The sequence below is a fragment of the Canis lupus genome, chromosome 3, assembly GCF_011100685.1.
Source record: "Canis lupus familiaris isolate Mischka breed German Shepherd chromosome 3, alternate assembly UU_Cfam_GSD_1.0, whole genome shotgun sequence".
NCBI classification, from domain to species: domain Eukaryota; kingdom Metazoa; phylum Chordata; class Mammalia; order Carnivora; family Canidae; genus Canis; species Canis lupus.
In genome coordinates, this window is record NC_049224.1 from 62,793,609 (window position 1) to 62,929,430 (window position 135,822).

A 135,822-nucleotide genomic window follows, 5' to 3' on the forward strand; every position below is an offset into this window, starting at 1 on the left:
AGGGGCCTGGAATTGAGTCCCACGTAGGGCTCCCCGCAAGGCACATGCTTCTGCCTATGTCTCTGCCTCTTTCTGTGTGTCTCTCATGAATAAATTATTTTTTTATTTTTTTAATAAATATATTTTTAAAGTAAATCTTTTGGTAGAAGAGCTAAGTGAATACACTTCTGACTTAGGTCAAGGAAGTTTTCTCCACAAAAAAAAGGAAGTTTTCTCCAAAAGGACAGCTCTCAAAGGAAAGACTGGCAAATTTAACTATACTAAAATTAAGAACTTTGGTTCATGAAAGGACACCAAAAACATCCAAACAGGCTTGAAGAAAAAGAATAAGCTGGAGGTCTGACAGCATATACCAAGACAGGTTATAAAGCTGTAGTAACTAAAACCACTTGGTATTGACTCAACTTTAAAGAAAAAGCGACAGAATAGAGTCCCAACAGGCTACTCAATTTATAATAAAGGTGCCACTAATTCAGTGGGGTATGTTAGTTGTTTGTTTCTGTAACAAGTTCTCACAGTCTTAGTGGCTTAACAACAGATCAACTTAGCGATCTGACCCAGGTCTTCCTCGGCTACAATCAAGGTGTCATCAGGGCTGCATTCCTTTCTGGAGGCTCCAGGAGAGAACCCATTTTCTCACCTTTGCCAGCCTGCAAAGGCTCCTTGCATTCCCCAGCTCAAGCCCCTTCCTCTACCTTTGAAGCTAGCACAGGCTGTGCAGGTCCCCAACCCATGGCATCATTCTGACTCTGGAGTCAAATCTCCCTCTATGCTTCACGTATGCCTCTCAAGTCCTTTTCTGAGAATGCTTACACTGACATTGGGCGCAGCAGCATACTCCAGAACAAAACCCCATCTCAAGATCCTTAACAAAATTACCTTTGCAAAATCCCTCTTTCCATGTAAAGCAATATATTCATAAATCCTGGGATCAGGATGGGACATGGGCATCTTTGATGGCTATTGTTCTGCCTAATGAATACATGGTGCTGGGTCTATTTTCTACCCATAGGGAAAAATAATCCTGATGCCTGTCTTACAATATACAAAACAAGCACCAATTTCTTTTTTTTTAAGATTTATTTATTCATTCATTCAGAGAGAGCGAAGAGAGAGGCAGAGACACAGGCAGAGGGAGAAGCAGGCTCCACGCAGGAAGCCCGACGTGGGACTCAATCCCGGGTCGCCAGGATCACACCCCAGGCCGCAGGCGGCGCTAAACCGTTGCGCCACCAGGGCTGCCCTCAATTTCAAGTTATCATAAGCCTAAATGTGAAATATAGAACAGTTAAATTCCTAGGATAAAACATAAGAGAAAGGCAGCCCCGGTGGCTCAGCGGTTTAGCACCGTCTTCAGTCCTGGGCGTTCTCCTGGAGACCTGGGGTTAAAACCCACGTCGGGCTCCCTGCATGAAGCCTGCTTTTCCCTCTGCCGGTGTCTCTGCCTCTCTCTCTCTCTCTCTCTCTCTGTGCGTGTGTGTCTCTCATGAATAAATAAATAAATCTTTAAAAAAAAACATAAGAAAATGTCTTCATGAACTTGAGGTAGCAAAAATTTCTTCGGGCCACCAAAAAAAAAGAAAAGATTAAATAATTAAAGTCAAGAACTATTCATCAAAGACGCCATTAAAAGTTGAAAAGGTAGTCCATTGAATGGGAGAACATGCTTTTAATACATATATCTGACCTGTATCCACAACATACAAAGAACTCTTAGAAATCAATGAGAAAAAGGCAGATGACCTAATGGAGGACTGGACAAATAGCTAAGTGAGGGACCTACTGGGGGCAGGGGGCTTTTTCCAAGGTGCTCAAAGTTGTTCTGGTTCTTCCCCCAAGGGCCTTGCCCTCCAGCCTCACATCAGGCCCTTTTCCTAGGTTCACATCCTAGTCTTTGCCATGGCCAATAAGTGCAGGTCAGCTACCACCCCCTGTGAACATCCCTGTCTTGCCAGCTCACGTGCTGTGGTACCTGACTCCAGTGGTCCTGCCACTCCCCACCATCCTGAGCCACTCCCACTTATCCCTCACTTCCTCTTTTTTTTTTTTTTTTTGGCTGGGTACAGTATACTTTATTGATGGTACATGACAAGGTAGGGCTCCCCAAGCCCCTCCCCTTCCTTGGGGTCTAGGATGTAAATTGGAGGTCAGGAGATTCTCAGTGTGTTGGGGGATTAAGTTGGGGCAGGGACTCCCCAGCAGCTGAGGGCCTCTCTCTTCCTCTTGTTCTTGCTGGGGCTGGTGGTCCAGGAGGCTCTTACTCCTTGGAGGCCATGTGGACCATGAGGTCCACCACCCAGTTGCTGTAGCCGAATTCATTGTCATACCAGGAAATGAGCTTGACAAAGTGGTCATTGAGAGCAATGCCAGCCCCGGCGTCAAAGGTGGAAGAGTGGGTGTCACTGTTGAAGTCACAGGAGACCACCTGGTCCTCAGTGTAGCCCAGGATGCCCTTGAGGGGTCCCTCCGATGCCTGCTTCACTACCTTCTTGATGTCATCATATTTGGCAGCTTTCTCCAGGCGGCAGGTCAGATCCACAACTGATACATTGGGGGTGGGGACACAGAAGGCCATGCCAGTGAGCTTCCCGTTCAGCTCAGGGATGACCTTGCCCACAGCCTTGGCGGCGCCAGTGGAAGCAGGGATGATGTTCTGGGCAGCCCCTCGGCCGTCACGCCACAGCTTCCCAGAGGGGCCGTCCACGGTCTTCTGGGTGGCAGTGATGGCATGGACGGTGGTCATGAGGCCCTCCACGATGCCAAAGTGGTCATGGATGACTTTGGCTAGAGGAGCCAAGCAGTTGGTGGTGCAGGAGGCATTGCTGACAATCTTGAGGGAGTTGTCATACTTCTCATGGTTCACGCCCATCACAAACATGGGGGCATCAGCAGAAGGAGCAGAGATGATGACCCTCTTGGCCCTGCCTTTCAAGTGAGCCCCAGCCTTCTCCATGGTGGTGAAGACCCCAGTGGACTCCACAACATACTCAGCACCAGCATCACCCCATTTGATGTTGGCGGGATCTCGCTCCTGGAAGATGGAGATGGACTTCCCGTTGATGACAAGTTTCCCGTTCTCAGCCTTGACTGTGCCGTGGAATTTGCCGTGGGTAGAATCATACTGGAACATGTACACCATGTAGTTGAGATCAATGAAGGGATCATTGATGGTGACAATATCCACTTTGCCAGAGTTAAAAGCAGCCCTGGTGACCAGGCGCCCAATACGGCCAAATCCGTTCACTCCAACCTTCACCATCGTGTCTCAGGGACGCGCCTGGCGCTGCACCAGAAGATGCGGCTGTCTGTCGGGCGGGGAGGAGCAGAGAGCCCTCTTTTTTTTTTTAATTTTTTATTTATTCATGAGAGACACACAGAGAGAGAGAGCCAAAGACACAGCCAGAGGAAGAAGCAGGCTCCATGCAGGGAACCCAATGTGGGACTCGATCCTGGGACTCCAGGATCATGCCCTGGGCCAAAGGCAGGCGCTAAACCGCTGAGCCACCCAGGGATCCCTGCCCTCCCCATACCCTGATTTCTAACCTGATTCCCTAACCCGTTGTCTAACATGATCGCCCCCTCAGATCTCTAACCTGACTTCTGACCTCATCCCTAACACAATGTCTAACATGACCGTCCTAACCAGATCCCTAACCTGACTTCTGACCTCATCCCTAACACAATGTCCAACATGAGCACCCCCACCCCCAGATCCCTAACCTGACCCCTGACCTCATCGCTAGCCAGATTCTCTAACCTCCCTAACTCAGGGCATTTGTGCTGCCTGAATATCCTACCGTTTCTCTGGACTCTTGTCATTTGTGTAAACATAGAGGGACTATGGAAGATTATGTTCAGTTTGTAGGGAGCATAGACTTAAAAAAAGGCCTGTAAAAAAAGAGAAGAGAGAGAGAAAAAAGCAAAAAGAGTCCATGATATAAAAAAACAGACCCACTATGCCAGGATTCTGTGACTAGGACTGCTGCATGGTGTGGGGCAGGAAGGCATCCATTCATGTGGCATTAAGGGCATGCATGGCAAGCTGTCAGGATGCCAGATTTTTGTTTCTTGTTTATTATTATTATTTTGTATTAAGAAAGCTCTATGGCCAATGTGGGACTTGAACTTGTGACTCCAAGATCAAGCATTGTATGCTCTGAGGACTAAGCCAGTCAGGCACCCCTCTACTTGTTTCTTTGTATTTTTTATAAACTTAAAATGTTTGTAACAAGCATGCATTTTTAAAAATATTTTATTTATTTATTCATGCGAGACACACGAGACACACGCACACAGAGAGGCAAAGGCAGAGGAGGAGCAGGCTCCATGCAGGGAGCCCGACATGGGACTCGATCCTGGGACTCCAGGATCATGCCCTGGGCCGAAGGCAGGTGCCAAACCGCTGAGCCACCCAGGGATCCCCACAAGCATGCATTCTTTAGCTAATTAGAAAATCCAGTTATTGTTAAAAAATGAATTTCTGTAAAACTCCACCATGGCAGTGAAGCTGCAGAAAGCATCACAAATGGGTGTTTAGAAGCCCCTCTCTATAGAGACCTTATTTTTGGCTTTCCCTTCTCATGCAACCTGGCTGGGCCACAAGTGAATTGTGTCAAGGGCATGGGAACATCGTTGCCACATTTCCTCACACCTGGCCCCTCAAGCAACAGAGGCAGGTGGGGCCTTCCCCCCATCCACTATCCTTCAAAGTCCTGCAGACACTTGCAGCATCAATGAAGACCAGCTTTGATTCCCACCCATTCTGTGGGGCCTCGCTGCCTGCCCCTAGATGGCTTTGGAACAGAGCCTTCCGGGCAGAGGGCCAACGTCAGCTACTAGGACTAGCACAAGCATTCTCCTATACTTTGGGCATTGAAAGGCTAGTCCTGTCTGATGGTGAGCACCTGTTTACTTTGACTCAGACCTGACCCTTGGTAGGGAGACAGGCGCTGTCCTTCCTGATCCCACCACTGCCTCCGGGGGAATGTATAGGAAAGGAGCCTGGTTTTGTGGGTTTGGGCCTTGGAAGCCTGTTGCAGGCACCCACGTGCTCAGGTTAAACCTGCAGCGCTCACTGCCCAGGGCCAGCATGAGCACTTCCTAGCACCTCTCAAGTGCCCTCCACTTTCTTCCACCTGAGATGGGAACTCCAACCTCTCCCAGTCCAGTATCTGGCAGTTCTGGAAAGGAAAACCGGGCGGGCAGGCTATTACTTCCTGACGCTGAGGGCTGAGTGCCGGGGGAGCGTTCTAGTGAGAAACGCCATTCAACCAAATTCAGCCTCCGACGAGCGTGCAGATTGGCGCGGAGGACGCAGCTCAGGACCTTCGCCAGGCGGTACCCTGGGATTACATCGGTGAACCCGAGGCCTGCAGGCGAGTCCAGGAGGAGGGGGAAGCAGCGCGGCGGGTCCCGCGAACCGGGCTGGAGCGCAGGCTAGCGGGAGTGGCCTCTGGGGACTGCGGCGACCACTCAGGGGCCGCCCCCACCCCCCGCGTTCCCTCCATCACCTCTTCCGTCCCCGCACACCGTTGCGAATACGACCCCCCATCTTAGGAAAGGCGAGTGTGGGGCTCCGGGCTGGGTAGGAGGCCTCGGGGTGGGGGGGGCCGGCGTCTGAGCACGGTGCGGGTCAGGCCGCGATGTGGGGGCGCCGCCCTGGTCCCGGCCCCCGGGAGGGCCCCGCGGGACTGGCGGACAGCGAACCAGGACTTCGCAGAACACCCCAGCATACCCGCGCCCCTCCGCGGGGCTCTTCCGCAAGTGCTCCCGGACGCCCGCCCCGCTGCCGCTCCAATACGGATGGGCCCAGCGCGCATGCGCGGCCGGCGCACAAGCCCCAGAATGCCGCGCGGCCTCGCGGGGCACGCCGGGACTCGTAGTCCGCGGTGGCGCGGGTCCGCCCTCCACCTGGCGGGCGGCGGGAGCCTGAGGGGCCCAATGGGAACGGCGGCGCCGCCGCCCCGCCCCGCGCCGCCGGACGCTGTGCCGGGACATGGTTGCCGCCGGTGCCGGGTCCTTGAGCTGAGCGTCCGCCGCCGGGAGCCAACCGCCGCCTTCAACCGTCCGCGCGGGCGGGCCGAGGCGCCGGCGGGCCGGCGAGGAGCCGCGGCCACCGCGGAGGAGGAGGAGGCAGCAGCAGGAGGCCGGAACGGCCGCCGGGCCCGGGCACATGGCGTCCATCTTACTGAGGAGCTGCCGCGGCCGGGGGCCCGCTCGCCTCCCGCCGCCCCGTGCCGCAGCCGGGAGAGGTGAGCAGCCGGTGCCCCGCAGACAGTGCGGAGCTGGGGGCCGGGCCGCCGGGGGCCGGGGAGGGGGGCGGGAAGGGGGTTGGGACAGCGGCTGGGGGGGTCGGAACCCGGGGGCCGGGAGCTGGTGCCAGGCGGGGGGGGTATCGGGTGGCGGCTTGGGACACGGGCTGGGGGCCGGGTGGGGGGCCAGATAAGGGGGCTGGAGCAGGGGCTGGGGGCCGGGGCCGGATGAGGGGGCCGGGTGGGGGCCGGTACAGGGGCTGGGGGCCGGGACCCGGGCAGGGCTGAGGCCTGGAGCCGGGCCCGGGGGGCGTTAGGAGAACAGGGGCAGGGAGCCGAGCGGTAGAGGGCCTCGGGCCCAGCTGCTCCGCGGCACCCCAGCGTGGGGGGCGGGGGCGCAGCGGTGGGTGGTGGGTCAGGGCGCTCGGACGCGGCCCGGGGCTGGGGTCACGACAGGCAGGGCCCGTGGGCCGCCTCGCCCCTCCGCCCCGCCCGGGCGGGCCCGTTGTCAGGATTGTCGGAGTGTGGGTGCCGCGCGGGGCGGCGGCCTGTGACTCACTCGCACTGTGACCTTAGCCGCCCGGCTGCTGGCCGTGGCGTCCCGAGCGGGGTTTGGAAAGTTTTTTGAAGGCAGCGCGCTGACGGCCAGCCCTGGGACTGCCTGGGCACGCCAGTCGTGGTTAAGCTTGGTGGAACGTGGTGGACAGTCGTGCCCTTGGGCCACATTTAGGACTCTTGAGGAGAGATAGCCCTCGGGTTCCGGCCTGGCAGACACAAACGAGCTGATCTGCGGGCTTGCATGACATCGGTGGGGCCAATATCCTTACAGTAGTGTTGTGTGTCTGTGCATGGCGCCAGGCGGGTCCCCTGGTATCCCCAGCCTCCGTGACCCTAGCTGTCCACATAGAGATCACACCTAACTCTGAGCGCTGGGGGTCCACATGTCTGTAGCCCAGACTCCCTTTCTGACTTTTTATATTAACCTTTTTGAGTCTGTTCCTTATTTGTTAAGTTGAGGACTTCCCTTAGGAATAGTAGAGACTTGGGACACCTGCATGGGTCAGTGGTTTAGCTCCTCCCTTCAGCTCGGGTCATGATCCTGGAGTCCCGGAATGCAGTTCCACATCGGCTCCCTGCATGGAACCTGCTTCTTCTGCCTGTGTCTTTGCGTCTCTCGTGAATAAATAAAATCTTAAAAAAAAAAAAAAAAAGGAGTAATAGAGACTCAAGTGAAATATATTTCAAAGTACATCATGATTCACAAAAGCACTCCCAAGAAACCTGATTCTTGTAATTTTTATTTTTTTATTTTATTTTAAAGATTTTATTTATTTATTCATGAGAGACGCACACACAGAGAGAGGCAGAGACACAGGCAGAGGGAGAAGCAGGCTCCATGCAGGGAACCCGATGTGGGACTCGATCTGGGATCTCCAGGATCACACCCTGGGCTGAAGGCGGCGCTAAACCGCTGAGCCACTGGGGCTGCCTGATTCTTGTAATTTTTAACAGTAGTGGATGGTTGGCAGCTTAGAACTTTGGAGCCTTGGGAAGGGCATTGAGCAGCAAGAATTGACCATATGAATGGTCTAGGTCCAGTCCAGCCTTTAGTCTTTCCTTCTGCTTAGAGTTCTCCTTGTATTTCTTCCCTGTTAAGGATGGTAATAGAAATACTTGGGCCACTTCAGATTTCTGGAGCATGTTTACAGTTTAAAAGTGAGCTGACGGTGGTTTGGCGCCTGCCTTCGGCCTGGGGCGTGGTCCTGGAGTCCCGGGATCGAGTCCCTCATCGGGCTCCCTGCATGGAGCCTGCCTCTCCCTCTGCCTGTGTCTGCCTCTCTCTCTCTTTTGTGTCTTTCATGAATAAATGAATAAAATCTTTAAAAAAAAAAAGTGAGCTGAATTTGTTTTTGTAGTTGTATCATTGTGGGAACACAAATGTTTCTTGTAGTTAGCACTCTTCTTTATTGTACAGAAAGGGGCTCGGAGTGGGTCAGAGTTTGCTGTAGGACCAGCAGGGAGTCGAGCCTGGGAGCCCCACGACTGGACTGTGAGGCACAATTTTGAACCAATTCTGAAATGGCACTCCCAGCTGAGCACAGTGGCCTTTTTCTGCAGCACATTTCCCCAGTATTAACCTTCTCTGTCCCTGGTTCATTGTCACAATTAGTAAACCAACATTGGTACATTGTTGTTAACAGAGGGCCATACTGTATTCAGATTTCTTTTATTCTGTCTCAGGCTTTACTCTGATTTTTTTACTTTGTTATTTACATACTTTATTTTGCTTGTGCTTGCTTATTTGTTAGTACCTTTCCTTTGTTGTGCATGCATTTTATTCTGATGTCTTGGTATGTCCCAGGACTTTATTCAGGATACCAGGCTGTGACACGTTTCTCAGGCTTTCCTTGACAGTTTGGAGGATTGTTCAGTTCTGTTGTAGAATCCCAACCTTCAGGAAGGGGAGGGGAGTCTGGGATCGAATGAGATGGCCAGCGGCCTAGGGTATAATCAGTGAGGCCTAGGACATGAAGATAGGAAGGCTTGGGGAGCTTTGGAGTTGGTGGCGTGTGAAGATGTAAACCCCACATGGACAGAGGCTCCTGAGCTTAGGGATCTTCTAGATCTTGCGTAGGAACCTCATCATCTGGCTGTTCCTCGTGCCCTTTATAATAAACTATAATAGTAAGTAAAGCAAATTCCTGAGTTCTTGTGGTTTTGTTTTTTTTTAAGATTTTATTTATCTATTCATGAGAGACAGAGAGAAAGAGAGAGAGAGAGAGAGGCCGAGACACAGAGGGAGAAGCAGGCTCCATGCAGTGAGCCTCAATCCTGGGACTCCAGGATCACACCCTGGGCCGAAGGCAGGCGCTAAACCGCTGAGCCACCTGGGCTGCCCCCCCCCCTTTTAAGATTTTATTTGTTTTAGAGAATTAATAGAACTGTGGTAGAACTACCAAATTTGTAGTTGGCAGAGTGTGGGTGACCTGGGGACCCTACTTGCAACTGGTGTCTGAAGTGGAGCAGTCTGTGGGACCGAGCCCTGAACCTGTGGGTGTGTGCTAACTCTGGGTAGAGTCAGAACAGAATGGGAGGCTGCCTGGCTGCTGTCACAGAGTTGGAGAATTGGTTGTTGGAAAAGAAAACAAAACAAAAGGACTTCGAGAAGGAGAGAGTGACCCATCTGTGGTCCAAATCCTGTAGTTCTGCTCCTTCCACCATCCCACAGGAGCAGGGCTCCTGGAAGGGCTAGGGAAGCCTTCAAAATGGGGAGATTGTGGGAAGGGACCAGGTAGGACAGGGAATGTGCAATGATGGGAGGGCAGGCCAGGGAGCTATGGGAGCTGTGATAGCTTGTCTACTTGCTTCGTGGAATGCACAGGGCCAGGAGCCATTGCTGGGCTATGTTCTTGAGGTGCAGGGCTGGCCCAGGGCAGGAATGAAGGGGACAGGCCCAGGCGTGGGGCACATCTATTTGGTACTCAGCTGGGGTGAGGCTTGATGTGACTAAAAACGTAGTGTTTGAAGTATAAGAGATTATTATATGATTCATGGAAACTGCTTGTGAGCCCAGACCCCAGCTTAAAGCCAAGCTGCCACCTGTGCTACAAAGCTCTAAATTTGATGGGAATAGCCTTTTTTTTTTTTTTTTTAAGATTTTATTTATTTATTCATGAGAGACACAGAGAGGCAGAGACACAGACAGAGGGAGAAGCATTGTCCCTACAGGGAGCCCAATGTGGGACTCGACCCTGGGCCTGGGATCATGCCCCAAGCCAAAGGCAGATGCTCAATTGCTGAGCCACTGAGATGTCCCTGGGAATAGCCTTCTACACAGGAATATGAGAGGTACCCATGATGACACTGGGCACTGAGTTACATAAAGTGACAAGTGGAAGTCCTTGTCCCCAGAGGGTCCACTGGGAGTTCCAAGGGTGTCCAGGAGTTGGCACCTGTCCCCTGCCATACCCATCTTCTCTCCTCCTTTCTCACGCTGGTGCCCAGAGTGGGCCCATAGCACCCCACACCTGCTCTGTGCACTCCTGCTCCTGGAAGGTCTTAGGATGCCAGCCTGCCTTTTCAGCCTTGCTGCCTGGCACCCTGTCGACATGATGCCTCTGGCCCTGTTGCCATCCCCCCTGCGTCCCCCCCCCCCCCCCCCCCCCCCCGTATCTGTCTTGTTCCCTCCACAGGTGGTTTCCACAGCACAGGGTTTGATCACAGGTAAGCCCGAGCATTGATCATGTGAATGAAGTCTGAATTTATGCTTGTAGAAACCACATTGAGTTAGAAAAAGTGTCAAAAATACATAAAAATCCTGAGTGTGCTGCATACTTATTAGTAAGGTTTATCTAAGAAATGGCTTGTTCTTAGCATTTGTTTTATCAATAGTTCTCATAGCCCTCACCCCCTCATGTGAATAGAGAAGGTGTTGGGTTGTTTGGATGGGGCCCTTGCTCTATGGGGCTGTCTGTGCACTGGGGATCCCATGCAATATGGCACCAGCTGAAGTGATTAGGGAGTGGTCATACCTGGGGAGACCCCCAGTCCTGGGCTCTGTGGATCCTTTAGCTGGTGGAACCTGGTGTCCCTGGTTGGGGTGTGTGAAGCCAGGGGCTACCTCAGATTCCCCTTCTTCCCTAGGGCTACCCCAAGACCCTGTGTTCCTAACTGGATAGACCCTTCACTTATTGACACTCTGAAACCTTGCAACACTCAGAACACACTTATAGAAGCTTACTCTGCAAAAGAGATGCGTGCCCCTTCAGATTCTCAAAGGTGATAGTGATTAAAGTGCCTGGTTTGAGACTCACGTTCTCATTTTCTCCTTGTTTTCTCGTAGGTGGTCTGGGAGATGGTGCTTGTCTTGGCTGTGCCAGCACCGTGGGGTTGATAAGCCACTTGTAAGTAAACAACGTCACTTGACATCCATTTGAAAGTGGGAGCTTGGAAATGCTTGAGTGGTGTGTGACTCCTGATTTTGGGGAGACAGCATATTCTACTTTCCTATTTTTGGTTTTTATTTCTTTTTAGCCTTTATCTTTACACTTTGAAATATATGACCTCATACATTAGTGGATCTTTGGGAAATAAACATTTATAATCCCAGTACCTGTTGTATATATTATTAAATTTCGATGTATTTTATTCTAGGTTTTTTTTTTTCATGTGTCTCTTTTTAAAAACAGTGCTGTATACTTACAGCGTACTGTGTGCTTTTCCATGCTCACACAGCTGCTGTTGTCAACGACTTCTCCCATACTTGTGCAAAAAGATGTAGGATGTGCCAGGCAGTGTTGTGGGTGTGGGGTTCTGTCATTAGTCACATTAGACCCTCCCTTGGAACCCCATTTGGTCCTTTGCAGAGCATTATATTGAGCAAGTGCTGGCCACAGGACTCATCCTCACCTGGTTCTACGGACATGCCCAGAATGTGGTGGACTTAGCCCTTCCCTTTGGTGGTACTGTTGTGAGGCTGGAAGGCTTCCTGTAGGGAGTAGCATGCATACTTCCCTATCCACTGTCCCACATGGACTCAAACTTCCCTCAGGGTTCCTGTTCTCTCCCACCCTCCATTCCCTCTGCCCAACATCCCCGAACAGTTTCCTTCTGCTCCCCTGCCCTGCACAGTTGGATGCCCAGACCTCTCTCCTGACTTCCACTTGCTCCAGGTACCCAGAGTGGAGCCCATCTTTCTCTTCTGACATCCTTGATTCTTTCTGTTGGAGAGTGCTGGACCTCCTTCGCAAGTCATAGAGCCATCAAGTCTTTTGAGTTTTCTTACTCATTTGAGATTGTTAATTTGTTATTTCATCTTGACTATAACACTTTTCTGCAGAATGCTTCCTAGAACAGATTTAATTCCCTAAAATAAAAACTGTGTAAGTCATACACAAAAACTTGGTTGATGTTAAAGCAAAATTGTGCTTAAACACAGCAGGCTTGCATGGCTTTTCTTGCATGTGTGAGTGTCTTTGTGGAGTGGGGTTGGCATACATGCAGCGTATGGTGGGAACATAACAGTCTGTTTAAAAGCCCCTCCCAACAGCAGACCCTACCGGCCCCTGCCTGTTGTAAGAGTACTCCCACCTGGCTCTTGAGATTGATTTTAAAGATTTTATTTATTTATTTTAGAGCGGGGGGGGGGGGGGGGCGGCGGCAGTAAGGGGAAACAGAGAATCCCAAGCCGACTTCCAGTTGAGTGGGGAGCCGAGCACCAGGCTCCACCATGCAACCCTGAGATCACCACCTGAGCTGAAATCAAGAGTCAGTTGCTCAGGGGCCCCTGGGTTTGATATTAATTAGATTTCTCTTCTGACCAGTGTAAGACATTTTTGTCATGAAATCATTCTTTTTATGGTGTGAGACCATTAATGAATGGGTATAGAACATCTTTACTCCTGCCAAAGTATGTGTTTCTAGATTTAATTTTTTTTTTAAAGAAATTCCTTTAAAAAAAAAAAGATTTTATTTATTTGAGAGAGAGCCAAGCAGGGGGAGAGGCAGAGGGAGAGGGAGAAGCCGACTGCCTGCTGAGCATGGAGCCTGAAGAAGGATTGAATCCCAGGACCCTGAGATCACGACCTGAGCTGAAGGCAGACCTTTCACCGACTGAAGCGCCACCCAGGCACCCCCTAGATTTAATTCTAAAGGTTTTTTTTGTTTTTTTTTTTTTTAGATTTTATTTTATTTACTCATGAGAGATACAGAGCGAGAGAGAGAGAGGCAGAGACACAGGCAGAGGGAGAAGCAGGCTCCATGCAGGGAGCCTGACGTGGGACTTGATCCAGGGTCTTCAGGATCACGCCGTGGATCGCTAAACCACTAAACCACCGGGGCTGCCCTAATTCTAAAGTAAACTGTAATCTGCAGGTACCATTTGAAGGGCATGGGGCCCAGTGTGAGGCTGGAAATAGTGGCTGGTGATCCTGGGGTGCAACCCATGCTTGCCATAAAGGATGTAACTCTGTAAGGCCAACTTTAGGGTTTTTTCAAGGCAAGCTAGAAGTCTAGGTTTTGGGGTAAAGTCTCTGGTTTTTGAGTACTGGCCTCTAAGGCAGGTTAGGGGACTGCTGTGTGGACCAGCCATGACTGGTTCATCTTCATGTACCACCTGGAGGTGGGGAGTGCTGCCAGTGACCCCAGCAGCCTGCAGAACCTTCCAGGCCTTTTTCTCTTGTATGAAGTGCTTGTGTCTGGGTGGTCTATGCTTCACATTTACCCTGGTGAGTCCCGTTGGCTTTTATCTGCAGGGAACCAGACCTGGAGCCTCCTTTCTGGACAGTCCTTCTGCGTTTACTTTTCAGTTTTTTTTTTTTTTTTTAATATTTCATTTATTCATGAGAGACACAGAGAGGCAGAGACACAGGAAGGAGAAGCAGGCACCCCACAGGGAGCCCGATGTGGGACTAAATTCCAGACCTTGGGATCATGCCCTGAGCCAAAGGCAGATGCTCAACCACTGAGCCACCGAAGTGTCCCAACTTTTCGGTTCTGAAGTGGTTTTTTTGGGACTGTAGCTGGAGTGTTCTCAGAATCATAAAATTGGGATGCCTGGATGGTTCCATCAGTGAAGCGTCTGCCTTTGGCTCAGGTCATGATCCCGGGATCCTGGGATCGAGTCCAGTGTTGGGCTCTCTGCTCAGCAGGGAGTCTGCTTCTCTTTCTCCCTCTGTCCCTCCCCCTGCTCGTGCTCTCTGTCTCTCACTCTCTCAAATAAAATTGAGAATATTAAAGCAGAAGTGTGCAGTTTCCTGGGGGTAAACTGTTTTATTTAGTTAAGACCTTTTCTCTGTTTCAGGAAAAGGTCTCATTTTCTTTATCTGGGCCACATGTACTACCTCTAAGACAGTGCCTAGATATGTTGGGTTTGGTGTGGATGGGCCTCCTTTTTCATTATTTTTTCTAAGTGATTATTGCTGGCACATAAGTCACCAGTTTTCTTGTGTCCAGCCACTTCTCACAGTCATTTATCATATTCTAACTCACACTGTACCACATCTCTTTGGTGGTGGGGCCTGCTGGGGCACGGCACCCTCGCACTCCTGCTGCTTCTCTACTCTCTCAGCCTCCTGGCGTCAGAACAGCACAGCCCCTCCCATGTTGTCACCCCAGCAAACAGTGTGTCTAGTGTGGTCTGTGTCATGTTAGCTTTTGTGTTTAGTACTGTTTCTACCCTATCATCTTATCCTTATTGTCCTAAAGTGTATTTATTAGGAATGGATGTTGAGTTTTTCAGGCACCTTTAAGAGTCCAGCGTACCTGCATTTAAGATTCATATTAAAAACTGCTTTATTAATACAAATTTTTTATAAGTTAACAATTTTTAGAAAGTTAAGCACTTTCTTTGGAAAGTGGGCAATGCGGAGCGTCCACTGGCTCAGTCAGTGGAGCAGGTGACTCTTGCTCTCAGGGTCGTGAGTTCAAGCCCCATGTTGTGTGTAGAGCTTACTTAAACAAAATAAGATTTTAAGGGGAAAAAAGAATATTAAGCAATGGGAACTATGAAGGTGTTTAGCTGAACTCATACATTTCAAAATAGAGATTATAGGCGAGAGTTGGAGTCTTGCATCAGTCTCAGTATCCAGAACATGTTGCTTTTCATTTTGGTGGCACAGTGTAAGAAATATTAAGCGCCATAGATAAGTACAGGTGACCCTTGAACAATACAGTAAGGGATCGGATGCTGATTCCTGTGCAGTCGAAAATGCACATATAAGGGCAGCCCGGGTGGCTCAGTGGTGTAGCACCACCTTCAGCCCAGGGCATGATCCTGGAGACCCAGGATCGAGTCCCCCGTCAGGCTCCCTGCGTGGAGCCTGCTTCTCCCTCTGCCTGTGTCTCTGCCTCTCTCTCTCTCTCTCTCTCTATCTCTCTATCTATCTCTCTTTCTGTCTCTCATGAATAAATAAATAAAATCTTCGAAAAAAATACACATATGACTTGACTGACTTCCCAAAAGCTTAACTGATAGCCAGCTGTTCATTCTGAATGTAAACAGTCAATTAACTTATGTCTTGTATACATATCATATGTTGTGTTCTTAAAGTAAGCAAGACAAAAGAAAATCATAAGGAAAATACACGTACAGGACTGTCCTGTATTTATCAGAAAACCTCTGCACAAAAGTGGGTCCAGGCACAGAAGTCCATGTTGTTCCGAGGCTGGTGTGGTCACAGTAGCACCCTTTGTATTGGTTCTTCTGTGAGATTAATCTTCAGCTAAAATGGTCCAAACCCCAAGGGTGAGCAGGTGGGGAGTTTCTGATCATGGGTGTTAATCTAGCTGCTCTTGACCTCCTTTCATAAATAAAGGCAGAGAGGGAGCACCTAAAATTGGGAATATGCCAACTATAATTCGTTAGTCCTGGAGCTCATTCCGTGGGAAAACTGGGGCTGCCTTGAGGCTCTTTCCAGAGTCTCATGCAGTGTGAATGCTCATGAGATGGGTTGCAGAAACACTAAAATGATGGGGACAGCTGCTTCCCCGGCCCCCCAGAATGCTCCTGGCATAGGGTACGCTGAATGTCACAGGGCCTCGAGGGCTCTGATAGGTGTTGAGATGTTGTGGGCAGTGGTCCCCAGTTCCCCAGCAGAGGGGCTCCTTGTCCTGCAAGCAGGCACTGTTGCACCTCTTGTCCTCAGGCAGAGATGTCCTGCACTTTGGGAATCATTCCTTTTAGTCCTGGTACCTCTTACTCAATTGTCCATCTTTGCTTCCCTTTCTAGTGTCACTTTGCCCTTGCTGGCATCATGTCCCTGAAGAACTGAAGGTAGCACGTTAAGATTTGGGATCTTCCCATGCCCAGCCTCAGGACATTGTCTGGGGCAACTGCCCCCTTAAGAACAGGACATGTTAGGAGTCAAATGGTCCACAGGTGTTGTGCCTGTGGCATGTCTACAGCCATTGACAGGAGTTACAAAGGTGCCATGGGGAGAACAGGCATGGGTCCCTTTGCCTGCCACTCTGTGCATCTGATGCCACGAGTCACAGGAAATGCTCTAACCCTATGAACACGTTTCTTTGCCAGGTACTACGTGGTTTTCTGGTTTTTTGTTTGTTTGTTTGTTTGTTTTTTGTTTTTTTTTAAGATTTTATTTTAAAATAATCTTTACACCCAACATGGGGCTTGAACTTACAACCCCGAGATCAGGAGTTGCAGGTTCCACCAACAGAGCTCGCCAGTGCCCCTAGTTTTTCTCTTCTTGAAGGTGGCAGCAGGTTGTCTGTGTTGTGGATGTAGGAGTCAGCACCTGAAGGTAAAGTGGGAGGCTTTGACAGGAGCGCCTAAGCTGGCCTTGTAGGGGTAAGGTGGGTGTGTGCTTCTCGGGGGCTTTTGGTGAGGTGGGGCAGAGCAGTGCCCCAGCTGTCCCTGGGAAGGCAGCAGTGCCCATGTCAGTGGTGTTCTGACGAAGATTTTAAAAACAATAGATTATGTAATTTTATGCTTTTTGAAAATAGCTAAATCTTTCTGGCTAGATTGTCAGTAATAATAGTCTCCAGTATGCATGGAGATAGCCAGATCTTGGAGCATCTCTGGCCCCAGCTGGATAAACCAGGTGTTTTTCTACTCGCTCTGGTTTCATGAGTCTCTGTCTTTGCCTGTTGGTTGTCTCCTGCAACTGCTGACATCATGCCTTCTTGTGGAAGCCACTTGCTTCCTTGATAATTGAGGGTTGGAAAATTGGTTAATTAAGTTTGAGGGAGAGAGGAGGTAATGCTTATTCCCATGTGTGAGCACGGTTTGCCCATGTTGGGAGGCAAGGCCAGGGCGCCAAGGGCACAGGCTGTGGCCACAGTCTCACAGACCCAAGGGTCTGAGCAGCGCTGCTGTGTCCTGGGCAGCCTGTCCCTTGGTGACTGTAACTTAGCAGGTTGGGTTCAAGTCCATCACTTACCAGCTCAGGTGTTGATCGAGGGGGTGGGGAGGAGTGGAGGGTGTCTAGGGCTCACAGCACAGGACTGACTGCCCTTCAAAAGCAGGAACAGGGACTCCCAACAGGCAGGAGGCCAGTGTGGTATTGATCAATGGATGGCTGGTGGTGCCCTGTACCCGCTGCACCCACTTGATAACAGGTTGCAGACTGAGGTGGGTCTGTCCGTTTGTGCTTTGGTATTCCCCATCCATGATAGGTGCTGCTAAACTAGACATTCTCCAGCTTCCTTTCAGCGCTGACTGGCAGCGTCTCAACTGCTTTGATGGGGGAGTAATCATAGCTGCCACCTCCCTGGTAGTTGTTGCTGTGTGCAGACACTGTTCTGGGTACTCCATATTTATTTTATTTTATTATTTTTTTAAAGAGATTTTTTTTTTTAAGATTTTATTTATTTATTCATGAGAGATAGAGAGAGGCAGAGACACAGGCAGAGGGAGAAGCAGGCTCCACGCAGGGAACCCAACGTGGGACTCAATCCCGGGTCTCCAGGATCATGCCCTGGGCTGAAGGCGGCGCTAAACCACTGAGCCACCCAGGCTGCCCTCCACATTTATATTATCACATACATTTAATAGAGGATGCTCCTGAAAGCACAGAGAGGTTAATTAAGTTGCCCAAGGTCTCACAGCAGTAAGTATTGGATTGGAATTTGAACAGGGACAGGCAGCTGTAGAGCTCATATCCTCACTGCTGGTGTTGGGCCAGGTGCAGTGAGATGATCCAGCAGATGAGAAGGAGCTGGGGTGTGTATGTTGGTTATAAGTGCACACCTATGAGGTTAAGTTGGAGCCTGTGGCCTCCCAAAAGTGGGTTTGTGCACTCAGGAAGGAAAGACATTTCCAGTGTGACGGGTGAGATACATAGAAGATTGTGGGGCTCCAAGAATCGTGCAGGTAGGTTGCTCCTGCCCTGGACTGTAATCAAGGCTCTGGGCTGAGCAGAGGGAACAGCATGGGGAAGAGAAGGAGGAGTGGGCTCTAGACGTGATTCATTGGGTTTTTGCACAAACGTATTTGCTGGATGGTGCACAAGGGCTCTAGACGTGATTATTGGGTTTTTGCACAAACGTCTTTGCTGGATGGTGCACAAGTTTGGGTCACTGTTGATTTGAGCATCCTCACTGTCTTCCAGGACTCACTGAAGAGCTACAGGTCTTAATAGAAAGTCACCTGGTAGAGGAAAGGACTCCTGCCCCACCCCCACATTCCCTAAGTCTGGGAACCCACCTGGGAGATCGACCCTGAGGATTGGTCTGTCAGGTCCAGGGCTCAGGCTTCTACTATTTGTGTCCATCCTGTCCCTTTGAGCCCTCAGTCCCTGCCCAGGCTCTTCGGTGTCCTAGTGTCTCATGAGCCCAGGGGGTGCTGGCTGCCCTCGTCTCCCTCACAGGCCCCCCTGCACAGAGCTGCTTGTCTTCCTGATCTGTTTTCCGGTTGTCAGGGAGCAGTGGAGAGCCTGTTTCATGTGCAGGAAGATAGAGTGTGTTTGTGATGGGGCTCTGCTCTGTGTTGCTCTCGTTCGTTGTGGTGCTGGGAGGTCATGGACAGGGGCTGGCCCCTCATTGCTCTTTCCCTTTCTCCCTATTGAAGGAATGTTCCATTTCACTGCTGCACTCCCGTCCACCCCATCCACCTTGCCTTTAGAGCCAATCCTCGTGGCTGTTGGACTGTGAGGCCTGAGCGCGTGTGCGTGGCAGCCGGAGTGCCCTGGACCCCCACCTCGGCCAACTTGCTCATCCCAGGGCTTCAGTTCCTTCCTTTGCGCTGCTGGCACTCATCACCCCCACTGAGGGATGACTCCGTGGTGGAGAAGTCGCTCAAGTCCTTAAAGGACAAGAACAAGAAGCTGGAGGAGGGAGGCCCTGTGTACAGCCCCCCTGTGGAGGTGGCTGTGAAGAAGTCCTTGGGGCAGCGGGTCTTGGACGAGCTGAAGCACTATTATCACGGCTTCCGCCTGCTCTGGATTGACACCAAGATCGCCGCGCGCATGCTCTGGCGCATCCTCCACGGCCACACCCTGACCCGCAGGGAGCGCAGGCAGGTAAGGGATGCGTGGGGCCAGGTGGCTCAACTTCTGGGTGCTTTAAGACACTTTAAGGGCTTTTTTTCCTGCCACTTTTGCTTTAAAAAAAAACCCAGAGAAACGAAACCACAAACTTCCCTATAATACACCACTGATTGCAGCCCTGCTTCCTGCTTGTCCTTTGGCGGCTCCTCCACCAGAGGTGTTCATGCCTCCTGCTCTGACCTTGTTCCCCCGCCCTTGGCTTCTTTCCTGTTGAGAGGTCTGTGTCTTCCTAAGTGGACTTCTTTTTTTTTTTTCTTTTTTTTTTTTTTAAGATTTTATGTATTTACTTGAGAGAGAACACAATCAGGGGCAGAAAGGAGGGAGAAGCAGACTCCCCAATGAGCAGAGAGCCCCACAAGGGGCTGGATCCCAGGACCTTGGAATCATGACCTGAGCCAAAGGCAGATGCTTCACCCATCTCTTAAAAAAGACTGTTCCTATTTTTCCAGGAGCCCAGACCTTCTAGGTCTCTTCCTTTGTGTGAAGTAACTGATGGTTACACTGTAGACTTTTTTCTTTCTTTTTTTTTTTTTAATTTTTATTTATTTATGATAGTCCTACAGAGAGAGAGAGAGAGGCAGAGACACAGGCAGAGGGAGAAGCAGGCTCCATGCACCGGGAGCCCGATGTGGGATTCGATCCCGGGTCTCCAGGATCGCGCCCTGGGCCAAAGGCAGGCGCTAAACCGCTGCACCACCCAGGGATCTCTTTTTTTTTTTTTTTTTAAGAGGGGAGAGAGAATCTTAAGCAGGCTCCCTGCCCAGCACAGAGCCCGACACAGGGCTCAATCTCAGAACCCTGAGATCAAGAGTCAGCCACATAACCGACTGTGCCACCCAGACATCCCTGCATCTGTTTAGGTGATTATATGGTTTTCCTTTTTTTTTTTTAATTACTTAAATGGTTGAGATTGTAAGATTAGATAAAAACAAAACAAAACAAAAAAAACAATACCCAGCTATATGCAGTCTACAAGAAACACCTTAAATGTAAAGACACAAATAGATGGGAAGTGAAACAGTAGGAAAAGGGAAGTGGTGCTAACAGAAGAAAGCTGGTGTGGCCACCTCAGCACCAGACAGAAGTGACTGCAGAGCAAAGATGACCAGGGATGGAGAGGTCATCCTGGTATCCAGCATTTCATGATATTCCCCTGGTGGCCCTTGTTGCTGCCAGCAAGAGCCAGTCGTCGCCTGCTGCTCCCATCCCGCTGGCCTGCAGGCCCAGTGGGCAGCGCCATGGCGGTGTCAAGCCATGTCTGCAGAGCAGGATTCCCCAGTGGGTGGTGTGTGATGGGAGGTGGTCCACTCCTCAGGCCAGCTTCTACCTCTCCTTTCTGAAGACTGTCTTCCCATGGCTTAGTCTTGGGAGGAAGAACTGGCTTTGAGAGCAGCTGGCTGGGCTGTTTGGAACGTAGCACTCTGGCTGACCCCTGCCAGGCGTTAGGTGCGGTGCACCCCTGAGGGTGGCGGGAGCAGTGTGGTCATACTGGGGCTCTGATCCCTTCCACCTTTTCTCAGTTTCTCCGGATATGCGCTGACCTCTTCCGCCTCGTCCCCTTCCTGGTCTTTGTGGTGGTGCCTTTCATGGAGTTTCTGCTTCCTGTCGCTGTGAAGCTCTTCCCCAATATGTTGCCATCCACGTTCGAGACCCAGTCCATCAAGGTAATGGGGAACTGGGGGCAGAGAGCTCGCTCCAGGGCGGATTGGACGTTATTCTGACGTTCTCATCTCCTCCATGATTCAGTCATGCCACACTGTGACGAGTACAGGATGGGCTTTGGAGATATTTCTCTTTAAACATGTTTTAGAATACAGTTTCACTTGCCCACCTCTTCAGGCCACAGGTTGAGGCTGCTGGTTGTTGGTGAGACCCATGGAAGGCAGGGCAGACCTGCTGTAGCCCTGGGGCCCAGCTGGTGGCAGCTGCACTGCCCTCCATGCTCATGGACTTGGTTCACACCACGCAGTCCCTGCTCCAAAAGGCCACACAAATATTTTTTGAAACCATGAAATAGAAGAAGTCTTAGAATGCATAGCGCCTGGGTGGGAGTGAGTGCTGTTCAGGGAAACGTGGGTGGCACTGGCTTGAGGGGTTCCCATCGGAACAGTGGCAGCAGCTGCTCTGACTGGTGCCATCCAGGAGGCCATGGGGGGACCAGGGTAGGGGCCAGAGGAGTGAAACACCCCTTCTCTGACCTCACAGGAGGAGAGGCTGAAGAAGGAGCTGCGGGTCAAGCTGGAGCTGGCCAAGTTTCTCCAGGACACCATTGAAGAGATGGCCCTGAAGAACAAAGCAGCCAAGGGGAATGCCACCAAAGACTTCTCTGTGTTTTTCCAGAAGGTACCATGATGCTTCAGAGCCGTGCTGGCCTCAGCCCACTGGTCCAGTATGCTGGCTAGAGCCTCAGGGCTCCCCTGTGTTATGTGGGGATATGCCTTGCTTCCTTTCTTCCCTCTTCTTGACCTCACAAAGCAAGAGGAACTCCCAGACAAGCGTGGGCTGGTGCTGTGGGGGGTGGGGGGGTCACCAGGAGCACCCCCCCCCCATCCTGCTCTCCTGAGAGCTTAAACCACATTGACATTCAGAATTATTTGCCTGTGTCTCCAGACTTGGTAGCAGCCCCAGGGGAGGTAGAGTTTGGCCAATGAGGAATGAAGACTGCAGTTGTGATGAGCTGGGGGGCCAGGCTGGGAGAGGAGGGCGCAGATCCCTAGAGCTACTGCACAGCTACAGCCACAGTGGGGAACCTCTTGCCAGTTAGCAGCCTTGGCTCTAATGGCATGGGCAGGAAAGGGGCCAGCCAGTGCGTGGTACCTGGAGGCATCCCCCATGGGGAGCCCCCAAGGGGCTGCTCCCCAGTAGGAGCAGAGAACAAAGTGGGTCTGAGGGAGGGGCTCTTCCACCTGATCCTCCTTAGTTTCTTTTATTGAGGCTTGTGACACAAGACGGTGGGTGGCGCTGGGGAACACACCCCTACCACCCAGTGGGTAACCCACGTGATTGTTCCTGCAGATCCGAGAGACAGGTGAGAGACCCAGTAATGAGGAGATCCTGCGTTTTTCCAAGTTGTTTGAAGATGAGCTGACCCTGGATAACCTCACACGGCCTCAGCTGGTGGCCCTCTGCAAGCTGCTGGAGCTCCAGTCCATTGGCACCAACAACTTCCTCCGCTTCCAGCTCACCATGAGGCTGCGGTCTATCAAGGCTGACGACAAGGTGAGCAGCCTGCATTCCAGGCTCTGCCTTTCCAGGTATCTTTGGTTTCTGGTTGCAAAAGCAGCAGCTGTCCTCACTGTAAAGCCCTGGTAGTCCTGGACGATAGAGGAGGATCAAATCCCTTGTTGTCCTGTCCTGCCCAGACTGTAGCTGTTGGCATTTTGTGCCTGTTTGCCCGCTTGGTGCTCTGCACACAGCCTGAATGTAAGTGTACATGTACTGGAACGAGGCTGGAACCGTACAGCCCAACAGCTTGTCACCTGGCATGACATTAGGAGACCTGCCCATGTCACTGAGTATTTGTTAAAAGGATAAATGGCAACAATTGCTTGATGTTTCATTATGTGAACACATCATAATTTATTAAGCATCAGTTTAGCTAATATTTTGCTACTTTAAACAGAGCTGTAATACACATTCTTTAACATGGATTTTTGTTCCAGATCTTTGATAGTTTTTATAAAAAGAGTGACCTACACTTGGGGCTCTCAAGGAGAAGGGCAGGAGGTCAGAAGCAAGTCTTGCCCGCAAGCAGACTGCTCCAGGGGCTGTGCTGACCTCTGTGCCCTCCCCCCTGCCCTGCCCACATCCCAGTGGCTACAGACCCACTGCTGCGTGTGTCCCCGGTGCACTTTTCTCAGGAGCTCCTAAAACACTCTTCTTTTTCTCCAGTAGTGCCTTTCGCCTTTGCATCTGAGGTGTCTGATGTTCTGATAGCTCTGCAGGCACACCTCAGAGGTGTTTAGCCTCAGTCCCAGACCATTTGTCCTCCTTTTTCTGGAATAGCTCATGAGAGTTCCTGCCTGATTATTCTAGTAACTGTGGTCTGTAGGTCCTTTTTGTTTCGTTTTGTTTTCTTGGGATTGTGTGTTTGTATTATCTCGTTGTTCCCGAAGGCAGACATTGTCTGTGGGAAGTTTCTGAGGTTCCAGGTATTGCTATCTTGCCCCAGGAGGGTCCACCCGACTCCGCTCTGTAATAGAAGGGCCTGGTCCCCTTAGAGTCACTGACCTCGATTCAGGGCTGGGCCTGCAGCTGTACCGCATCCCTTCCCCACCGTGTCACCTCCATAACAGAGCCCTGGAGGCCCCTTTGCTTTGTGAGGGTTTTCTGCCTAGCTTCTTGGCTCTGGCTGCTTAGTGGGAGAGCCTGATACCACGGTTATTTCCTATCCTGTCTGCTGAGCAACCTCTCGTCTCTGGCTGTCATCTTAGCCAGCGAGATGTCTCTGGCTCTCGGCAGTGGCCTTTGTTTGGACAGGACTCTCAGCTTGCCTTAAGAGTTGGCAAGTGTTCCTGGGTCCCCAGTGACTCCCACCTCCTTGGTCACCTGGTCTCTCCTGGTCCACATAAAGCTGTCTGTCCCTGAGCCTAGTTGCGTTAGCTTTCTGATGCCTCCCAGATGTGGATTTGTGTTTATTTTGCTTTATCTGGCTTTCTAGTAGCTCTCGGTAGGGGTGTTGGTCTGATGAGAATGGCTCCTTATTCGAGCTAAAAGTAGTAGAGTATCACTGCATTTTTTTAAGAATGAAAAGAAATCCTTTCTCCAACATGGTACAAATTGTGTGTAGGAGGGTGCTCAGGACATCCACTGAAATAGAGTGAGGAGCTGACTTGGGCGGTCCTCGATGTGCCTCCTCACTCCTAGAGAGCCTGTAGCATTGCTACCCTCAACCTCCACTGCCCACCTTAGGAGAGGAAGCTTAAAGGCAGGTGGCCTGGGGTTGAGTCCTGGCCACTCACGTGCTCTGTGATCTTGTGCCAGAATCCTATGAAATAAGACAGCAGCCAGACCTCCACAGACCTCCACTGTTGGGAAGGTGGAAGGGCATCCTTTCTCCTGGGTATTAAGTAAAAAACAAACACAAGAAGACTTTGATTAAGTGGGAGAAGACCCTGGCAGCCCAGGACCAACCAGGTGGGTCTTTTTGCCTGGAGGCTAAAGAGGCCACGCTGAAGAGGTACTGCCGAGCACAGACTTGCAGAGCCCTGACAGGAGTGCCCAGCTGGCTCCCTCCATGGAGTGTGTGACTCTTGATTTCAGGGTTGTAAGTTTGAGCCTCATGTGGGGTGTAGAGATTACTTAAAAATAAAATCTTTTTTAAAAAACAAACCAAAAAACCCCTAACAAAAACTTGCTATCTCTGGCCAGAGGACAGGGAAGGGGCTGCTTCATACAGAGGACTTCAGATGGCAGCTGCTCTGCCCCAGGCAGAAACCAGGGGACATAATGTCACCCCTACCACATGTACTGCTGGCTGAGGGCTGATACCTCCACCGTCTTCAGGATGTCACAGCTGGGATAGTGTCAGGGAAGGCCAGCCGACCAGAGCTGCTCCTTCCTTCCCAGCTGGGAAGCTGCCCCTCCTCCTCCGGGGCACAGTGTCAGGTAGACCAGCAAGGGCCAGGACCTCCACTTCCACCTCCACCTGACAGTTCCAGAACCTTCCCCATGCATCCCACTGGGATGGTGTCTAGAACCAGGTGGGGCCAGCCTGCCCCTCCTAGCCCAGGAGGTATGTGGAGCCCTGGTGGGAAACTGGCTCAGTGGAGGCTGAATGGGGAGCCTGGCAGCAATGAGGCAGCACCCTACCTATTCCAGACTGTACCACGGATGTAATTTGTGGATATAACAGAGATAGCACAGAGAGCTCAGCCACTAAAGGGAGCTTATGACTCACATTTGCCCCAGAAATGGGGGCACAGGCCCACTGAGGGCCAGATGAGATCTTGACACACATGGGAACCAGGGAGGACCTGGGACTTGGCCTTTATTTCTAGTGTGGAAGGAGAAGCCAGCGGTGGCAAGTGATACATGGGGCTCAGGCTTTGTGGTTTCAGAGTTTGAGACAGAATTCTTGCATTCCCATGAAAGCCAGGTCGCAGAGGAGATCTCAGCCATGTAGTCTTGTTAGTTTGGATTAATAGATGCCAGATCATCAATCACAAAATCTATAGAAGTTGGTTAGAACATCACTCGCCACTCCCATGCCAGGGTGTTGTCAGAGGAAGCCAGCTAAGACAGACTATGTCCAGAATCTCATATTTAATACACAAAACATCTGGGTTTAAACTGAAAATCACTCCTCATGTTAAGAACCAGAGGCTCGGGCAGCCCCGGTGGCTCAGCGGTTTAGTGCCGCCTTCAGCCCAAGGCCTGATCCTGGAGACCCGGGATCGAGTCCCACGTCAGGCTCTCTGCATGGAGCCTGCTTCTCCCTCTGCCTGTGTCTCTGCCTCTCTCCTCTCTGTGTCTCTCATGAATAAATAAATAAAATCTTTTAAAAAAAAAAAAAAAAAAAACAGAGGCTCTTGGGGCACCTGGGTGGCTCAGTCGGTTAAGCATCCGACTTGATTTCAGCTCAGGTCTGGATCTCGGGGTTGTGAGATGGAGCCCCACATTGGGCTCCATCTGGGCGTGGAGCCTGATTGCTTAATAAAAAGAACCTGGCAGCCCTGGTGGTGCAGCTGTTTAGCGCCGCCTGCAGCCCAGGGTGTGATTCTGGCAACCCGGGGTCGGGTCTTAACATCGGGCTCCCTGCATGGAGCCTGCTTCTCCCTCTGCCTGTGCCTCTGCCTCTCTTTCTCTCTCTGTATGTGTCTCATGAATAAATAAATCTTTTTAAATAAATAAATAGATAGATAGATAGAACCGAAGGCTCTCAAAGTGAATAAGAAAAGTCAGAAGTGGAGACAACAGAGAAGTGAAAACTAGACAACAATTGTAAAACAGCCGTCATATAGCTACATGGAAACATAGTCTTAGCAGAGGAAAATCAGAAAGTTCAAATGGAAATTTATTTTATTTATTTAGTTAGTTAATTTTATTTATTTATTCATGAGAGACACACAGAGAGAGAGAGAGGCAGAGACACAGGCAGAGGGAGAAGCAAGTTCCATGCAGGGAGCCTGATGCAGCACTCGATCCCCGGGTCTCCCGGATCATACCCTGGGCTGAAGGTGGTGCTAAACCGCTGAACCACCGGGGCTGCCCTATTTTATTTATTTAAAGATTTTATTTATTTACTCTTGAGAGCCACAGAGAGAGAGAGAGAGAGAGAGGCAGAGACACAGGCAAAGGGAGAAGCAGGATCCATGCAGGGAGCCCAATGCGGGACCTGATCCCGGGACTCCAGGATCACGCCTGGGCCAAAGGCAGGTGTAAACCACTGAGCCACCCAGGGATCCCAAGATTTTAATTTAATAGAGATTTTATTTATTTTAGAGAAAGCAAGAGCATGAGTGAGCAGAGAGGGGGAGGGAAAATAATCTAAAGCAGACTCTGTACTGAGCAACAGAGCCCAGTGTTGGGCTTGATCCCACGACCATGAGATCAAAACCTGAGCTAAAACCAGGAGTTGGATGCTTAACTGATTGAGCCACCCAGGTGCCTCCCAAATTGAAATTTGGAAGTGAAAAATAAAATCGAGTAGAAAGCTAGGAGCACCTGAGTGGCTTAGTGAGTGAAGCATCTGCCCTTGGCTCAGGTCATGATCCCAGAGTCCCAGGATCAAGTCCCACATCAGGCTCCCTGCTCAGTGAAGAGTCTGCTTCTCCATCTGCTACTCCCTCTGCTTGTGTGCATGCGCTCTCTCAAGTAAAAATCTTTTTAAAAGTGTGAAAAGCTCAATGGATGATCTCTATAGCGAAGGGAACAGAAGAGACAGGGTCAGTGAGCTTTTAAGATAAAACCATGAAAATCAGCCATCTGAATGCCTGAGAAAATAGTTTAAAAAAACTGAGCAGGGCTTCAGCCACCTGTGGGACTAGAGCAAAACATCTAACGTACTTGTCAGAGTTGTGGAAAGAGGAGGGAGGGCAGAGCTGGGAAAGTGCTGGAAGAAATAACAGCTGAACACTTAGCGCGTTTTAGAAGCTGAGTGAAGCTCAGATAGAATCAACCCAAAGAAATCCGCAAGAAGACACATCATCATCAAACACTAAAGACAGGTAATTTTGACAGCAGTGCATGCGCCCAGCGTCCAGCCCACAGGGAAGATGACACAAAGGACAATGAGCTGCTCATCAGAAGTTGTTGAGGCCAGAAGGAAGTGGCAAAATATTTTTCATGTGCTGAAAAAAATCTTATGACCAGTGAAAATAGTCTGTAAGAAAGAAGGGAATCAAGACATTCTCAGAAGAAGGAAAACTAAGAGACATGCCACCAGCAGATCTGCCCTCAAAGACCCTCCTAAAGGAGGGTCTCTAATCGGAAAGGACATGGTCAACCTTTGAACAATGTGGGGGTTAGGGACATTGGATCCCACTAATTTTTTTATACATAAGCGATGTTACAGTACAGAAATTGTTTACAACTACAGTAATGTGTTACAAAATAAATTATATAGAAGGCAGCAAAGGTACATTGTGAAGGTGTATAAAACAGTGTGACATTTACAGTCACACCTTTTATATGATCCTTGGCTCTATAGTGTTTGAAGTTACCTTCTCAGGAAGAGAAACAAAATGCCCAGGATTGGATTTGACTCCATTAAAAACACAAGTGGAGGGAGTGTTCTGGCTCTGTATCCCTCAGTGGTAGGCAGGAAGGGGGCACAGCCAGGCCCTCCATGTATGACTGTTGACTCCCAAAAAATCTAATTGCTCATAGCCCGCTGTTAACCAGAAGCCTTGCTGATGACATAAACAGTTCATTAATACCTGCTTTGTGTATGATATGTATCATATGTTGTATTCTTAAAGTAAGCTAGAGAAAAGAAAATGTTATTAAAATCTTAAGGAAAAGACATTTCCAGTGCTGTCCTATGTCGAGAAAAAGCTAAGCATGAGTGGACCTGCATGGTTTAAGCCGTTGTTGTTCACAGGGCAGCTATAATAGGAGGAACCCTAGAACACAAAGAAAAAAAAATTTTTTTTTTTTAACAAAACATTTTGAATGTGGTAAGCAAAATATAGGAAATCCAATAGACTGTTCTTCTTGTATGCCTTATAAATTAAGTATGGTTGAAGTAGTGATAGTGCTGTGCGGTGTGGCTCCCCAGGAAGGAGACGCTGAGATAAGTGTGCCTTAAGTGGGCAATGGGGGCTGAGGCTCCTACCCTTTGCAATATCCCAAACTGGGAAAACCCAGCTCCTTCAAACCAGGATGTTCTAGGGTGTGGTGCAACTCAATAACAGAAGGAGAATCTACCACTCACAGGCACAGCTGGCTGTCTGCACAGGTCTTCAGGGAATCCCCAGAAGCTGTATGCTCTGTGATCCCAGTCATGTGACATGCCTCACATACAAAATTATAGAAATGGGATGCCTGGGTGGCTCAGCGGTTGAGCATCTGCCTTCGGCTCGGGTCGTGATCCCATGGTCCCAGAATTGAGTCCCACGTTGGGCTCTCTGCATGGAGCCTGCTTCTCCCTCTGTTTCTCTGCCTCTGTGTCTCTTATAAATAAAATCTTTTTTAAAAAATTTCATAAATGAAGAACAGATTGGTGGTCGCCAGGGGTTCAGGAGGTGGGAGTGTGTCTATAAGAGGGCAGCATTAGGTCCTTGTAGGGACAGAATGGTCTCCTGCCACAGTGCTGACTATGACTTTGTAAGCAATTGAGCATTGCCATTGGGAGAAAACCCATTGGTTATGTTTGCACATTGATCTGCAGTCCTCAGAATGGAAAGCTTCATTCAGAAGAGGGGAGTCATGGTGCAGTCTCCCTCACAGGGTCATTGTAAGGCTGTGTGGGGCCAACTGACGTGGCAGGTGCACCCTTGCAAAGTGTTCTTGACACTCTGTCCTCTATCACTAGGACTCTGGTTTGCTTTTCTCACTTGGATCACAGTGACCTCGGGCTGCGGAGGAGGGGAGGGGGCCTTTGGCTGAGGCAGGAGACCTGCTGTCCTGTGGATGCTGGAGGGCCATGGGGTGCAGGAAGGAAAACGGGTGACCATGAGGAGGAGGAGGACTGAGCAGTGCCTGGGCAGAGGTGGGCTGCTTTGCTTCTCAGCTGCTTTAGTCCTGGCCGCTATGCTTCCCCAAGGTCCCCACTCTGTCACATGGTTCTGGTCACAGCAGACACACAGCTTAGTGGTGGTGCTTCATCCTGTGCTTGGGAAGGCAGAGTAGGAAAGTGTCCTACGATTAGACACTTGTTCCCAGGCACATTAACGTAAATACCATTACTCTGTATTGACCTTGCCTCATGTGGCTAGTTGACTCTCTTTTACAGTTGATTGCTGAGGAAGGGGTGGACAGCCTGAATGTCAAGGAATTGCAGTCAGCATGTCGGGCACGAGGCATGCGGGCCCTTGGCGTCACGGAGGATCGTCTGAGGGACCAACTGAAGCAGGTGTGTGGGGGAAGGGCTTCCCCTTCTGTCGGACTTGCATAGATGGGCTTGTTGTGGAAGGACTTTTCTGAAGCTCCAGTGGCCGCCAGGCCTGGTGAGGTGCCTCTTCTTTGGCCTTGGGCTCCAACCTGCTGGGGCCTGGACCAGGGTCTGTGGTAACCTGGTTAGTCGTGTCCTGACACGCCCCCTGCATTCACAGCTGTAGTCTTTTTCACCTGCTCTCAGTGGATATTAACACTTTCACTGCCGCCTTCTGGTCCCGTGTGGACAGATGGGGACTAGGTTAACTTCCCTTAAAATTCCAGTCTGTCTCGTAACTGACACCAAGGACCTTTGGGTAAATAGGACCCAGGCCAGCCCAACGGCCATCCTGAGGGCCAGTCTCCACTGCATCTCACTTTCTTCAGTGGCCCAGAGGGTCCTTGGTCAGAGTCCAAAGGCCAGGTCTGCAGCTGGCATCATCTTGAGTAGGTTAGATGTTGGAGCAGCCACATTCACAGCAATTCAGCCATCACACTGGAAGACATGAGGCTTTCCTGTGCCAGCCGGCCCCCCTCCAACTTGACCCACAAGGCCAACTCCCTCCTTGGTGGTTGTCCTCTACATGTAGACAAAAATGTGTTACCACCTGCTTCTCTTTTAAAACAAATGGTTGTTTAGTATGTGATCCCCCGGGTGGAACCTCCTCTGTAGGGTGAATGTCCCTGTGTCCCCCCTGAGTGTGCCTAGGATTGTTCCCAGCACCCCCCCCCCCTTTTTTTTTTAAAGATTTTATTTATTCATGAGAGACAGAGAGAGGCAGAGACATAGGCAGAGGGAGAAGCAGACTTCTCACAGGGATCCCAATGTGGGACTCAATCCCGAAACTCCAGGATCACGCCCTGAGCTGAAAGCAGATGCTCAACCACTGAGCCACCCAGGCATCCCAGTTCCCAGCCTTCTTTGAGCACACCTGGGACATGTGTGAATGTGGGACACTGTTGGAAATCAGAGTGTGTGGGTTTCTTCCTTGTCAGTTTGAACATTGTCTTTGTGTCACTAAAATACCCCTCAAATTGGGGGTCCCTGGGTGGCTCAGCGGTTTAGCGCCTGCCTTTGGCTCAGGGCATGATCCTGGAGTCCCAGGATTGAGTCCTGCATCGGGCTCCCTACAAGGAGCCTGCTTCTCCCTCTGCCTGTGTCTCTGCCCCTCCCCCCCATGTCTATCGTGAATAAATAAATAAAATCTTTTTAAAAAATACCCCTCAAATACCACTGGGTCCTTTGTAGGCATGCGGGGGAGCCCGCAGATGCCACCCTTGTGGGTTTTGTGCCACTTGTAAGTGAAGAGCTTCAAGGGACACCTGGGTGTTACAGTCAGTTGAGCATCCCACTCTTGATTTCTGCTCAGGTCATGATCTCAGTCGTGAGATCGAGCCCCTTGTCAGGCTCCACACTCAGCGGGGAGTCTGCTTCTCTCCTTCTCCCTCTGTCCCCCTCACTCCCAAAGTAAAATAAAATAAAAAATGTGTAAGTGAAGAGTTTCATTACCGGAGAGTTTGGTCATCTTGCTAAGTGCTTTCTGAGCCCAGCAGCCATGTTACAGGTGCTCATTCGTGATCCTGAAGCATCTTGTGTTTGGTCAACCATGGTGGGCATCGGGTCAGAAGTGGCAGCGGTAGGTAGGCCTTGTAGAAATTGAGAACTCTTGTTTTGGGGAGGACTCCATTCAGTGACCTAGTGCGCCCACCTACTCAAGTCCCCCTTTCCCCATCAGACAGAACAGAGAGGAAAGTTCTAGGGTCCAGGTTCCAAGACCGGCAGATGGGATGGCTAGCAGGAGAGTCTGTGTCTTCCACTCCCAATTGCAGTGGCTGGAGTTGCACCTGCATCAGGAGATCCCAACGTCGCTGCTCATCCTGTCCCGAGCCATGTACCTCCCAGACACCCTCTCACCTGCCGACCAGCTCAAGTCCACGCTGCAGACACTCCCAGAGATCGTGGTATGTGCTGCCAGGAGACCCCTTGTGCAGCTGGCTCTGGAAGCAGCCCTCTCACCCCCCACTTGGCTCTCGGCTGCCTGGCGGCGCTGGCAACAGTCAGGGCCCAGCAATGTTTCTGTTCCCCTTGGAAGCCCTGATGGCTGTCCCACGGGGTGGTGTAGGTGGGCTGGGGGTGCCGCATGGGTCTCTCTTGCTGTGGCTGAACCTGCCGTGCCTCGGCGAGCACTTGGGCCGCAGGCACCTCCCGCCCCTCACAGGTGTCCCCTCTCTGAAGGCAAAGGAAGCACAGGTGAAAGTGGCTGAAGTGGAAGGGGAGCAGGTGGACAACAAGGCAAAGCTGGAGGCCACGCTGCAGGAGGAGGCGGCCATTCAGCAGGAACACCGGGAGAAGGAGCTGCAGAGGCTCTCTGAGGCGGCAGTGGTAAGCAGGGTGCCGCAGTGGAGCAGGTGCCACATGGGGGCTGTCTGCTCAGGCTCTTCCAGAACCTGTGGAATGCATCTAGGTCTCTGTGGCCCATCTTCTTTTGTCTTGGAATGGTGGGGGGCACAGTGGGGGAAGGGACGCTCGGGGCAGAGGGCTGTGGCTCTGAAGTAGGGGGCTGCACTCTGGGTGATGTGTGCTGGTCCCTTGGCCTGGACTGTGGGTATCCTCGAGGTGTGAGCTCTAGACGTGGGGCAGCTTCGCACAGTTGTCAGGGGAGGCCTAGAGATGGAATTAGGTGCCGGTACCGTCTCGGAGGGGGCCACAGTTGACCTGGGGCGCGCTGGCATGCAGCTGCGTGAGTTGTGTAAATGTGCCTCATGGAGTCCTGCAGGGATGCTTCCCAGAAGGTGCGTCTCCCATGGCCAGCTAGCAGGCTCCGACAAACCTCCAGCAGCACGAGGCAGGCTTGTCAAGAGCATGCCCGCCATCCATGCCGCTGTGGCCACTCCAGGATGGATGCCAGGGTGACAGGTGATGCTGAGGCAGCAATGGCCTTGCATTTCAGAAGGAGGTGGAGCCAGACGTGGTGGCAGAAGCTGCCCCCGGGAGGTCTGTGGCCAAGCTGCAGCCAGAAGTGCCTGAGGTGACCCTGCCGTCAGAGGCCCTGCAGGACACTGCCCCCGTCCTGGAAGGCTTGAAGGTAACTGTGCACGCACGCCAGAGCAGAGGCTGTCAAAGCCTCACAGGAGAGTGAAGAGGGGGCTGGCTGGCGGGGGGGGGGGGGGGGTTCCTGCAGTGCTTTGGCCTGGCTTAGGCTGAGGAGGGTGAGGCTGCAGCGGGGAGATGTTCTGGAGAGACGTGGTGTGGTGTGGTGTGAGAAGAGCCAGGTGCACCCCATACCTGAGCAACTGGCATGCTGAGGCACCCGTTGCTTGGCCCACAGCCCTCTGTACCTGTAATGGCAGGGCATCCCCGCCTGAAGGCAGGTATTTCAGGTCCCTTACTGGCTAGGCTGGACATTGTGGAGGAGGGAAGCTACTGTGCACATACCTACACACACACACACACACACACACACACACACTCTCTCTCTCTCTCTCTCTCTCTCTCTCTCTCTCTCTCTCTCTCTCTCGCCACAGGCCCACTTTTGTCACCTGCCCTGGTACTCCCACCCCGATGTGCTGTGCACCTAGCAGTACTCATCTCTGGGTGGCCTCACTGTCCTGGTTGTAGCCTGCTCCCCCACATGGGATACCTTCCATCTTGAACTCCTGGGTATTGGGTACAGGAAGACTCTAGGCAGATGGCAGCGTCAGCTTGGCAGCTGGAGCAGGAGAAACCCCGGGATGGCGGATTCATGGTGGGGGGGTTTCAGCTGAGGTCGGAAGAGGGTGGCCTCTGTGTCAGAGGAGAGACAAGGCTGTGGGGGCAATTGCTCATGAGAGGAGGGTTGCATCCAGGGGAGGGTGGGCTTTGTGAGGGGTGTTGAGGGGCTGGATGGGTGAGGCCTAAAAACCCGACTCCCACAGGTAGGGTGAGGCAGTCCATGACCTTGTGGGAGCCAGTGTAGAGTGGAGGTGGAAGGAGAAACTCCCCTGCGGGTATCTCAGGGTGGACCTGCAAGGGGCGGCAGGAAGGACCCCGCTGGAGCAGGCAGCAAGGAGAGCTGGGTCTCTGGGGAGATCTGGACCGTTGGCACAAGAAGACCAGGGCTGGCACGTTGGAGCTGGTGCCTGAGATAGTCCATGAGGCTCAGAGGCCGTGTGTTTAGGCGCAGGACAGTGGATGGGACAAGCCTGTAGAGGAGGCCAGGGCCATCCTGAGACATGGCCTCAGAGACAGATGGAAACAAACCTGTGGTGGCATTGGGCTGTGGAGGAGACCTGGAGGAAGAGGGGCCATGCTCGCTCAAAGGGTGACCCAGGGAAGGGTCAGGCCCAAGGTATCAGGGTCATTTTTGAGGCAGTGCAGATCTAAGACATGGGCAGAGATGGAGCCTGACTGGGCCCATGGAGTGCAGCTCAGGGAGAAGCAGCGCCTGTCATCCAGTAGGGCTGGTGCACAGTCGGCTGTCTTTGTGGAAACAGATGCATCCCATTTCTAGCGAATAAAGGCCTAGATATGAAGGGACTGTAGGACTGTCAGGAGAACTAAGGATTGCCGAGGATTTCTTAGCAGGAAGCCCAGACCTTCACAGAACTCTCAGTGACAGGCGTGTGTCCCTGGAAAGATACGTAAGGACAGGAAGGACGAGTGCCTTTGGCCCCATCGGCGGTGCGACCTCACAGGTTCATGCTGCCCATTTGCCGTGGGGGCAAGAAACCTGAATAGCTCTGCCCCTGTGAGGAGAGCAGTCTGGTAGCTCTTGTAGGAGAAAGCCCAGGCCCATGTGACTTCATGGGTGAAGCTCCTGGTGAGTCCTGACATGTAAGGAAGAGATCCTTGCAGAGCTATGCAGACTGTCTCCAGGAAGTCCGAGCAGGGGGAAAGTGTCCGAGCTCATTCTGAGATGGGCATTAGCTGATAGCAGTACCAGGTCCACGGGAGAGGAAGGGAACACAAGTGTAAAAATTTCTTAACAAACTTATAGCTGCAAAAAAACAACAGAAAAGCAAAAACAAAAACAAACAAAAAAAAAAACTTATAGCTGGGCAGCCCAGGTGGCTCAGTAGTTTAGCGCCACCTTCGGCCCAGGGCGTGATCCTAGAGACCTGGGATCGAGTCCCACATTGGGCTCCCTGCATGGAGCCTGCTTCTCCCTCTGCCTGTGTCTCTCCCCTCCGCCCCCCCCCCCCCCGGTCTCTCATGAATAAATAAATATTAAAAAAAAAAAAAACTTGTAGCAAATCAGATGTAGCTACTCTGTAAGAAAGAGTAATCTGTCATGATCTGGGGCTTGTCCAGAGGATACAAAACAACAGTTAATGTAATGAGTGTATGAACAGAGTGAAGAGAAAAATCACATGTGATCATCTCAATAAATGCAGAAAAAGCGTTTCACGGAATCCAGCATCTGTTCCTGATTAAAAAAAAAAATTCTTGGTGAGCCAGTAGAGGAAAATGTTTTCAACCTGATGAAGAGCATCTGTAGAAACAGCTGCAGCTAGCTGGGTCCCTGATGGCAGGGTGCTGGCGCACGCGTCCACTCCCACTGCTTCTGTTCAGCATTGTGCGGAGGTTCTGGCCAGGATTAGGAAGGAAAAGAATAAAGCCACACAGTTGGAAGGAAGGAGTGAAACTGCCTCTTCACAGAGGATGTGAGCAGCTAAAAATTAGCTGTGCTGCTCTGTACCAGTAATGAGCAATCAAATTGAAATTTCAAAAGTATATCGTTTACAGTCCCCTGAAGTGAGCCACTTAGGGACACATTTGAAAGTAGCCATGAAGAACTGTGCAGTGAATGTTATCGTGTTGTTGAGGGTAATTCACTCAAATGGATTTCCTGCACTCGTGGGTGCAGGGGGTCCTCACTGATGAGATAGGAATTCTGCAACTGAGCCGTAGATTCAAAATCATCAAAATCCCAGCAGGCTTTTTTGTTGAAATTGGCAGACTTATTCTAAAATGTATATGGAGGCGCACCTGGGGGCCTTATTTAAGTGTCTGCCTTCAGCTCAGGCCATGATCTCAGGGTCCTGGAATTGAGCTCCGCATCAAGCTTTTTGCTCAGGGCGTAGTCTCCTCCTCCCTCTGAGCTCTCTCTCTCTCTCTTTTTCTCAATAAGTAAAATCTTTTAAAAAATAAGTTAATAAAATGTATATGGAAATTCAGAGGAGCTAAAATAGCTGGTGGTGGATGAGCAAATTTGGTCTGTGCTCTGGATGGGATGCCATTAAGCACCTAGGGGCACGAGACAATGCAGATGGGTCTCTGAGTAAGAGGCCAGACGATGCCCTTTGTGCATGAGCTCGCAGTCTGGGGTGTGATTGTGTGACCTGCTGGAAGGCAGCTCCAAGATGGTGGCCTGGGGATAGAAATGGTTGGGGCAGCTGACAGGTCTCTATCAGGTGTGATGATTTCACAAATTCATGTGTGTATCCAACATACAGCATGAGTGCACTTGGCATGCGGGGTGCTGCAGGGGCGAGGGTGGGGACTGTGCACATGTCTGCAGGCCTCTGCCAGGCATGGTAGGAGCAGACGGTGTGGACAGAAGATGCGCCAAGTCCGGGGGTGAGGGAGTCAGTGATGGTTTCCCTCCAGCTGGGTGTCCTTTGGGGGTGCTCATGTGTCTTCTTTGCAGGAAGAGGAAATAACAAAAGAGGAGATTGACATACTGAGCAACGCCTGCTCGAAGCTGAAGGAGCAGAAGTCGTCCCTGACGAAGGAGAAGGAGGAGCTGGAGCTACTCAAGGAGGACGTGCAGGACTACAGCGAGGTGGGCCCTTTGCTCCGGGTGGGGTATGCACCCTGGCAGTGTGTGGACCTGCGAAGGTGCCAGACAGATAGTCTGGCCGCTTCATAAATAAACTCTTCTTATTCATGTTTCCCCAGAAGACACTTCTTTCTTATACCTAGCTCTTTTTTTTTTTTTTTTTAAGAAAATATGTATTTTTAAAATATTATTTCTGAATCTGATTGAAAAGAGTTGTTTCGGGGCACTCATTGGCTCAATGGGAGCGTGTGACTTGATCTCGGGGCTGTGAACTCAAGCCCCACCTGGGCTTTGGACCCTGCTTTATAAAAGAACTATGTTTTCACAGATCCATTAGGAAAATTTGTCTAGGTTTGAGATTGGAAATATAATTAGCCATTTTTATAGCAACCCTATTGCTGTGGTGGGTTTTCTGTTGGAAATTAGGAGTTCACCAGAAAGCCTGAGCACCCTTTCCCTGTCTCCAGCCCCACCAACCATTCCTCCTTGTGATGCTTGCTCATGGGGACAGTCAAGACTTGGGATTTAAGAAATCACTTTCTCTTCCTTGATTCTTTCATTCATATCTTTCTTTTTTTAACAAATATGAAGAAAGTTGAGGTTCAGATTGATGCCATTTCCTTTACTATAAGAATAATATTTGAGTGCAAAAATAAGAGCAAATAGGGGTTCCCTGGATGGCTCAGTGGTTTAGCGCTGCCTTCGCCCTTGGGCGTGATCCTGGAGTCCAGGGATCGAGTCCCACATATCAGACTTCCTGCATGGGGCCTGCTTCTCCCTCTGCCTGTGTCACTGCCTCTCCCTCTCTCTCTCTCTCTCTCTCTCTCTCTCTCTCTGTGTGTCTCATGAATAAATAAAATCTTTTTTTTTTTTTTAAGATTTTATTTTATTTATTTATTCATGAGAGATACAGAGAGAGAGAGGCAGCGACACAGGCAGAGGAAGAAGCAGGCTCCATGCCTGGAGTCCGATGCGGGACTCGATCCCGGGACTCCAAGATTGCGCCCTGGGCCAAAGGCAGGAGCCAATCCACTGAGCCACTCAGGGATCCCCAATAAATAAAATCTTAAAAAAAATTTTTTTTGAGGGATACAGATAGGATTTTGCAGCTCTGTGACTGGGGTGAGTGGGTTCTCCATTTTTAAGACATTGTCTTAAAACCAAATAATTTCATTAGGACTTGCAAGAGATCAAGAAGGAACTTTCAAAGACTGGCGAAGAGATCTATGTGGAGGAGTCTAAAGCCAGCAAGAGGCTGACGAAGAGGGTGCAGCAGATGATCGGGCAGATAGATAGCCTGCTCTCACAGCTGGAGATGGACCAGAAGGCCGGCAAGTTGGGCCCTGCCGCCGAGAGCCCACCTGTGGGGTGAGTGTGGCATGGAGGTCAGGCACAGGGAGGCTCTCAGACTTATTAACCTTGTGGTGCATTTCTCAGCTATGATGCCCATCCCCTGCCCTTTGAGCCAGCAGTTCTGGGCAGAAGCCCAGCCACACCTCAGTCTCCACTTGTGGGTAACCATTTTACTGAAGTAGCTCTCGGAATCATCTCATCACACACACGTACACATACACACATGGACACACATACACACTTTGGCCACTGTTAGGACCACAGCCCTGGCTTGGCTGGTCCGTCTCCCGCCCCCCCCCCCCCCCCCCCCCCCCCCCCCCCCGCCCCGGCCACCAGGGGCCACACACCTCTCCAGGCTGCCATCACCTTTCCAGAATGTACATAGGATTGGAAGCTCCCCTGGAGACCCCTGGGCCCTCCTCTCCCTCTTTCTGAATGCCCTACACACAGGCACAGAGTGGCGCTCATGACGACCCTCACCCTGGTCGCTGTGTGAGTAGTGGTCAGGCTGGTGAAACAGCCCTGCCAGGTGGTAGCAGCTGGCACCGGTGCTCCTGTGGGCTTGGCACTTTGCTTTTAGCTCCCACGTCTCCAAGGGGGCAGGTAGGCTGGTCCTCAGGTTCTGAGGCCATCACCCCCAGACGTGGTCCATGTCGCTTCCTGAGTTGACCTGCTATGCTTTGTGTGCCTGCCTGCCTTCACTGGTCAGAAGGCAGCACAGCCATACTCGGACCCTCCTACCTGGGCCCCAGCACAGACTGGCCTGAGGAGCGCTGCCCAGTACCCATGGGACTCTGTCCTCAGCAGCAGTGGAGAGGCCAGGCTGGCCCAGGGACAGCACACATGAGTGAAGGCTTTTGGTTCTGCGTCTGAGTTGGTTGGGCATTTCCACAGGCAGGGAGGGGCAAGGGAGCTCTGGAAGAAGAGGTTGTGTGGGTCCAACCCATAGGAGGCCTGGTGAGGCTTTGGTGGTGCCACATACAGGCTGTGTCGTCTCCCCCCCCCGCCCCCCCCCCCAGAGACAATGTCATCAGCATCAATGAGCTCATCAGTGCCATGAAGCAAATCAAGCACATTCCAGAAAACAAGCTCATGAGTTTGGCCTCAGCTCTGGATGAAAACAAGGACGGCAAGATCAACATTGATGACCTCGTCAAGGTGAGTTGGTGGGACTGGGTTGGGGCTGTACAGACCAGCTGAGGGCTCACTCTGGGGAGGGCACTGTCCACACGTGGCCCTGTCTCTGTCCTCACACTAAACCCTTGGCTTATTTTTCACATGAAATGAAGAAAAGCCTAGTTAATGTCCACCAAGAGCAGCCCATCTGCTTGAGGCGTCCAGTGGGCCACGGTGCAGTCTGGGAAGTGTGGTAGCAGCAGTGCCCCTGGGGCACCAGACCTCAGAGGATGGTGGCATCAGACCGTCCCCAGAGCCAGACTTCAGCAGGGGTCGCCCAATTCCTGGGGTGGGGGTGGGGGTGGGATGCAAGATGGGGGAACACTCAGGTACCTGGTGTTGGGCAGCCCGAGAGACTTGGAATGGGCTTCCACTTTCATAAGGGGATCTGAGGAGAGCACCCCTTCACAGTGTCTAAATGGCTCCCAGTGTGTCCAGATAGTGATTTTTTTCACACATTTACCGAGTATAGCTGTTGACTGATTATAGTCCGCTTGTAAGACCAAGGCATCATCAGGTGCATGTGCTGGACACCATCGCTTTGCCAGCAGCCGGGGCTGGGAGGCCTGAGCCCACGTCAGCCGCCCCTTCCTTGGGGCCTGATCCGTGGTGTGGATGGCAGTTGGGAGGCCTGTGCCCTGCATGCCCGTATCCTTAGCCCTTGGCAGAGCTGTGACCCTCATCCCCATGTCTGCTCTCTGAGCCCCTCTCCCTCATAGCTCTTCACCTGGCCTGGGGCTTTGGGAGCCCGTGGGCCTCCTAAGGTCTGGTGGTGTCTGATGCTGGAGCACCCGAGTGGCTCTTCTCTGGGATGACGGAGATATGCTCTGACTCCGCTGTGTGCCCTGCGGGGAAAGTGCTGCAAGGGTCCAGGCCATCCCTGAACCCCTGTCCCTTTTTTTTTTTTTTCTTTCGCCTGTCCCTTTCTTGTGTGCGTAGGTGATTGAGCTGGTGGACAAGGAAGATGTCCACATCTCCACCAGCCAGGTGGCTGAGATCGTGGCCCTGCTGGAAAAGGAAGAGAAGGTGGAGGAGAAGGAGAAGGCGAAGGAGAAGGCGGAGAAGGAGGCTGCCGAAGTAAAGAATTAGGGACCCCTACAGCGCCGGCTGCCGGCCCTGCTGTGATAGTGATGGCTGTGACGTGATTCTTAGTGACAGATCTAATATTTTGTCTGGAATAAATCAGAAACTTCCATAATCAAGTAATTTTTAATTTTCATCATTCCATGAAGATTGATTCAGTCTGGAATCCCTGAACCCTTCCCGGGAATCATGTTTGGATTCACACAGTGGCCCCAGCCTTGGTGGTCATGTGGGCAGCCCACCATCGGCCGCACACAGGCCTCCTGGCTCCAGAGTGAGCCTGGCTAGACCCCCTGCATGGGCTTCACTCTGCTGGTGCCTGTCCCCGGAGGAGAAAGGACCAGCCTTGTGGACTCCCTGTGCCCATGGAGCCTGAGGTGTGCAGATGGGGATTAGCGACACACAGCCCTGCTCGGCTCTGGAGAAGATGTGCCCGTCAGCCAGTGGACGCAACTCCTGACCATCACCATACATGGCACTGCTTCACACTCATTTGCAAAGGTGTCTCTAATGGCCTCTGGAAATCTACAGCTCTCTGACAGGAACATGGTGCCTTGTGCAAGTCCCCTGTTGTGCGTGTCAGCTCTTACTTGGTTTAACCTTTTATTTTACCTTAACGCTTTAACCAGTTAACTAGTACAGAATTTCCACACATGACAGCCTGTCTGACCTAGAATAGCTGATGTGATTGAGGCTGAGAAAGATAGTAATGAAGAACTTGGAGATTAAGCCTTTCCATTCAACTAATTTATCATGCTCTTGTGGTTTTTAGAAAGTTTCCCACCTTGAGGCATCAGCACCTCATCACCCGTGTGGGTGTTGGGCCCCGGGATGGTCGGGGCGCTCAGCACACATAACCGTGCCCCAGGGTAGCTGTGCAGTGTTGGGGTCTCCATGTGACTCCCAGCTCCTCTGGAACCAGCAGGCTGGTGTCTGCTCCTGGGCCTGCGGCGGGACGTCCTGAGGGGCTTCCAGAAAGGCACTCCCCTGGCTTTGGAAGTGTCAGGCTTGCCTGGCACATGCTGGGGTGGAGCAAGATAGCCTCAGAGGGCTTGGCCTCTAGCCGCCTTGGCACCTGGCAGCTCGGATATTTGGTGCTCTGTGGGGGCAGGCAGGGCTATGCCCTGGGGTCTCAGCTGTGTTGGACTCATCCTTCTGAGGCCAGGTCCGTTAATGGGTAGAACGTTCTCTTGGGGGAATGCAGGCATAGGAGTTGAAAGACATGGGAACAAGAGTGGCCAGGTTAGCCGGGAGCAGAGGACGAGGTCCCAGAAAGGATGGCTTCTAAATTACTTGAAACTTTTTACTCAGCCATTAAAGAGGAAACTTGACGAAATAGGAATAAGATTATGTATTCTCAAATGTAAACCTTTGTAAAGTATCAGTTGGGTTCTAAAGGGTTTTTATTTCGATTATTTGAGAAAGATATATATTCTAGATGCTTAATTAAAATATTTATGAATTACCTTATACTATTTTAGTAGCCTGGTGTTGAGCCATAGGAAGTATATGTGTGTATTTTGGGTTGCCCGTGCACCCCGAGGATGGCGGTTGTCTTTCTGGTGAGCAGTGCTTAGGGGCCCTGTCAGCTGTGCCCAACTCCCGTCTTCACCGTTGCCGCCTTGGCTGGGTGCCCTGGCCATCTCCACGACGCGGTCACTGCCACAGCCCGGCGCCCCCTGCTCTGGAACACCACCTCCTCCCCCAGCCCCCCACCCCCAGCTTGTCCACATCATCTGGGAGAGACTCTCACCTGCATGTAGGCCGGAGGTGTTTGCCAGGGTGGCCGTGGCCTGCTGCAAGTGCCCTCCTCAGTGTGGTGTGGCCTTTTACTGTCCTTGGCTATTTCTTGAAGCTGAAGCTCATGTCCGGGGGTGGGCACCACAAACAGTGGACCTGGAAATCAGAGTTCTGTGCAATAAGGTTTCTGAGGCGGTTGTGTCTTGACCACCTATGTTGTGTGGCTGCACTTACGGCCTTTCCGCAGTTCAGGAGGAGAAGCCTGTGGTGTGGACGCCTGCATGGAAAGGAAGCCAATTCCTAGCACATGCTTCATCCTTCACCTCACCTGAGCACCCATGTCGTCAGTTGGGATTCCGGAAATTGGCATGTGGCTTCTGGAGCCCTTTTGGAATATTGAAATCTAGACTTTTTTTTTTTAAATGAAGGGCACTTTGTAATTTTTGAGAATAAGCTGCAGGCAGTGGTTCTCCCAGTGGGGCCCTGGGCTGGCAGGGCAGGAACCCATGGATGTCCTGAGACCAGCTCTGTCTCTGGGACATCCTGTGGTCCCAGGGCTGGCTCCACCTGAGAACCACTTCCTCCCTGGCTGTGTATAAACATCTTTCTTTTTTCTTTCTTTTCTTTTTTTTAGAAATAGTGTTTTTATTAAAATGCCAAATTAATATTCCTATAATAGCTCCTGAACCATGTGATGCCTCAGAAGTCAAGGTGGTAACTGTCAGAATTGCTGGAGCGTCTGCCATTGCTTTGAGGTCTGCTTCTACCTTTGCAGCAGAAGGGTGGACCGTGGACTGTGGGTGTGGGGGTGTCACTGTGAGGCCAGCTTCCACATGGACATGGGCCTTCCAGAGCTCAAGCCCTGGCCTCAGGTGCCCCCTGGCTCTGTGACATGGGCCCTTACGTCCCGTCAGACTGTGCATCTAGACCCATCTCTGTGCCAGTGGCTGGATGCTTAGTTCAGTGTATGAAGGCTGAATAAAGCACTGTCTCGATGACCTGTCCACTGTGTGGTGGTTGCTTTGTGCAGACTGGTGAAGGAGGCTTTTGCCTGACCATGCTTTCCCCCTTAACCCCAGTCCTCAGTGGACGCCTTGGGACCAGGGTGGGCAGGACTAGGATCCTGGCTGAGTTCTGATCCAGCCCAGTTCTGTTCTCAAAGACCCTGAGGACTCCTGGGGCTGGGGATACTGCTGCCCGAGGGCTGTGCACTCTGCTGAAGGGGTCCTGGGTGATGTGGGGGCTCTCTGACTATGCCGCAGCCTGGACAGGGCTCACAGAGCCTCAGGGGAGTGTGGGCAGCAGAACCATCCTCCCAGTTTCCCTCTGGCAGACAGATCACCCCACCTGAGCCCAGGACCTCCACCCTGTCTCAAGTGGCCTCACCCCTTCACTGGTGCCAGGCTGCATGGCAGGCTATGTGGGATCCTTCCACCTTTGCGAGTCCTGACACGCCCTGTCCAAGGGCCACTGTCACCAGCATCCCATCTCTTCCTGAGGCCAGCCTTGGCCACTGTCCCCTCTGCCCCATAGGTCCTGAGAGCTGAGACACGGCTCTGGAACCACGTGGGAGAGGTTATTGCTATGGGTACATGCGTGGGGTGGGGGGGCGCTGCTGGGCCCCAGCCCTTGCCTTTCCCTGGCCTGGGCCCTGGGTCAGTGGCTTCCATAAGCCTGTAAGGCAGCAGGGCTCTGGAGAGGCTGATAGGGCAGAGAGGAGTGGGGGGGAGTGGCAGCAGGGGCTGTTTAAGGAGGTGGCTCTGCAGTCCAGGGGAAGGTGCTCCTGATCAGAACAAGGATGGAACCCCGAGAATTGGTTGTCAGCAGAGATCCAGGCCCCTATGGTGATACTCAGACTTGTCTGCCCCAGCACATGCAAATGACCACACCAGTTTCTGACTGAAAGCAGCTCATTAGAAGGAAAGACGAAGATGCTCCCCTGTCATCCCAGGAGGGTCCATCCATGGAATGTCCTCAGCGGCAATTCCAGCTTGTGGACCCCCAGAAACGCTGGAATCCACCTGTGCTGCTTGGGAGTCCCCGTCACCATTCCCTGGGGGCTGGGGGTCGTGGAGGCAGGGAGCTGGGTGTGAGGGCTGTGGGCATATGCCCCTCGTGCCCACCCAGCGAAGTCTGGTGACCCGTCAGGAGCACCAGCATCTCCAGAAAGCAAAGCCTTCCAGAAGACACAGCTACACCCCCAGAAAGCTCTGGGAAGAGGAGAGAAAGGCAGGTCTGGGCAAAGGAGAGACAGATGAGGTCTCCATTTAAAACAGCGCAAGGGTGACTGGGGGACTTGGTGGGTTCAGTGTCTGCCTTCCACTCAGGTCATGATCCCAGGGTCCTGGGGTCCTGGGATCGAGCCCCACAGCAGGCTCTCTGCTCAGCGGGGAGTCCCTCTCCTGCAAGCAGGAGTTCGCTTGCTCTGTCAAATGAATGGATAAAATCTTTAAAAACAAACACACTGGTTAGCTGTGGTAGGGGCGATTGGAGCCCTTCCACTCCAGCGGGTTGCAAGTGTGCTTAGTGTGGGGCCATCCCCCCTGAAGACTGACAGCTGCAGCCAAGAGTGTGCCCACCTGCCTGGGGGGAAGGACGCGGGGTGCATGGTTGGTGTCCAGCCTAGCAGGACAGGTTGGTGGGCGGCAGCTGGCAGATTAGGAACAAGATTGCAGGGGGCCAGAAAGGGTTTCGAGGCCCTCAGCCCAGGTGAGCCACCCAGGCAGCGTGGAAGAAAGGTGAACAGGGCCGGGCCTGCGAGTCCAGGAATAAGGAGCTCGCGACCCTCCAAGGGCAGGAGGCCTGTGGGTGCCTCACTCCTTGAGCCGCCGCTGAGGCCTGTCCCGGGGCTGGGGCGGAACCCACCCGCCCTGGGGACCAGAGAACACTCGGGAAACTGCCAGCCCAGGTTGCAGGAGGAGGTGAGCAGACAGGTGAGGGGCAGGGCCACAGGTGCCGCCTGACAGGTGCGGTCTGACGGGGCGGGGCCGCGGGGAAAGGCAGAGCCAGCAGGTGGGGGGCGGGTCGCGGGAAAAGGCGGGGCCAGCGGGTGGGGGCGGGGCCGCGGGAAAGGTGGGGCCAGCAGGTGGGGGGCGGGGCCCGGGGAAAGGTGGGGTCAGCAGGTGGGGGGGCGGGGCCGCGGGAAAGGCGGGGCCAGCAGGTGGGGGGCGGGGCCCGGGGAAAGGTGGGGCCAGCAGGTGGGGGGCGGGGCCGCGGGAAAGGCGGGGCCAGCAGGCGAGGGCAGGGAGGCTTCCTGCAGTGCGGAGGGCGGAGCTACCCTTACTTGCGTGTCCAGCGCCCCGACCTGCCCCCCTGGCCTGTTTCCCTGTCCGCCCGCGTCCCGCCCGGGGTCTCCGCTGGCGTCTGGGGAACCGGCCTCTCCCCTGGATGCCTGGACCCGGGTCCCGAGCCCGCCCCTGGAGCCCCGCGGGGCCGCGCAGACGAGGACGGGGGCGCGGCGGGGACGCTGGCCGACACTAGAGGGCGCCCCCGACCCGCGCTCCGCCCGCCTCCGGGTTTCCTACCGCCCCCCCCCCCCCCCCCGCTTGCTCCCACGTGGGCTCCCCAACCCGGACTCCCCACCGGGCTCCTCTGCGCCAGGCTCCCCTCCTCCCCCGCTCTCCCCGCCACCCCCGCTCCAAGCTTACCCGCCCCGGCACCCCACCCCCCACCAGGCCCCCGGCCTCCCCTGTAGGGCCATTCGCCCCTCCCGGGTCTCCCGACCAGGCCCCACCACCCCTCCACCACGCCCCCCCACTGGACACCTCCTCCCCGCGGGCTCCCCACTCAGCTCCCCATCTCCCGCCCCCCTCTGCCGAGCTCCACCCACCCCAAGGCCCCATCGCCAGTGGGCTCCACTCCAGGCCCCCCTCCGCGGGGGGGCCCCCTTCTGGGCTCCCACCACCCCCAGCCCCACCCCCGCCCCCGCCCCGCCGACCTCCCTGACGGCCTGGGGCCCTGCCGCAGGCACTCCCCCACCCTCCTCCACCTCCATCTCCTGGAGCGCTGGGGACACAAAACAAGGGGTCTCCTGCAGGCTGGGGGGGTGCTGGGGTGCTGGGGTGCTTCCCCAAGTGGGGTCAGGGTACTGAGAGGCACCAGGCTCGGATCCAGGACCCTAGCAGCTTCCCCTTCCAGGGAGGCCCCAGACGCCGGGAAGTGAGTGACACAGCTATAGAGGGAGCCAGTTAGAAGCCAAGTCAAAGTGCACCAGACCAGGGTCTGGTTAACCAGCTGCCGCCCTCTGGTCAAACCTGACACGGGGTGAGCTGGGCCAGAGGAGGGAGGGACAGATGATGCTGGGGCAGCACTGGGGTCCGGAGAGGACCTGGGCCAAGTTTGTGCATGGCCACAGGTCCCTGAATCCTCTCTAGCCTTACCACTTAGCCTGAGCAGTGCTGCCTCCTTTAGGAAGCCTTCCCAGACTTACCCCCCACCACTGAGGCATGAGTGGGGGCCCTGATCTGTGTCCCTACTCCCTCAGGCCCAGAACTCCAGAGCAGAGGGGCCAGATCCTGTCACTGTGTCCTCAGTGCCCCAACCACCTGAGGGGGTCAGAGTGTAGCATCCACTCGAAGCAGCAGTGGAGTGTAGGGGGTACTGCCGGAGACCCAGGAGGGGATGCCAGGCCTGGGATGGGGAAGGGAAGCGGAAGCGTCCAGGAGGACTATGGTCCCCGGAGCAGAAAGAGCCCTCCCTGAGTCTAGTTGAATCCAGGGCCAGGTGAGGGCTTTGCTGACCTGTGGCTCCATGGGGGGAGGAGGGGCACCCAGGTAGAATCCTCTCCTCCCCAGCTGACCAGAGATGCCAGTAGGTGGGGTGTGGAGGGGGAGCTTCAAAAGCAGCTGCAGGTGCCCACACAGGACCCCCAAAGCCCACCTGGACTTCATGAGTTGGGGGCAGCCAGGGGGCTTGGCAGGCCCTTCCTCCCTCCACTTGCTGCTGCATCCCATGAGGCTCTCACAGCCACCCCTGGATGCCCCCTTGCCAGCATTCCCTGCCCTTGAGGACCTTGGACTGAGGCAATGAAGACCACCTGTGGCCCTGAGGTCCTGCCCTGCCGTGTTGGACCCCTTGGCAGCTGGACACACTGGACCACCTTCACCCTCACCTTGGCTTTGCCTGGGACTTGTCCTATTCAAGGCGATACCTGGGACTGTGACCCGAGCAGCCAGTCTGTGGGTTCTGGTAGCAGCTGGTGAGCCCTCTCTCCTGGGTTGTTGGGGGGGCTGATGACAGAACCTGCCCTGGGTGGACAGTGAGGACAGTGAATTGCTTGGGGTCCCAGCAGGACAGGAAACAGGAAAGCAACAGAGCAGGGATGTGAGCCAGTTGTCTCTGTTTATTTTTTGGAAGGTACGGCTACCAGTTTGGGTCGACACCTTTGGCCCCCATAAGGCGGGGGGCCCTGAGAACAAAGACCACCCTGAACCACTGCCCAGCTGGCCAGCTGATGAGCAAAAAATAGCCATCCAAATTTGGGTCAGTAATAGTACAAAAAAGAACAGGACTGAATTCACGGCTTTCTCTCCCAAGCTTTGAAAGGTAGCAGTCCGGGCTATAAAAGTCTAGAAGCATTGCGTAAGAAGTGTTAAATCTACAGCAAATACATCTTGTAAAAACTCAATAAATTATATATATAGATATATATAAACTTGTAACATCTAATAACATCTGAACCGGTGCACAGGGCTGGCCCCCACTGGAAATGGCCTCCCCACCCGGAACACACGGCAATTAGAACTTGTATGAAAATACCGGCTTGCTTTGAAGTCCAAAAAAATAAATCTCCTAAAGAAAAACCCTATAGAAATCTAATTCCCCTGCAAAAGGAGGCCAAAGGAAATAGAATATCCTCGCTAGAATCACCTCAAACTATTCAGGACCCTGGCGGGCACTGGAGACCAAGCTCAAGTCTGGGGTGACGCTGGCCGCACCCAGCACCTGCCCCTCCAATGGGGCCACCCTGCCAACAGAAGCTTGGACTTTCTCAGCTGTTAATAAGTTAAAACTGAAACTTCTCTGCATGCGGTGGGCTAAACATGGCGGGGGGACAGGGATAGGGGGTCTGGGGGTTGATAAATAGCTTTACAAATATACAGGTCCAGGTACAATTTTTAAAACAAAACCGCAGTGCTAGAAAAGCCCTCCATCCTCTGCTGGTTCTTGTGTCGTCTCCGCACTGAGTCTCACTGGAAGCCTCCCTGGCCCTCCGGGGTCCCGTGCCCGCGACACCAGCTCTTCTCCCATATAGATATTTATATATATATGTGTGTGTCCTATACACAGCTTCTATTTATATAAATGTACACTCGTCTCTGGATGAACCTCTCAGAAGTTAAAGGCTCCTGCCTTCGGGTACCCGTAATTCAGTCTCCAAGGAGCAGGGTGGGAAGTGGGGAAGGCTGGGGTGGGGGTGCTCACCCCAACCCCCGGGGACAAGATGCCGCTTGGGAGGGACGTGTGCCACGTGGGGGTTCCCTGCAGGCTCAGCTCAGGCACTGGGAGGGGCCTGGGTCCACACTGGAGGCTCCATGTGGGGCAGCAGCTGAGGGAATGGGGGAGCCTGGGGGAAGGGGCCCCAGGGAGGAGCCCCTTTACATTCTACATTCGGTCCCCCTGGTGCTGCCAGCCAGCACAGGTGGCCAGGAGGTCATTGTACAGCAGGGCGGGTGCTCCAGGGATTCCAGCGCCGGGGCCTCGAGACACACCCACACACATGTGTGCCCACACAGACAGAAAGTCGTCTGTCCATCAGGCTGGCCCAGGGCTCAAGCCTGGGCCAGGAGGCCCCAGTGGTTGACAGCACACCACCAGCAGCATAGTGAGCTGAGGTCTGCTCTCACATTGACGGGGGCTCAGCCTGCAGGCCGGTGGCCCTTCACGTCCGAGGACCCCCACCGCCGGGTGGGGCTGGAGGCAGCAGGTCATGGGCAAACACGGAATCATCCCCCGAGGAGCTGGAGCTGGGAGTGTCCTGGCCGCCTGGTGAGTACTGCTCAAAAGGCACCGACAGGTCCAGATACTCCTGTGGGCGCGTGGCGGTCAGTGCTGTACCCCAATGCACAGTCCAGGGGACGCTGCACCCCCTGGGCCCCCCGCCCCCGCCCTGCACTCACATCAGTGGACGTCACAGTGAGGATGCGGTCCAGATCCTCCACTAGCTGCTTGAACGTGGGCCTCTGGGAAGGCACGGCATGCCAGCACTCCCGCATGATCATGTACCTGGGAGCATCATGCTGGGGTGAGGCTTCCACCTGGTGCCCACCTGCACCCAGCCCACACTGCCTCCCATGACCCTGGCCCCAGCCAGGCCCTGGCTGCCGCCACCTGTGGGGCCGAGTGCTCAGAAGGGGACTGCAGGGCGCGTACACTCACAGGTCGTGTGTGCAGTTGGCTGGCTTGTCCATGCGGTGGCCCTCCTTCAGCAGCTTGAAGAGCTCCTCCACTGGGATGCCAGGGTATGGGGAGCCCCCCAGGGTAAAGATCTCCCAGAGCAGCACCCCAAAGGACCAGCTGGCAGGGAGCATGGGACCGTCAGCCTACCCTGCCAGCCGACCGCCTGCCCTGAACAGACCCCATGGAGAGCAGAGAGCCCAAGAGGCCACATCTAGCTCTGTCCAGCATCCCTGCAGCTCCCCACCCTCCGGCCCCACCCCGGGTCTGGGAGACCACATACACATCACTCTGGTGGGTGTAGACTCGGTCAAACAGGGCCTCGGGTGCCATCCACTTCACAGGCAGCCGGCCCTGGGATGGGGAGGGGGCATGTTGACGGCCAGGTGCCCTGGCGGGGGGGCGGGGGGGCAGCTTCTCCCTCCCCCCCCTTCCCCAGACTGCCCCTCCTCCAGCCAGGCTCACGTTGGTGGTCTTCTTGTAATAGTCGAGGTTGTGCACGTCCCGAGCCAGGCCGAAGTCTGCAATCTTCATCACATTGTCCTCGGTCACCAGCACGTTACGGGCTGCCAGGTCCCTGTGGATGCACTGGGGGCAGGGCGGGGGGCAGGGCTGAAGCTCCCAAGTGGTCCTGGCAGGCTGAAGGACCCAGCAACCCTCCTCCCACCTCCTGCTCACCTTCTGGGAAGCCAGGTACTCCATGCCCCGTGCCACCTGATAGGCACAGGACACCAGGTCCTTGCAGGTGAGCTGCTCCTCAGGCAGCTTGCAGGTGTCGAAGGAGTAGTCCATGCCCGGGGGCCTCCTTGCCCGCAGGTATTCCCGCAGGTTGCCCTTGGCTGCATACTCCACCAGCACGTACAGGGGTCCTGGGAGCAGAGGCGGCTGAGACAAGGGCCCCTGCCCTCGGGACCGGCCGGCACCAGTGGCCCACCCAGCCACAGCACATACCACCCTGGGTGCAGGCTCCCAGAAGATTGATGATGTTCTTGTGCCTGCCGATCATCTTCATCATCTCCATCTCAGACACCAGGTCTGAGAGGTCCTTGTCCGTGGCATCATCTGTGCAGGAAGGAGAGTGAGTCAGGTGCCACCACCCCAGCCCTTGCCCAAGCTCCCCTTGTTACATCCCTCCCCTTCCTCACCTTTTAGCATCTTCACAGCCACAGTGACAGGCTTGGCAGCCCGGTCCTTGTCAATACCGATGGCCTCTGCCATGACCACCTGGCCAAAGCAGCCTTCCCCAAGAGGCTTGCCTAGGGTCAGCCTGGTGGCAGAAACACAGAAGCAATGAGTATTCCCACCAGCTTGAGGCCCTGTCCTGGGTGGTCTCTGAGGCCCACTGCTGCTGTTTCCAGGAAGCCCTCCATACTTGCCCCACAACCTTGCTCATGAGGATGAAGGACGCTGACCCTCCAGCCTCACTCTGTTGCAGGGCCCTCCAACAGAGCACTCTGCAAGGGGTGACCCGCACCTCAGGAGCATCTGGCTCCAACCCTGCATCCAGCAGTCATCACACTGCCCATCATGCAGATTCCTACTTGCCTCTGATCTAAACCCAATCATATTTCTGAGTGGTGCCTCCTCCCCTACCACAGGGCCACACTCCACATGTGCCCCGACCCCCACCAGATCAGGGCCCAGCCCCAGCACACATGGTCACATCACCAACACTGACCGGGCCCTGGACAGCTCCCACTTGGGGTCAGCAGGCAGCTCCAGCTCAGAGACGTTGGCCAGTGCAGGGCCCTCCCCAGAAGACAGCCGGGCGATACGCACCAGTGGCGTGTTAGAGTTCATGGACGAGTTGGACTCCAAGGACACCTGCTTGGGTCGGCAGGGACAGGTTGGTGCCACGGGGCCAAACCACAGCAGGAGTAGGGGTGGCAGGGCGCCCCTGGGGACAGCAAGGCTTCAGCTTTGCCCGTGTAGACAGGGCTGGCTAGGTTGTGTGGGCCAGGGTAACTCCCAGGTGTCACTTGGTGAAGACAAATAACCCAGGCTCCATGTGGGGACCGCTTAGACAGGGGCTGGGCTGGCTCAGCCACCACAGAGACCTGCACCCCAGGGCAGGCCCCAGGCCTAAGACACCGCAGGGCATCCCTGAGCTCAGGAGCCTGGAAGCCTGGGCCGTGGGGATGTCCGGGAGGCCAGGCGGCTCGGAACCTGGTATCTACTTTCTGTTACCTGTCGCTTGAGTGGAAAGCGGGAGACCTTGTGCACGGTAGGCGAGCCCAGGCCCTTCTTCGGGGGAGTGCGCAGACGGCACAGTGTCACAGCTGCCACCACCAGGATGAAGAGGAGGAAGCCCACCCCGTAGCTGAGGACACCTGCGTACACGCTGCCAGCCTCACCAGCCTCCACCAGCTCCTCCTCGGCTGCAAAGACACGGGTGTTGCAGGCCTGGCCCAGCCACACAGGGGCCCCCACGGGCTGCCCTGGGCCGGAACCAGAGGCACAGTGGGCATGGGGAAAGGGACTGAGACGCCAGGATGGGGGTGGGGGGGGACGCCACGGCCTCAGTGGCCCCCCTTCACTGAGGGTCCTGCAGTCAGAAATGCTGGGTCAGGAGGGGGACACCCAAGAGAGAAGGAGCCCAGCACAGCCAGCAGCATTCACACCCGCCACCCAGGGAGACACCAGAGCTGCCACCTAGGCTGTGGGGACCTGACTGAGAGTGGGGCGGCTCCAGGGAGGCCCCTCTGAGCCAAGACACTGCATGTCAACTTTGCTCCCATATCAGCCACAGGGCCTGGCGCACGAGTTCTGTGGAGCAAGGTGGCCGTGAGCTGCAGGGCCCCCTGCCTGTCCCTGGCAGCCGTGGAGTGTCCCAAGCCAGCGACCCCAAGAGGACAGGAACAGAGCGAGCACCAGCAGGAGCCAGTACCTGGCAGCACCACCAGCCACGCAGAGTGATGGGAAAACCCGATAGAATTGCCCGCCAGACACGTGTACTCCCCCGCGTCCTCAAAGGTGACATTGCGTAAGGACAGAACCTCTAGCTCCTTGTCGGTGGTGTTAGCGCCCGCCGTCTATAAAGAGAGAACAGAGCGCGATAGGCGAGCGCCAGCACCTCCCACGGGCACCACAGCCAGAGTCCACATGGTGACGATCCCGCCAGGCTGCAAAGAAAACGCTGCCGCCGCCACCACCACCACCACTGCCATGACCACGGCCACGGCGCCAAGGGTCCTCTGCCTTGTGCGTCCACACAGAGCCCGAAGCCAGTCCCTCCACCGGCGAATCCTCTGTCCCAGGTGAGCGCCAGGCGTGCGGCCAGCAGCAGGCTGCGCAAACGCAGCATGCAGGGTTAGCGTGTACGCTGGGGGGGTGCAGGAGAATAGGTGAACTGATGGGTGGACAAACAGACCAATGGGAAGTGAGTAGGCAGCGGAGCCAGGGGCGGGAAAGGGAGAGAGAAAGATACACAGCACACCGGCGTGCACACACACCAACACGCACGCACACACACGGGGGTAGGGGCAGAAGCAGAAGCCTAGAGAGGTACAGCCCCCACTGGGGCTGAAGTCCTGGGGGTGTGTGTGGGAGCGCAGGCAGGGTCAGCACAGGCCACGGGGGCTGGAAGCAGGCGGTCACAGTGGAGACCAGAGACACCAGCATGGCAGAGGTGGCTCCATCGGGAGTGCAGTGCGAGCCACAGGGCGGGGAGCGAGCAGGATGGGGGCGTGCAGGTGGGCGCATGGCCAGGGCATCGGAGCTGGAGCTCGGCGTGCCAGACAGCATGGGACAGAGTTGTTACCTGCTTGGGGCCCGTGAACACGCAGCCAAAAGGCCTTCTCAGCCACGCCTATGAAATTGGAGGCTCGACAGAGGTACTCGCCCCCGTCACGCTCGGACACATTGGCCAGGCGGAGGCGTGCGTCGGCCTCCACACTCTCACTGATCCAGGACTGCGGGGACAAGAGACCCGGCTTAGGCGCGCCCTTGGCAGCCCGGCCGGGCACAGAGTGGCCATGCAGGAGCAGGCCCTGGTACAGACCCTGCCACGAGGGTGGCCCTCAGAGAATGGAGAAGGGGGTGTGGCTAGGCTATGCCAGGCAGGAAGGCTGCCTGGAGGAGACAACAGAAGCACCTTCCAGTGGCAGGCCATGGTTCCACAGGAGGCACCTTCTCCACGTGCACCCACTACAGCCCAGAGTGCAGCCCTGGCAGGCAGCCCTCCAAGAGGCCCTCCTGGGCTGGCATGCAGCCTGCCTGCCTCTGGGGTCCTGGATGGGCCTGCTATGTTGCTGCCTGGCTCACGGTAAGCATGTTCCCATGCATGTCGAGATCTCACCCGACCAGGCCACCATGGCCTCTCCAGTCGGGTCTGGACTCCTGCCCTCAGCCCAAGTGCCTGCTCCCCACCCCCACCAGCAACAGATGTTTCTCTTTGGGCTGAGAGTGTTGCAACCTTCCCAGCTCGGGTGGCCCCCGCCCCTCAGGCCGTGGGAACGAAGCTGAGGCCCTGCTGGCCCAAGCAAGGGCCGAGGGAGGCAGGCAGGCAGCAAGCCGTGCTCTGCACACCCGGACGGTGCCGGGTGAGGGTGGCACAAGGAGTGGCTGACAGCACCTCAGGCCCAGAATGTGCCACCTGCCTGCCCCAGGCCTGGAGCTTGAGCCCGGCCTAGGGCACCATCTGTAGGCCTGCCTCCAGGGCTAAGGCCAACCCTTAGAGCAGACAGGGAAACTGAGGACTCACAGCAGGGCCACATGCTCCAACCTCCCCTCCCCCACACCACCAGTGCTGAGCCGAGCCGGGCCTCCCTGTACCACTTCTCCCCTGATGGTGCGAGGCCTGGGTCCCATCTGCCGGCGCCCAGCCAGGGGTGCCACCCACCTTGAGCACAGTGACGTAGGGCGTACCGTCGGGCCCCACTTTGCTGCCGTTCACCTCCACATGCTTGAGCCACTGGATGTGGGGCTGGGCGTCGCTGTACACCTTGCAGTGGAACTCCACATCACTGCCCAGCACGGCCGTCTGGTTGGCCGGCAGCCCGGCCTGCAGGATGGGCCGGTGCGGGGAGCGCTCTGGGGGGGCAGATGGGGTCAGCGCTGCCCCTGGCTCTGCCCAGCCGCCAGCCCTTGCCCGCATTCTGGGGCCTCACCCAGCACGTCCAGAGTGTACGTCTGCCGGATGCTGCCAAACTTGTTCTCCACAACGCATGTGTAGTTCCCACGGTCCGAGGGCACCACGCTCTCCATGACCAGGCTCCACTGCTGATGTCGCAGCTGCAGGCGGGCGCGCGGGTGAGGGGACAGCAGGCCGAGGCCCCCACCGGCCAGCGCCACCCACCGCCAGGCCCACCTTGATGCCACCAATGCGATGCTCGCCTCGGAACTCCTTGCCGTTCTTCAGCCACGAGATGGACGGCGTGGGGTTGCCAGCGGCCGGGCAGCGGAAGCGCACAGTGTTGGCGGCCGGCACAGCCAGCAGCTTCTTGTCCATCCGCTCAGGCCGTGTCCAGTACGGAGCCCCTGCTGGCAGAGGGGCACATGGCAGCTAGCCCCCTGAGGGGAGCAGAGGCCCACCTGTCCCTTGCCTCTCCAGCCTCAGCATCCCCTCTGCCTCGATGGTCCCAGAATCACCTCCTGGAATTCTCAAGGCTAAGCCACATGGTCCCTCCCTGACTGCCTCCCCAGGAACCCACTCCCGACAAGAGGGCTCCCTGACCCGGGAGCCTTCAAGATACCAGGGTACCTCCCAGGGGAGGCCCATCTGGGGCAGGCCCACTGATGGAGACCCCACTGGCAGTGGAACCAGGTCAGCCTAGGGCACAGAGCCCAGCGGGATGGGCATGCCAGGCTCTGGAAGCAGTTTACCAGGATGTAAGACCCAACCACCCACAGAGCCCTGAGTCTTAAAGGTAGCCAGTGCCTGCCAGGATTCATGAGACCCCAAGTCACCCTCTAGCTCACAACAGGGCCTGATGGAAGCGGGAGGGGACGCGGCAACGAGGCTCAGATGTGGCATCTGGGAGGCCCTGACCTTTCCTGGTTTTCAGGGTTGAGCCCATCCCCACCCTAAGTGGTTTCCATCCTCCAATGCTGGGGTAAGGGGTGCATTCTTGTCATGGGAGGCTGGATGGGCATCCCCCAGGGCCGGGGAGAGACACCCCTCTCACCCCCACCCCTGCCCTGTTGCCTTCAACATAGCCATCTGGTGAAGAAGGGCACTGAGGCTCAGGCAGGGAGCCCTCTGGAGGCAGAGACCATGGTGACTCAGCACCCCTGACAATGCCTGTGGAGGGCAGCCCTGGCGTTGGCCCTTGGGGCCCCTGAGCCCACTGGATTGGGTTGGGGTGGGGGGGGGGGTACCAGCACTGCCCCATGTGGCCAGGGTGGTCGGGAGGACAGAGCAACTGGGCCTGGACTTTGGCTTCTGAACTTCCTGGCAGCCAGAGGAAATAGGGAAAAAGCATGAAACCTCGAGGCTCCCCTTCCACGCCCCTGGCGGGGCACATACCCAAGGCAGAGCTGTCCTAAGCACCCCACACCTGGCTCCTCTCCTGGGACCCTTCCTCACCTCACCCACATCCCCACCCAGCTCTGCCTCCCTGGCTGGCTCCTCCTCACCTCTTTGCCCACCAGATCCCACAGGACCCCTGCCCCTATCTCACATCTCTTGGCGTCTCAAACTTGGCTCCTCCAAAAACAGACGGCCCACCTCCCATAACCAGCCCCTCTATGACAGGCAAAGCGTCCCTGCCACCGTACTGGGCTTTAAACACCTGAGTGCTGTCACCTCACCCCGCCCTCACAGCCTGCACCAGCAGATGCTGTAGCATCCCCCTCACAGCAATCAGAAGCCCAAACCTGCTGTCCTAGAGCCCACAGCCACCCTCTTCTCCCACCTTACATGCCTCTGACCCCATGTCCATCAACCCCACAGCAGCTATGCTCACACCTGGACTGGACCACCTTACCCACAAGGCCCTCCTGCCCCCGCTGCAGCCACCCCCCACCTCCTTGTCCCACCTGCAGTACAAGGTCCCCCAACCCCTAGCTTCTGCCCAGAGAGCTCAGGGCCACCGCGCCCTGAGGGGACCCTACACTCGGTGTGATCCCGGGGAGATAGCCACAGGCCTTGGTCTCCTATCTGCTCGATGAGCAGGAGACCTCATACCTGCAGCACAGAGGGTTTGGTGGTTAGGAAGCCAGTCCCCCAACCCTGGCCAGCCCCATGTGCCTGGAACTTGGGCTCACCTGTGTCCTCAGCCTCATCCTCCCCGTCTTCGTCATCTCCAGAGGATGGAGCATCTGAAAGGCAGGCAGCATGGAATGGGCAGGAGGTGACCCCTTGACCGCACCTGTCCAGCATCTGCTCCCAGGCTTGCCCTGGGTGGACCCCCCCACAGGCATTTACCTGTCACACGCACGCTGAAATGGCACAGGATGCGCTGGGTGAGCCGCTGCCGGCAGCTGTAGGTCCCAGCATCCTCATGGGAGGCATTGAGTACCTGCAGCCGCCGAGGCCCCACCAGGATGCGGTCTGAGGGCACCAGCCCCACACCATCCTTGACCCAGATGCTGGGCCCTGTGGGACTGTCTATAGGTGAGGGGCAGGTCAGCTCCACAGTGTCCCCGCTGCCAAAGACCAGTGGCTCCTGCTGGCCAGGCTCAGGTCCCGGGGTCTCTGTAGGGGAGATGGAAGACCGTAGGGCAGGTGCCCCCAAAGCAGGAATACTGAGCACCTGCACACGCCCCCCAGGAGGCACCATGGCATGCCCACTGCTTGGACACTGAGGAGGAGGCAGCAGGAGCGTCTAGGACCCACAGTGCTGGGCAAGGCCAACGCGTCCAAGGCCTGCAGTCCTGCCAAGTGTCCCGCAGAGGGCCAGGCGGTGCTACGTGCAGCCCTGCCCCAAGAACCAGTGCTGACGTAGATGATGCACAAGTAGGTGGCTACGGCTACAAGCTATATGTATGGACCTTGAAAATTCACGTTGCCAACTGTCACTAAGTATTACTGTCCTTTGGTTTTTTTCCAACCATTTAGAAATGCAAAATCCACCCTGAGCTCACAGGCTGCACAAAATCAGGCAACAGGCAGGCAGTACCTCACAGACCTCTGGTTAAAATGGAGGCTCAAGGCATGAAGGATGAGGTTGGGGACAGCATGATTTACCCAGCAGGAGGGGCCCACTGAATGCCCCCCCATCCCTCATATTGGCTTCAAAACCAGTTCCCTCCGTAGAACAGACCCTCCCCAACACAAGAAGGCAGCAGTGGCCAAACCTCCCAGAACAGGACTCGCCATGGGCCAGGTACCAAAAGCCAATGCACTGTGGGGGTCAGCCCAGGGTGAGGGTCTTAGGGACATGGAACACTGTACCCTGACTCAGAAGCAAGTATCTTGTGTGTGAACTACACCTCAGCAGTAGGCTAAACACAGAGGAAGAAATAAGTCACAAAAACAGATAGGACGGTGCCATCTGACCAGTGGTGTCTCACAGGCAAGTGGGTTAAGGGAACTTGTGATCCTCCCACCACTTCATGGATAAGGACACAAGCTGGGAGGGGTGGGAAATTATCCAGACTCAGCAGTGGGCAGGTCAGAGCAGGAGCCCTCAAAGCCAGGGTAAGTTGCCCCCACCACCTTACTGTGTAAATGCCAAGCTAAGGTAGAGGATCTTTGCCAAGGGCATATGTCCACCGGTCAGCCCCCTGGGTCCCTCCCCCTGCCCAGTGGCTGCCTCGCTCTCAAAGAGCCAAGGCCTGAGATCCAGGGACACACCACTGGCGGGCTATCACCCCCAGGCCTTCCTGCCAGGGCCAGACAATGCCTGGTGCAGGCAGGCGGCCTGGGCTTGGGGCCCAGGACAGGGGTGGGTGGTCCCAGCGCCCAGGCCTCCTTCCCCAGACTCAGCTGGGTCAGTTACACCGTCACTTGTCATTCTGCCGACGCGTGGCCTAGATTCGAGGGCGCAGCTGCCCACTTTAGCCACAGCAGCCCCTGGCTTCCCGGCCAGTCCCACTTCTGCCCACCCACTCCAGGCGGCCCCACCGGCCGCATGCCCACCAGAAGGGTCTCTGAAGTATCCTCCAAGACTGTATCCCTGCGGGCCCCACAGTCAGGGGACTCTTGATCTGACCTCCAGCACCCCCCTCAGTCCTGGTCACTGTATCCTGTGAGGACCACCCAGTGCTGGGCACTGACTGAGGCCCCCCAGAAGGCTGAGAACAGGCTGGTCATGGCAGCCTCAGCCCCAGGCCCTGGCCCAAGGGCAACAGCAGTTGGTTCCGGTTTGGTCTGGGCAGCGTCAGCAGGTCAAACCATCCACACAGTACTCACTTCAACCTGGTCCAGCGTGGGATTGAGGAGACATGGAGGAACTCCTAGGCCAGCCATCTGCTGGCGGAAGGAGGGAGGGCGGACTCAGCTGAGGCCCAATCCTTGACCTGCCCAGGTTGCAGAAGCCAGGGACCCCTGGACTAGGGCACGGATTGGCAGCAGAGTCTCCGCCTCCAGGAGGTCTGATTCATGGACTGAGTGGTGGAAGGGGGGGGTCTGGTAGGGGGAGAGAGAATGATGGGCACAAGGGGGCGCTAAAACAGCTACCATCTGGCTCACCTGGGGAGTATCAGGGGCACATGCTCCTCAGCCCCCATCCCATAGCAGCCCCCAAAAGGAGTCTTTCTTGATCAACAAAAAGGGGCCCTGTCCGCACCCGCACAAGTGCTGAGGCCCACACACACTGGAGAACAGAAGTCCTGCTCTACTTGCACCCCACAGGGGGCTGAGCTTCATTCAGCAGGGGCCGCATGCCAAGGGCAGCCATAGTCAGACCCAGGGGTACTGTGTCCTGGAAAGGCCCAGCTGGGCTTACAGGCATGTCCCTCAGTCACAGAGACCACCCCCCCCACTCTGCCAGAGGTACCTGGTGCCTCAATTTCCCCCACCAGGACACAGGGCAAAGATCCCACCCGAAGGCCAAGGAGGCCACCGCAGGCTGTTAACATGCCAGAGTACGTGACAAGCAGGGGTGAGCGACCTGACCCATCACCCATGATGTCACCAGGCCATGGCCAGAGCGAGCCTGCCCAGGAAGGAGGACCAACCACTAGAGCAGAGGCTCCCCCATCGCATGGGAAGTGCACGGGCTGGACAACGCTCCCTCCAGAGGGCCTGGGGGAGGACCCCAAGGAACAAACATCAAATTCAGACCTGAGTCAAAGGAACCCTTGGAGCTGGCTGCCCCCAAGGGATGTGGGTTTTGGGGTGGAATGAAGAACACAGGGTTCTATGCAGGATGCTTGAAGCTTCCCACTGCTCTCCAGAACAGGGGACCTGCTGCCAGGCATGTACAAAATAGCCTGAGAGACACAGGTCATCTCAGAGACCCCAAGGTCAAGGGGAAGGTTGGACCTTCCCACCTCCCCACCTGGAAACTTTGATGGGTTTCCTAACAAAGTTAGAAAAAACAGGAGGGGGGATTTGGAGGTGGAGCAAGCACCTACAAGAGATCCCCAACAGATCTGGAGTTGGGGAGCTCCCCTCCCACCCAAAAGAGACATCCCCATTGCTCCCTCCCTTGTAAGTCACTCAGGTCTGCCTGGCTAAGTGTTTCCCTCAAGGGCTCCTGTTCCCCTTTAGTTTTGGTTGTGAAACCCAGCACAGACATGCCCCAGAGTGGCCCCAAGGAGGACCTGAGGCCCTGGGGGCAGAGGCTGAGGCCAGAAGTCCAGCTTCTGGCTCAGCCAGGTTAATGAACCACCCAGAGGCCTGTGGAGCTCAAAGTCCAGCCCTGATGAAGAGGTGGGGGAGGTTGCAACCAGTACTTTTCTGGGAAATGCCCTGAACCAAGAAACCCCTCTTGGCTGCGTGGGGTCAGGCTGCAGGGGGAGTGCCCCCTTCCCCCTCACAGAGAAGAATGGCCCCAGGTGGAGATGAAGGCTGCCCAGGTCATACCAGGAGCCCACACCTTCCACACCTTGACCACAGCCAATTCTGGCTTTTTAATTTGTTTCCCCGGGAAAGTGTCAGCTGGAACTTCTAAATTTCACCAGGTCTTTGTATTTTTATGGCCTGGTCCATCTCCTTAAGGAACTGGATTAAAATTTATTGATCCTTCAACCCACTCCCTGTCTCACGAGCTCCACTTTGGTGACCAGGGCACTTACAGTCTGGCGGAAAAAGGCCCCACGCCCTGGGGTTCCTCCTGTGCCCAGAGCTCCCTCCTCCTGCCCTGCCCCAGGACGGGCCCCACAGGGTGCCCGCAGTTCCCAGCGGGAGGATGGTCCCCCCCACCCCCCACGCGCCGGGCCCCGCACGCCGGAGGGGGGCCCTGAGAGGGTCTGGGGCCCCGCCTGCCGCCCCCTCCCCGGGGCTAGTTGACATTCCTCGGCCGTAGGGAGTAATATCTTTATCTGAATGCGAATGCTAATTCGGGGCTCTCCCCGCGACCGCCTATTCTGCGCCCCTGGAAGCTGGGGCCGCCTGAGCCGGCGCTAAAAGCGCGCGCTGACCTCGCGACGGCCTCTGTCACGCCGCTGAATGACACACACATTCAAGCGCCGGCCCCACTTCATTCATAAAAAAATGACATTGTTCCGGGAGGCCGCAGCCGCCGCCGCGGAGAGGGGCGCGGGGGCGCGGGGAGGGCGGGCCGCCATCTGCCTCCGGCCGCCCGGCCGCCGCCTCCCTGGCACGGCGCGCCCTCCGCGGCGCTCACACCTCCCTGCGAGGCCGGCGCGGCCGCCATCAATGCGCGGTCTGTGGTCGCGCGGGGTACAAAGGAGCGGCTGTTCGGGTCCCGCCCGGGCGGGGCGTGAGCTCACCGGGGAAGGCCTCCCTCTGTGCGGCCGCCCCTGTCCCGGGCGCCCGGGGCGAGCCCTGCTGGCGCGTGTGCGGGCGGCGGTGCCGGGGCGCCCGGGGCTCGGCGGGGGACCGCGCGCGCAGCACCTCGAGGGGCGCGGCGCGTGTGCGGGGCGGGGCCTGGCGCACGGACCGCTCCCGCCCCTCCCCGGCGGACCCCGCCGTCCACCCGACCTTGACTGCCAGCTGGGGTCCGCCGCTCCACGCCCCTCGGACACCCACCGTCTCACCGCCCGGAGCCCGGCCGGGCGTTGGGCGCGCGCCCTGCGGGGGACACACGCCTTCCCGCACAGGGCCGGGGCGCGCGGCCACGGGACCACGCCGCGTCCTCACGCAGGCCCCTGGGGGGCAGCGCCCGCGGGGCCGGCCGAGGCACTCCCACGCCCTCCCACCAAAGTGCGGGCTCTCGCTCCCGGGTCGGAGCCGCCAGCTGGGACGGAGGCGGGTAGGGGCAGCGCCACCAACAATAGGAACTTTCCGTCGGTGAGAACCCACAGAACAACAATGGGGATCGTGGACACGCAGCCCCTGGGCCCTCCCGAAGTGCTCGGGGTCAGGCCGCGCCCCACTGCGGAGCCGCGGGCAGCGGTGGCTGCGGACGCCCGGTCCCGTTCAGGTCCCCGCCGCGGCCTCGCCCTGGGGCGGGAGCCCCACAGAGCGCCGCGCCAGCTCGGGCCGAGATCCCCCGCGTTCCGCAGGGCCAGCCCGGGGCTCACCCTCCGGCCCGCGCCCGCCCAGGAGCCCGTTCCCGGTACCCGTCGGGTCCTTCCTCACCTGCGGCTCTCCGCACGACGCGCTGCTCCATGCCTGGGGGCCCCGAGGCGGCTCCGGTCACGACCGCCACCGCCACGCAGAGCGCGAGGGCGCGAGCCGGGGCGCCCATCGTGGGGGCGGGGGCGAAGACGTCCTCAGGCGGCGCGCGCGGGCGTGCTGCCCCCCATGGCCCCGCACTGGCACCGGCGGGCGGAGGGCGCCCCTCGGGACACTGCGGGAGGAGGCAGGCAGCTCGTTACCCGGAGGAGCCGGGGCGCGCAGCGGCGGAAGCGGCGGTGGATGGGCTCCTGCGCCCCGGCTCCCCGACCCCCGGCTCCCCGACCCCGGCCGCCCCGCCCGCCGCCGCCGCCCAGGGCTCCCGGGCAGCCTGGCGCCGGCCGCCTCCTCCCTGCCGCGGTCCCTCCCTTCCTCCCCCTTCCCTCCCTGACTTCGGCAGAGCCCTCCCAGGGCGGCGGCGGCGGCGGCGGCGGCGGCGGCAAACTTTCCAGAGCGGGAAGCCTGCGCCCCGGCCAGGCCCCGCCGCCGACACCGCTCGGGACGTGAGCCCGCCGCGCGCTCCGGCCTCGCCGCGCGCCCGCCTCGACCCCTCCGCGCCCGCGCACCGACCTGGCGGCCGCGGGCGCCCACTCGCTGCGCGCGGCTCTTCCTCCCGCTCGTCGCCCGCCGGCCCAGCGCCTGCGCCCGGCGCCTCCAGCGTCGGCTCGCCGGTGCGTCCGTGCGCCCGGCGGAGCAGGACTGCGCGGCGCCAGCTGTCCGCACCGCCGCCGCCGCCGCCACCGCGCACTGAGCCCGGGCGGCCCGGCGCGCGGCAGCCAGTGGGGGCTGGCCCGCGGCCGCCACGCCCCCGGCCCGGCCCGGCCCGGCCCCGCCCGCCCCGACTCGCCGGGCGCGGGACACGCCCCTCCCCCGGGGCGGCCCGGAGGCGGGGCCGCGGCTCGCCCGGCCCCGCCCGCGAAGGGGATTAGAGGGGGCGGGGCCGGGCGGGGGCGCCGGGCGGTCTCGGAGGGCGTGGGAGCCGTGGCTGGACGCGGGAGGCCCCGCGTGGCACTGCTGGGCCCCGCTGGCGCGCACCGGGGCCGAGTGCGGACCTCTAGCTGCGCGGCTCGCAGTCTCCGTGACCACCTGGCCGCCGACTGGGGCCTCAGGCCACGGGACGCGGGGACAGGGATGGGGGCGTCTCGGTGGGTGACGCCTGTCGGCGAGGCTTCGGGGAGCAGGAGCGGTTCAAGCTGCCAGTCCTCAGGTGGAAAAGCCCAGGGCCGCATCTGCATCCAGGCCATGGAGCTGTGTGTGCAAAGGCCTGGAGTGAGGGGCGGCTCTGCCTGTCTGCCTGCGGCTGAGATACTAGGGGACTGCATCCCAGAAGCTGTGGTCTCACTGCCGCTGCTTTTATTAAGCGCCTGCGGTGCGCTGCTGGTTAAGCTGCCCGACTTCCCTCCCGGGGATCTTTACTCCCAATCCTCCAGGAGGAAATAAGTTTGGAGATTAGGTGCTTGCCAGGCATCAGCATGCAAGAGTGGGGGCTCTGAGGAAGGATAAGAGTGGCTGGTGGCAGAGCTTGAATGGCCTGGAGATGTGATGGGTCGTGGGGTGGTGCTGAGTGGGACAGATTTGACCTGGAGAGGACCCCATGTAACTGGCTTCTTTATGCATCTTCACAAGGGGGAGGGCACTTCTCCCACGTTCAGGCAGACTCCGAGGGGCACCAGCACTGTAGGAGAGGGCACTTCAGCATGGCTCTGGCCTGCCCCGCCCAAGTACCTCTGGACCACCTTGCTCCTGGGACTCCATTTGCTCATCAGGAAAATGGCAATGAAAACCCCTCTGTGGCTGGTGGCTGGCACCACCCCACAGCTCCAGGGGCAGCCTATGCTTTGAAGACGCCAACCTGGAGACACCCCAGCCTCTGACACCGGACTTCAGGGCCCTAGAAGGGCCACACCCTCAGGGAGCCCTCGTGCTCCATGTCTGTGCCTACTTGACAGATGAGCATCTCTGCTGTGTGCTGCCCTCATTGCCTGTGCTCGTTAAGCCCACATCCCCTGTGGTGGCCATGGGCCCCCTCTGAACCCCAGCTGGGCTGTCCAGACCCCTCCAGTGCACAGCCCCAGGCTACCCCACCTATGTCCCCTCCTGGGCATATTAGGCTCTAATATATTAACTAGTTACTTAATGGGTTACTTTTTTTTTAATTTTTATTTATTTATGATAGTCACACAGAGAGAAAGAGAGGCAGAGACACAGGCAGAGGGAGAAGCAGGCTCCATGCACCGGGAGCCCGACGTGGGATTCGATCCTGGGTCTCCAGGATCGCGCCCTGGGTCAAAGGCAGGCGCTAAACCGCTGCGCCACCCAGGGATCCCCCAATGGGTTACTTTTTAAAAAGATTTATTTACTTATTTTATATTTGGAGAGAGAGTGCGCTGATGGGAGGAGGGATGGAGGAGGAGAGGGAGAGAGAGAGAGACACAGGATCTCTAACAGACTCCTTGCTGAGCATGGAACCCAACTCAGGGCTGATTTCCTGACCCTGAGGCCATGACCTGAGCTGACACCAATAGTGAGAACTTGACTTCCCCCAGGCACTTAACATACAAGGATGGCTGTGGGTCCTTGGCCCCCTGACCCTCCTCATCTATGTGCCCTGGATCAGGTTTGTGAACAGAGTGGGCAGATGGGGCAGAGGGGAAGGACTGTCCACTGGCACCTGAGGGATAACTTCTCAGGGGACCTTTCTGAGGCCCGGGAGATGCTCTGTATTGTCTCCTGAAGGTCCTCTCCTCGATGATGCCCAGGGTCCCCCCTGGGGCCCCTGAGATAAGCATCCTGCATCCCCTGGTCTCTGAGAGGTGGGTATCTATCCATCCTCCTGTAAATAACCTGCTTTTTGCCCCCAGGACTATCTTCACAGCAGAAGTGCCCGTGGGGGATTATGAGTCTGTGTTAGTAGTTCTTGAAGCTTCCCTCGTCCCTTCTCACCATCCCAACAAGCCTGACTCCAGCAGCATTAGGGGCCCTCTCCTCTCTGGCCGGCTGGCCAGCTGGCTGGCCACTGGCAGCACTAACAGTTACTGGGAGATGGGCCCTAGCCCTTCTAGCCTGCTCCATCTCCCTCCAGAGCCAGACCTGGGCAGACCCCTGGGGGGGTTCACACACCCTGAGGCTGCTGTCACAAATTTCCACAAGCTGGTGGCTGAAATTGTCCCCGCAGTCCTGGATGTTAGGAGTCTGAACCCAGGTGTGGGCAGGGCCCTGCTCCCTGCAGACCCCAGGGGAGGGTCCTTCCTGCCTCTTCCTGCCTCTGAGGCTCCAGGTGCTGCCGGGTGTGTGGCTGCATCACTCCTGCAGGTTCTGTGTCTGTAGTTATGTAGTTACGTGGCCTTCTCCTCTTCCATCTCTTACAGAAACACTTGTCATTGGATGTAGGACCCACCCAGATCATCCAAGATCACCCACAAGAGCTTCATTTAATGACACCGCAAAGAAGAAGGTCACATTCCCAGTTCCCGGGGGTCAAGACGTGGCCCTGTCTTGCATTGCGCCCTCCACGCACCTTATAGCAACTAGCTCCTGTGGCTATAGGTGGCTCACAGTCTGAAGGGGTCCCTTCATTATGGCCTCTCCCCTGGCCTCCCCTGAATGTCACAGAATGGGAGGAGGTTCTTGTGGCTCTCGGCTGATTCTGCCAAATTGCTTCCAAAAGGCCGAAGCACTGCCCGTTGCCAGCACCAAAGGAGGCGTCCAGTTTACCCCACCCGTGCCACCAGGGGAGGACATTGCTTAAAGGCCTTTTTTTATTATTATTGAAAACATAACTGTATTGTTCACAATTGTTCTTTCCAAGTCAACATCTCACAGGGCCTTCCCTTGACATCAGGGCCTGTTATTCAAGATGCTGTCTGTGCTGTGTTTTCCAACATCTCAACAATGCTTTCTAAAAAGTAGCCAGCCGTTAGAAGCCACTGTGTCACCAGAGCCCTCCTGATGGGGCATTTCCCCTAGACCCTTTGCAGTCCTCCCTCCCCGGGGGGGGGGGGGGGGCGGGGGCCTGAGGGAGGCCCTCTTTGGGCACATCAGGCAAGTGAGCACATGTGGGGGGCGGGGGTGGAGAGTCAGTGAGGGTCAATGTGGTGGTGTGGGAGTCCTAGGATGGCTGGACTCCCTTCAGGGTTTTTTTTTTTTTTTTTTAAGATTTATTTATTTATTTATGATAGACAGAGAGAGAGAGAGAGGCAGAGACACAGGAGGAGGGAGAAGCAGACTCCATGCAGGGAGCCCGACGTGGGACTCGATCCCGGATCTCCAGGAACGCGCCCTGGGCCAAAGGCAGGTGCTAAACCGCTGAGCCACCCAGGGATCCCCTCCCTTCAGGGTTTATGCTTCCCTGCCCCCTCCCCCCAACCACCTGCACGACCACTCTTCTCCCAAGGTCCACACCCATGGGGTCCCCAGTGAAGGTGAGTGTAGGAGGCTCAGGCAAGAGTTGGGGGCTGGTGGGCAGCCTGACCTGGCCCAGCCTGGTCAGTGACTCAGAGGCAGGCAGGCCCGGCTTGCTGAGGTCTGTGCAGGTATGCACAGAAGGGAGGCCAGGCTGCACGGTGCCCTGGGTGCAGGGATTGTGGCAGGCTGTCAGCAGCCGGCCCTGCAGCCATTCCTCCTCACCTCCCCTGCCAGTGGGGATGTTCTTAGTGTGGACTTGAATCCACATCTAGCCCGCTCTCCACAGTGTTCTCTGTAGGCCACAGCTTCCACAGTACCCAGTAGATGCCCATCAGGGCTGGCGCCGGACCTGGAAGCCCCTGGTCAGAGCCTCCTGCTCAGCTACCCCTGGGATGGAGTGCATGGCCCAGAGATATGGTCGTTGCTAGAAGCTTCTCTCTGTCCTGCCACCAGGCTGAGTGCTTCGAAGGGGGAAGCTGAGGCCCCAAGGAAGCTTTGGCTTCTCTGGGAGGCCCTAGGGAAACCCCCAGAGGGCTGCTTGACCTCCCCCTGGGAGCTCCCCATCTCCCAGGACACATCTCCACCTTCTCAGAAACCACTGCTACCCCTGCCGCTGGCAGGGCAACGATGGGGCTGGGCCCCAGGGACCAGAGCAGGCCATCACAGGGTAAAACAGGAGGTATCTCTCCATAGTCGACCTGAGCTGGGCTGGGCTGACCTCCTTCCCCCAAAGACAGAAGAAGAGATTTGAGAGAACCAACAGCTGCAATGGATCATGGGCAATCCCTCTCTTTAAATTTGCATTCAGAAAAAAAAATTATTTTAAAGATTTTATTTATTTATTCATGAGAGATACAGAGAGAGACAGAGAGAGGCAGAGACACAGGCAGAAGGAGAAGCAGGCTCCATGCAGGGAGCCTGATGCAGGCCTCAATCCCAGGTCTCCAGGATCATGCCCATGCACTCAGAAAATTTGAGGATTAAAATAAAAAGCACTATTGATTTGTGCATTATAACAGAAAGGGAATTTTAAAAAACATGGAGAAAATATTCCAAAATCTGTTGGCCAACACTAGCTACTATACAAGAGGCTTAATTTTAGCTCTGAGCTTCCTGGCAGGCTGAGCAAAGAGGGCAACACCATAATCATGTGCTGTTGGGAGGCTGTCCTCTGGGATATGCTGAAATAGCCCCAGTCGACACTTTGGCCTCTTTACTCCTTTGTTTGCTCAGACCACTAGACCTGAAATCCTGACTTTAGGTTTGGAAAGTGTGGTTGCTCCCAGATAAGAGAAAAAAGGAGACCAGGGCTGATTGTAGATGCAGGAAAGTGGTGAAAGGGGGTGAGGGACAGGGAGACGAAAGCTCAAACTCTACTGGGCTCCCACCTAGGCTGAGGGTGAGGGGCCCCCTGCTCCCCGCACAGAGCCTGGCATAGAGGCTGCTCCTCGCATGCAGGGTGCAGAGGGGCAGGAGGGAGCTGGTCTGGGCATAGAGACTGGCTGGGGAGGGTCCCCAAGGGGCTGGGCTGGGAAAAGAGAGCATCAGGAGGTGGCCAGCGCCACCCTGGCCTGGGAGGGGTTAAAGCCTCCACAGCTCCTGGGGCTGGCGGGGGCCAGGCCGGTAGCCGCTGAGCAGCTCAGAAATCTATTTTTCTAAGCACTTGGCATTTGCCTGAAACCTCAAGTGTATTTTCCCTAAGTTTTATTTTTTCTTTGACCCCAAACTCTGGTAAATTTAAGGGAAATTTAATTATGGTGTTTTGGGTCCATTTACACTTAAACCTTCTCAGCATTTTTTCCAAGACCCTTTTGGAGTTCAGCACGTCTTGGGAGCTTTCTAAATGAGCGTTTTTATTATTATTATTTTTTGAAAAGGCTTCACTCCCCCCCCCCCACCCCCCACCACCAGCCTTCCTGCCAAGAATAAACAAGCCCGGCTCCGGCTCCGCAGGCTCCGGCTGAATTAGGAATCCAGGCCTCAGGGGCCGCTGGGCCAACCCCACGTCACACCCTCCTCCCTTGTAGGCAGCCTCCACCCTGCTCAGTGGAGTGCCCCTGCCTCTGGGTCCTGCTGGCCCTTCCTGGCAAGTGTCACCTGTTCTAGAAAGCCCCTTCGAGCTCTGCCCTGAGCCTCAGCCCAAGTCCCTCCTCGGGGATTCGATCCCTGGCCCTTTGCCCCTGCTAGCCTCTGTGCAGATCCCCCGTGGATAAACCTCAGCCATGCTTCCAGCCAGAGCCAGTGAGGTCAGAATGGCCAGGGGGTCCAGTGGGCAGGGGAGGGCTTCGCCACTGTCCAGCCCAGGTTGGGACCATGGGACCCCCCAGAGCCTGCACTGGGGCAACATGTATCCTGCGGGACTGGGAACAAGAGGACTTAAGGTGGGGGTAATGGTGGCTCCTGACCAAGAGACTCACACCAGTTCCATCATCAGCCCTGTTTGACAGGTAGGGATAACGAGGCACAGAAGCTCAGGTGGCATGACCTGCCCAGGTGCATAGTGACCGGGAGCAGCTGCCCTGCCTTGGGGAAACCACCACTGAGCTTGGGAAGGGGGATCCTCTCTGCAGCATTTAGGGAGCCCATAGAGCGGGCTGGACCCCCCAGCCTCAGGCAAGTGCCTAGCAGCTGGAGGGAGGGCCGGCCCTGCCCCCACCCCGGGCCCTTCCGCCGGATGCTGGCACACGGGCCCGCACAGAGCTAATTGGAGGAGGCAGCTGTTTGCAGAGCGAGCTCGCCCAGGCTGGGCAGAGGCTGCTGGCTGTCAGGAGCCCTGGAGTCCTCGTGCACCCCCCAGCCAGACTCAGGCTGCACTATGAACCCCTGCCCTGGCCCCACCGGCCAGGCCCCTTCCTAGGAAGACAAGGCACAGCCCGCACTCCAGGCTTCCCCTGATGGCCGCTTGGAGCCCTGACTGTGGGCAGTGGGGGCTGGAGGCGGCAGCAGCCCTTGGCCTGGGTAGGGGGCGGAGGGGTGGCTGCAGGCTGGAAGGTCAGAGACGGGTTCTGGAGGCAGAGTCTGGGGCTGCCCCGTTCTGTGGTCTGGGACAGGGAGCTCAGTCTCCCCTCGGTAAAGGGGCTCTGACAGCACCTAGGTGGGAGCTGCTTAGGAGGAAGGAGGCGGCTATGGGAGGTGGTGCAGAGGGGGTGCAGGGGGAAAGTGGGCCTCTGGGGGTCCTGGGCTTCTTGGGGAAGTGGGCCTGGCTCTGGGGAATCTGGGAGGAAAGGACTGGCTGGCCTCTGCCAGTGCAGGGCCCCCTCCAGCCACCTGGGAAGGAGAGGGGGCACAGCAGGCCCACCGAGGGCCTCTCCCCACACCCAGCTACTGGGACTGGGAGGAGACAGGCTAGGGTTCCTGTGGGGTCCAGCCAGTCCCCTGTGGGAGGGCAGCTGAAGCGAATAGCTCTGCAGGAAAAACACTCCGGTCCCACCTCCCGGGAGGTCAGGGCTTCTAGGGTCCCCCAGGCTGCTGGAAGCCCTGCTCCTGTGGAAGCCCAGGGGTGGGTCTGAGTGCACGGGGCACACAGTGAGCACTGGGGAGGCCTCTCTGTTGAAGCTGAAGACTTGGCCCACATGGTGTTAGCGTGGCACCGTTTTACAGATGGGGAAACCGAGGGCCAGTGTCCTGAAGCACCTATCTCAGCCTATCTCAGCAACTATTTTTCTCCCCCCCCCCCCGGGGGATCCTCCCACACAGGGGGAGACCTAGGATATAGGCGCCTCGGGGCAGGGGGATATTTCAGAGAAGGGGACCCTCACCATGTAGCTCCCAGCCTCAGTTTGCTCCTCTGCATAATGGGCCTGTCCTCCACATGGGCCCTGATGGACTGTGAGTCCCCTGCCTTCCTCCAGCTTCAGGGCCACCTCTGCCCATGCTTGCCCACTCCTCCCAGTCCTGGGAGGCCCCTAATAGAGATGTCTTTGCAGGGCCTCCCAAAGCCTCCCTCCCTGGCCACGCCTGCCTGCCTTTCCCATGGCCTGAGGCTTCTGACAACTTTATTGTCCAGTGGCCAGCCCAGCAGGGCCTGGGGGCGTGGTTGGGATGGCCCCCTGGGCGTGGGAGATGCTGACCACCACCCAGGCAGAGGGTAGCTGTTGTGGAGAGGGTGCTGGGGCAGCGAGCAACCGTCCCATGTCCACACCTGTGCCTGCACAGGAGTCTGACTCAGGTCAGACTGGAGCTGCTCAAGGGGCCACAGCCAAGGAGTGGCTTCATGAGGGCCCCAGCTTGGGGCAAGAGCAGTGGGGGCTTCTCAGGGAAGCTGGAGAGGTGTCTGCTCCCAGGCCAGGGAAACCAGAGAGGCCCAGGTACAGCCAGGCAGGGGCCAGGGGTGGCCTATGGACCAGGGCAAGGACCCAGCAGCTCCCAGGGGGAGGGGCCAGCCTCCAGGCCTGCTCCCAGGGTCGACTGCCATGGGCTCTGTGGGAGGGGGTGGGGCGCCTAGGGGAGGGTGGCGGGGGCTGGGGCCTGTGGCTCCCAGGTCCAGGTTATCAGAGGAGGGGAGTCTGTGCTGCCTCAGTGCAGATCAAAGGGGCTTATCAGCCCAGGGCTCCCTTCCCACAGCCACCCTTCCGCACTCCCTTCTCTCCCGCCTCCCAGCAGTCTTTGCCCTAACCATGCTCCTGCAGCCTCCATGCCCATCCAGACCCTCCCTTGTGCCCCTCTCTGGGGCCTTCCCAGCCCCTGTGACTCTGGGGGCTTAGCCCCGGATCCCTGACCTCCCAGGACTCTAGTCTCCAGCGAGGCCATGACCGATTTCCAGGGAGGAGTGGCAGGAAGCTCTGTAGAAGTCCGTGGTGGAGGACTGTAGTGCTTGTCTTTGGATGATGTGTTTGTTCATCCTGGGGATACCAGAGGACTGGAAGAAGCCTGTCTCCTGGGAGGATTGCCTACCCCCAGCAGGTGGGGCCTGGAACCATTAAGGGGGGCTTGTGGAGACACATTTTTGAGACAAGCTTGTGTTGGCAGACTGGGCTTAAACCCTGACCATGTCAAGCTAGCTGTCACCCCCAACAAGACGGCACGGCCCGGGGCATCCATGTTGCTGATGAAAAGTTCTATGAGCTTCTACTGCCAGGGCTGCCTGCTGGGCTGGGCCGGAAAACTGGGTCAGAGCAAGGCTGGGCAGGCCCCCCGCACCCGCCTAAGCACGCACCCAGTGAAGGCAGGGGCTTCGGTCCCAGCACACCCTGGGCCCAGGCCAAGCCTGGGTGCACACGTTCCCATGTGTATGTGTATGTGCTCACATGCTCGTGTCTTGGGGACAGCTGACAGCCTCTGCTCAGGGCTCTGAGTGGCCCCCACTTGCGCCTCCCCACCCAACCCAGGGACCTATTTGGTTGAGGGAAAACTTTGGCCAGGGTGGACTCCAGGCTAAGCCCAGTTCCCAGGCTAGCCCACAACAGCTGGGTAGCCCTGGGGTCCTGGCCAACCCCGGCCAGCTCAGAAAGGGCTCCCTCTCCCAGCCCCTGGGGTCTTTGGGGCTAAGGAGAGGAATGAACTCCAGTAGACAGAGGAAGAATGCACTTTGATTCAGAGAAGCTAGCTGCCTGCCCTGTGCACACAGCAAATCAAGAACAGCCACTCCTCCTCAGCATGCCTCTGATCATGCCTTTCTGGGGTATGGAGTGTCTTCATGAGCTGCCTTTGCAGGCACCCTAGCCCTGACTCTCACTGACCATGTCCCCTCCTCCCCTTCCCAGCTTCTGAGAAGCTTCCAGGGGTTCAGTGAGGCCTGTCTCCATGACCCATGGGACTCCTTAGTGCTCAAGGTTTATCCTGCTGGTGGTGGGTACCTGTGGGAGCAGTGTCCCGGGCACCTCAGGGTGAAATCCAGGTCCCCACACCCTGAGGCCCAGCCCACAGAGGGTGGGGGTTCAAATGCCCACTGCCACTAGGCATCCCCTCCATCCCCCAACCCATCCACAGGCCACTTTCTGCCTCTACAGCCGAGTGGCAGGGGGACAGAATTCAGCATGCAGGCCACAGGAGTGGGGCCATTCACACACCATCCTAGGCTGGGAGGCTGTCTCCAGTTCCTGGTCTTGCTGTCTTCTCATGCTTCCTTGCTGCATCCATCCTGCTGAGAGGCAGGGGGGCAGGAGATCTCTGAAACCAAGGGGCAGTAGAACTTTACAAACCTCTTTATTCCTGCATCCCCATCCTGCCCTAACCCTGTCCTGCACATGGGCGTGCATGCGCGCGCCCACACACACACACACACACACAGACACACACACACACTCGACCCAGACAATGTGTTCTCCTTGTAAAGAGCTTAAGGGTTCTGGGCTGTGTGCTCCCATGAGCTCACAGAACTGGTAGCGCCAGAAATCAGGCTGGCTGGGCAGGTGGAGACTCGACGGGGCCAGCCCACTCCCCGGGGGCCTCTCCCCTCCGGCTTTCCCTGCCTGCCCTGTCCCACCAACCCTGAAGATGACCCTCCGAAGTGGGGAGCCACCTGCCCCTTCCCTGCAGCCCCCTTGGGAATGTGCTCACGCCCTCAGGGCTTCAGTGTCATCACCCAGACCCCACCCTTCCCATCTCTGGAGTGGTCCTAGCCCGAAAGGCACTGGGTATGGAGGTCCCAGCTTTGCTGGCATTCCTGAGTGGTCTTGGGTACATTGACAGTAAAGGTGCCACTCGATAGATGAGGTGGCCGGAGGCTGGGTCTTGATCAGATTCCCTGGGACACACAGGAGAGAGGCCGGCCTCGGAGCCTTCCTACAACCCTAGCACCTCTGCCCTGGAGGAATCACCTCCGGGAAGTCAGACCCTGCCCACTGTCCTCCACCAAGTCCTCTGGAGGGGGCGTTACCTGAGGCCCCACAGCCAGGGCCAGCTCGCCCAGGGCAAGGCAGCTTTGCTTGCTCGCAGGCCCTGGGCTAAGGAGAGGGGGAAGGGGCTCCTTGGGGTGGGGTCTCTGAGGTCTCAGGGGCGTGTATTTATGGCCCTAGAGGTCAGAGACCATCCCGCAAGTGGCAGCTCTATGGCGTGTGGGCCACCATGTGGCACGACACCCTGTGGCAGCCATCGTTCTCCAGGCCACACAATCTCTCCTGTGGTGGCTGAGGACGTCCACAAGGCTGTCCCCACCGCAGATGCCCAAATCCAGGTCCCTTCTGCAGTTCCCCAAGGCCCTTCTGCTCTGGGCTCTCAGCCAGTCTTCCCTCCACCTCCAGGTCTCCAGCTCTGCGCCCAGAGGCTCTGTCCTCGGTCCTGGCTCACTGGGGCCCCCTATCCAAGCTAAGAGGGCCCACGGAGCGCCTTGAGCCTGGCCCAACCCCACACTCCTGGAGGGGGTCTGGGGCTAATGGAGGGAGTTTCAAGGTGGGAGACGAGGATGCTGTTCTCGGAGAGTCAGGACCTGTATCCCCAGAAAAGGACTAAGGCTGCCCAGGCTCGGAACAGCTGTGTGACTCTGAACCAGGGGCTGCCTGTCCTCCTGCCTGTCGGGGCAGCAAGTGTGGTCTTGAGGACAGCTGGCTGGCACAGGGTGGCAGAGTGCAGGGTTCACTCTTTGCTCAGGCGGGACTCCCAGAGGCCCCAGGACGTGCACCAGGCCCTAGCCAAGGCACCCCACATCCGGGCCGTGTGCGGTGGCCAGCTGCTGCCAGCTGGAGCCAGGACCTGCCAGCAAGGACACATCTGTCCTGCCAGGTGGGCAGGATTAGTGGCCCTCAAGGAGCACAACGGCCCATTGACAGTGGCCCAAACACAGCTATCTTCGCCGGGGATGCCTGCCAGGACCCCGGCCCACTGAGCCCCCAGCCAGCTCCCCCAAACCCAGGGCCCTGCCCTCACAGAGCATCTAGGCAGGCAGCCCTTGGCTAGACACATGAGATGCCAGGTGTCAGGGCATGACACTTCCCTGAGCCCAGTACCTGCCATCCCAACTCTGCCAATATCTTGGATGGACAATGACAGCATTGGCCAAAGCCCTTCAGGAAACTTACCCCTTCTCAGGACACCATTCCACCTGGGAGGCATCTTGGGGCTCAGGGAAGTCCCCAGGTCCTTGACAAGGGAGGTCCAATGGGGGGACGAGTGTTTGTGTGGGTTGATGCCCTTGGGGACAGGATAGGATCTGGGCTCTCCCAGGGGCCAGACTCGAACAGTTCACCTCTCAGGGCTGGTTCTGGTAGGGCCAGGGCCACAGGTACAGGAGATGGCTCTGCTGGGGCCAGGGGTCTGCCAAGGCCAGGACAGCTTAGGTCCCTGCCCCGTCTGCGCCCCAGGGCTGAGACAGAAGGAAAGCATGCCCATGGAAAGTCGGCACCACACACATCTGCTGAGCAGGTTTGAGCTTTAAGCTGCTGAGAGGACACAGCTTTTTCAAACTAGATTTACTTAGGCCTAGAAAGCAGAAACTAGGGAGGAGTAGTTATTTAGCTCTTAGCTGGATCCTGAGCTCCCTGGAAGCCAGGACAAAGAGAGAAAGCAGATGCTGCTGTAGCTCTCCATGCCCAAGGAAGAGCACACAGGAGGGTTCAGCTGGAAAGGTGGTGTGCCCCTTGGCATTCTATGGCCACATTTTCTCTCCTGAGGCTGAGACCATGGCACCCCCTGCCCACAGCTCTGGAGGGGCCTGTATAGCCATATGGGCCTGGATCCCACTCCAGGCAAGGAGGAGTTGAGGGGCACCCAGTGAGGTCATCTAGACCAGGCCTGGGCATAAGGTGGGATCAGGGCTGGGTGGGACCTCTTGGGTGGGTTCAACCCTGTTGGCTACTGTATCTTCCCAGAGCCACCTAACTCAGGCACCTGCAAGTCTCCGGGTGCCTGACCTTGGGCCCTGCTCTCACTGCCACCACCCCAGGGAGCCAAGGGTCCTGACAAAGTCTGCACGGAACCACACCATTCTTTGCTCAGGAGCCCTATGGCTCCTGGGCTCCTGGCTGGGTGTCAACAAGGCCAGGGGCTCATAGGACAACCTCTCTGCCCCACCTCCTACCGGCTGGTCCTCAGAGGCAGCCCTCATCTCTTCCTGGGGCCTGTGCCTGAGGCTCCCTGTCCCTGGAGCTCTGCCCCCCTCCCCAGCACCCTGCCATACCCGCTCAGGTGCCACCTGCTCCACAAAGTCATCCTTGACTCCTCTTGGTCATAGGCAAGAGCCACTCATGATAGGCGACCCCCAGGGGGCCCTAAACCCCGGCAACAGCCTGGACACAGGCCTGGCAGTGTGTCTGGGAGGGGTGAGAGTTTGGCCATGGGAACCTGAGGGAGGGGACCCTGAGGCAGCCGAGCAGCAGGTGGCTGTCATCCCTGCTCCCACCCAAGCCAATTAGGTGTGGAAGATGGGGACCCACGGGGGGAACCCTGGGAGGGTTACCTTTTGGGGCCCAGCCTCCTGTGGGCTTCACACCCCCCACTCTGCTGGGCCATCTGGCCCAGGGCTTCCCTCAAAATGAAGTGAGGGTCCCCACATCTGCAAGGCTAGTGAGGAGAGCTCTGCAGGGTGAAAGTAGGGGTGGCCTGCTGCAGGCCACAGGGTTCTGGGGACAGTGGGTAGGTGGTGGGCCAGACCCAGGGACCTCTGTGGTAGTCCCCCCCGCCCCCGCTCCGTGTCGTGAAGCCACACAGACAGAATCCTGCCCTCTCAGGCCCATCCCTGGAGGCTCCCATTGAGCCCAGCCCCAGCCCTCAGCACATTGCATCTCACTTGTCTGGACTTCCTTGGCACCTGTGTGGGGGAGGTGGGCCCCATGCCAGGCTGGCAGGCTGTTCACCCTGGCCAAGGACGCCCCCCTTGCTCTCTCTTACCCTCTCAGCCAGCCCCCAATGCACCCAGGAGACAGGTGGATGAGCTCGTCTTCCCAAGCGGGAAGGAAGGAGGCATCCTCCTGGGGACACCTCACAGCCCGTGGGCACTGAGCCAGCCTCCCTCCAGGCTCCGCGTTCTCTCGCTGGTGGGGGCTGCCCTCCCTGGGCTCAGGTTCCCTGGCATCCTGTCTGACATCCTCCCAACCTGGCCTGACACAGGGCCGCTGACATGGCCTGAGGGGAGGAGGGGCTGTGCCCAGGCACAGAGGACAGCGAAGCCTGGGGTCCTGTCCTGGTGATCTGCCGGGGTGACTATAGACACCAATGAGAACTGTTGGGTCTAGACGCCAGCCTGTGGCTGGCTCCTCGGGCAGAGGAGAGCGCCAAGGAAGGGGTCAAGTTCTTGAGCCTTGGCTGCTTCATGGAATGGGCCTCTGCCTTTGGGGCCCACGTGGGTGCAGGACAAGGGGCTGACACCCTACCAGCTTCATCCTTCCAACAGGCCTGCCATGAAGGCAGCGTGCTCTCTCTGGAGTACTGGGGACAGGTCCTGGCCATGCTTGGTAGCATTAAAACCCTGATTCGTTGCGAGCATGTGGGGTCCTGTAGGCCAGGGATAGGCCAGAGGCTGAACCCCAAGCGGGGAGTGAGGTTCTGCCTCCTGGGGCTGATACTGTGGATGACAGGAACACACGGGAGGAGGCGGGGAGGTAAGCGCATGAGAGCAGGTGATGGGGCAGGGGCCGCGGCCGGGGGAGGGGTTAGAGGCCAGGGGTGGGCAGGGGGCAGCCGGGTCAGCAGGCCCTGCAGCTGGAGGAGGAGCGCGCCCTCAGTTCCCGGGGGCACCGGGAGGTAGCAAGGCTCTGGGCAGGAGCATGACATGATCCGATTACAATCCGGCAGTGGCGGGGAGGGGTGAGGGGTGACAGAACAGAGGCCAGTGGTCGCTTGGTCAGTGGGGAGGACCCAGGCCCCAGGGCTGCTCGAGCCCAGGAAGGCATGAGCAGGGACTCCTAGCAGCTGACGTTGGGAACACCGGGGGGTGGGGGGGGGGGGCGGGAGGGACAGAGGAGGGGGACCCTGAGTGGAGGGGCACTGACGGCTCAATCCTGCCCGTCACCGCTCAATGGGCCCTTGTCTCTGGCCATTGAGTGCTGCATTCCCGGCCCCCTGGCGACGGCCCGGCCATGGCCATCTCCGGGGAGGCAGGAATGTGGCGGGCGGGGCTCAGGCTGGGGGTGGGGGCTCCCGTTCTCACGCCCGAGGCCACTCAGGCCGACTCAATTGGAATTTAAATGCCAGCCATTGTTGTTTCCAGAATAGCCAGGAGTCAGCACTGCCCTAGGGGCTGGACTAGGCTGGGACAACAGCAGCAGGCCGAAGGAGCAGGCCAGCCCCCTCCTCCAGGCAGCCCTCCTGGACCCCTCCATCCCTCTCTACTGGCTGCCCAGCTCCAGTTCTGTCTGTCCTGGAGGGCCAGACAGCAGGGCAGGGACCTGACTGGAATCCACTCTCTCCCCAAATGGCTGGGCCAGGCCTCCCTGTGAATTACAGCCTTAACCCTTCCTGGATCTCCACTCCAGGGGCATCAGAAGGCCAGGACAGCACAGCCAAGGGGCTTGGGGCCATGCTTTTGGGGTTTGCTGTAGGTTTCTATGCACCCTTGAGTCTGGTGGTGGTGATGGGGAGCTGGGGCAGGGCCTGAGCAGAGGAATTGTGAGCTGTGCACAGGTCCCTCTGGATTCTGGAGCTGGGAGGGTCTCAGGACCAGGGATGCACACAGGGTTGCCCCCAGTCCCCCTTGCCTTTCAAGGAGCTCAGGTTTGCCAGAAGGCTCACTGTTCTGGATCTAAGCTGGAACCTCAGGAAGGAGCACGGTCAAGGAGGCCCCTGGCTTGCAGGAGCACGGGAGACCCATGCAGGTCTGCCAGGGCCCATCGCCCAGGCTGGGGCCTCTGATCCCATCCTCTCTGGAGGGCCTGTGACCTGTGATGGGACAAACCAAACTAAAGAGCGAGCCAGCCCCAGGCCTCTGTGGGAGCCCTTGCTGTGACACTTCTGATTCCTGGGCCTCCTTCCCGACACTCGCCAGTGCAGCTCAAGCCCCTCTGCTGCCCTCCTGGGCAGGCATGTCCCCTGGCCTCCCGCCCATGCTCCATGCCATCCTCTCTGTCCCTAGCCCATATGCCCTCCGAGGGCCAGGACAGCTGACCGGAGGATGCCAGTCTGCCGCACGCCCCCCCCCCCCCCCCCCAGGCCGGCCCCTTCCCACCACCTCTTCCTCTCGGAGACTTCATTCATTTATTTATTTGCTGAACCTCTGACGTCCCTGAAAGGGGCCTTTGTCTGCACAGACAATCAGTGGCACAAATGGAAATGGAGTTGTGTTTGAGGAAAGTCTAGTGTGTGTGTCTGTGGGGGTGGGGGCTGTGGCCAGGCTGCCAGAGGTGGGGGGAATGGCCAGCCAGGGGGACCCTGAGCATTGTCCCCTCAGGCCCAGCCATGAGCCCTCTGATAGCCAGACTTCCAGCCCTAGAAGGCCCTATGGGGGAATGAAGAGCAAAATCCTAGATCCCCTGGTCACTGTGTTCACCACGTTCAGTCTGGCTCCCTGATGTCATCTTCACAGAGGCAGAGCTGAGGGTGGGGAGAGGGAGCCATGGACTAAGCATCACCCCTGACCAGGAGACCTCATGACCCTGCTGTGCAGGGAGCAGCGCCTCAGGCCCAGGGAACAGCCCCTGCAGGAACCATGCTGGCAAGTCTGAGGAAGTGAGGGCACCTGGTGGGGGAAGAGGCCGGCCAGGGGGCTGCTGTAAAGCCTAACTAGGGTGACCTCTAGGGGGCTGGCCAAGGGGGTGAGGACCTGATCAAGGTTTTCCAAAGGCTGCGTGGGAGGAGGGTGAGCTCTTGGTCCTTGTGGGAGGGGACGCGGCCTGGGTCCAGGGCTGGTTGGGGAGGCTGACAGTGGTCAGTTCTGGGAGGTCTCGAAAACAGAGGTGTAGATCTGTGGGTGGCTTGTGGCAGGCTGTGGATTTGGGGGTAGGATAGCTGATTCCTCATGGGAGGAGGCCCCTCAAGGTCGGGACTCCGTCCTGCCCTGTGCTGCTTACACTTGGGGCTGATACAGGACAGACTCGGAGGCCACCAGACAGAGCTGTATCATGGAGGCAGTCTTTTTCCCAGAAGCCTTCCTGGCGGAGGTGTTTGTGGCTGGACGGAGAAATGGGCAGAGCAGCACAACTCCTAGGCTGGGGCAGGCGCATGTTCCCTCCTGAGCATGGCCTGGGCAGGGGTGGAGAAGGGGTAGGAGAGGCTCCTAGGCTCTGAGGTGAGCAACCCTGACCCAGCACCTGACACCTCATCTCAGGTGCTGCTCTAACCGCCACCTGCCTTGGACCAGACATGGCCCATTTATGGGCAGAAGAGGCTAAGAGGAGGTAGGCATCGGTGCCGGCAGGCTGGCCTGGCAGAGCGTGAGGGCTCTGACCAGCAGTCACTTGTCCATCTTGTCCACTTCGGGCTGGCTGTGCTCATCTGGTTTAGGGTGGCTGGACTCTCGGCTGCAGCCTCAGCCCTGGTGACTGCTGTCTTCAGAGCTGGGGCAGGAGGGCCGGGCAGGAAGCTGGGGGGGGAAGAACCTGTCTGCCCAGGGCTGAGCACGCAGGGTGCAGGATCCCCAGGTCCCCAATTGGACTTGCCCCTGAGGAGGGGGCCGTCCTGCTAAGGCCTGGGCACAGCTCGGGATTCAGGCCCCCTTGGGCTGGCCTGTGGGTAGCAGTTAAATCCCAAATGTCTGCTCCCTCTGGGGACATCCTGAGGCCCATGGGCCTCTCCAAGGCCCTCAGGGGATAAGCTCTGGGACTGTGGGCATCTTCCCCAGCCCCTCACTTAGCAGCGTCCCTGGGCCTGAGGGCCCGGCAGTCTATCCTCTTGGGGAATGTCTGCTTTACTCCAACACATTGACATGTGGGGCTGTTTGCTGCGGTGACAGTCAGTCCTCACCTGCCAGCTCCTGCCTGCCTGCCGCATAGCTGAGGACCCCATCTCAGACTTCAATCTATAGAGGCCATGGGGGGAAGTGGGCATCGTCCCTTGGGCCCCTGGGGTCCTGCCGCGAGCTTTACCCTTCCCAGCCCCACAGCTCCCCCACCCCGACAGCACCTGCCACAGCCTCAGCCCATCCATCCTAAAAGCAAAGCTGTGTGGTTTTGATATGCTCAGGCCAGCACCTGGGGGCAGAGTCTAAATGGGATGGGCTTCTGGGGGATGTTGGGGCTGGCCTGAGGGCCATATTTTGGGGCCCAGGTGTTGCCAGGGCCTGGAAATGACTGACAGTAGCCAAAGGGACCCATAGTCCAGAGTCAATGGCCATGGGAGCAGCCCTGAGCTCAGGGGGACGGGTCTGGGAAACCTAGCTGAGTCCAGGAATGGCCTGGCCCAGGTAAGAGGACAGAAGGGTCACAGGTGAGTGAATGGCCCAGGTCTTGCAGGCAAATCCCCAAGATGTGGGGATGAAGAGGAAGCAAGGGAGAGGCTCCCCAAAGACCCACAGTGAAAGGCCCAGCCTGCATGAAGGGTAACGGCTGAGACTCAGATCCAGAGGCTTCTGCAGATGTGCGATGCAGAAAAGTAGTCCAGGCAGCAGAAGAGTAGGGACGCAGGACAGCAGGAAGGTGCTGATGAGGTCACTAGCAAGGTGGCTGGACCTGGTGTCCTCTCTAAGGGCTGTGGATGCAGCGTGAATGAAAAGCTGTTCTAGAGGAGGAGCAGAGAGCTTCAGGCTGCCTGGCCCAGGGAGGGTTGAGCCTAGGGACAGAGAATAGGCTGAACCCCTGGTGGGGGGGGGGGGGTTGAGGCTGCAGAAAGATGAGTCCCTCCATATTCACCTTGTCCCATTCCTCCGGCCACCACCCCATTGCCTACACTCAGCTGTGGGGGATCAGGACAGATGGGCACTCTAGGCAGGGATGAAAGCTTCTATGCCCCACAGAATGCCCAGAAAGAGCCACTGTCCCTGGGAGCTCCCATCACAAGCAATGAGGGCCAGGAGGGGCAGGGCCTGGGGTCAGGGGCTTCCCAGAGCAGGCACTGCTGGGCCTCGGCGAGGCTGTGGGTGGGGAAAGGCTTGGCAGGCAGCTGGAGGCTGGCCCATAGTGGTCACCCCCTGGGGACCGGGCGGGCACAGGGTGCCCCAGGGAGGGTGCTGTGAGAGCACCACTGTTCCCGGCCCCCATCCTGACCCAGATCTTGCCACCACCTGAGCAGGAAGGGAGTTGGGATCTGAGATTAAGCCTCCCCCAACTTGGGTACTGAGACACCAAGCCAGGAGAGCCCCTGCCCTTTCCCGTGTGTCCTGCCTCCATTCCCCTCCCCCCCCCCGCCCCCATCCCGGTCTCGCTCTGGAACCTGCCTTATCTGGGGCAGATCAACCTGGGAGAGGCTGGGACAAGGGTCCTGCTAATCTCTAGTCTCAGGGGAACGCCTGCCAGGTTTGCAGCGGGTGGGGGTGGGGGTGGGGGGTGGGGTTGGATTTCCAGCTGGCCCCTTCCCAGGCGCCGACACCTGCCCTGGGTGCGACTGGCCCATTCTGCTGCTGTCACAGATAGCACCTTCGGCGCTCACCGGCTGTCCGGGGAACAAGGGCTGGCACCAAGCTCCAGCCGGGCAGGGAGGCGGGCACGAAGGGGCAGGCCCTGAGGGAGAGCTGCTTGGAAGTGAGAAGGCTGCCCCTCTTCCGTCAGCTTCTCTCAAGGGCTCAGACTGCCCCGGGCTCAGGTGTGGATGCCATCTACCTTAGTGTCCCCGGAACACGGAAACTCGGTGCCCCAAGCCGACTGCAGGGAGGGCAGGCTTTTTGGAGGGGCGAGGGGCATGGATGAAAGGGATTTGGGGGTCCTCTCCCTCTGGAAACACGGACTGCCCCTGCACCCAGTTGGCCTCAAATCCCAGGTCAAATGAAGCAGCCAGGGAAGAAGAGGTGGAAGGAAGCCAACGGCGGCTGGCCCATCTACAGCACCACCACAGGATCGGCCCCTGCCCACAGCCCAGGCCCGCCCAGCTCCCCAGGCTGGTTCCCGCGAGCCCCTCCCTGCCTGGTCCTGTGCGCAGGGGGGCCACGGGCATCGTTAAGTGGCTGTGACCCCCTCCTACAGCCTGTTTGCCATCCTGGCTGCTGGGTTGGGCTGTCTCAGGGTCCCTTGCCTTCACTGGATCTCTGGGAACATGTGTCTGTGCCTGCACCTCTGTATAATTGGAGCTGGCTCTGGCCAAACCCTGTGCCGGGTTCTGGCTTTTCCAGGGTACCGGGTCACCAAAAGGCCTCCATATCTTTCTGCACTGACCATCGGCCTCTCCCACAACGATGCACCACATATTCACTGAGCCCTGACTGTGTGGCGGGCTAGGCCTGAGACTTACGCTTGTCCAGGGGCCACATGCTCACACCTGTGCCCCGTGTGCATACACAGGTACACAAGGGTGTGCTGCATATCTGTGTACTCAGAAGGTCAGGCTAATTGCTTCTCAGTCTTTTGGCTAAGATCAACTGTAGTATCTGTTCTTATCAGTTTATTTATTTATTTTTTAAAAGATTTTATTTATATATTCATGAGATTTTATTTATTCACGAGAGACACAGAGAGAGGCAGAGGGAGAAGCAGGCTCCCTGCGAGGAACCCAATAGGGGACTTGATCCCAGGACCCCCAGATCATTACTGGAGCCAAAGGCATTAGCTCAACCACTGAGCCACACAGGTGCCCTGTTCTTATCAGTTTCATGGAGGGTCAGGAGCCTAGAGTCCTTGGTGGGGTCTGCTGATCAAGCCCTGGGCCCCTGGGGTTCCCCTCGGGTCAGGTCAGAGGGTGAGGGGCTCATGCTCCCAGCCTAGCCCCCTGCACCCTGTCAGTTGCTCCTTTGTGGGCCTCTGCCTGCCAGGCCCCATTCCCCCCTTCAAAGTCTGGGCCCCACAGGTGTAGTCCATAACTAGAGTGGGGTATGGGAGTGGGAGTTGCACCGCAAGGTAGACCTAGACTCCAGCGACACTGTGAGGCCCCAGCACTGAGAGCCCCCATCTGGTGGCCTGCAGCCCCAGCCCCCCCAGGGACTCCAAAGAGGGAAAGGACAGCCTTTCCAAGGTGGCACAGGGTGGGCAGAGTGGGGTCACTCCTGGCAACCCCAACCCCAACACCTCCCAGCCAGCCATCACAGCCTGCCAGCACCCGGTCTCCCTCCACTGAGTCCTGTGTGCCCCATGTGGGCCATAACTCCCAAGTGACTGGAAGCCCTGGGTTGGGGGAGGTTTATAAAACCTTCAGAGCCCCTCAGAGCCCTCCTAGGGCTGCCCTATCCAGTCTGACCTACCTGGGTACCCCAGGTCAGCCTCAGAAGTTTCTGGCAAGTTCTCTTGGTCCTGACACCCGCCCCCTAGAGCTCCCCATGGCTGCAGAGCCTGGAGCGCCAGGGCCTCCCCTCTTTAGACCCTCAGGGCTCACCGCAGGGCCAGATTGCTCCTCTGAGTGAGAAGTGCTGAGAGGGAGCCCCCTGTGTCTAAACTCCAGCCAGCCGTTTTGCCAGCCCCCCCACCCCCCCACCCCCGTCTGCTACCTGGTACCAGCCCCACCACATACCCCTGTGGCCCCTGCCTGGCTCCTGCCCGGTGTGAGGATGTCTTGACTTCTGAGCTCTGGCTGTCAGGGGGCTTTGCGCTGGGAGGGGGCCTTCCTGCACTCAGGTGCTTCTCCTTCATGGAAGGCAGGTAGGCACAGATAGGGGATGTCCCTTGGGTCTCCCCTCTGGAATGGTCCCAAGACTCCCCTCCCCCCTCCCGCCGCTCCTGCGCCCCCCTGGCGTGGAGCCCAGCAGCCCGTGGAGCTCATTAGTGCAGCGGCAGCCCTGCCGAGCTCGCTTTAATTGGGGCCGGCAGGACGTGAGAACCTGGGGACCCTGTGCCCGGGCCGTGGGGGAGGGGGCACCTTCCAGAGCCGCCCGCAGCGGGCCCAGATTATCTCGGCTCAGTGGGCCCAGCGAGTGGTAATTAAAGCTGCCCGCCTGGACTGCGGTGACAGAGGGAGGCTCCGGTGCCCACCCTGGCCAGAACTGCTGTGTGTACCCTGTGCCCATGAGTCCCAGGTGGCCACCTGGTACGCCCTAGCCTACCTCCCATCTTGCCTGCTGCAGTACCCAGGGCAGTCACTGAATGCCAGGGTCTGAATGCTAGGTGACATGGTCCTGGAGGACCGTGGTGGGAGGGTGGTATGTGAAGGAAGGCTCACGAGTAGGGGTATGGGTATGCCAGCCATTCTAGGACCTTGTGGGGACCCCACAGGCCTGCTGCTACTCGGGAGCTGCCTAAAGCCCTGGCTAGGTGGTAGGACACTGGACCCTAACAGAGGGGCAGCCCCCTTCAGCAGGCATGGGCTGAGCCCATGGGCGCATCCACTGGGTCAGGCCACTGGACACTTGAGGCCCTTTATGGCTCCTGACTTCATCTGGTTTCCCGGAGGCTTCACCTTGGGGTCTTGCAGCCGGGAGGGCTGGATCATGGGGGCCACACTGGACCACAGAAGGGTGCAGGTGACAATGCAGGGGGCATTGCCTTGCTTCCAGAAGCTGCAAAGGGCCTTGGGGCAGGGGTCATGGTGTGGCCTGGCCAAGGGGGTTAGGTGGACAGGCTGAGTGAGAGGCTGGGGCCCAACCAGGGCAAGCACACAGTGGAGGGTGGTGCAGGAGGCCTCGAGGCCTGGCTCCTGGCATCTGCTGTTGATGGGACGTGGAGGGAGAAGGGGTCCTCTGCTGCTCATAGGCCTGTGGTGGGGCCCTCAGCCGGTCACCCCCATGCCAACCCTGTCATTAGTTGATCGGGTTTCCCGATGCAAACCCCAGGCTCCATGCGGTTTCTCCAGAGTCATAGGATCTGGCCTGGCCTGTCCTTGTCCCGACCAGGCGGGTGGAGGCCCCTGGGCAGGGGAGGGTCTAGATCTGCCCCGCTTCTGCCTTTCCAGAGGCAAAGGGGTGAGGGGCAGTCATGACCTCCTGAAACCAGCAACAGCAGGACTCCTGGCCTTATGATCCCAGTGGGGCCCAGGACCCAGGGAGCCTCTGTTCTGGGGCCCTACAGCCAGGGGCTCTCCAATAAGGCCTGGAGGCCCCACGCTGTATGTGGTAGGCCTTGAGTTTGAGGTGGGGGATGGGGTGGGGGGTAGGGGGTAGGGGGAAGTGGTGTACAAGGAGACTGAGGCAGCAGAGCTGTGGACCCACAGGCAAGGCAGCCTGTCTTTCTTTCAGGCAAGATCCCAGGAGCAGATGGGTCAGCCCTGGGGGCCTACAGGCCCTGAGTCCCTCCTGGGGGCTGGGGGCAGGGTTGGCCACAAGGGTGCCTGTCCACCGGATACTATGGCCCCCCCCACAACACCCGCCCCGTGTGGGAAGCAGGCCTGTGGAGGAGGGGAGCTGTCAATGTTTTACCACCAAACTTGAGAGGCCATGGTGACTCCAGGGTGGTAGTAAGAGTGAGGCCCACAGGTCTCCTGGGTCTGGTTTGGCCACATTTTTTCTCTCAGGAGACAGGCCTGTTGCTTCCTCTGGAGAAGATATTTACTCTTCCCAGGGTGGGGGCGCTGCTGTGGTGCACATGCATGTATGTGCATGTATGTGCGTGTGTGCACATGTGGGGCCTGGTGCACTGTCTGGGTGGCAGGTGGGTTTGTGCAGGAAAGGAGGCCCAGTCCAGGACCTGCTCTCGCTGGGCAGATGTTGAGCCCCACCCCCCCAAGAAGGATGTGGCTGCTGAGAGTGAGAAAGGGGACCCTGGGTGTAGAATTTGGCAGTATGACCTTCCCCACCCAGGACTTCAGTCTCCCTGTTCCATCTGTGTAAGGTGTCTGGGACACTGTGGACCAACCACTGTGTCATCCCCAAGTCTAGCTGGGGACAGTCTTCTAACATCTGTAGTCTCCTCTCTGGCCCCCCTGGGAGTTACTGGCCCCACAGCCCCAGAATTACTTTGAGAGAAAAGGGTGAGCCTCTCGCAGGGTGCTGGGGGAGGGATGCTAAACCACTGAGGTAATCTTAGAGCCCAGGGCTCCAGGAGAAGAAGGTTTTGGAGACCTAGAAGTCTGGAGCTCAGTTTAGGAGAATTCAGGCAGGCTGCCGGGAGGAAGAGATGCTCAGTTTAGTGAGAAGGTTAGAAGCAAGGGCATGAGGGGGTTTTGGAGCAGCCGGGCCCTATAGTTCTAGGGGCGCTGCTTGGAGGTTGAGGGACCGAGCACCAGGCCACCCCGGAAGCTCTGGGGACAGGGGTCCCGGGGGCAGGGCCTGCCCGCAGGTTGGGCGTCCAGGCCCATGCTGCCCCGGCCTGGCACGCGGGCCTCCCGAGCTTCCCCTTGGCTGGGCTGCAAGCTCGGCTGACGCCCGGTCCGAGCCCGACGCCCTCGGGGGAGGGGGGTCCCCCCCACCCCACCCCACCCCGCCCGCGGTCCGGCCTGTGCGGGGCGGGACCGGCGGAAGGGGCGCCCCGGGCGCCGCTCAAAGGGCCGCTAATGTGCGCTAATCCCGGCCTTTCAGGCGGCCGGCCGGGCTGTTGGCCCAACAACCCGCGTCTGAAAGGGGAGCGCGGGGCGCGGGGGGCCACTGCCCCCGGCCGCCACGCCCCCGACCCCGGCGGCCCCCCGCCCCCGGGACCCGGAGCCCGCGCGACCCGGCGCAGGTGCGCGGGCGCAGGCCGGCCCGGCTGGGGAGACTGAGGCCCGGGGGCGGAGCCGGGGGGATGGGGTGGGGGTCCAGCTCCCCCTCCCGGGCGGAGTCGGGGCCGGCGGGGCGGGGAGGGCTGGCTGGGCCGCCCCCTCCGGCTGCGCGGCGGTTCCCAGGCCTGGGAGGGGCGCGGGGGCCCTCACGTCGCAGACGGGCTGGGCCCCTCCGGAGCGTGACCCCGGCTTTCAGCGCGCCTCTGGCCCGGCCCCAGCGCCTCGTTAGGGATTTAATTAAGGAGCCGCCAGGGATTTGCATAATCTCCGAGCGGGGCTGGGAAGCCCCGGGCCGGGCCGGAGGGTGGGCAGGGGAGGAGCTGGCGGCCGGGCTTTGGGCTGGGGTCTCCCGGGGCGGGTACAGAGGGTCCCTAAGGAGGCCAGGGGGCAGGCTGGAGGCAGGAAGGACCCCTTTGTGTCAAAACCGGCCCTGGAATTCCCCATCGGATCCGAGGGTCCCTCCCCCACCCCAGCTGACTGAGCCCGTGGACTCAGCTGGCCTGGGGCCCTAGGAACCGGGAAGGGCTCCCCAGGAGGGCCCCCCTGCCCCTGTCCCTGGGCACCACCCCCCGCAGGCAAACAGTGAACGCAAACATTCCAGCCCGGGTGGCCCCGGGGAGCAACAGGCCCCGCCTGGCCAGCAGGTCCCTGGTGGCAGCTGGGGTCAGGCCCGTAGGGGTTCCCAGCCCGGGGAGTGATGTCCAGGGCTGCCCACTCTCCCAGGGCAGCCATGTCCTTCCCAGGAGGTCCTGGCCTGAAGAACACAGGGACCCAGGTCTGCACCCCAGTTCTGGCTGGAGCTTCCCTGTGGCCCCGGGAGCTGTGATGGTGGCCCCAAGATAGAAGTTAAAAAGAGGCCTTTTTCTTGGGGACTTGGCCTCCATGAGGCCATCCATGAGGCCCATACTGCAGGCAGCCTGGCTTCACATTCTCAGTCTCTGTCCCTACTGGCAGTACAGATGGGGACACTGAGGCACTGGTGCATCCTGCCCCCACTGCCCGCTGGCATCTCTGACAGGGCAAGGACATGACCATGTGGCCTTGGGAAGGTGGCCAGGGCTCAGCCAGGAGGTCCTTTCGGCCACTGCCGCAACACCAGCAGCCCCCCTCCGGTGCCTGGCACCCGTCTGCCCTGCGGGCATTCCCACAGCCTTCAAAGGGCACTGTGGGGGCCCAAACAGGGCAGGGCCGAGGCAGGGCCTTTCATCTCCAGGGTGGCAGGCTGGGAGCGGGATGATTCCAGGGGGCACAGCCACCTCCCAGGCCCTTCCCCCTGGCACCCCCTGGCAGGACCTGGCACCATCACCCAGCCTGGGTGCTGCTCCAGGCATCAAGAAGGAGCCTCAGGGAAGGCTGCGGGGGAGACAGGAGGTTTGGGGCTGGTAGCACCCCACTCAGGCTGAGTCCAAGGGTCTAGAATCACCCTTCCCCATGATTGACCCAGCCTCTGCCCCTGCCTGTGCCCTGCCACCTGCACCCATGTGCCACTCTGCATCTGGAGAGGCAAAGCCAAAGTGCCTGCTCTACCCCTGAGGCGAGAGTCCCTGGTGCCCCTTGCCTGGTAGCCCTCGTTTCCTGCCTCCCCCGCAGGTCCATGTTCTCCAGCCACTGGGCCACCAGGTGCCCCATGCTTGAGGCCACTAAGGCCTGGCTCCTTCTTATTATTCAGGTCTCAATGCAAGAGGGCCTTCCTCCCTGTGCCGGCCCTGCCTGGGTCCTTGAACTCCCGTTGCTGGATCCCAGTATCAGGTCTTTAACATATACTGTGATCTGTCTCAGTGGGAGGCCAGCCCCACCCCATGCAGGTCATGTTCTCAGGACCTTGCACCTGAATTGGAGGGGATGGTATCAGCCATCTGTGACCCCTGTTGCAAACAGGGAGTATAGAGTGCGGGCACCTAGCCAAAGCCAGAGCATGGGGGCGTGCAGGCAGAGGGGCTCTGAAGCCCGGAGGGAATCTCCACCCTGGCCGCTGGCCCCATTTTCAGGGGAGGTGTCTGGAAAGTCCACAGGCCAAAGCCCATTGCGCCTTCAGCAGAGCAGCCAGATGACCCTGTGCCCCAAACAAGCCCTTGCTTGTCTGATTTGGTGCGTGAGGTCTTACTACTAGGTTCCTACCCTGCTAGGGATCCAGATGCAGGAGGTCACCTCAGCCCAGTCCTCTGGGCTCTGCAGTGGTATAGAGAGGAGGGAGAGAGGACCTCAGGCTGCACCTCCACTGTGGTTCAGGGGCTGGGATGCTTTGGGGAGGCCCTGGAGGAGGCCGTGTGCACAGAGGTGCTGGGCAGAGGGTGTCGGTCAGGGGGGTCCCTACTGGGGCGAGGCTCGGGGGCTGGGCTGGGGGCCACCAGGGCTTCCTTTGAGAGTCGATGTGTGGCAAGAAAGTACACTCACAGCCCCCTGAATTTCTGCCCACTGTCCTTGCCAAGGCCAGTGTGTGGTACCCTCCAGCCTTCCAGCCATGGGAGGGATACAGATAAGGCCCCTGGTTTCACATTCATTTCCACTTGATTTGTCTCAATACTGTCCTGGGCATTTCTGAAGCCTCCAGTCCCCTCCCCTCCCGCCGCACAGCCTTTGGGGTGGGGGCGCTGTGCCTGAGGGCTGGCCAGGGGCTCCGGCCTCCACTGCAGGGTGCCACTGTTCTGAGAAGCCCTGACCCCCTTCCCTTCCTCCGGCCCACCCCTCCCCCAAACCCCCAGCCCAGAACAGGCCTGGGTCTTCATACCAACCCCTCTGTTCCTCACACCCACCCCTCTGTTCCCCAGGCGGCCCGTCGCCAGGCCCAGACAGGGACGGAGGTGGTGCACCCGGGAGCCGGCTAGGGGGTGCATAGGGGCCCCAGCGTTGTGTTGGGGGGACCCGGGTGGGGCCACCCAGAAAGCCCGTGGCTCTGGCCATTGGGTCCCCAAAGCTGGAGCTGGGCCCTCCCGACGGTGAGGGCGGGGGGTCTCTTCTGAGGTCCCGGGGTGCGGCTAGAGTCCTGCGCCTGCCCGGTGCCCAGCCTTGCCATTGGCGCCTCCCAGCCGGGCGGCCGCAACCCCGATGTTGCTTTAATAAAACAAAGTTTTTCTTTCGTGCACAGCCTCCAGCGGTGAAAGGGCCGATTTACGGACGCCCGCGCCCCCTCCCGCCGCCCCGCCTGCGCTGCGGTGGCGCTGGCCTCACCGGGTAATTTATAGCTTCAACTTCGCGCACTCGCGCTGGGCCAGGCAGCAGCATGACTGGGGCCATTTATCCCGGGGCCCCCCCCCAGGCCGCGGAGGACGGCCTCTCCCCGCCACTCACAGGCGCCATTCACGCCCGGCCGCCCGTTCCCGCCCAGGCCACGTTCCTTATTAAGACTTTTGGAAACTCTGTAGAAGCCATGGGTGAAAACAAGCTGGGCTGTTTGCGCGGTGGCCACCGCCCCCAGGTCGCCGGCCCGGTCTGCAGGTGAGCAGCGGGGGAGGCCGCTGCTTGCAGCTCCCTGTCTCCCTCTCTGCTTGGCAGATGTGGTGTCCTCCGGGAAGCACAGCTCACAGGGCCCTGGAGGCAGGCGAGTCACAGTAACATCATCCCGTTTGGAGGTTCCCGGGTTGGTGGCCTGCTTGCCCGAGGCCAGGAAATGGCTTCCTTTGGGGGGTGCTCACTGGTGGCCCTCCCAGGATTCCCACCCCAAGAAGGAAGGCATCCATCACAGGGGTCGGGGGTCTCAAGCCCATCTGAAGCTCAGAGTCCCAAGGGCAAGTGTGGTATGTGGACAGAGCTCAGGGCTCCCCAGGGAGGATCTGCACTGTGACCCCTCGGGGCGGGTGGCGGGTAGAGGGGTACTGCTGTGATCATGAACACACAGTGCGTGCCTCAGCATCAGCGCCTGCCTCACACCCCACCCTGGTGATGCTCCTGGGCCCAGGCCGGGATCTGGACTGGCACACATAGGCCCATGGGCACACACTCATGGCACATGCACCGAGGGACAACCATGAACATATGAATATGCCACCTACTCAGGGTCTGCACGTGGACCCAGCCCATGGGCATCTTGACTGGGGGTCCTGAACTCAACAGGGTCGTGCCTTGCTCCTGACCCTCAGTCACTGCCCAGCTTGAGCACTGGCAGCTCTGCACCGGACTGGCTCCCAGGCCAGATCCCTGAGTCCTTCTTGAGTCTATCCACCTTCCACCCACCTGGGCACCCCACTGGATCTTGGCCTCCCCCCTGGCTGGCCTCCCCCACATTCTCTGGACCACCCCAGGAGCCCCTCCCTGGTTTCCCTGTGCCTGCCTGGCCTCACAGTATGTTCAGTGGAGCGGTCCTGGGGAGGTGTGGGTGGTGAGTTGTCTGCCAGGACTGAGGTCCAGGAGCAGGGGTGACCCTGTGGAGGATCCTGTAGAGGCACCCTATCCTGAGCTGCCTATCCCCCCGCCTGCCCAGCCCAGTGCATGCTGCTGATGCAGGATGGGCTGGCTGGATGCTGAAGGCAGTGCCTGGTGGTGGGCTCGTGCCGCGGAAGCTGGTCCTCCTCCACAGGCACCTGGCACTGGGGCGAGGTGAGCCCTGTCTGTTGCTCCCGGGATGCCTCCTCCCACTGCTGAAGCCCAGGAACAGCCCAGGCCTGCTGGCCTCCCTGGGGGCTGCTCACTCCTGCCCCTGCCCTTGGAGCTCCTTGGAGATTGTCCAGTTTGGCCTGGACAGCAATCTTCTATGTGTCGCTCTACTTCTGCACCAGGTCCCTGGACACCTGGCCCTCCAGAAGAAGGAGGCTCCGGACACCCGGGGGCTCGCCAAGGCCACAGTGGATGATGGGCCTTGCCATGCTGAGCCCAGAGGCTGTGTGGGAGGCACTTTGGGGGGTACTTTGGGTGTGAGGGCATGGCCGTGGGCAGCGGGGCAGTGGGCAATGGGCTGGGGGCATCCTTCTGCTCAGGGCCTGGACGAGGACATGAGCAGGTGGCTGTCACCTCCACCATCTCTGCCCCAGCTCTGTGGCCCACAGGGGCTCCACCTTCCTTCCTTGTGTGAGTGGGAGCTCTGCAAAGGTGACACCCCACCGGAGTGCAGCTCCTAGTCCCAGGTCAGGATGCAGGAAACTTGCGAGCCCAGAGGGGAAGTGATGATAACCCAAGCCCTGGGTTGTGTCCTGCTGCTGCGCAGGGCCTCATCCCACCCAGTGCCTCTGGCAGGGGACCGGGGCACAGGTTGCCTGGGTGGGGGCACTGGCAACCCAGGTCTCAGGCCCTGTATCTTCGGAGATGAGATTTTTGGTTTGTTCCCCATCTTAAGGGGTCAGTGATGGGGGCCTGGCTGGGGGTGGGTGGCCCCAGGGCAAGGGCCCGACAGGGTTAACGAGCTGCCTCCACTCCCACCGAGCTGCCTCCACTCCCACCGTCATAGTCGGGTCATTAAAACCCCATCTCCTGCCTGTGTCCCGGCCCTCCCGGGGCCTCCCGGGCCTTTGTCTCACTTTCTAAGGCTCTGACAGGATCGGCCGGGTGGGGGCCCAGGAAGAGAAAGGGGCCCGCAGCATACAAAGCCCCCGGCCCCCCGGCCCTGGCGCCTCCTCTGCCAGGATGCCAACCCAGAGCCACTCCCAGGATGCCCTCCTCCGGGGGCTGGCACGGGCCGGGCTGGGCAGGCGTCCCCCAAGCCCAGCCTGGGATGGATCCGCCCCAGCCGCACCCCACGGCCACCCCTGCGCTGTTCCCAGGCCCTGTGGCAAGGAGCCCCCAGCCCTCCTCACATTTGCCCACGCTCGGCTGCAGGTTGCTAGGAGCTGGCTGGGGGGTGGGGGTGTGCGGCCTGCGGCCGGCCCGGGTGGAGGATCCGGGCAGGGAGGCAAGCGCCCAGGGACAAAGCCTGCCTCTGATTAAGTCATCTGCCTGATGGCACCACACATGCCCCTCCAGCCAGCTGAGGGCCACTCCTGCCCATGCTTCATGGTCACTGCAGCCCCAGGAGCCCCTGTGCTGGGGCTAGGTTTGAGGACCCCCCTGCCACAATCAGAGGTGTCTGTTTCCACCCACCTGATCCTCTATGTAGCATCAGCTGCCCATGAGACCCTCTCAGGTCTGCCACTGACCGGCAGGTGGCCACAGCCAAGGCCCCTTGGCCTCAGTGTACTGTTTTGTTCTGCAAGCTGGCTGAGCATCTCAAGGCCCTAGTGCCAGGGCTGCACTGTCTCCATATACCCCTGTCTGCCCCCCATGCCCCATAACCTCTCCCACCCCGAGTGCCCATGGGAGCTGGAGGTGCTGCCAGGGGGCACCAGGAAATGGCCAGGGTGGGAAGATGGGCCCCTTAGTTTCGGGAAAGGAAGTAGGGAGGTCCTTGTGCCACAGCCACCTTTCCTGCTGCCCCCTCACAGGTCCTCCAGGGACCTCTGTCCTCCTTGGGGGCCTCCTCGGTGTGCCCACCTCCATGAGAAACTCTATGTTAGCTTTCCTCGAAGACCCCTCACCTGGGGACCTGCTGCCCCACTAGGCATGTAGGAGGCCCCGGCCCAGCAACAGCAGTCAGGTGGGGAGGCCCTGGGGGCAGGGCAGCTTCAGGACCCTCAGGCACCTGACCCCTAAGGTCAGCGGAGAAGGCTGGGGCCTCAGGGAGGGGCCACGGGTGCGTGCCAGGGGTGGTGGCCTCCCAGCCTGGCCTGCCCCGGATGGGCGGGATCAATGCCCAGGCTGAGCCAGGCTGCAGATGGGGTTTCAGGATGGGGCGGGGACTTCCTGGGATTTGCCGTTAATCAGGTCCTGGGGCGGGCAAGTTTATCTGTATCTCAGTCACACACTATATCTGCTGCATGGGGAAAGGGGCACTCTGACTGCCGCAGGGGGCCCCAGGGTCAAGCACGGCTGAGGCTTGGGGTGGGTGCCAAGAGCCTTGCTGTGGAACCTGGACCTGCCCTTCTTTCTCAGGCCTTGCCCTCTCCAGGGGTGAGAAGACTGATGTGCTCCAGAGCCAAGAGGGTGGTGGTCAGCTCTCTGGGGAGCCCACCTAGGGTCCCAGGGCCCTGCTCCCCAGGGAGCTGCTCTGTGAGCATGAGATGCCCAGAGAGCATGGGAGTGAGGGAGGGGCTTTCTGCCCTCTTCCCCCTGCTCATGAAGGGGTGGGCTTCGGCTGGGTGCCAGGATTTGCCAGGACCTCACTTCCTATCTTTTTTTTTTTTTTTTTTTCTCACTTCCTATCCTATGGGCTATGGCTCACTCTGCTTTCCTGGGGACCTTGGCTGAGTCTCAGTGTGGGCACAGGATGGAGCTCTGGAATCATCCTTTGGTTTATTTTTATTTTATTTTATTTTTATTTATTTAATGATTTTATTGATTTATTTATGAGAGACACAGAGAGTGAGGCAGAGACACAGAGAGAGAAGCAGGCTCCATGCAGGGAGCCTGATGCGGGGCTCGATCCCGGGACTCCATCCCGGGACTCCAGGATCATGCTCTGAGCTGAAGGCAGATGCTCAACTGCTGAGCCATGCAGGTATCCCTCATCCTTGTTTTTTTTTTTTTTTTTCCTCCCCCCCCTCATCCTTGGTTTAAACCCCAATATTTCCAGCTCCATCTTGGCTGGGCCCGGGACCTGGGCTTACACACAGATAGCCTTGAATCCACCAAGTATCCATTGAGCAGCCATCAGTGTACCCATGGTTCAGCCCAGGGGCAGCGGAGGGAGCCCCCAGATGTCCACCCTCTACCTGACACAGCTTCGAGTGTGGCTCTCGAGGCCAAGGCCATTGACTCCTGTGGACTGAGAGCCTGGTCTTTGTGTTCCCGGGTATGAAAGAGGTTCTGACCTCGGGCCAGGTACCATGCCAGCCCAGGGGACATGGTGATGAGGCAGAGCCACTCTCCCCTGCCCTGGTGGCAGGGAGAAGGCCTGTTATGACTCCTGAGCCCTGTGGCTACCTCCCACTGCCCTCAGACCCCCAGTTAAGGGAAGGCATGTCCCTGTCCTCACAGCCTCACTGAGCTGGTTCCCCTAGCCTTGGAGACCCAGAGCAGCAGGGGCTGACACCCCAGGGGAGGGAGCTTTCTTGAGCCAGTGCCCTTGAGGTCCATGGTAGGGGCACCTTCAGCAGAGCCTTTCCTTCACTGGCAGGAGTGCAAAGCAGCTCTGGGGGTGGGTTCCACCTTGGGGCTGGTGGGGACCATCCAGTGTCTCCCCCTAGCCAGGATCCAGCCAGGAAGCTGGGGTAGGGCTGGAGAAGGGCCTGAGGCAGGGAGGTCGTGAGAACGATGCCAGTGCTGGTCCACCCTCTGCTGGGGCGGCTGGAACAGGATGGGAGGGAGGGGTGCCTCCATCGTGCCTGCTCAGGCCTGTTCAGGCTGAGCTTTCCCAGAACCCTAGGCTACAGCCCTGGAGGGATGAGGGGTGGGGGTGTCTGTGCCACCCCTCCCCCAGTCTAGCCCCACCTTTGGTGCAGCCCCTACCCCTTGTGGCAGAGGCAGACCCAGACTGCAGGGGCTCTGGATGGAGGGAGAGGCAGATCCTTTCCAAACCCCCAGACCCGGCTGTCCCAAGGTAGCTCTTGGCTTCTTCCTTGGGGTCCCAGACTCCTGGTATACAGCAGGCACTTATCAGGTCTGTTGTGGGACTGTCTCTTGCACCATTTCCCTCTCATTCCTTCTGCCCTGCTCGTGGCCTCCTGCCCCACCCCACTCAGGACCTGCCACTTGCCATCTGCCCTGCTAAAGACCCTGTACCCCTACTGACCTCCCCACACACCACACTCACTTTCACAGACTGACTGCTCCCCCACTCAGCTGATTCACTGGCAGTCTTCTTGCCGTCAGCCAGGAAGCTCCTGAGAGCACGACCTTGCCCCACAGTGCCTGGGACCGTGTGACTGGGCAGTTGATGTTTGTTGGGCAGATGGATGGCTCAGTGACTGGTCCAGTGGCAGGGTGGGACAGGCAGAGTGATGGAATGGTAGCCAGGGGCATGCACACAGTTGACTGGTGAGCCAATAGGTCTGTGGGCGGCATGTAGCATGCAGAGGCTGCACACCACAGGGTGAAGAGATGGGGAAGGCTGATGGGCATATGGGACTCTGGTATCTGGGAGACAGGTGGGTGGTGAGGGTGTGGAGGGGCTATATATGGTGGAGGGGTGTGTATCTGGAGGGTGAGGGGGTAGTGGAGGGGTGTGTGTGCAGTGGGTGGAAGGGTGGAGAGGTGAGTATATGGAGGTGGAGGGGTGATGCAGGGGTGAGTATGTGGAGGGTGGTGGGATGGTGCAGGGGTGAGTGTGTGCAGGCTGGGTATATGGGGGACAGAGGGTGGAAATGGAAGTTGGTGTCAGCCCGAATCCTGGGAGTTGGCACCCTGAGCGTGTGGAGGTTTGAGCTGCTGGGAGTTGGTGATGGTCCCAAGGGGAGGCGGCTGGGGGGCTCCATCTGGAGTGTGGAGAACATGCCTGGAGGCCTGGAGGCCTCGGGTTGGGAGCTGGCTGCTGGTATTAGCGGTGTGGGGGCCCGAGCAGCCAGGAAGCCGGACTCCCATCAGCACTGGCCAGGGGCCGGGAGGCATGCCTCTGCCTCCCCCTTCTTGAAGCAGAGCTGAGGGCTGCTCATGGGTGGGGAGGGGTGAGTCATCAGCCTCGGGAAGTCCGGGTGAGGGAGTCCCACACCTGCCTCGGTGGGCCCTGGAGCACCTCGCTGTTCCCAGTGGAGGTGAGGCCGCAGGATGACATCACGTCTGCCACAGGTGCCCCGGGGCCTGGCAGCGGACACCGGAGGTTGGGGTGCTCTGCCCAGCACTAGGCCAGGTCCTCACCTTGACCCTGCCAGCTGCAGTTCACTCAGGGTCACTCCAGGGTCACCCGGGGGGCGGGGCACTAGGAGGGAAAAGCCACCCGCCACCGTCCTCTGGCGGCCTCACCGGGTCTTGGCTGTGGCTGCCTGGCTCAGGGCCCAGCCCTTCTCTCCCCACCCTGCCCCAGGCCCCTGGTAGGGACTTTCAAGGACTCAGGCTGAGCTGGGTCACCTCTGGTGTGCTGGCTGTGACAGCAAATAGGGTCTTGGTAGAGCTTCCCCAGAGAACAGGGCCAGGAGAGGCAAGGGCAGTCCCACAGGACGAAGCCACCCTCCACACCTTCCCAGACACACTGGGAGGCATTCTGCTCCGTGGGGTGCTGAGGCCAGGTAGTGGAGTCGGGCTAGGGACAGCCAGTGGTGCCACCTCAGGGCTCCCGACCTGGTCGCTGCTCATCAGCAGAGCCAGGTGAGGAGGCCCTGAAGGGGTGTGGGCCTCACCACCGTTGACACTGCAGCTGCCATTGTGCCTCCTGGGCTCTCTCCCCTGTGCCAATGGGGTGAGCGGCCTCAGCCCAGCACATGACAGAAATGGGATCTCCGCCCCCTAGGCCCCTCACTGTACTGCCCGTCCTCTGAGCCTGGCTGGGCTGGGGTGGGGGTGCAGCAGGGCAGCAGAACAGGGTGAGGTGGGGGGGGGGCTGGGCAGACACTGGCCACCATGTCCACAGGAAGGGCCAGGGAGGCTGAGCTGGAAATCTTAGTAGCCTCCTCACTAACCACCTGTTGACCTTCCCCTTCCCCCGCCGCCCCTGCTGTCTGTGGCTGGGGCTCCCTGAGCAGGTAGGACCAGGGCCTTGGCTCCCACTCTGGCCCTGGCCGAGCCCCCTGCGCTCTTGCAGCGGAAGAAGGATGTGGCTCTCCTGGTACATCCCTGCCTGGAGGGAGCTGGAGGGGCAGGTGGGAGCCCTGGGCTGTGGGCAGCAGGCAGACACAGGAGCCTGGGGACAGTGCCCTGCCACTCGGAGCCAGGATGGAGTTGCAGTCAGAAGGAGCGATGCTCAGCCCGTCACCATGGAGATGGCCTTCCCTGGGCATGCAGTCCAGGCCCTCTGCTGACCACGTCCCTGACACACCAGCTGGAAGCTGGCCTCTGCTCTGGGGCCTAGGCCTGCCACCCCCCACCCCCTCCCCGCCCCAAGGAGGCCCTTGCCTGGAAAGGTCCCCGGGACAAGGTACCAACTCTGCTCAATAGGCCTGGGCCTCAGCTTCCCCATCTGTTAAATGGAAATCATGAACCATGAGAGCTACTCCCATCTGGGCAGTGAACCCTGTGCCGTGGCAGCTGTTGTCACCCGGAGGGGGCCCAGCCTGTCTCCCCCCTTCTTCCCCCAACCCCAGGCCTAGAGCAGAGCAGCCATCGCTGGGGTCCCCATCTGGAAACGATTGTGCTCGTGGCCCTCAAAGATATAATTAAAATATATTGGGTTTTTATGCTCTTTCCTTGGCTGGGGCGGAATCCAGGCTGGTTATGAAACAGGATCGCGCTGACGGTAGGCGCGGGGGGCATCTGACCCCAGCCCGGGCTGACCGTCTGTACATCCTCCTCCGTCGAGGCAGTAGCAGGGGAGCCTCTGAGGCCTGTGCCTGCTGCCCCTTGGCCTCTGAGTGATCCTGTACTCGGGGGTGTCTCCTGCCTGCCCTTTGGCAGGCGGTGAGACTGCTGGGTTTGGTCCTGCTCCTCCTCCCTGGGAGCCCCTCCCTTCCCTCTCCTGGGTCGTACCTTCTAGGCCTTGCCTCCCCCAGGAAGCCTCCCTGCCTGGCAGCCACATTGTAGAATGGGGCCCCCTTCCTCACACAGCCCTGTCTGTGAGATTCGACGGTCATCCTGGCCTTGAGTGCCCAGGACGGGTTTGGGGCTTGAGGGGGCCTTGGATGGGTGCCTGCCTGGCTGAGGCCAGCCGCTCTTCCAGCCCCGGCATCTCCGCCAAACCGCCGGCTCCAGGAGCTGATGAGAACAGCCCACTGCAGCCTCCGGAACTGGCAGCCCAAGGGGCAGGGCACTGGGCGGGCCGCTGCCTCCTTCAGAAAGCCCCCAGCCTGCAGGCTGGGCCGCTCCTCTCACCCTGGGCTTGGGCTCCTCTGAGGGACCCCAGGTAGCCTCAGGCCCTGTCTCCCTCCCAGCCTCAAGCAGCGGTGCCCTCCTGGCCCCCTGCCATTCCATTTCTCCCTGGCCTGGGGCTGGCACTGGTGGCTGGGGGCAAAGCCATGGCAGGGGCGACCCTGACCGTGTCCGGAGAGTCCTGCTCAAAGCGGCTGCTGTGTCCTGTCCATGGGCTCTCCAGTGTTGTGGCCTCTCAGGGAGGGTGAGAGGACAGAGGGGGCCCGAGGGGCCCTATGTCCCACCGAGAGCTCTGTGTGTCCAGCCACACATCGCCCCACAGCCTGGCCCCAGAACCCTCAGTACAGGGCCGTCCCTGCCACAGAATGGGTGACACAGCCATCCATCCCTGCTGGCCTCTGGCAGTGGGATGGGAGGCTCTCCTCATCAGGAATGAGCCCCGGGGGCTGGCAGTGCACTGTTCACACTGTCGGGGGAGTACCTGGGCATGCGGGCCCTGCTGGGCTGGGGGCAGCCTGCCCGGCCCTGCGGGAGCCACATGCCCCACCTCCTTCGGGGGATCCTTCTCCCAGGGCCTTCCCGGGTCTCCTCCAGGTGTCCCCACTGCCTCCCCGTATCTCCCACAGGCCAGTCCCCACAGGTCACTGTCCTTGCCATCCACCCTCTGACACCCTCTGCGGCTTCTCTGGATATGGGTCCCAAGGCCAGGGTGCTGGCCTCCCCTGCCCATGCACTCCCCCAAGTCCCCGCACTATGGGACTGGCCCTAAGCCTGAAGGCTGCCAAAGGGAGCCCAGGGTAGCTTTTCTGGGGAGGGGCTCCTTTGAGAAGCCCCCAGCCTCCAGTGAGTCAGGGCCTGGCCAATGTCGCAGAACAGGGCTCCATGGTAGGGTGGGCCCCAGCCAGCCTGACCTGTGGGAGGGTGTGGTCTCCCTGCTTATTGTCCCCGCCCCCTCCTGCAGGTGTGGGTCAAGAGCTCAGGTCTTGGAGTCCGGAGCTGGCTTCAGAGCCTGGCCATAAGGAGGATGACAGCTCGGCCTGGGGCCCCAGAGCCCTGGCACCTCTTCTCTTCCTGCTTTGCTAGAGCTAAGTCCCTGTGCAGAATCCTGGCCTGCAAGCCTCCCCCTGGGCTGCTGGGCAGTCAGGCTCAGAGCACCTCCCCCAGGAAGCCAGCCTTGCCCAGCTGTCCCTGGCAGGAGGGAGGGGCACGTGTGGCTGGGCCTGTGGGGCACCTTGGGCCAGACAAGCCTGGGCTCAGGGCAAGGGCACATTCCTGCTTCCTGAGCATGTGGGGAGGGGGTTCCCAGAAGCATCAAGCAGACCTGGCCAGTGGCCCGTGGGAGAGCCCCAGCACTTCCTGCTTGGCGGAGGACTGCCTGCGGGAGCCCAGGAACCCGGGAGCAAAAGAAGAAGTGGAACATGTCAGCAACAACAACCATACTTGCCCGCCTTCTCGGGGCCTGCCCTCTGCCAGGACCTGCATGGCCTCCCCTCCCGGGGATCCTGAGCCGACAAGGGCCGCCCCGGGCATCTAGAGCCCCTGCCCTGCTGCCGCGTGTTGCCGCCTTCTCTGGTGCTGCAGGGCCAGGACTACGGTCCCATCCAGCAGCCTGGCTGTCCTGACTCCCTCAGGGCCCCTGCTTTGGGTTGTCACCGTCCATGTGAGGACATGGGGAGGAGGGGCTCAGGAGCCCCTGGGCTATTCCAGGAAGCAGAGGAGGGCGGAACACCAGGGCAGGGTGGGGAGTGGCTGAGAGGGCTGTGGGACCTCGGGCAAGTCACGTCGCCTGTGGGGTGGGGTGCCGCCCCGGCCCGCCCTGCGGGGTGGGGGGGGAGCAAAGTGAGATCATGCTGCTGGCAGGCGAGCTGGCACCTGGCATGTAGGGTGCACTCCCAGAGGGAAGCGGCAGCAGGGTGGGCACGTCAGGGCGGGCATAGATCCGGCCCATGCCTGCCTGGCCCGGGTGGCCCTGGGGCTGGGTGGGGCCTCGCCAGGGGGACACAGCGACCCCCCAGGCAGCTGAGAGGCTGGGCGGGTCACCCAATGACCAGTCTCTTCTTGGAGAGGGGCCCTCTGCTGGCAGCACCCACTTCCCATCCTGAACCCAGCTCTAGAGCCCCTCCTCCAGGAAGCCCGCTGGTGCTGGGCTGGCCCATAGTGGAGTGCCCCATGAAAAGAAGTGGTGAGCAGGATGGCAGCGTCCCAAGGCCTGGACCTTGTCAGCAGCATGGGGTGACCAGGGCCTGGGCGCCAAGCCCTGCTCTGGAGGCAGCTGCAGGGTCAGCTCCCTTCATCCCTCACAGTGACAGGAGCCCCAGAGCCTGCCCCCCGGCGGTGTGCTGTCATGTCTGTGACTGGGTGCTCAGGAGGGCCCTTCGGAGCCTGAAGTCCCAAGTCCTCCAGGTGCCAGGCTACGGGGTGGGAGGACCACTCACCTGGGAGCCTCCAGCTTTGAGGACCCACCTTCAGTCAATGAGGCCAGGTGAACGGGCAGGAGCCTCAAAGCAGAGGAAGCACACCCACCGAGCTGGGTGATGGAGAGGTTGAGACCACATGGTGTGTCCAGTGCAGATAGGTGGGTGGAGGTGGGAAGGCCTGGTGGATCCCGGCCCTTGGGTTCCCGCCCTGGCTCTGCTCTGTGGGTGAGCTGCCCGAGGGCTGGATGCAGGGACACAGGGACACAGGGCTTGCCTAGCCATGTGTTTCTGATTCTCGAGGCTCCCCAGCATGCTACTTGTGTAAGAGGCGCCCCCCCCCACCTTGGGCCTGCCCAGAGCCCGGGCTCCTCTGGCTGCTTGGTCTGGCACAGGGTGACATACCCGCCAGCCCCAGCCCAACTGAGGGGGATGGTGGGGGGCCACCTTTCAGGTCCAGAGGAGGCTGAGGATCATTGGCACATGACCTCTGTGTAGTACAGAGAGGGTGAGAGCCCTGCCTGGGGTCCTGAGAGCAGGGAACAGAGCCAGGCCAGCCTAGTCTTTGGTCTCCCAGGATAGATGCTGCCCCAGCCATCTGCCCTCTGGGGAGCGCGGGGCCAGTCGGGGATGCGGGTTGCCTATGCTTTGTGGGAATGTCAGGCCTTGCAGAGCACAGGGGCCAGTCCTCCCTTGGGTTGGGGCAGCCTCACCCCTGTCCCTGTCCCATGCTCCCTGCTTCTGCCACGGGAGGGGAGGGAGTATCCCAGCCACCTCTGCCCCGGGAAGCTTAGTGGGAGTGGGTGTGTCTCCATGGCATGTAGGGGGTGGGGCAGAGGAGGCTGGGAAGCAGCAGCTGGACCTTACTGGCTGCAGAGGGTGCCTGGACATCCCTGAGGTGCACTGATGCCCCTACTCCCCCCACACCCCTAGCCCACAGCACACTACCTCTCAGTGTGGTTTGTAGTCACTTGCTCACTCCTTTGCCCTCCGCCAGTAGGTTGGCTTTGCCAGGGCAGGGACTGGACCCATCTGCTCCCGGCTGTCCTCCGAGGCCTGGAAGAGGGCTTGGAACACGTGTTTGTCATGTGTGTGGACAATGCATATGTGCAGTGTCTCAGGGCCTGAGGTCCCACCTCCTCTTGGGGGCTGTCAGGGGTCTGGGTGGCCAGACCCACGGTGGCCAGCCCCTGCCCTACCTCACCCCTAGCACCAACCACTGTTTTCTAGTCAGCCCTGCCGACTGGACTCGCAGTCACCAGGGCCCCTAAGAGGGTCAGGCGTGGCCTCAGCAGCTAGTGCAGGGCAGTCCCGAGGTTGGGGTTGGGGGGTGTCAGGCTCTCCCACAGGCCACAGGGCTGGGACACTGCCTGCGGGTGGGAGGTTCACAGTTTGGCCCCAGGCCCTGTCCTTGGCAGCTCTCCAGGCCCCACCCGGTCAAGGCCCTGCCAGCCTGGCACACCAGGGAAAGACCGCCCTCTGGTGGGACCCCGTGAGCTGGCTGCAAGTCTGGCTCTCTCCCCGTCGGCATACACAGCACCATTGGACACCCAACGGACGGATAGACAGCAGGCCAGGCCAGTGGCCCACAGGCCGCCCACCTCTCTGCAGCCCAGCTCAGGCGCCCCCTCCTCAGGGAAGCTCAGTGTCACATGTCACCCCATTGAGATAAACACAAGCGTGCTCTCCCACAGCCCTGCCTGCCCCATCTCTGCCCCAGCAGAGTGAACACCTGGGTCCCTAGGATCCCAACCCAGGGTAAGCCCAATGTGGGCCCGCGGGGGCTGGGTGCACACAGGACTGGGGCATCCTCTCCCAGTTGGCCAGGACAACCAGGTCAGAGGGTACTGCCTCTGGGCACCTGGCTCCTGTGCTGGGCACAGCCTCCCCTCACTGGGTCATTCCTTCCCTCCCTCCCCCACTCACTCATTTGTACACCCTGTCAGTGCACCCGCTGTCTGCAGGAGGCATGTCCTAGAGCAAGGGGACCTGGGGGTTTCCTGCTGCCCACACGTCTGTCTACCCCTGTATTCACTCTACAGACACCTGGAGCCCAGGGCCAGGTTGGGGGCAGAGGGTTTTCTCTGAAGAGTCTGGCCCACTCCTGAAGTATTATTGTGCCCTGTTGCCTGGCTGGTGATCAGGGGGGCCAGGGTGCAGTGCCTCCCACCCCCAACATTGCTGGACAAAGACTGGGCAGAGAGGGAAGGGGCTGTCCACTCCTCCCACCCCGCCGGTCCCAGCTTGCCCAGAGCCTCAGGGGATGATGCTGGCCCCACCCTGGGAGTTCCTCACCCAGCACCCCTGCTAGACTTTGGGGCAGGCCTGGGTTGGTGCACAGGGGTCTACTGGGTAGAGGGGAGGTGTAGGGGGGAGGATTGGTGCCCCCAACAGCTAAGCAGGGCCCCAGGGTGGAGGCTTGGCAGGAGGCAGCCCAGTCCAGCCCAATGGCACCCCCTGCAGGCTTCCTGGCCCAGCGGCTGCCTCACAGCCTTGGTCAGAGAGCAGGAGGGTCAGAGGAGCCAAGCCGGGCAGTGCAGGGGTCCTGGGAACGGAGGCCTCTAGGAGCAGGGCCGGGGGGCATGTCCCCACATGTGCAGCCCCCACAGGCGTGCTGTCCACCTCATGCACACATCCCGACACATGTGCCCACCTCCTGAGTGCACCCCATCTGGGCTGCATTCTGGCCTCATGCAGCCTCATTGGAAACAGGAGCAGGCTGGGGGCTAGAGAGCAGTCACTGGGACCAAAGTGGTGTGTTGGCTTCCTGGCCTCTGCCTGCCAGGACCTCCCAAGAAGGCATGAGTGACATGAGCCCAGCACACCCAGGGTAGCAGAGGGGCCAGTGAGGGAGCTCAGAGCCCAGGTCACACATGCACACACAGCACGAATGCCCTTTGGTCTTTCCAGACCAAGAAAGGGCCTTCTGGGCACCCACTTGGCCATGCAGAAATCTTCATTCCCTTCTAAGGGGCTAAGGAGAGTGTGGGGTTCCACTGGGGCTGGGGGCAGCTGTGGGTGGAGGCAGCACTTGACTTCAGGGAGAGGCAATGGCGAGGGGGAACAGATGGTGACCTACAGCTGGGGGCCGCAAAGGTGGCCAATCCCCTGCCCATGCCGAGTCCCAGTCCCTCATGACCTACCTAACCTAATCCCCTCCCTAAGCAACCCCTGCCCCATCCTGATACCATCCTGCTAGGGGGTTAGACCTTTGTCACGGGAGTTTGGGGATGCACATTCAGTTCATAAGAGGAGGATTCTCCACAGGCTGGTGGGGGGGTCCAGCACCCTGGGGTGCTCATGTCCCGGGCAGAAGAAAGATGGCTGGCAGCCCCTGGGTGCCCGGCTACGAGGCCTCTGCACCCACCCTGCTGACCCTACTCTCCCCTGCCCCCCACTCCTTTCTGGGGACCTGGAGGCAGACCCTGTGTCCCCAGGCGCCGTGGGTATCGCATGCGGGGAACGCAGGGTGCGGAAGTTGAGCCGCAGCGCCGCATGCCTGGCTTGGCGGTGTTTACCCGGGGAAGACCGGTGCCAGGCCTGCCCGGCCTTGCAGCCCCGAGTCAGCTCAGGCTCCAGTATAAACACCCATTCAGCCGCACAAGGCCCCTTTGTCCCGGAGAGAGGCTCCTGGCCCAGGATGCTGCCCGGCGGCCCGTGTCCTCAGCACGGCCTGCTGCCCCGACTGGCCTTCTCTGGGCAGACTCCTTGGCCTGGCTCAGAGAGGCCCCGGCAGGGGACAGGGCCCCGGCGGCAGCACTCGGTGAGGGGGGGTGGCAGAGAGGCCAGGCAGGCAGGCCTGAGTGAGGAGGTTGCCCCTACAGACCTCTTCGGGGCAGCCCCAACCCTGCAGAGAGGCAAGAGCCCTGCTGCCACGTGGCCACCGTGCTGCCCATGCCAGACGTGCCTGCGGGGCCAATGAGGCTGCCGGGCTGCCCGGTCCTGTCCCCAGGCAGAAGAGGTACTGCCCACAACCTGTGCCCTGCCCGGCCTCTTCTCCCACTGTGGCCTTTGGTCCCTGTGGGCCTCAGTAGGCTCTTGAAGCTCTTCCTCGGTGGGAGTGTGGCAGGGGTTCCTGTGCAGGGGAGGAGTATGGTGGGGCAGGTTCCTGTGTAGGGCGGGTAGGTGGGTCCCAGGGACAGGGGTAGGGCTGACACGAGGGGTGGCGGGCAAGGAAGAGGTTACGACGAGGTTTGGAGTAGGGTGGGAGGGACTGTATGTCAAGAGCAGGAGCCCCAGTCATCCTGGGGAAGAGCTGGTATGATGAGGATGGCCCAGAGCGCTGCTTCAGAGGGGCAGGCCTTGCAGCTGGGCCAGCCTGGGTGGTGCCACGCTTCTTGCCCACACCCCCTTGCCAGCCAGGGCCAGCTGATTGTTCACAAACCCTGCGACACCCAGTTCTGCTCTTAAGGGGATGGCTTCTAGGGTCCACGTGCCCTAACCCTAACCTCTCGCAGGGGAACGGGGGAGCAGACGGGGGCATGGCCAGTGGTACAGAGGAATCACAGAGCTCCGGGTGGAGGAGCCTGTCGGGTTATTGTGGGTGGTCAGCCCGGCCTGCCTGCTGGGAGGCGGCAAGGGGTGGCCTCTGCGTGGGAAGAACACTTAAGTGGAGGCCTCATTTGCAGGGGCCTGGGCAGGGCTAGCAAGGGAGTTCCCGGACACCGGTGCCCCCAGACACACCTGGTTTGGCTTGGTGATGTCAAGGAGGCCACTCTGAGAAGTGGCTTTTGAGCAGAGGTGATGGCTGTAGGGCAGCACCTGCCCGGGCCAGTCCTGGGGGTTCTTGAGTGAGGGAGGTTACGGATGGGAGGTGCCACAAGGGCAGAGATCCTGGGACTGCGGGCAGGAAGGTCATGAGGGCAGAGGATGGGGGACAGGGGAGGCCTGGAGTCGGGGGCCACTCAGTTCCTGCTCCCAGCCTGGCTCTGTCCCAGTACCAGGCACGTCCCCTCAAATGCTCAGAACAAACATGCTCTCCACCTGGGGAGTCCAGGATGCTCTGCTGGCTGGCCCCATAGTCACCTCCCACCCTGGACCTTGTGCCAAGGCCTGCAGCTGGCAGCGCCCCTACTGGGGGTCAGGACGTCAGTGCTGCCCACCCCCGGGTGGCATTGGAATGCTGAGGCCTCCTCACAGGCAATACCGCCCTGGGCTTGGTGTTGGGGCCCCTGCTCCCTCTTGCTGGCCGTTCGTCCTCAGGTCTGGGCACGAGCCTCTCCTTACCTACGTCCAGGGGTGTGTTTTCTCCCCTGTGCCCTCTGCCTGCTTGAGGACAGCGCTAGCACCCCAGCACCACCTGGGGACAGGTATCCATCTGGCTGCATCCAGGGGCCATGCTGTGAGGGCATGGCCAGAAGGCCAGCCTGCTGTGGGAGGTATGGGCAGGACCCACACTCGTGGGGGTGGGCAGCACTGACGTCCCAGCCACCAGCATGGGGGCGCTACTGGTTCCCCGTGGGGACTGCGTGGTGGTGTGAAGTCAAGGGCAGGGCTGGCACTCACAGGCAACCGCAAGGTGCACAGGTCACAGCAGCAGGGGTCGAGTCACCCTCTGGCCAAAGCCAGAAACCAGTACTATAGTCAAAACCAAGCAACCTAAACATGCGAACCTAAGGGAAACTTTATTTACTCTTCTTAAAGTAGTCTAGTTTAAAAACCAGAGGTTAAGTGAGAGGAAAGAACACAAAACCTTCCCCAGACAGACAGACAGATATACAGAAAGGGGGGGAGGGGCTTCAGGTCAGATCTTCTCCATCTTGGAAATGAGGTCATCACAGATTCGGGTTAATTCTTCATTTTCCTTAGTCTGAAAGAAAAAAGTCAAAATCTTCAAGAAAACAAACTGGGATTTAAGTCACCCCTTTATCCGCCGTGGGGCTGAGCCCAAGATGAGAGCCGAGTGCCCTGAGTCCCTGCTTCTGGGTACCGGCCAACAGCCTCTGCTCCAGGTCCCTGCCACCCCCAGGTGCTGTGGGTCCATGAACCCACCTTCTGCTCTACTGTCTTCTCCAGTGACTGGATGCGCATCTGCTCCTTCCTCAGGCTGGCCTGGAAGGCCAGGGCCTCCGCTTGGGCCTTGCTGCGCACCTGGGCGATCTCCTCACTGGCCCTGGAGACACAGAGGACAAGGCTGAGAGGTCAGCACAGGAGCTCCCTCCCCAGACTTGCTGGACATTTCTCCGCCCACTTCCAGCCCCGCTGGGGCTCTCCCAGCTGCACTCACAGCTTGAGCTTCTCTTCTGCATGGGCCTTCAGGGCCTGGTACCGCTGGCCCTCCTTCTCAATCCTCACTATGTAATCCTCGACACACTTCTTCAGAGATTCTTCATTCTTTGAAGAATGAGTGAACATGAACCGCCAGCAGGGCACCACTGTCAGAGCCCCCCCAGGCCTGGCTTTGGTCAGGTGTGGACGGGCCCAACGAGTAAGGCCACAAGGATGTTGCTGGTGCCCCCAGTGTGTGGCTCAGGATGGACCCAGCCCCTCACAGCTGCCACCGCTGTCTACAGCTCCCCCCATCCCCTCAACCTGCCAGTCACGCAGCACCCAGGCCTCAGGCGGGCATCGCTGGCCACAGGAGGGAAGATGTAGACAGGGACTGGGGCTGTCCCGAGGGCCACGTAACCACAGCCCCACAGCAGTCGGAGCTCTGGCTTCAGGCCATGACAAAGCAACAGCTGAGAGGCACAGGTGGAGGGAGGTTGTAGGCAGGGGGAAGGCTGGAGGCAGAGGCCCTAATGTCCTTCATGGCAACAGGGACCTGTCAGTTCTGCCCGTTGCTTCCCTCCATCCAACACATCAGGCAGCACCTTCTGGCTCCCCCACCACCCCACAGGCCCCTCCAGCAACTACACAGTCACTGCAAGCCACACATGTGCCTCCCTATGTCCTCTGGGTAGAGACTAGCTCCTTTAGGCGCCCTCCCCTCCCAGAGGAAGAAATGGTCAGCCGCAGGGGAGCCCTGGTCCTGCTGTGTCCCCAGAACGCATCCACCTGTGCCAGGTCACCCCATGTGTGGCCCGACTCCTGCGGGTGCATGTGGCGGGACCACTGAGGTGTGTGTGGCCCAGGCCTTCCTCCAGAAGGCACCTGCTCGGCCTGCTGTGGCTCCATCTCCAGTCCAGGCCCCACAGCTCGTGCTGCGCGCCCCTTGATGGATAGGAACCTCCCCCGACCCTGGGCACAGCCAAGTGCCAAGCTGCGTGGTCTTCCTGGAGAGAGAGCAGCCTGCAGCCCCCACCAAGGTGAGGACACAAGGCAGGCTGGCTTGGGGGCCAAGCCCTCCCCTCCTCTGGGACCCTCTGCTGGACGACGGGCACAGGCCCACCCAGCGCCACCTACCGTGTGATACCCCTCGATCACTTCCTTCTGTTTCTCAAACCGCTTGAAGAGGTCAGAGAAAGACTTTTCCATGGAGCTCAGGTCTGCAGCCAACTGGTCTTTTTCCTTTAGAATCTTCTGGATCTCAGCTTTTGCTAGTTCCTTCTGTTTCTGAGCCTCCTCTTGAAGGGAAGAGAAACACATTCTTGGGATTAGAGGAGCACCCTATGTGCTTGTGCCACAGACTATGGCAAACTGGACGCAGGGGATGCATGGTGGTGGAGGAGAGCCGGTCCCACTAAGGGCCGGGTGACAGGGCCCCTCTCCAACGTGGCCTTCTAGAGCAGAGCCTGGGGGACAGGGGCACGAGAGCCCAGAAACAGCCATTGCCTCAATGCCAGCCCTTGGGGTGGGGGGGGATCATAGGAACTTGGGGCGGCTCTGGAGTGGGTCCCCAGGCCAGGGGCCCCCCAGAGCTTGAGGCTTCGCCCAAGGTGAGGTACTCACGCTCAGCCTGCCTGACACATCCACAGCTGGACACCATGGGTACCGACCCACTGAGGCCCCAGATGCCCACCCAGCACCACCCGCTCTCCTGACTGCCAGATGCTCCCTCACTGGCCTCGACTGCTCTGCCAGAGGCGCCCAGGCCAGCAGCACTCACCCATTGCCTGATACACGATCCCCTCAAACCCGTCCATTATCTTCCTGTGGGAAGAACAGACGTGCTAGTGACCCCGTGCAGCAGGTGGACCCAAGCCACCCAAGCCCACCACGGCCCTTACCCCATTTCCAGATTCTTCGCATGGAGTGTGTCACACCTGCTCCTCAGCAAGGAGTTCTCTTCTCTCATGGCTTCCACCTGCACAAACCACACGTCACATGGACATTGGGTACCACCTTGTGCCCAGGGTCTCTGGGGCAACGTGTCAGAGTTGAGGGGCTGGCTGTGAGGAGCCTGGGGAAGGCTGAGGACCTGGTGCCTCACTGGAGGTACTGGGGCCAGCTAGTGCCCAGGGAGAGCACATCTGTGTGGGTGGATGGGGGACATCCTCAGCCATAGGCAAGGCTGGAAGAGCCACCTGCAGAGGGGAAGGGGCCTGACGCCGTGAGCTCCTGGTTAGCTCTGAGCGGGACAGTGGCCATGGGGCACCAAGAGCAGGGCAGGACTCAGCTGCTGGCAGAGGCGGCCTGGATGTGTCTGGTCAGGGGCATATCCCAGCCTGGGTCCCAGGAGGGGCCAGGCCAAACACCATCCCGGGGACAGCGGGGCAGCAAGGGGATATGGGGGTGCAAGGCCCAGCAGTCCTGCTTTACCACCCCAAGGTGGCCGGAGCAGTGCCCTTGGAGGATGCCTGTGACCCTCAGCGTGTAAACAGACAGAAGTACAGGAGTTCCAGGTCCTTGGGCTGGGGAACCTGTAAGTGGACATGTCCAGTTCTCCCTGCAGCCACCCAAGGAAAGCTGGTGCTCAGAGCTGTTGGCCTCAGCAGCCCGTGGACGCCATGCCTTGCCCTCACCGCTGCATCCATGTCCTTCTGGGTGTACTGCAGCACATCCACGATGGAGCCCAAGGGCAGCAGCGGGCCTCCAGGCCCGAAGACACAGGGAGGCGGATCCAGCACCTGTGGGGGTGACAAGCTCTCAGAGGGCTCCCAGAGCAGCACGGTGAGCTACCCCTCAGCCCCTTTCACCAGAGGCATCTCTTTGTATCACTTACGGGAGCATCTGGGGCTCCTAGGAAATCCAACTCCACTAGCTTCGCCTCGGTTGGGCTGCCTGAGGGAGGTGCGGCCATGTCCTGTGTGCTGTCCTGTGTGCTGAGACCCAAAATAGAAGGTCAGCGTACCCGGCTTCCCCAAAGGCCAAGGAAGAAAGGTCTTTGGGTCCTGGGCCCCACAGCCTCTGTCACAATGGCCTGACGCTGCCTAAGGCTCTGTTGCTGCAGCACAGGCCACCGCAGACCGTGAAGGAGAGGGGGTGCCCGTGTGCTCACGGAGCCTCACTCACAAGGCAGGGGCTGCAGCTGACCACAATCACTCCCGGGTACCTAAGAGGCTCCAGGGGATGCTGCTACAGTCTACCTTCCTGAGCTGGAATTGGCATGTCCCCACTTAGTCTAGAAATACTGACCAATGGCCATCCTGAAGCCCCATGACTGGGGGGAGGAGTACCTGTTGGTCTCCGGTGCCACAGGCACTGGTCTCCGAGGGCTGTCCTTCAGGAGCGGGTCAAACTTGAGGTACAAGGACTGTTTCCTCAGGGCTGACTCCTTGAACTGAAGGGACAGGCAAGTCACTGTCACCTGAGGAGGCCTTCCTCAGCATAGGACAGTGTGCACTCGAGTTTACCTTGGCATGGGAGCTTGAGATGGGCATTGGAAGCTGTGAGTGTGGCTTGGGAAGGGCCCTGGGTGGGAGGTTCCCAGGGAGGTGTGGACACCACAGTGGGGCAGTAGGGCCATCGTGATCTTAAGAGGTGTGATGGTGGCTCAGGGCTGTTCTAGAAAGAGCTCCCTCCTGAGAAGCATACTCAGGAAGAGATCACCACGAAGGTGCAGGTACTCACCAAGGAACTCCCGAACTGTTCCAGGTAGTCCACCTCAGCTCCCGTGCCTAGGACTGAGAGGCATAGGGTCAGGGCAGCCGTTACTGGCCCATGTGGGCGGGTCCTGCTGCTCAGGCACAGCAAACAGTAGCCCAGTGCTTCCCGCCCTGCAGCACTGAGGCTAGGACAATCCCTTTCCCTGCCTAGCCTGGACCTGCAGCCAACAATTCTGTGCTTTGTAGCGGGGTTTCTGGTCTCACGCTAATGACTCCTGGGGCCAGGGCACTTTGTGGGGTTGTCTTGTGTCCTGCAGGAGCTGAACAGCTTCGCTCCAGGCATGATGACCAAGTGTCCCCAGGACCAAACTGCCGTGGTTAAGAACTACTGTTTAACTGATTGATTGATTGATTAATTAATTAATTCATGAGAGACACACACACACACAAAGAGGCAGAGACACAGGCAGAGGGAGAAGCAGGCTCCATGCAGGGAGCCTGATGCGGGACTCGATCCCAGGTCCCCAGGATCACACCCTGGGCTGAAGGCGGTGCTAAACCGCTGAGCCACCCGGGCTGCCCAAGAGCTACCGTTTAGAACTACCCTAGAGAGTCCCTCGATTCCTGGTAACTTATATATATACACACACACACACACACACACACACACACACATATATACATGTTTAAAAAAAATCTAAGGGTGGCTAACATCATCTATGAAAATTAACTCAAAATCAAATGTAAATGTTACAATTGTAATGTTTTTAGAAAATGTAAGGGTAAATCCTTACGGTATTGACTTCACACCAAAAACACAAAGAAAAAAAACAAAAAAAGAGATAAACGGGACTTCAGGTTAACGTCTGTGCCTCAAAGGACACCATCGGGAGGGAGGAAGCCCACAGGATGGTAGACGGTTCCCTCCATGTCACACGTCTGGTAAGAAGTCCCCACCTATGATAGATCCAAAGGCCCTGACGACTCAACAATAAAAACGCAACAGTGGAACAGCAGGGGAAGGACCAGAGCAAACACTCTGCAGAAGGTCTGAAAGGCACAGGAAAGAGGCTCGTCACCAGGAAGATGCAGGTCAAAACACGCGGAGGTGCACCTGGCCCCCTGCACTCCCACCCTGGATGGCTGGAATCGGGTCACAGTGGCCCCGGGGGCGACAAGGCCTAGAGAAATTGGGACCCTCAAACACTGGTGCCCTGAGATCCTTATGTGCTGCAGCCACTTTAGAAAGCACCCTGGTGGTTCCTCAGTTTCACCCAGAGTTACTGCATGACCCAGATCACTTTCTAGGTTTATGCCCAAGACAACAGAACCCTCACAGACACATGAACACATGTATGTGAGAGCTCACAGCAGCCTTCAAATCGTCAAAAAGGACAAACAACCCCGACGCCCATCAACGGGTGGACTGATGTGCCAACTATGGCCCATCTGCGCGGTGCCGCGCTACCCGCCAGGAAAGGAAATGCTGATGTTGTGGTACAAGGTGTAGGACTCTAGAAAACCTGATGCGCAGGAAGACAAACCAGACATGGGACTCACAGGACTCCGGGGTCTCCGTGGCTTCTGTGCCACAGTGGTGAGAGCCCTGGGATCATTCCTCCACAGACCAACCCTGCATTCCATTTCCACTCTTCTCTAGGTGTGCAGGTTAAATAGGGAGCCCATCATGTTGCCTTACGGCTCTTGAGGCAGTTCAATTCCAGATTCCCCCTGGAACCACCTCAGGGCCTGCTGCGTCAGAGAGGTCAGAGGTGCTTGTGCCCCATCTAGGCTCCCCTCCAAAAGCATTTCCCCCAGAACTGGCAAGGCCCCACCCATGAATATGCAGTGCAGAGCCACATCCCCACCCCCAGCCCGCTTTCCTGAGCCCAATTTCTGGCCCCAGGACACCTTCACATTAGGGCTACATCCTGAGAGCATCCGTCTCCTGAGAAACCAGTGACCTCTGGGCGCCTTGCTTCAAGTCACAGCACGGAGTCTCCAGAAAAACACCTCTAAACACCAGTGCTTGGAGCAGTGTCCCGGTGGTGGGGACAGACAAGTGACCTGGGGACAACATACCCTCAGTGGGGTCTCGGAAGCACTCCTCCTTGGGGTCTGAGGCTGGCTCCGGGTCCTGTGGAGGACCTCCCAGGCTGCCTGCTGGAGCGGATGCCCCTGCGCGCTCTGCTGCTCCCTCCTGCAGGAAGGCCGGCTCAATTTGGGCAGCTTGGGCACCAGAGGTCCCGTGTGGGACCCGTGTCTCCCCCAGTCTTGGTGGGATAGGGGTGTGTAGGAGGCTCTGGGTGCTGCTCTGCGTCCCACCCCATCTCCACCAGCCTCCCTCTGCCCAAGGACCCACACAACGGAGGCATGGGCTGTGCTCGTGGCCCTACCTCACCCACCGTGCCTGGGGTCCCTGCCGCCGTCTGCACCTCATGTGCGTCCTCTGCCGAGGCTGTAGGCACCTGCCTGAAGAGATGGGGTCAGCAGGGCCTGTGCCCTAGCCTGGAGCTGCCTCATGAAGACTCGCCTGAGTGGCAGGGCCACCCCTCCCTACCTCAACTGCCCAAGAATCCTGTGCTCATGGGACTCGGCCAGGAGCTCCCAGGCTGAGTCTGCTCTGGGAGCCATCCCCAAAGCTTCACTGGTCCTGTTTCATTAGGACATTGGCAAACATGCTTGGGGGAGGGTCACCAGTTACCAGGGCCAGAATCCTCCCTAGCCGGACTGCTAGCCCCAACATGTACCTGCAGCTTGTTGGTGGGACAAGTGGCTGGGCACTGGCTAAGCTCCTCTTGGGACCCAGCACTCAGTGGCCACTAAGCAGCCATCCCCAGAGAGCACCATGAGAGGGCCAGAGCACCCCAGAAAGCATGGAGAGCCGCTCCACTGGCTCTCGGACTACAGACAGAATTCGCTAGAGAGCTTTCTAAATTTCCAGTTTTTTTTTTATAGACAATGCCCTTAGCAAGCATGTGGATAGCCCCACCCCTGTGGAGGGAACGGAACGGGGCTCCGCCATGGATGCTCCTCCACGATCTACAGTGGCTGTGAGCACCCTCCCCGGTCTTGGGATCCAGGACCAGCATGCCTCTGCAGCCTATGTGTGCCCCAAGACCCCTTCTCGGGGGCATGTATGTGCATCTCTGGTCTGTGGTCCTCTAGCGTGCACACTACCAAGCAGCTAGCTACTCCCCCACCACCAAGTACTCACTGGCTCAGAGGGGAGTACCCTGTGGCCTCGGGACCAGCATGCAACTTCTTGGCCATAGGTCCAGCTGGCCTGCTCTGGGGGCTTTCTGGGGGCTGGGCCTCTCTTCCACCTTCAAACGGGTTAAAGTCTGGGTCATCCAGCTTGTTCCAGTCCAGGTTGTAAGACCCCCGGAGAAGAGGAATGGGCTCCTCATCCGCCTCCTTGGGTGCATTTTCCTGTCTGGCCTCTGATACCCCGGAAGGAGGTTTAAGGCTGGGTCTCTCCCCCAGTTCCCTTTTGCTGGTGGCATTGTCAGAGAAATCAAATTCTAGCCTTATAGGTCTGTTGCTCCACGAGCTGACCCTTTGGTCATCAGCTTCTTCCTTCTGAGGACTTGGGGATGGGGCCCCTCTAGCCTTCAGAGGGCTGGCCAGGATGGTGTTCCTAGGACCAAAGGGGTCCTCAGGGCTGGCTGGGGCCTTGCCAGGCAGGTCTGCGAAGGGTCCTTCTGCACATGCTTCTGTAGGCTGAGTGCCAGGTGGCCAAGTAGCCCCGGATGAGGATGCAGGGACCTGGTTTGAATTTTCTCTGGCAGCTCTGTGAGGGTCTTCTGTTCTGTCTTGGGGAGCCATCTGGGAAGAGTCTTCTAGGATTTCAGAGGTGGATATAATACTTTTCTCTAAGAAATAAGAACGAACACTTTCCTCCAAGGCTTGCTCAGGGCTCACAGACGTTTGTCCTAGAGAAGCCACTTGATTTTCAAGACTTTCTGGCATCTGGGGAGAGCTTGAGGGATCCAGGCTGGCCAGGTGAGTGGAGGTGGGCCCACTGGAATGCCGCCTATCTTCAGAGACTGCTCTCACATCCCCAGGAGGGGGGTTGGCATTGGTCATCATTGGTTTCTGGAGAATTCCATTGGTCATTTTGAGGTCAACCTCCTTTGTAAGCTGTTGACTTTTTAGAAACAAATTTAGTTAATATTAAGGAACCTATTAGCTTTTTAATTATAATTCAGTCCACGAGAACACGTTAGTTACAAACAGGAAAGAGGAATGTTCAATCAACACTCTTTTTAGGATTAACTTTAGCAAGTATGTGCTCATAAATCAAAGCTGGTGGGCCAACTAGATCACACAAGTTTTGTTTGTTCGTTTTAAAGTTTACTTATCAGGTAGAGAAAGACAAGGAGAACAAGTGATCACAAGCAGGGGGAGGTGCAGAAGGTAAGGGAGAAGCTGACTCTGTTGAGCTAGGAGCCCAATGCAAGGCTCGATCCCAGCACCCTGGGATCATGGCCTGAGTTGAAGGCAGAAGATTCACCAGTTGAGACCCCAAACACCCCTAAATCACACAGATTCCTAAGAGATATAGTACAGATGTGACAAATAATTAATCAGTTAAGGTTTTCTGTGCTAGCTGATTTCCCCCTTTCAGGTAAGGGCCACTAGCTACACAGTCAGGAACAGGGCACAAGAAGGTCAAGATTTTCACCAAAGAGAAAGGCAAGATCGAGAGCTCTGCCTTCTGACAGAGCAGGGTTTGACACTGAGAACACCCAAGGCTGGCTTGCAAGTAGAAAGGAGTCCCTATTGGGTGTGAATAAAGAACCATAACCACAGAGCATCCTTCCTTGGAGTTGTGATCAGACATTTCATGAAATTAGAGAAACAAAACCCAGGCCAATCTGCTGGCAAAGGCACAGTAAAGGAGTGGAACATAAACTTATTTGGGGCACTTGGTGGCTCAGTCTGATTTGAGTTCATCTCAAAAGTTGAGTGTTTAACTCTTGAATTCAGCTCAGGCCGTGATCTTAGGGTATGAGGTGATCTCAGGGTGTGAGGTTGAGGTTCTCTCTCCTTCTCACTCTTCCCCTCCCCACTCCTGCTCTCTTTTAAAATATATAAAGACCTTAAAAAAAAAAAAAACCCAACAAAAAACCCCTTAAACTTTGTTCTGTATTTTTCGTCATTTGCTTTTCTACTAACAAATGACCTCTAATGCAAGCGAGCCAGGCAACACACTGCACGAGCTCAGAGCAGAAACTAGGAGGAACTCAACCAGATGTGACTGAGGACAAAACAATTTTCCTGCCACATCCCCTGGAGGGGTTACAAATTGCAGCACATCAGGGAAACCTGGGTGGCTCAGTGGTTGAGCATCTGCCTTGGGCTCAGGTCATGATCCCTCTGCCTACATCTCTACGTCTCATAAATAAATAAGATCTTTATTTTATTTTTCAAAGATTTTATTTATTTATGCTTGAGAGACACACAGAGAGAGGCAGAAACACAGGCAGAGAGAGAAGCAGGCTCCATGCAGGAAGCCCGATGTGGGACTTCGATCCTGGGACTCAGGGATCATGCTCTGAGCCAAAGGCAGATGCTCAACCGCTGAGCCACCCAGGTGTCCCTAAATAAGATCTTTAAAACAACCAACCAAACCAAACAAACTGCAATACATCAAGCAGCATCAGCAACTTACTTCTCTTTCTGGATCCGGTTTTGAGGAGAGTTTTCTAACCCAAAAGCATCCTCCAGAGCAAAAGGAGCCTCGAGCTTGCTGCTCATGCCAGGACTTAATATCCGATGTGTCTGTGGGTCCCGAAGAGGAGTCTGAAAAGTCACCTGTTGGGAGAAGAGACCTGTTCAATAATTCAAGTCTTGAGCAACTCTGCCGGCAGTGCCCTGCCCACTTCCCTAAGTCCCCAGGAAAGCAAGTCCCAGGGTGATCGAAGGCGTGACACACAGTAGTTAACAGGGGCAAAACATGCTTACTTTCATAGCTTTGACTACGCTCTTGGGTGGCACATTTTCTTTTTGTGACAGACGAAGAACAGATAGTCTTCCAGTAAGTTCCGGTGGTGAAAACAGGAACTCATGGTTTTCTGTACTTTTGTCACCAGTGACGTTTTCATCGTTGCAGATCTGCAGACTCATTCTGGAAAAGCAGACACTTTGCGTCAGTGGGAGGGCTGTGCAGTTTGGATGAATGGCCAGTGCAAGAAGCTGGCCTCACATGGGAGATGTCCCCTTCCTGCACAGGTGGGTCCCATCTCAGGCAGCATGTCCTGGGCCAGACAGTCCTTGTCCTATTTTAGGGCAGCTGTCACTTCTCAAGAAAAGAGGTTTAAGGGCCCTCAGGCCGTAAAGGGAGGAAGAAGAATCAGGTCCTGAAAACCACTGGGGTTTAGTGGTGAAGGTCAGGAGACAGGGGTGCTGGGCTGTTGGAAAGCCTGGGTCTCCCCTCAGGCCTTTGCTTAAGGAACAGGCCACAGCACAGCTCCAGCAGGCTGCTAAGTCAGCTGAGCGCAAGAAACAGAAGAGTGCTGTGGCTTGCTCTCCCATCACAGGCTGGGAAACAGAGAGCACCCTGGGGGCTCATGAGGGCCCAGCCCCAGAGAAAGAGCTGGACAAGGCACCAACCAGCAAAATGCAGCATGACTTGATGGGGACTACACTGAGACCTGGAGTCTAGAAACATGCACCAGTGACCTACACAGAGGCCCAGAATGTTCTAGAACAGCCCCCACTCCTCCTTCCCCAAGGTCCTCATGATGGTCACGTCATCAGTGTGACACTCCCAAGCCAGGAGTCACCAGAGGACCCATCTGTGGGAGTATCACAGGTGTTTCTGGTGTTGGGGATGCTGGAGACTGCAGCTTGAGGAGCCAGGCCAGGGCAGCTGGGGCAGAGGAAGGAGGCTGGCCTGGAAAGAGGTGAGTCAGGGTAACAAGATGCCCTGGCAGGAATGTGGAGGCCAGGGAAAGGGAGGAGGGAAGTAGGGGGTCCTAGGCTTCTGCAGCCAGCCAGGGGTGCAGTTGTCGGCCCTGGCTGGCCAGCAGGCCTCTAAGGATGTGGAAGCTGGAGTGAAACACAACTCAAGGGGAATTCTTTTTTGGTGTGACCTGGGTAAAGCAGAAAGGAGCTGGATGGCTGTGGGATACGTGAGGAAGGGGGTAAACAGCCCCCGCGGTGCCTGGGTTCGACCTCCACCCACAGCGGGGAGACGGCTCCGGAGCAGAGGCGGCCAGGCCAGGCAGCCCCGGAGCACAGGAGGTGGGTGCAGGAGCCGCCCCAGCAGGTGGGGAGGATCGGTAGCACCGGGAGGGCTGGGCAGCTGCAGTCAGGGAGGCTCGCAGGTGCAGCGTGGAGGGAATAGTAGGAAGCTGCCCCCAAAGGCTGCGGATTGGGGTCCAGTGGTGGGACCCCTGGACACTGCGCAGCCGGCCTGAGGGTGGGCGCTGCACGTGTGCAAGGCTCGGAAGCGAGTGGTGCTGGAGGCTGGACAGGTTCAGGAGGTGACGAGGAGGGGGCGGCCAGCGGACTGGCCGGAGAAACCCTGACACACGGGCCCCCTGGACCGCCACAACGCAGCCCACCGGGCGGCTGGGCGGCTCCGCAACCGGGCTACTCGGGACCTCGGGGAGGAGGAATCCCCGGACGGGCGGCCGCTGGGGCTGGTGCGGCGCGGCCAGCGCACCTCAGGGCCACGGGAGGAGCGCGGAGAGCGGGGAGGAATGTCGGTCAAGGGTAGACGCCGCCCTGATGCCGCGGGGGCCGGGGGCTGGGGGAGGAAAGTGGATGGAGCCCCGAGCCCGGGACCCCGGGACCCCGGGACTCCGGGACTCCGGGACCCCGCCGCCGCCGCCTACCTGCCGGCGGCCACGCGAAGCCCAGGGAGCGGGAGGCGCCGAGTCCGGGAGACCGTCCGCCCGCCGCGGATTCAAATACCGACGGTTGGCGCCCGCGGCCAATCAGCGCGCGACCGGGGGCGGGACGCATGGAAGCCGCGGCCACGCCCACGTCCCGCTTCCGGGGTAGGGGCCCGCGGGGCGTGACGCGCGCCGGAAGCCATCGGTAGGGAGGGACGGCCGGCGGGCGGGCGGAGGCTGCTGGGCTGTCGGACTCGGCTGCACGCCCAGAGGTCAGGGCCTGACAGCCTTTGCCCCGGTCTTAGTTTCCCCAGGTGTAAAATGGGACCAGCTGTAGAACCGCCCCCAACGCGGGTCGTGAGATGGAGCCAAACCCTCGCGAGGACCGTCGCGGTCTCACCACGTCGGGCTGTGTGCTGGGCGTGGCGACTCCATTTCCCAGGGTGCCCCGCGCCAACGTGACGTCTCCTAGCGCGCCCCACACAAGCCTGTGGGCGGGACCCCGTCTCCCAAAATGCCCCGCGGCCGGGGACACCATCTCCCAGAGCACCCCGCGCCGGCCCGGCGCCCGCCTGCCGACGCCCACCGGGTGGGCGTTCTGGTGTCTGTTTCCCGTCCAGGACCGCAGGGCTCTCCCTGACAGCCTCCTGGCGGCCGCGGCAGCGGGATGGACAGCCCGGAGGTCACCTTCACGCTGGCCTACTTGGTGTTCGCCGTGTGCTTCGTGTTCACGCCTACCGAGTTCCACTCGGCCGGACTCACGGTGCAGAACCTGCTGTCGGGCTGGCTGGGCAGCGAGGACGCCGCCTTCGTGCCCTACCACCTGCGCCGCACGTCCGCCACGCTGCTGTGCCACTCGCTGCTGCCGCTCGGTGAGCAGGCCGGACCCTCCCCATGGAGGGCCCTCCTGGGTGGGCGGAAGCGGCCCCTCGGGCTCGCGGCCGAGTTCCGGGGCCCCGGGGGCGGCTGGGCCCCTGGAGCTAGCCAAACCTGTGGAGCGGAGTCGGGGGAGCGCGGACCCGCGGCCACTCTGAGCCGTGGCTGTGGGCCCTCCGCCTGTGCCTCTCGCGTCCGCTGCTCCCGGGAGCGGAGAGGAAGGTGCTGGCGGCAGCTGTCCGCTTGTAGGTGGAAGAAACGTGGGCTTAGGATGTTGGGGGGCGGGCATGGGGGGGATGCTTCACCCAGCTGGGGTAGGTCGTGAGTTACTACGTGGGGGCAGTTCCCAGGAGAAGGGTAGGAGTTAACTGATTGCAACAGGAAGGTGGAGGGGCCTGGGAGAGCAGGTGGCCTTGTCCCAGCTTCCTTCTGGAAAGGAGGGAAGGTGGGAAAGAAGGCAGAGATGGGTGACTCCATGGGGTTGTCACAGGTGCAGAGGTTGGGAGGGTATGGGGTGTGTGGCGGGCCAGGAGGCTCACACGCTGCCCAGGGATTGGCCTGGGTGGAGACCTCTGAAAGACTGGCTTGTCAGCTGGTTGGACAGGGGACTGGCTGGAAAGTGGGGTACTAGGTGTGTGTGTGAGGGACTGGTTCTTTGGAGGATACAGGGCAGAAGCAGGTCTGGAAGGGCAGGTGGCTGGTAGGGGGCCTGCTCTAGGGCTCAGTGGACTCGAGAATTTCCTGCTGCAGCAGGGCTCAGCAGCCTGGGCCAAGTGGAGAGCAGCCTAGAGGGGGCTGGGCTGAGGCCAGGCATGTGCTTGAGAACTGCCTGCCTCTTTGGGAAGAGGAGCAGATGGGCTCATGCTGAGACGGACACAGGGCCTTCTTGGCGATTGGTGGTCTCTCTGCCTGCTATTGGGATAACTATATGGGTTTCTCAGCTGCCCTGTGAGGCAGGGGTGTTAATTAGCCCATTCCTCAGATGTGGAATGTGTGGCTCAGAACTTGGGCTCCCGGGAGGCTCATGGGTAGGGTTTCTGACCTGGGAACTAAGGGTCCCCACAGCTTTCTGGAGTCCTTTTAGCAACCTTTTCTATAAGCCTGTGAGTGGCTACGCTGTCACCACGCTACACATGGACGGAGAAACCAGAACTTAGGGAGGACTTCAGTGACACATGGAGGTGGAGCCTGGTCTGGTGACTGATCCTGGGGTCTTTTTCTTTTGACCTCATTTTGAGCAGCTTTGAGAGTTTGTATGTGTTATCTATTGCTGCATGAACTACTTTAAACGTAGCAATTTAATCAACAGTAAATGTTTACTATTATTTTGCAGCCTTAAACGTGCTTGCACACGTATCCATTATCTGCTTTATTATTTCAGTTGTTTGGACATGCAGATTGGCCCTGATCTGGCTAGCAAGGGCCCTGGATCTGGCTAGCAGGGGCCCTGGAGCTGTCTCACACAGGCTGTGCCCCATTATTCTTTGCTTACTGTTTGGCACACGAATCTGAGCTCTGGGATTGGGCCACATTGATTTGCTTCCTCAGAGGGGGTGGGGCTGAGACGCCAAGATCCCACCCATTGGAGGGCCAGTGTGTACCTCTGCATTGGGTGACACCAAATCCTTGCATTTGTTTTTGCATTTTTTAGGTTTTCCTATTTTCTTAATCAGATATTGTGTAAAACTAAACTAGCAAATTAAAAACACTTTTTCTTCATTTATTGTATTACTATCGTGGGCAAAGGTTGAGCTGGGCCAGCCATGAGGGCAGGTAAGGTCAACCTGCCCTAGGCTACCGTGGTCTGGCCCTGGGAGCCCACCAGGGCAGAGGGCCAGGCCAGGGTTGGGGATGAGGGTAAGTGGCCCCTTCCGGAGATACAGGGACAGGACTGTGGTCCCTGTGGTCACTATGGGGGGGAGAACGATGGCTTGGCAGTCCTGATCTCTGCTGAGGCCCTCCCCATTCTTTGTAGGCTACTACGTGGGCATGTGTTTTGCCGCTTCAGATAAGCAGCTGTATTCTCTTGGCCAGGCCCCGGAGGCCTGGCAGCTCTTCCTCCTGCTGGCAGTGACCCTGCCCACCATCGCCAGCACCGTGATCTACTACTGGTCCTGTGATCAATGGGCCCGCCACCCACTGGCCCGCACCCTGGCCCTCTATGCCCTCCCGCAGTCAGACTGGTGGGCTGTGGCCTCCTCAGTCAACACCGAGTTCCGGCGGATTGATAAGTTTGCCACGGGGGCACCTGGTGCTCGTGTGATCGTGACAGACACGTGGGTGATGAAGGTGACCACATACCGTGTGCATGTGGCTCAGCAACAGGATGTGCACCTGACCGTGACGGAGTCACAGCAGCACGAGCTCTCCCCAGATTCCAACCTGCCTGTGCAGCTCCTTACCATCCACGTGGCTGGCACCAGCCCTGGCGTGCAGGCCTTCGACATCCGGTAGGTGCACTTATGGCCAGGGTGAGCATGAGTCTGGGGCCACTCTAGGAGGCGATAATACGTGGAGCAGACTCTTCTAGCCACCCTTCCAGCGGGACTCTCAAGGCTCTTTATCCCTTGCACCCCCGTAGGTACGTTTTGTGGCTCTTTTCTGGGGGGAGCACATTAGGGATCTTTGGGGGTGGTAGAGGACCGAGGTTTGGTGATTGCCTTGGCTCTGGGGCCCAAACGGAGATCTTCTCCTCCCATTCAGACTGTGGACTGTCTGTTGTCCCCCTCCTGTGATCTGCTTTGTTCCTGAACTTGTTGAAAGCTAGGCATTCTGTCTCTGCTGCAATCCCCCAACTCTCTCTGCCCCTCCCTGCATCCCTTGGGGGCAGGTCGGCGGTGCTGGTTCTGTGGGTGCTAGCCTCAAGGCTATCTTTGCTGGCTGGTCTTCACCTGGCAACTGGGCTGCACCTGAGCCCCCATCCCCGTGTTCTGTGAGGTTTGTGAGTGCCCTGTCTCCTGGAGGCATGTCAGCATCCCCAGCAAGAATGATGGCCCTCCCTGCCCTGCAGAGGGGCCTTGGCCCCAGCCTAGCAGCCCCCACCTTGTGCAGGCTGAACTCCACGGAGTATGGTGAGCTGTGTGAGAAACTCCGCGCACCCATCCGCAGTGCAGCCAACGTGGTCATCCATCAGAGCCTGGGCGACCTGTTCCTGGAGACATTTGCTTCTCTGGTGGAGGTCAACCCAACTTACTCAGTCCCCAGCAGCCAGGTGAGGGCTGGGTGGGGGCAGATGGGTTCCCATAGGCCAGGCCCCCTGGGGTGGGGGGGGGCCCACAGCCACTTGGCCAGGATCCCCATGACCCTCTTCGCCCACCCACAGGAGCTGGAGGCATGCATTGGTTGCATGCAGACACGTGCCAGTGTGAAGCTGGTGAAGACCTGCCAAGAGGCAGCTGAGGGCGAGTGCCAGCAGTGCTACTGTCGTCCCATGTGGTGTCTCACTTGCATGGGCAAGTGGTTTGCCAGCCGCCAAGACCCGCAGCGCCCTGATACCTGGCTTGCCAGCAGAGTGCCTTGCCCCACCTGCCGTGCACGCTTCTGCATCCTGGATGTGTGTGCTGTGCGCTGAGCCTTCTGGCTGCAGCAAAGGAGTGGCCTTGGGGGTCCCTGAAAGCCCTACCAGGGACCCCACAGCCACCATGAGGAGTAGCCAGGGCTCCAGGCCCTTGTTTGTGTTGTCAGCCAGGGACTCTTTTCCCAGCCTCATGGAGCTTGAGGGTTTTTGTTTAAAAAGGAAGTTTTTTTTGCAGCAGTGGCAGTGGGATGGGACTTCAGTGCCTCTGCTTCCTTTGCTGCTTGTTTCTCCAGGTAGAGGCAGGTGCTGGACACGAACACGGTATGGCGTGGGGCCCATTTCCAGAGCATTCTGAGGCTGCCTGAGCTATCTTCTGGGAGACCAGGGGTCTGCCTCCATGGCCCTACCCTGAACCACTTGCCTTAACTTTATGCAGCACACCTGCCTCTCAGTTACACACCAGAACCAGGTTCATCTAAGCTGGTTGCAGTCTGTCCTCCAGGCTTCTGAGTCCAGGCTGGCTGCTGGCCCTGTGGTAGTGTCCCCTCTGCACCCCACCAGGCTGCTGTGAGGATGCAGAGAGAGGGGTGCAAGTTCAGGGTGAGAGCACTATGTGGGCTTCCTGGGTGGGGTGGCCCCTACTTAGTTATCTACGCCCCCTCCCCAGAGGTTCTGGACTTCCTGTCGGGCTGGCTTCCATCAACTCCTGTAATTCAGCTGCATGCTTGGCGGGGGGCGGGGGTTGCCTTTCTCCTGGAGGGCATGCACCTCCATGCCTCCTGCTGCCCCAGGAGCCCCGAAAAAGGCCAGGCCTGACTCCTGGCCGGAGATGGGTATTGAGACATCCTACATCCGGACAAGTGCTTTGGGACATAGCACAGGGCCCACCACAGCTCTGCACCTGGAGCGGAATGACGTGCCTCTTCCCCATTCCTGGTGGCCCATGGGGAGGGCAGGAATAGCCCGGCCCACGTGGCTGTGGGTGTATGTGTGCGGGGGCTCACGCGTGGGGCCCTAAGCCGCGCTCCCCCCTCCCCCCCCCCCCAGCTGTTGTGTCCGCTGAGGTGAGGGACCCAGCTGGCGGCCATCGGGGCGGGGCCGGCAAGCCCAGCCCCAGCCCCGGCTCACGGGCTGCCAGAGGAGGCCGGGTCGGGTTATTTTTACTACTAGGGAAAGTTTTATAAAGGGGAATTTATTGTAGCTGAGTGCGACGGTTCTTAATAAATGTTCGTCTGAAGTCCGTACTGGAATGTCCTGTCTTTCCTGATCCTCGCCCTGGGCCCGGGAGAAGCCAACTGGGAAGTGAAGCGCCGTGGTTATGGCTGCTGCAGGCGAGGCGGGCGGCTTCGGCAGGGAAACCAGGGCAGCTGCCGCCGCAGGGCCTAGGCACCGGGACGCCCCTTCCGGGTCCTCCCCTTCCGGGTGCCCGTTTCCCGCTTGCACGGAAGGCTCGGCCAATCAGGCGCGCGCTCTCTCCTCGGCCCCGCTCAGCGCCTGCGACGCGCGCGTGTCCGAATCTCCCGCCAAGGCCCCTTCCCCTCCCCACGCCCTGCTCGCGGAGGCTGCGGCCCGGGCCGTCCCAAGGCTTGGGGGTGGGGGGCACCGTTCCTCGGGCCTCTTCTGGCTCGGCCGTCTCCCGGAAGGCCGTGGCAGCGCTGCGGTCCCTGTCCCCGCGCGGAGCGCGCGCCGCCGCCTGGGCCCCCCCCGCCGGCCTGGGCCCGATGGTCTCGCCCACCGCTGCGCGCGGGAGCTCCGAGGGGCGGGGCCGCCGGCACATAAAGGCGGTTGGGGGCGGGGCGCGCGCGCAGAGCCTGTCAGCGCCGGCGCGGGAGAGGACGCTGCCCCCGCTGCTGCCCCCGCCGCTGCCCCCGCCGCTGCCCCCGCCGCTGCCCCCGCCGCTGCTGCCGCCGGCCCTGGGACCGCCGCCTGAGGACCCCGCCGCCGCCCGAGGACCCCGCCGCCGCCGCGCTCGATGGCCTGCCGACCGCGAAGCCCTTCCGGGTGCGGGAGCCGCCGCGACGGCGACGCCAGGTGAGGCGGACCGCGCGCCCCGGGGCGTTCCGGGCGGGCCGAGGGGTGGGGGGTGTCCTCGCGGCCGGCCTTACCCCTGACGCGGCCTCTCGTCTGCAGCCCGCCGACCCCCGCCAGATGGAGCCTTGGACGGAAGCGCAGAGCCGACGGGAAGCGCAGGAAGCCCGAGGACGCCGAGGGCCCAGTGAAGCCCGAGGGCGACGGCAGGCCCGACAGGTGGGCCCGGGGCGCTGCGCAAGCTGGGGGTCTGGGGCGCTAGTGATGGCACTGGGAGGGAGGGAGGCCCTCATCCTGGCTTCTTGAGGCGCCTGGGGGCCTGCAGCGGGCTAGCGATGGCGCCGGGGGTGGGGGTCCTCATCATGGCTGCTCGAGGTGTCGCGGGGTGGGGGTTCTCCTCCTGGCTGCTCGAGGCGACTCGGGGTTAGGGGTCTCTGTGTGGCTGATTAAGTAGATGGGGTCTGCACTCGGCTGGTTGAGGCGCCGAGGGTCCCTACTTGGTTGCTTAAGGAGATTGTGGCTCACCACCTGACTGGTAGAGGCCCCCAAAGATTCTCATCCGATTGGTAAAGGTGCCCGGATTCCCCACTTGTCTTGTTAAAGAGGCTGTGGGTTACTACCCAACTGGTTAAGGCCCCTGGAGAGTCCACACCCAGCTGGTTAAAGTGATTGTAGGTCCCCACCCAACTGGTTAAGGAGGCTGCGGCCCGCACCCCACTGATTAAGGTGCCCAAGGATCCCCCACCCAGCTGAAGAGGCTCTGGGTCCCCACTTGGCTGGTTAAGGTGTCTGGGGGCCCCCACCCGACTGGGTAAAGACGCCTGGGAGCCCCAGCTGACTGGTTAAGGCGCCTGTGGGCCCCTACCCGATTGGTTATGGAAGCTGTGGGTGGCCTCCCTGACCACTTGTGGTGTCTGTGGCTCAACATCAGTTGATTGATCAAGGTGCTTGTGCGTCACAGCACCTCACTAGTTATAGGGCCGCTGCCTCACAACACTTGGTTAGTCGTGGTGCCTGCTGGTCTCTGTATCTGACTAGTTAAGGCCCCTGTGCTTCAAATGCTTGGCTAATTAACAAGCCTGTGTCTTCTGACATTTGACTATTAAGGTACTGACATGTCATGTGATGTGGTTGAAGATGTCATGAAGGTCTCTAGTGACAGGTGTCAACGGGAGCTGGTCTCAGTGAGTGAGCCTTCTTGGGTTTTTGGGACAGCGTGGGAGGCTGCCCTGAATTTCCTAGAATGTTTCAGTGCAGCTCGTCAGGTTGGTCTCCTGAAGAATCAGTTTAAAGATAGTCATCCCACAGTCAGAAAAGGCGTCTGTATGCAGAATGCAAACTGGGTTTAAGTTCCGCTTTCCTTTTCCCTGTGGCGCTCCCTGGCACTTTCTCTCCGAGGAGCCTTTGCTGCAGCATTCCTGTGAGCTCTTTATTCGGTGATGTGCTGGGGAGGCTAGGACACTGTGCGAACCCCACCCCCGTTTTCTTGTCTCTGTACTCTGATGTGGGTGGCTCCGCTACTCATGGGACAAGGAACCGTTGAAGAAAACCAGGGGCAGTGGTGAAGTCCACGGGCAGGGAATGCCTCTGTTGGCAACCGTTGTGTGGTGACCAGGTGACGATCAGAGTCTGTGTGCCAAGCCCCTCAACAGGGGACATGATTGGCCTGTCTGAAGCCTGACTTAAGGACAAGGGGAAAGGGAGGTGGGGAAGAATGTGTGGTGCACACTAGACTTTTTAGGACAGTTCTTACACTTGCTCATGGGGCAGGGCCGGGGTTCAGAGAGGGGTCTAGGATAACTGTGTTTCACTCTAAACACCTTTGTTCCTTGTGGGACCATTTGCTAAGATGAAGAGGGTGGGGGTAGAGCAGACATGGCATGGGGAAGGCATTGGTAGTTAATGAGGCTTGAGTTTGGATGCAGAAGTGCTCACGTTCTGCATGAGTGGGACCTCTCAGCGCATAGTTCAGCCTTTTGGAGATTTGGGGCCAGAAGATATATGTGGGAAGAGATGCAGAGTGTGGGAGACGGTCTGGACGGTGCTGGAGCTGGATGTTAAGAGAAGCCATTAAACACCATTGAGATAAAGATCTGAGTCTTCAGGGGTCTCCCGTTTAGCTGAGGAGAAAATGTTAAATCCTTACATTGCTTTAGAAGTTTCTTGTATCCCTGTAGGTACCCCTCTAGCTCAGTAGTTAGCCACACAGGTCTCCTTACTCATCTACAGTGGCAGCAATGCCTTTGGCTCTTGCTTTTGGCTCTGTGGGTAGTGCTTGTCTGCCCCGTCTACTGTGGTGGTGCCCGGGAGATGCATAGAGATACCTGCAGGAGAGCCCGGTGCATTTCTATTGCAGAATGTGGGTACTTTCCCTGAAAGGACTCCTCTGCTAAGGCGTAGGATAAGTTCGTGAATACAATGTGCTTACTCTAAAAAACACGGGCTTTAGTTCTACAAGAGGTATTTTCTATCGTTGTATGAGAAAGTTTGTGATGTAGTGGAAGGTCATTTGTAAGCTCCTTTTAAGAGTTCAGGATCCTTTCGTGGCCCAGACCTGAGCCTCGTGGTCCGCTAGTGAGGTCCAGCTTTGGACAACCCTCCATTTGGTTCCTCTGTAGCTGGGATACAGTTACTGAGTCACATTAATTTTTGGCTCATTAAGTTGATTTCAGGGCCTGCCAATCATTTTTAGATTCTGGAAATTTAGTTTTAGAAATCTAATTTTAGTTTTTCTGGGTGAGGTACCTATAGGACAAGGAATGCTAATGGTGCACAGTGATCGATCATCTGTTACTGCAGTTGTGTTTTTTTTTTTTAAACTTGTTTTATTTATTCACGAGAGACAGAGAGAGAGAGGCACAGAGACATAGGCAGAGGGAGAAGCAGGCTCCTTGCAGGGAGCCCAATGTGGAACTTGATCCTGGATCCTGGGATCATACCCTGAGCCGAAGGCAGACGCTCCACCGCTGAGCCACCCAGGCGTCCCTGCAGTTGTGTTTTCAAAGTACCTTGTGGTTTGCAGCTAGGGTGTATCCGGTTGCTTAGAGTGGCAATTGAAGCTGTGTCTAGCTTCATGCATCAATGGTGGCCAGCAGGAAATTGAGGAAAAGTAAAAACGTCTTAGTTTGCATCTAATCTACAGATAATAGGCATACCAGCAATTCTGACTGCCAGACTTCTTGGCATTAAGGGTTTTTCAGATTGCTTGCTCTTGACAAAAGAGCTCTTGATCTCTAGATAGATAGACCTGAGCTCCCTGTTTACTCTTTTTTTTTTTTTTTTTTTTTATTTATTTATGATAGGCACACAGTGAGAGAGAGAGGCAGAGACATAGGCAGAGGGAGAAGCAGGCTCCATGCACTGGGAGCCCGACGTGGGATTCGATCCCGGGTCTCCAGGATCACGCCCTGGGCCAAAGGCAGGCCTAAACCGCTGCGCCACCCAGGGATCCCCTCCCTGTTTACTCTTAACCCAACTCTAGGGGGTACTGTTACCAGTATAGTAAGTCTTAATATAGCAAGGACTCACTGTATGTTCCCATTCCCCATTTTCATTATGTGACACATTGTGCATTTAAAGGTAAACAGCAACACTTATTAAGGACTTTTTTTCCTTTTTTAAACAATGGGTTTTTTTTTTTTTTTAAGATTTTATTTATTCATGAGAGACAGAGAGGCAGAGGGAGAAGCAGGCTCCATGCAGGAAGCCTGATGTGGGACTCTATCCTGGGACTCTGGGATCAGGCCCTGAGCCAAAAGCAGATGCTTAAACACTGAGCCACCCAGACATCCCATTAATGATGTTTTATGTGCTAGTTGCTTCGCTTAGTATGAAATAGCATTTTTTTAATACACTGAAAATAACTTCTTATTTTGTAAATTAGAGAACAAACTATTAGGCCCCATTCTCTGCCTCCTCCCACCCCCCGCCAGTGGGCTGTTTCCTAGTGATTCAGCTAACACTGGCACATGGTGGGTGCCTAGAAGTTCGACAGATGAACCCCAGAGAGGCTTGAAGTGAATTGTCCAAACTCAGTGAGCTTGTAAGTGATGGAGCAAGAGATGATCCAGGAGCCCATTCCCTTGGCCCTCTCTAGACAACATCTGGACATCTCCTGATGTGCTGTTTGAAAGAGAACTGAAAGTAGGTGCTGTGGTTCAAGTGCACGTTTTCATTGTATTGCAGTTTTACGACTCCTGAAGGCCCGAAGCCCCGTTCTAGATGTACAGATTGGGCCAGTGCAGTTGAAGAGGATGAAATGAGGACCAGAGTTAACAAAGAAATTGCAAGGTATATATTCTGGAACATTGTGAAGTGTTCTCTGTGGTGTTTTTAATTCTATGTGAGCTTTGAGGTATGTGTTGGAAGGATGATTCTTTAAGAGTCCGTCCCCATCCCAGCAGCATTAGCAGGGCCTGAGAACTTACTATAAAAGTGCTCATCCTCGGGCCTCACTGCAGAATGGGTGATGAATGGGAAACTTGGGGTGGGTCCAGCCGTGTCTTAAAGAAGCAGTCCAGATGAGTCTGTTCTCTGCAGTCTTAGGTGCCGTCCTTCTACCGTGACAGCAGGGGGAGATGGTGCTCGTGGGCGGCAGAGGATTACCATGTGGTTCTCACCTACCACATAGGGTTCTACCACTCCAGCAGAGTGTGTGGCTCTCTTTGGAAAGGGGGCACACTCTTGTCTGCCATCTGGCTTGGGTAACAGCTCAGGAGTGCGGGAGCACAGAGGGGTCCCTGAAGTGGGGCCTGTGAACCCGTTGCAGTTGTACCCAAAATTCTTGTGTATATCCAGATTCTCACAAACTCCAAGCTACTGCCTCGACTCATTATGGTTCAGGTGATGCACCCTTAAACACTGCTTATCTCTCTTGATTACATTCTCTGGTATTTTTCAGTTTTTCCTCCCATTTGATATATGCCATCCAACCTGGATGATTGAGCTTTGAGTTAAATGCTGTAGCTCATAATCATTTGGAGTATGTTGAACTGAGTCTGGTGGTTCTTAGTTCTTTTTTTTTTTTTTTAATTTTTATTTATTTTATGATAGTCACAGAGAGAGAGAGAGAGAGAGAGAGAGAGAGAGAGAGGCAGAGACACAGGCAGAGGGAGAAGCAGGCTCCATGCACTGGGAGCCCGATGTGGGACTCGATCCCGGGTCTCCAGGATCGCGCCCTGGGCCAAAGGCAGGCGCCAAACCGCTGCACCACCCAGGAATCCCTGGTTCTTAGTTCTTATGAGAAAATGTGTCCTCAGCAGGGAAGCAGGGCCAGATTGTTCCACCTCTGAGTGGTTGATGATATTTATAGCTGCCTCCTTAGGAAAGCCACAGGCACACGTTGGGGTTAGGATCACTCAGAGGGCTGCTTTAGTTTCTTTTAGCATCAAGATGTATGTGTGTGGGTGGGCAGCATGCCTGGGTAGAAAAATGAACTGGAAATTGACAGACACGGACCCCTTCAGTGTTTTGAATTAGCTTTATTTACAAAGATCTCAATTTTCCCGGCTGTGGAGCTAGGATGTTTGATTTGGTCTGTGCAGTTTGTGTGCTCTACTCTCAGGGCTCACACAGCCTCATAAATACCCATGTGTGCTGACCCTTGCTGATCTTACGCTCTGTAGGGAGACTCATCTGTCTGGACCTTCTGATGGGCTCTGCCTTGTTCCTCAGTTGTCTCACAGGTCTGTCTCCAAAAATTGTTCTCCTTTGCAAAACAGGCGTGCTCTGTTGTGGGCCACCGCTGCTTTAGGAAGGCTCGGGTACTCTGCCTTCTCAACGGAGTTTAGTTTACTATACTCAGGGAGCCTTATACACACCCCAGCTGTCTGAAAATTGGAAAATGCATTTTTTTTAAAAAGATTTTATTTATTTACTCATGAGAGAAACACAGAGAGAGAGAGAGAGAGAGAGAGAGAGAGGCAGAAACACAGGCAGAGGGAGAAGCAGGCTCCATGCAGGGAGCCTGTGGGACTTGATCCCAGGTCTCCAGGATCACGCCCTGGGCCAAAGGAGGCACTAAACTCCTGAGCCACCCAGGCTGCCCGGAAAATGCATCTTAATCATAATTCAAGCCAGTTTTTTTCACCTGGAGTCTGGAGAGCATGAAGCCCCTACAGAAAGTGGTACTGAGGGCCTGCTTTGTCAGTTCTCACAGCCTGATACAGAATTGGTGCTTTCCTAGGTACACAGAGGGAAACTCATTCCTGCTATCCAAACTGTACAAATCTTGGGAGCTGACAATTCTGGAAGGAGACACAGTAATATATGACTTGTTTTAGACGTGAATTTCTAGCTTGCGGTAGTTCATGGTTTTGGTGTTAGATTGTGCTGCACTTCTTTGGCTGATGTACCTTGGCAAAGGTGGGTTTTGGTAGTTGCTGTGATAGAAATTAGATGCCTCCTGAAATCCACGAGGAACAAGCCTGGGGGGTGGTGTTTGGTCTCCTTCCAAAATTAGAGGAGAGTAGAACCCAGTGGGCACACACGTAAGTAGTTGTGGTATTAGAAATAAAGATTGTGTATTTCAGCTTTACATTTATTTTTTTCAAAAAACAAATCTCACTACTTAGCCTGAAAAACTGTTAGGGGCATTTTTTTTTTTTTTTTTTAAACTTAGAACCTCTCTGTTACATATGGTGGTGCCTGGAGAATTGAGGTAATCATTTGCCCCCAGAGCCTGGTTGCCCTAAGCAGTTTGTACAAGTGTGACCTCTAACTGATCTTATGAGAGCAGATGCCCGAGGGAGATTGGAAATAAATGGAACCACCGTGCGCTGTTGCCCTGACTCGCTTACCAGACCACATTGCTCAGGGGCAAGGCCTGAATGCTGGGGGCTGTCTTTTAGTATTAAAAGCATCGTGTTCAGTTAATTTGTATACTTTTCTAAACCAGGAATATTTATTTTGCTCTCAGATATAAAAGAAAACTCCTCATAAATGATTTTGGGAGAGAGAGAAAATCCTCATCGGGAAGGTAAGTGCCACATAAATGTTTCTTCTCTAACCTAATAGACCTGCCAATGGCTAGGGGGCAGAACCGCGCATGGGATGCTGGGTCCTTTGCTCCCTCCTTTGGAGTCTGTATCTGATGTGTGGACCGTTCTCGGATTAATATGGTTTGCAATCCAGAGAACAAATGTTCTTTCACCACTGTGTTTCAGCATTTTCTTGTAGTGGTTTTATTTTTTATTTTTTATTTTTTTTAAAGATTTTATTTATTTATTCATGAGACACACACACACACACACACACACACACACACAGAGGCAGAGACATAGGCAGAGGGAGAAGCAGGCTCCATGCAAGGAGCCCGACGTGGGACTTGATCCTGGGTCTCCAGGATCACACCCCGGGCTGCAGGCGGCACTAAACCACTGTGCCAACGGGGCCGCCGTTGTAGTGGTTTTAATCTTGTGGTTCGTTCTGTCCATCTCGTCTCTAGCTCTGACTCCAAGGAGGTGGGGCCCACGGTGCCAGCTGACTTAGAGACGGATGAGAGCGTCCTGATGAGAAGGCAGAAGCAGATCAACTATGGGAAGAACACCATCGCCTATGACCGCTATATTAAGGAAGTCCCGAGGTAGTCTTGTCTCATTGGCACGTCCTGATGGTGTCATGGGGCACCGCAGTCTAGAGTCTAGTTGCTTCCGTGCTGAATCTGACTCTGAGTGTCCTTCATAACTGCTGAGGACCATTGAACAACTTTGAGGCACTTACATGAATGAGGAGGAAGGGATACGAAGATAAGAAACCAATGCTTATAGTTCAGGGTATTAGAGAACATTTCAGGTCCCAGAACTCCAATAGCCTCAGAAATGTAAGGCTATTAACGTGTGATGGGGGAAGAGTAAAGTTCAGGTAGCAGGTTGTAAAGATGTTCTTGGAGAAAAACATGAGCTTTGCCCCTTTGTCCCAGCAGCATGCTCTCCCTGGTCTGCTCTCGCACAGGGTTGCAAAGAAAGCTAAGAGAGGGCATCCATTTCTCGGTAGGACTGGAGTTTAGGTGTGCTTTTTTTTGGAGCACAGATAGCAAAGGAATAGCAGAGTCAAAAGGGTAGTGCTTTTTTTATATATTACTTTTGTTCATTTTATAGTCTCGGTTGATTAGTTTTTTGGTAACTCTGATCTCCCAAGTTTGGTTAATCTTCAAGCTAACGTACAGGTGTGGGTGGTGTGTACTAGGACAATCTCCCTTTTCCCTGTAGACACCTTCGGCAACCCGGCATCCACCCCAAGACTCCCAACAAATTCAAGAAGTATAGTCGGCGATCATGGGACCAGCAGATCAAACTCTGGAAGGTGGCTCTGCATTTTTGGGATCCTCCAGCTGAGGAAGGATGTGATTTGCAAGAAATGTATGTCTTTGCTGCATTTTTATCCTCTGTTTCTGTGATTTGTGCCATGACTGAAAGTGCTGGATTGCTTGGGTGGCAGGTTATCATGGTGTTAACTCCCCCTGCGAGTTCTGAGAGAGCAGAGTAGCCAGCTGTCACAGCATCCTATCTTGTCCTGTTGGATGGGTGGTGGAGGTAGGAACATGCTTACTGGATTTAATTCATTTTTTGTAGCTAGAGAAAATGGAGCTCAGTAAACCTAGTAATACGTGGGCTGTTGTTCATTTTTTCTTAAATTTTAAAATAGACTTTTAAAAAAAGATTTTATTTATTTATTCATGAGAGAGACAGAGAGGCAGAGACACAGGCAGAGGGAGAAGCAGGCTCCCGATGCGGGACTCCATCTCAGGACTCTGGAAACATGCCCTGAGCCAAAGGCAGGCACTAAACTGCTGAGCCACCTAGGGATCCCCTAAAAGGCATTTGAGTAATTTATGTTGAGTTATGAAAATAAAAGGTTGGGTTTTTTTTCTTCTTCTAAGATTTTATTTGTTTATTTGAGAGGAGAGCAAGAGTGGGAGAGAGGGGCAGAGACAGAGAAGCAGCCTCCCTAACAAGCAGGGAGCCTGTGGGGCTCCATCCCAGGACCCTGAGATCATGACCTCAGCTGAAGACAGATGCTTTACCAATGGAGCCACCCTGGCGCCCCTCACTATTGGTTTTTAAACTCAAGCCTAGTTGGAAAGACCTCAGGCCCAAGTTCTTGCCCTAGCGTTAGGATGCTTGTTGAACAGGGACGTGGACTGGCTGGTCTTGCACTCACCCCGTCTTTGGGCACATCTTCTCAGACCCCTCCTGACCTGAGCCTTTCCCTTCCTCGGAGATAGATTCAGTAGATACTTGAGCTTCTGATTTGCACTGGGGAAATTGATTAGAAACTATTATGTTTGAAATGATTTCTTTTTTTTTTTTTTTTTTTTTTAATTTTTTTTTTTTATTTATTTATGATAGTCACAGAGAGAGAGAGAGAGGGGCAGAGACACAGGCAGAGGGAGAAGCAGGCTCCATGCACCGGGAGCCCGACGTGGGACTCGATCCCGGGTCTCCAAGATCGCGCCCTGGGCCAAAGACAGGCGCTAAACCGCTGCGCCACCCAGGGATCCCTTGAAATGATTTCTAACATGGCTTTACAGATTTGGCCTCACAGATGTCATAACGTCATACTGATTTTTTTTTTCCCACCGTGACACTGTTGTCCCATTTTCTATGAGTAGAAAATTGGAAAATTAGCAATTTCGGTGTTCATCCCTTGCCCTACCGTCTCCTGGGCTTATATTGATGCTTCTCCTTAGAAGGATGCTTGTGGGTGTATGAACAGTCACTCTGCAGTTGAGAACGGGTAGGTGTGTGCTCTGAGCTAGGTGAATGTTTCCCCTGGCCCTAACTGCCTCCAGCTCTACCTGGTGGACAGGGCAGAGGTGGGGATGGGAGTCTCACTGGAAATTGTCTTGATCCCTCCACTCGACAGTCAGTGTTCTTGTGAGGCAGCACAGGACTGCTGGTGCTTGTATTCCGTCAACGGACTCAGAGACCTCCTCGCTTTCAGTGGCAGCTGATGCATCTGTTTGCTTTCATTCCGTAGACACCCTGTGGACCTCGGGGAGATGGAGACCGGGTCTGCAGAAAGCAGCTCTGAGTCCCAGACCAGCTCGCAGGATACCTTCGTAAGTACCTTTTCTTGGTTTTCTCTCTCCCCATGGTTGTTTGTGGGCAGTTGCTGACCGCGTGTGCCACCTAATGAGCTGACATTTAAGCTGAAATCTGGTTCTGGTGCTTGTGAGTAAGGGGCTCTTTTCTCCCTTGTATGGCATTGTTGAGACGTCCAACTGGATGGCATTCCTAGGCAGTGGCCCTAATTGAAGTTTTTTTGGGTCAGTCTACCTAATCAGTCCTACCACTTTCATTTTAAAAGAGAAAGGCCTTTTTTCCTGTGCTCCCAGTGTGTCTGTAGGCCTCGGCCGTAGCCTTATAGGCTGTGTACTGTTCGTGGTGGTGATTTGCTGGCACAAGAATCATTTGCTGATTATTGCTAGATAAAGGTATTCTTTGGGCCTATGGGTTCCCCCACATTTGCTGACTTTAGAATTACATGTTTTTGAGGAAGAAAACCTACAAAGATGAAAAACAACATATAAAATTACCTCATCTAATCCTGCAGTTGTAGGTGGGGTGCTTGTTCTTTCAGACTT

General features: G+C 57.5%; 6 protein-coding genes and 1 pseudogene across 23 annotated transcripts in view; 4 read left to right on the forward strand and 3 right to left on the reverse strand.

Annotated features, from left to right (window-relative positions):
* Positions 1-2,218: 2,218 nt before the first annotated feature.
* Positions 2,219-3,274, reverse strand: LOC100683724 (glyceraldehyde-3-phosphate dehydrogenase-like). Of its 2 annotated transcripts, XM_038532104.1 has the most exons (2): positions 3,137-3,274; positions 2,219-3,082 (listed from the first exon to the last, which is right to left on the reverse strand). In XM_038532104.1, exons 1-2 carry the CDS (start codon positions 3,257-3,259, stop codon positions 2,258-2,260), a joined length of 948 nt encoding a protein of 315 aa, XP_038388032.1. In that variant the 5' UTR covers positions 3,260-3,274; the 3' UTR covers positions 2,219-2,257. The 2 variants fall into 2 exon arrangements, with proteins under 2 accessions (XP_038388032.1, XP_038388030.1); XM_038532102.1 differs by having other exon boundaries at positions 2,219-3,274.
* A 2,828-nt stretch (positions 3,275-6,102) lies between these two features.
* LETM1 (leucine zipper and EF-hand containing transmembrane protein 1) lies at positions 6,103-42,908 on the forward strand. Of its 3 annotated transcripts, none has more exons than XM_038533267.1 (14): positions 6,104-6,251; positions 11,095-11,155; positions 18,778-19,228; positions 20,776-20,919; positions 21,461-21,598; positions 22,271-22,474; positions 29,652-29,771; positions 31,622-31,753; positions 32,028-32,174; positions 32,743-32,877; positions 36,421-36,555; positions 37,730-37,920; positions 38,925-39,063; positions 40,021-42,907. In XM_038533267.1, exons 1-14 carry the CDS (start codon positions 6,173-6,175, stop codon positions 40,168-40,170), a joined length of 2,226 nt encoding a protein of 741 aa, XP_038389195.1. In that variant the 5' UTR covers positions 6,104-6,172; the 3' UTR covers positions 40,171-42,907. The 3 variants fall into 3 exon arrangements, with proteins under 3 accessions (XP_038389197.1, XP_038389195.1, XP_038389196.1); XM_038533268.1 differs by having other exon boundaries at positions 32,746-32,877; XM_038533269.1 differs by lacking the exon at positions 38,925-39,063 and having other exon boundaries at positions 6,103-6,251; positions 42,584-42,908.
* A 4,317-nt stretch (positions 42,909-47,225) lies between these two features.
* FGFR3 (fibroblast growth factor receptor 3) lies at positions 47,226-62,048 on the reverse strand. Of its 10 annotated transcripts, none has more exons than XM_038533272.1 (17): positions 61,892-62,048; positions 56,666-56,935; positions 56,506-56,559; positions 54,608-54,777; positions 54,408-54,531; positions 54,140-54,330; positions 53,060-53,210; positions 51,481-51,677; positions 50,978-51,123; positions 50,445-50,566; positions 50,251-50,361; positions 49,978-50,168; positions 49,765-49,887; positions 49,583-49,653; positions 49,282-49,419; positions 49,023-49,128; positions 47,226-48,931 (listed from the first exon to the last, which is right to left on the reverse strand). In XM_038533272.1, the coding sequence occupies exons 1-17, from the start codon at positions 61,998-62,000 to the stop codon at positions 48,785-48,787; spliced, it is 2,421 nt and encodes an 806-aa protein (XP_038389200.1). In that variant the 5' UTR covers positions 62,001-62,048; the 3' UTR covers positions 47,226-48,784. The 10 variants fall into 10 exon arrangements, with proteins under 10 accessions (XP_038389200.1, XP_038389198.1, XP_038389207.1 ...); XM_038533270.1 differs by having other exon boundaries at positions 54,608-54,780; XM_038533279.1 differs by lacking the exon at positions 53,060-53,210 and adding an exon at positions 52,187-52,331 and having other exon boundaries at positions 51,487-51,677; positions 61,892-62,047.
* Positions 62,049-82,610: 20,562 nt separating this feature from the next.
* Positions 82,611-82,776, forward strand: LOC119871372 (annotated as a pseudogene).
* A 23,932-nt stretch (positions 82,777-106,708) lies between these two features.
* On the reverse strand, positions 106,709-118,972 carry TACC3 (transforming acidic coiled-coil containing protein 3). Of its 3 annotated transcripts, none has more exons than XM_038533281.1 (16): positions 118,817-118,972; positions 116,940-117,102; positions 116,647-116,789; positions 114,187-115,119; positions 113,366-113,441; positions 113,052-113,169; positions 110,995-111,047; positions 110,601-110,704; positions 110,147-110,246; positions 109,947-110,051; positions 109,212-109,288; positions 109,091-109,134; positions 108,448-108,608; positions 107,330-107,436; positions 107,095-107,215; positions 106,709-106,912 (listed from the first exon to the last, which is right to left on the reverse strand). In XM_038533281.1, exons 2-16 carry the CDS (start codon positions 117,099-117,101, stop codon positions 106,847-106,849), a joined length of 2,370 nt encoding a protein of 789 aa, XP_038389209.1. In that variant the 5' UTR covers position 117,102; positions 118,817-118,972; the 3' UTR covers positions 106,709-106,846. The 3 variants fall into 3 exon arrangements, with proteins under 3 accessions (XP_038389209.1, XP_038389210.1, XP_038389208.1); XM_038533282.1 differs by having other exon boundaries at positions 106,717-106,912; positions 113,375-113,441; XM_038533280.1 differs by lacking the exon at positions 118,817-118,972 and adding an exon at positions 118,645-118,799 and having other exon boundaries at positions 106,717-106,912.
* A 334-nt stretch (positions 118,973-119,306) lies between these two features.
* On the forward strand, positions 119,307-124,453 carry TMEM129 (transmembrane protein 129, E3 ubiquitin ligase). Of its 3 annotated transcripts, none has more exons than XM_038533283.1 (4): positions 119,311-119,688; positions 121,668-122,142; positions 122,630-122,903; positions 123,015-124,453. In XM_038533283.1, the coding sequence occupies exons 1-4, from the start codon at positions 119,484-119,486 to the stop codon at positions 123,261-123,263; spliced, it is 1,203 nt and encodes a 400-aa protein (XP_038389211.1). In that variant the 5' UTR covers positions 119,311-119,483; the 3' UTR covers positions 123,264-124,453. The 3 variants fall into 3 exon arrangements, with proteins under 3 accessions (XP_038389213.1, XP_038389211.1, XP_038389212.1); XM_038533284.1 differs by having other exon boundaries at positions 119,312-119,688; positions 122,744-122,903; XM_038533285.1 differs by lacking the exon at positions 123,015-124,453 and having other exon boundaries at positions 119,307-119,688; positions 122,703-122,837.
* Positions 124,454-125,061: 608 nt separating this feature from the next.
* Positions 125,062-135,822, forward strand: part of SLBP (stem-loop binding protein) — a 14,567-nt gene continuing 3,806 nt past the window's right edge. Inside the window, exons 1-7 of one of the 2 annotated variants that reach the window (XM_038533286.1) lie at positions 125,062-125,240; positions 125,340-125,456; positions 129,423-129,527; positions 132,154-132,213; positions 132,682-132,819; positions 133,445-133,594; positions 135,216-135,297. In XM_038533286.1, coding sequence (XP_038389214.1) covers positions 125,182-125,240; positions 125,340-125,456; positions 129,423-129,527; positions 132,154-132,213; positions 132,682-132,819; positions 133,445-133,594; positions 135,216-135,297 — 711 coding nt within the window. In that variant the 5' untranslated portion in view covers positions 125,062-125,181. The remainder of the gene's footprint in view (positions 125,241-125,339; positions 125,457-129,422; positions 129,528-132,153; positions 132,214-132,681; positions 132,820-133,444; positions 133,595-135,215; positions 135,298-135,822) is intronic. The other variant, XM_038533287.1, reaches the window with a different exon arrangement.

Bases quoted from the DNA above. Each gene is read 5' to 3' on its own strand.
- LOC100683724 (XM_038532102.1), bottom strand. From the start codon at position 3,259: ATGGTGAAGGTTGGAGTGAACGGATTTGGCCGTATTGGGCGCCTGGTC.
- LETM1 (XM_038533267.1), top strand. From the start codon at position 6,173: ATGGCGTCCATCTTACTGAGGAGCTGCCGCGGCCGGGGGCCCGCTCGC. The intron at 29,772-31,621 runs GTGTGTGGGGGA...TCCCAATTGCAG, and splicing joins TGAGGGACCAACTGAAGCAG to TGGCTGGAGTTGCACCTGCA. The intron at 37,921-38,924 runs GTGAGTGTGGCA...CCCCCCCCCCAG, and splicing joins GCCGAGAGCCCACCTGTGGG to AGACAATGTCATCAGCATCA.
- FGFR3 (XM_038533270.1), bottom strand. From the start codon at position 62,000: ATGGGCGCCCCGGCTCGCGCCCTCGCGCTCTGCGTGGCGGTGGCGGTC. The intron at 54,331-54,407 runs GTGAGGCCCCAG...CTGCCCCCCCAG, and splicing joins GTACACTCTGGACGTGCTGG to AGCGCTCCCCGCACCGGCCC. The intron at 49,420-49,582 runs GTATGTGGTCTC...GCTCCCTGCCAG, and splicing joins TACACCCACCAGAGTGATGT to CTGGTCCTTTGGGGTGCTGC.
- TACC3 (XM_038533281.1), bottom strand. From the start codon at position 117,101: ATGAGTCTGCAGATCTGCAACGATGAAAACGTCACTGGTGACAAAAGT. The intron at 110,247-110,600 runs GTACTCCTCCCC...TTTGGGTCTCAG, and splicing joins GTGGCACCGGAGACCAACAG to CACACAGGACAGCACACAGG. The intron at 109,135-109,211 runs GTAAGGGCCGTG...TTCTTCCCACAG, and splicing joins GCGAAGAATCTGGAAATGGG to GAAGATAATGGACGGGTTTG.
- TMEM129 (XM_038533283.1), top strand. From the start codon at position 119,484: ATGGACAGCCCGGAGGTCACCTTCACGCTGGCCTACTTGGTGTTCGCC. The intron at 122,143-122,629 runs GTAGGTGCACTT...GTGTTCTGTGAG, and splicing joins GTGCAGGCCTTCGACATCCG to GTTTGTGAGTGCCCTGTCTC. The intron at 122,904-123,014 runs GTGAGGGCTGGG...GCCCACCCACAG, and splicing joins ACTCAGTCCCCAGCAGCCAG to GAGCTGGAGGCATGCATTGG.